General features: G+C 43.4%; 1 protein-coding gene and 1 pseudogene across 2 annotated transcripts; both read right to left on the reverse strand.

Annotated features, from left to right (window-relative positions):
- Window positions 1-11856: 11856 nt before the first annotated feature.
- On the reverse strand, window positions 11857-109226 carry CRTC3 (CREB regulated transcription coactivator 3). 2 transcript variants are annotated; one of them, XM_065871792.1, is made up of 15 exons: window positions 109095-109226; window positions 101278-101376; window positions 48444-48563; window positions 40920-40981; window positions 39528-39590; window positions 37319-37419; window positions 29954-29989; window positions 26963-27048; window positions 24984-25033; window positions 19332-19549; window positions 18568-18866; window positions 14430-14630; window positions 14262-14342; window positions 12741-12843; window positions 11857-12315 (listed from the first exon to the last, which is right to left on the reverse strand). In XM_065871792.1, exons 1-15 carry the CDS (start codon window positions 109224-109226, stop codon window positions 12107-12109), a joined length of 1860 nt encoding a protein of 619 aa, XP_065727864.1. In that variant the 3' UTR covers window positions 11857-12106. The 2 variants fall into 2 exon arrangements, with proteins under 2 accessions (XP_065727864.1, XP_065727865.1); XM_065871793.1 differs by having other exon boundaries at window positions 12107-12312.
- LOC136143834 (cytochrome c oxidase subunit 7C, mitochondrial pseudogene) lies at window positions 58502-59484 on the reverse strand (annotated as a pseudogene).
- Window positions 109227-125524: the final 16298 nt, after the last annotated feature.

Raw genomic sequence — 125524 nt, forward strand, 5'->3', positions numbered from 1 at the left:
TTTAAAATTAATTAATTAATTAATTTTTGCCTGTGTTGGGTCTTCGTTGCTGCGCGCGGGCTTTCTCTAGTTGCAGTGAGTGCAGGCTACTCTTCGTTGCGGTGCTTAGGCTTCTCATTGCGTTGGCTTCTCTTGTTGCGGAGCACGGGCTCTAGGAGCATGGGCTTCAGTAGTTGTGGTGCGCAGGCTCAGTAGTTGTGGCTTGCGGGCTCTAGACTGCAGGCTCAGTACTTGTGGTACACGGGCTTAGTTGCTCCATGGCATGTGGGATCTTCCCGGACCAGGAATCGAACCCGTGTCCCCTGCATTGGCAGGCGGATTCTTAACCACTGCACCACCTGGGAAGTCTGTTTCTTCGGGTTTTAAACTGTATTTTCTCCAAGATTTCAGGTCTAAAATCATTTGGTAAAATGTTTATTTTACCCAAGACATTTTAACAAGCTTTGCATTGTCAAGCCACACTCTCATTCACACAAACCTGATGACCACAGAGACGTTTTTGAATTGATAAATGAGTGAATGAATGAATGAAATCAGCTTCTAGACCAGAGGCTGCCAATCAACCCGTCCTGGGCTGGGCGCCCGGTAACCCTGACCACAAGGAGGTGGAAGAATGCCAGGGGGTGCTCTTTACAGGCCACAGCCCCTTCTCCAGTTAATCCTAAAGTCTCAGGTGTGGCTTCTTGGGCAGTCATTTATTTGTATTAATATTGGCCATCAATGGATATAATAATAATATCCCTGAATTAGTCAGAGGCATCTCTCAGGCTTCCCGGAGCCTGGGCCCACTGGATCTTCCATGTTGGAAATTGGGTGCCCTCTCATCCTTTTCTTGTGCTCTTTTCTGTGCTCCATCCTTTCCCTTCTCCTTCTTTGGTCCTCTCAAAGTCTGATTCTCCTGTTCTCATCCATCTCTACCTGTCTCCATGCCTTTCCCAGTGTGTTCCACAGAACATCAGATTCACAAGATGGTCCTGACAAAAAGGACCCAGGGGTTGAACACATTTGAGCAATGCCGACTTAGTCAACCTCTTGGAGGTGGGTTGGCATGTGAGGGACCCTTGCGAAGTCCTTCAGTGAAGACAGCTTTTCACTGTGCTTAAGCAGCCAGTACCCCAGGCCTGCAGGAGCACTGCTCTGTGCACCCCTTATCAGCATTCTGCAGAACTAGCATTTGCCAGGCCTTGCCATGGGGAGCGCTGGTTCTCAGGCCCCCCGGGGTGGGAAGTGATTAAACAGCGCTATTTGCAGTGGCTAGAGGTGTGTGCTGGTGTAACCATGGATGCCCAGGGAGTTCTTTCTTCAGAAAGAACCTGGAGCCAGAAGTGACACGTTTTACCAACTCCCACTGCTACCGGCTGATCTGAAAGAGAAGGCAGAGTCAGAAGCAGGAGCCCAGATGGCAGACCAGCCCCCCCGGGCTGGGGAAGACACAGAGCTGCAGAGATTCCCAGGCTGCTTCTTGGGAAGTTCAGCCTCACAAGCTGGTGAACTGAAGCAACTCTTCGCTCCAGGGGACTTATGAGAAAGTTAGTGGGGCAGCACACAGCCTGGGAGAACTGCGGAACAACCAGGCCTCCCGATGGCAGAATAACGGCCACGCAGGGGCCTGGGGAACCTCCTCTCCAAGGCACTGCCATTAATGTGGCTCAATTTCACTGACACCCCACCCCCACCCGGATCTCCCATTCAAGCTTCAAAGTCCTGGGAGGGAACATCTGATCGGCCAAGTGGATCAAACAAACATGCCAGGGGGCCCTGTGTGCGCTGGCCTGGCTTCTGGGAGGGGAGGGCCCAGCAGCCTCCAGTTTGCCTGGCTCCTCCTGCAACCAGTAAATGGGCCCCTGGCAGTGTGCCAGGCTTGTTGGAGGGAAACCAAGGCCCTGCAGAAAGCAGTTGAGGAAGATTCAGTACTTACAAGGCCAGGTTTTGAGCAGGTGAGGAATAAGCACATCTGAGGTTAGTCCTGAGGCTCCCGAATCAGGAAAGCTGGTGCGTCCAGAAGATCCAAATTTGGCTCCAGGTGCCCTGGCCAGACTGGTCAGTGTCAGTCATACCAGCTCCTTAGAGAGGAGGGTGGAGGCACCACAGGAGCCCTCTGCGTGGCGAAAACGATTCAGGGCTCCTTTCAGAATGTGGGCTTGTTCTTCTCAAGAAATCCTTTCGTTGTGTTTCTGAGATCTAGCAATAAAGGACCCATTTAGTGAAAAGAGTAACAGTTAAAAGGATAGCTAACATTTAGGAAGTGCTTACCAGGAGCAGGAACAGCCCCATCATCTCTGTTTTATAAATCAGGAAACTGAATCACACAGAGGCCACTCGCTCGCCCTGGTTTCAGAGCCACAAAGAGGCACATTTGAACCCAGGTCTCTTAACTCTGGAGCCTACACCCTTGGCCCCTGAGCAGTACTGCGTCTAGGTCTTGGTCCGATACACAGGCTGACCGTATGTCCTTGCTTATGCTGGTTGTCCTGGCACAATTATTAACAGTGTCTCCTTTCACTCACCAATGTGTTCTGCTTTGGATGACCAATTTTAAGGAAAGTAGGGTAGGTGGAACCAGGATTAGCATCGCAAGATGCTGACGGGCAGAGTTTGGAAAACCCAGTCCACAGCTGCTCTCATTGTGCCAGAACCCTGGCTCTCAGTACTCATTCTCCCAGGGTGGGTCTGTATTATATTAGTGACATGGCCTTCACTGCCCCTGGATACTCGGGCACTTTGTAAGGAAGGCTTCCAGGATTTCCATACCCCAAGGCTCTTTGTTTCTATTTGGACAAAGAGCTTAATTTTCTCCCACCCCCCTACATCTACTTACCAGGGTCTTCTCCCTGTTTTCATACACTACCTGGCTAGGAAAGCAGCCACTGTGGTCCCTGGTGCTCCCAGGTAAGAGCAGCTATGCCCTGAGTGTTTTCCCCAGCAGTGGGTACCGAAGATTAGGGCTTTGGAACCTTCTTGTCCATACTTGCAGGTGAGTCCTGGAAGCAGAGGCCTGGGCTCTCCACTTGGACTTGGCTATCCTGGACAGAGTGCTGATGGAAAGAATGATATTGGGTGCCATCTAGCTGGGTACTGGGGAGTCAGAATTGAATGAGATGCAGCCCTTTCTTCAAACTGTCCACAGGCCAGAGGGAGGGCAGACTCTGCTACAAAATCAGCCCTACAGTTAATAAGTAAAGCTGTGGGCACAAAGTGCATCTCAAGCACAAAAGAGGAAATGAACAGAGAACGTGTATCAGTCAACTATTGTCACAACAATGCTGCATATCAAATGACTCCATAATTCAATAACTTACTGCTACAAGCATTTATTTCTGGCTCATGTGTCTGCACACTGACTGGGGCAGCCCTGACAATTTCAGCTGGGCCCGGTTAGACTAGCTCCTGGGCATGGATTACATGGAGGTCTACCCTGCCTCTCATTCTCCTGGAACCACTAGGCCATGCAGGGAAAGGTGTGCTTGTGGCAATGGCAGAAACACGAGTGGGTGGGCTCTGCCACCAGCTCATGCCAAGGCTGTACTCCACGTTTTGTCTCCAAATATCTCATTGGCCAAAGCAAGTCACATAGCAGAGCCTAAGAGCAAAGGGGCCTGGAGGTATACCGCTGCCAAAGTGGGAAGGCAGAGAAGTAAATATTTGCCAAGCAATAATCCAGAACATACAAAAGGCTTCACAGAGGAGGTGTCATTTGACCTTGGTCTTGAAGGAGAAGTTGGGTTTTTCCAGGTGAATATGGGATTAGGTACTGCTGTCAAAGGTATGAAGTGTGTGTGTGTGTGTGTGTGTGTGTGTGTGTGTGTGTGTTGGGGGGGGGTGCTGTTAGGGTAGTGGTGGTGGCCTGGTCACAGAGGCCCCCTGAGCCAGAAATCTGGCATGTCCTTTCTTTGAAAACAAGGCACTTCCCCGGTGGTCCAGTGGTTAAGACTCTGTGCTCCCAATGCAGGGGGCATGGGTTGGATCCCTGGTTGGGGAACTAAGATCCTACATGCTGCATGGTGCGGCCAAAAAAAAGAAAACAATACTCTCTGGGTTCCCCACCCTAGTCATTTTCTTTATTTCCAAATTCTAAGACTTCAACTATGTGCCACCAAATACAAGTTGAAGACTCTTTTCAGCAAGGAGTCACACTGGAAAGTATTAGTGCTTGTTCCTACATTGGGGATTTATGCCAGTTTCACTGGGCATAAATCAGCCGGTTTTATAGCCCGCCCACCCCCTTTTCAGAATTGAGGTCTCCAGCCTTGCTCCTAGCAGCCACCCCTCTTGGCTGTGACCACCAAAGCCCTCCCTGAACAGACTTCTTGGGGACAAGTCAAGTCAAACATGAGGTGAATCAAAGTCAAGAACTCAAGAATGGAGGGCTGGGAAACCCACTCTAAAAGGACTGGCAGTGAGCAGGGGACACGCGCACGCACAGAACAGGGGCCAAACAATGGTGGGAAGGATGGTTACAGGACAGGATGCAGGTAGTTACAAACCTTGACAATGTAAAAATAAGAACTCACAACATTTGGGAGGGGGGAAGAGATAGGAAGTGGGTGAGCTCATTTCCTCATCCTAAATCCGCAGGCTGTCAGGAGATGCCATCTACAGTTGAAGCATATTTCAAGAATGAATTCAGTCCCTGGGTATTTTTCTTTCCTTTTTAATTATTTGCAGCTTGGCAATTTCTTTAGTTACATTTAGGCTTCTTCTTCTTTTTTTTTTTTCCCCTTTCTGTTAAACACTTTTTCCAAAAAGAGCATATACTGTGTGAACACTTTTTGGTAAAAATTTCCATCAATCTACCTGTCCTTTTCTCTGAATAGGTGCATAGACAGATGTCTCCCTCGATGCTTCTGGGGGTGCTGGCCTTCCAGAGCACTTGAAAATTTTCTTTTTTGTGCTCTTCAGTGTTACTGGAAGTTCTTTCTATTTATTTATTTATTTATTTGGCTGCTGCTGGGTCTTAGTTGCAGCACGCGGGATCTTTTAATTGCTGCATGTGGTCTCTTTTAGTTGCAGGGCTCTTTTAGTTGCAGCATGTGGGATCTAGTTCCCCCACCAGGGATCGAAGTCGGGACCCCTGCATTGGGAGTCTTAACCACTGGACCACCAGGGAAGTCCCTTGAATTTCTTATAATGTGCGTTCACTATTATTGTAGAAGCAAAGCCTTTTATTTAAAAACTGAAAATACATTTCTGGAGAAGAGAAAATCGGGCGCTCCCTTCTGGCTCGTGCTTCCTCCGTGTGCTGCCGGACCGTCTGGTTCCCGGGTGGGTGAGGGGGGCAAGTCCAGCCCCTGGGAGGCGTGGGTGCGTGGCCCGGGCACCGGAGGCCCGGCGGCGCCGCTTCCCCAGCTCCACCAGCACGTTTGAACCTTGGGGACCCGGCCGCGTGCAGGGTCTGTGCTCCACGTGTCGCCGGGTGACTCTGTGCTGCTCTGGACCTGCTTCCTCATCCGGAAACCCGAGAAGCCATCCTTGGCATGCCTCACGTCCAGGCTGCTGTGAGGGATGTGTGATGTGCAGGGTCTGAGTGTCCACAGTGGAGCGGTCACTAGAGAGACATTAATACACTCTGCCATCATAGGATTCGATTCTAAGCCACGGTGCCGCCACCCCAGGCTAAAGGTTAAATTGGAGAGGAGAGGGTCAGTTGGCACTGCCGGCTTTTTCCAGGTCCCAACAGCCACGCTATGCTGCAGCGCCATCTAGTGTCCACATGGGGACACAGGCCCATATGCACACAGGCTTAGGGTAAAATTTCCGTACTTGCAAATGGTAAAGAGCTCATTAGGCAAACAGGACCTAAATACGACCAGTTTAAAACACTCCTCCCCATACAAAGGTTTGGTATTTCAAAGCAAGCATTATACAAATTCAGCACTTATAAAGATGTGTGCATCCTTTGTTTGAAAGGACAGCAAACTCGTGCAACAAGTGATATTTATAATAATTGACATTTATTGAGTGTTTACGATGTGCTTGGCACAATTCTAAGTGCTTTCATTATGAGTTCATTGCACTCTCTACAAAGCTGTGAAACCAGGGTGGGGTTGGAGGTACTTATTGTTTCGCTTTAAGGTAAGAACCCTGGGGCACACAAAGGTAAAAGTAAAACCTGTCACTCTGCTAATTTCTGAGGGGAGGCAGAGGCTGCCTAGTGGGCCAGGGAGGAGGAGGGAGCCAAATGGGAAGCTACTTCCAGGTTCAGGAGAGGGAGAATGGGGGCTGAGACAGCCCTTAGGGACTCAGGCTGGATCTGAGGGGAGGAGGAGAGCTATGCGGAAGGGCTCGCTCTCCAGCTTGAGCATCAGGGTAGTTAGAGGCTGTGATCCGAGAGGGCGGACAGTAGTTAGCAGTTTGAACATATTTACAGTAAGTCCCCTAGATACAAACCTGCAAATTGCGAACTTTCAAAGATGCGAACATATATCTGGTTGCAGCAAGGAACCTGTGCCATCAGCGTCAGGTGTGAGTGAAATTGCAGCTCGCCCTTCGACTCCTATTGCCGACGATCCTTCAGTTCTACCACCTCCCACCTCCTCTCCCTCCTCCAGTCAGTAACTCTTCTTGCCTGTTCACTCGATGCCAGCCCCTGGATGCCAGCTGTTGTACTGTGCTACTGTACTTCTCAAGGTTCTGTACTGTAAGATTTAAAATGTTTTCTTTGGGCTTCCCTGGTGGCGCAGTGGTTAAGAATCCACCTGCCAATGCAGGGGGCACAGGCTCCAGCCCTTGTCTGGGAAGACCCCACAGGCCGTGGAGCAACTAAGTCCATGCGCCACAACTACTAAGCCTGCGCTCTAGAGCCCGCGAGCCACAACTACTGAGCCCGCGAACCACAACTACTGAGCCCGTGCACCTAGAGCCCGTGCACCACAAGAGAAGCCACCGCAGTGAGAAGCCCGCGCACCCCGTGCACCGCAATGAAGAGTAGCCCCCACTCGCCGCAACTAGAGAAAGTCTGCGTGCAGCAACAAAGACCCAAGGCAGCCAAAAATAAATATTTTTTTAAAGTTCTATTTTTTGTTTTTTATGTATTACTTGTGTGAAAAGTATGATAAACCTATTACAGTCCAGTACAATATAGCTGATTGTGTTTGTTGTGTACCTAGGTTAACTTTGTTGGACTTGTGAATGAGCTCTCGGAAAGGAACTCGCTCGTATGTAGGGGACTTACTGTATTGAGCACCTACTACATGCCAGGCACCGTGGCTGTAGAATTCAGGTAGAAGACACGGCCCCTGTCCTCGCAGAGTTGAGAGCCCCGTGGGGAAGGCCGGTGTCCCAGGTGATGATGAACGCTTGCCGGTGTCCACAGATCTGTGAAGGATGGTGCAGCAGGCCGCACACGGTGGAGTGCGGCTGGGCCTGTGCTGACAGGCACGTGGGGTAGGAGGCTGGATGTGGGAGGTCATCAGCTTGGAGGTGACGGCCTGGGGACAGTGGGTCTGAGAGAAGAGATGGCAGGGGAGGAGGGTACACATCGGAGATGGATATGCCCTGAGAGAACAAGAGGAAAAGGATTTACTAGAGCTGGAGAGAGGATCTGGGGGGAAAGGGAGCGGCCTCAGGGCTCAAATGTCAGGGGAGGGCCAAGGAGGAGAGGGACTGGACAGGCCAGAGGAGTTGAGAAGGGAGCTGAGCATGAGTGACTCTTCCAGGAAGGGAGGGAGGGAGGCAGGGCCATGGTTGGAGGAGAGTGTTGTTTCATTGTTTGTTTTTAGCAAGGAGGAGACCATCTACAGGCTGAGGGGAAAGAGCCACTGGAGAGGATGAGAAGGAGGCCTGGCGGAGGGCAGGGAATCCTTGGAGGGAGCACAGATCAATCACACATGAAAAAGGAGAACCAGGTAAGGCAGAGAGGAAGGTGGGAAGGATGGGTATAGATTTGGGCAAGTTTACCAGGAAAAAGAATGGAGTGGGGAGCAGGTGGGAGCAGCAGGGACGTGGAGGGAGCTGCCCCCTGAGGGCTTAGAGGTCCTGGTCATGAGGAGAGCAGGGTCCTGATGAGGGCCTTGAGGAGAGGAGAGGTCTGGAGTGCCCCTGGATGGCAGGAGAGGGACAGGGTTAAGGGACAGTGTGTGGTGGTTGGTTCTGGCGGGACTCCTGGCAGAGAAACTTTCAGGATCAGAGCAGAGGAGGGCTGGTGAGGGTGTCATGAAGGCCTCTGACCCAGTGGGCTAGGCCGGGGAAGGAAGGGACAGGAGAAGACAGGCAGACTGAGAGGAGGGACAAGGAACCGAATCCTCGGTGGGGTCAAATAACAGGGTGTGTGTGGACCAGAGTAGAGATGGTGACTCAGGAAGTTGGGGTCAGAGAAGGGATTTCTAGGATTTCAGAAGTCACCTTTATGACAAGCCCTGCATGTGGCTGGGGAAGTGGGTCTCTGAAGGCAGCCGAGGCTGTTTGCTGTTGGATAGGTCGGGGCTGTGGGCCCTGCTGGGACATGGGGAGGGGGTCTGGGGGTAGAAAACAGAGTCCAAGTCTTTGGTGAAACGGGAGAAAGGGCTAAAGACCCGGTATGTGAGGCAGAGTAGCATCAGTGGCCTGAACCTCAGAAGGGGAGGGGTTTTAGGGGAGGGCAGGCAGGGGGTCTGGAAGGGGCGCCAGCAGGGGGAGCAGAATCCTGAGCCTCTACAATGATGTCTCTGTCCTGGGTCCACGTGGCTTCAAAGGAACAGCGTGCCTCCACTTCCTTCTGTACTTCTCTCAGGACTGGGCGCAACAGCAAGTACTAAGAACTCGTGAGAAGCGGGCCACGGACCAGAAATCTCTAACTGCAGGCTGAGCTGAGCGAGGAGGGCTCTCCGCCAGTTCACCTCACCCGAGGCTGAAGAAAAACACCAAATGCACATACAACCTTATTGTGCTGCTTTTAATTACGAAAGATGTAAAATGATGCATTATAAAACTTGGAAGCTACTTTGTACAAATTCCAATCTTTAAATATTGTTTAACAAGGGACCTGGGAACTAGGATACTGGCGGGAAGTCTGATTAGTTGCTGTGATGGTTCCATCACGGAGCAGTGGAAGACACACGCTCGGAACCGTCTGTGCATGAATCAGAAGAGCCGATGAGAGGCGGAGTTGGAAATGTCTTCAAATATGCAAATGGACTGGAATATAGATTTCAGCTCGGGTAATATACAGTAGACTTAGGAGAAATGAAACAGGACAATGGAGAATTCATGTTGATCTTGACATCATCAAAGTTTCTCCTGACACTGTATGTCCTGAAAACCACAAACGTACAGAAGGGAAAAACAGAAAATACAGATAGGTTTTTAGTGCTGTGCTGTTTAACTGCTAGTAAATGAGAGTAGTACAACCATCGATTTCTTGTGAAAAACTAAATACTGAAAAATAGTTTACTCTGAAGTCTGCAGCCACTTCAGATGCCGAGGACCACGCCTGGTTTGTTGCAAAGGCAGCAGTGAGAAGGTCAGGGCGACCCCTGTCCATGGGCGTCCTTGACACCATGTAAGCAACGTGGGTTATATAACGCCCAAAACCTTTTCACAGGAAAAGATGGAATGGATGGACCTCAGAACAAATTGAATTCAGTGCTAAACCTCACTGTCATCATTATACTACCCCAAACAAGTCACTTTTCCCAGGATCCTCCATTTCCACGAGTCCCTGGCGAATGCCCAGGGGGAGCACACTTCGTCCTGTAGGTCTCGGGGTCTCCAGCTGTAAGACTGGGCTGCTGTGCCAAGAGAGTTGGGACCCTGACACTAGTGATCCCCGTGGGTAAGGCACTGTGTAAAGAGCAGATTATCCTGGAACCTCCATTGTTCAAAAAAAACCTCTGATAACATCAGCACTCCTCCCTGTCTGAAAGGCCAGATCGGATTTGGGGGTCTCTGACACAGGAAAGGCAGCCAGGATCTGGCTTCTTTTGGCACACTGGGGTGCTGGGTACGATGAAAGTCCCTTTTACTTTAACAAAAAGTCACTGCCCTCTGAGATTGGTAAGTTTAACTGGAAATACGGCTTCGAAGCAGAGGCCAACTGCCTCTCCCTGAGCCAGAGCTCAGGCAGGGAGGACTCTGGTTTGACTTCCTAATTCAGTAGCAGGGGTTCAGGGTGAACGTGAGGTGGGAAGACTTGGGCTCCACAGTGAAGATGGAGCAGTGCATGATCGAGGTTACTGGAAAGACTGGAGGGAAGGGATCCCCCTGAAGACAGAAGGAAATGGGACAAGGTCTAGAGAGGTTAACAGCCCAGGACGCTGTGACAGACCCCTCCGGCCACCAGGCACACGTGTCAGATTCAGACCCACAAGGTGCAGCCTTGCTTCTTTGGGTGGGAGCAGTCTGGACCCTTCAGCAACACCCCTGGTGTCTCCTGGAAGGACACCGGCTGTCTGGGCAAAGGCTCTGGCATCTTCATCCCCCTTCAGTGTGTCTGTCCTCTCTGTGCTGTCTACCCATGCCCGCATTCGGCCCCGTTGCCCACCTTCCTCCCCGGACGGCTTCCAATCCCACCCATCAGGTTTCTGGTCAAGGGCTGGCCTGGACTAAGTCAGAGCGGGCAGGTGGTGGTGGAAATATAGTTAATACTGTTTTGTGCTAAGAAACTGATGACTAATGATGGTTTCATAAATTAGGCCTTCATTTTACTATAGACTATTTCTTCAACCTCAGAGAATGAATCTCTTCCTAACACAATCGAGAGCAAAACCTGGGTCTGAGAGGGAAGATCTTTTGAGGTGGCCAGGACCCCCGAGGTCCCGGCAGGTGGGAGGCCTCAGTTTGCTGAACCACTGTGGATGCACTCAGAAGACAGTTTCCACCTACCCGCATCATCTGGAGGAGAACAGGGCGTGCAGTCTAACCGTGGATTTGGTCACCTAGTGTTAAAAGCATATTAAAGTGCGTGCTTAACTTAACCACAGGCACAAGTGTTAGAAGAGCTGAAGCTCTGAGAAGATTTGGTAAGGAACAGGAACAGTGAAAGATTAGACTGCCTCACAGCAAAGCAGATTCATTCTTTCGTGCATTCATTCACTCGTTCACGTGTGCATTCGACGCACGGTTCTGCGCCAGGCACTTGTTAGGTGCTAGGGGTTCGATGATGACTAAGGCACAGTCCCTGCCCTCAAGGAGCTTACGGTCTAGTGGGGTTATATGAACCACCCCCATTCCACAGAGAAACGGCTTCCCTTTGCTGCTGCGCAGCTGCCGGGTGGGCCCGATCCAGACCTCCAGCCACTCCCTCCAGCTGGTCTGTAGAGAGGGAGGCCTGTACGGTCCAGAACTTGTCTGGAGGACTTCGTGTGTCTCTAAGATACCTGCAGCCCCCTTTCTCTCTTCCCCAGCCTCCAAGAAGAAGCACCGTTCTCTTCAGGCTCATCTATTACCAGGGGATTTTTTTTTTTTTTTTCAGTGACTGAATAAAATAGTCTTCCTTTTCCTCTTGTCCATAGGAAAAGGGGTTCTGAAGCAGCAGAAAAGAGATTACAAACTGGGGGGGGGGGGTGGGGAACAAATTAGAATTCAGTTTGCTTAACTCAAGTCTGTTCTTGGACTTGTGGTAAAAAGCCTTCTTCATGTTAGAATTGAGGCCTCTGAGAGAGCCCTGGCCCTCCGCTCTGCCCTGGAATATCCTGCCGCCGCTGAGGCACGATGGCTGGATCAGAGAAGGCATCGTGGGGCTGTGGTACCGTTGCTGGATGCTGAGCCAACTTCCGAAGGCCTGTGGCCCCTAACTGCCCCCCACTCCGGGTCCTTTTTTCAGTGTTGACTGAGATCAGTGGTTCTGAGCACTACACAAGGCTCCTGAGGCCTCTCGCTATATTTTTACACATTGACCCATTAGATGGCCAGTAAAAGATGTAACGGTTGTGGTGACGACCAATTCATCGGAAGTCCCAGAGCAGCCTGCCCGCAGCAACAGGACCTGTGCCGCAGGCCTGAGGGGCGGCACCCAGCTCTGGTCTAGAATGAGCCACGGCGTCTGAGATGGGACCTCGTCTGAGAGCTGGGAGCCAAGGAATTGGTTCTTTCCGTGTCAGAGCCCGCGATAACTAACGCCCAGGGCTGCAGCTGGCTCCGTCCTATTCCGTTCTGTCTCAGAAACAAGCCCTCCCGCCCCGTTCCCTTCTGTTCACAGTCGGTCAGCTCGAAGCGCCTCTTCAATAGAGGGGTCGAGCAGGCCCAGGTTGGAATCACTTAGCATGCTGAGTCCGTCCAGGCTCAGGGGTTCGATCTGGAGCTCTTCTTCCAATGGAAACGGAGTGTCCACGTTTAGGTTGACCTCGGGCATGCCTGCCAGAGCACTGCCGAGGTCTTTGAACAGGCTGGTGCTCGAGTCTTCTGGAAAGGGCAGCGGGAGGGGAAAACAATGCGGATTAGGAGGCGTGAGGGCCCAGGTCACTAAGAGGACACAACTGATGACAACCCCCAAAATGCCGTTCCTGTCATCTTCCCAACCAGGACAGTCATCACCTGTGTCCCAACCACTCCTGGGCCTACGGTTTTGCTCTGGAATCTATGTTCTTTTCAGTCAGTCCCACAACTCCCAGTTTTGCAGGTTTTCTCCCTTGGAACAGTTGTCAATCACGGGAAGTTAAGTACTTCGGAAAAGACTTGGGTCACCAGGCCCCTTCCCCACTGCCTCACAGTCTCTGGGGCTGGACACCTGCATCTCAGAAAGGTAAAGTTTCATTTTCTGCTTCATATAATGTTATGTTGTCTAAACTATCTTACAGTGGTATCTGTAGAAACACAGCAGCACTCACCTGTCAGGATGGTGTTTGGGAAATTCCCGCAGTTGGAATACAGGTTTGGTCTCAAATGAAAGGAGTCCTGTGGTTCTCGGGGACACTGTTGCACCAGGGGCACCTGGAAGCAACAAAGGTCATGTTGTAAGGGACGGTCTCTGTTTCCAAGGACAGAACAGTGCAGTGTGCTCCCGGAGCAAAACCAGACGTGAGCGCTCTCTTACAGTCCCTTCTCTCTAGGATCCCAGAGTGCCTGGCCGCTGTGACAGCCTACACAGAACATTCTGCTCAGGCAGGGGGATGCTGCGGTAGAGGAGGGGTCCCTGAGGGCCACACTTGTCCCTGTTTGCATGCTGCCTGGCCCTCTATGCCATCCCAGGAGACACCACTGGCCATGGTTTCTGCGGGTCCTCTAGTCTCAGCCACCTCCCCTGCTCAGCACACAAAGGCCTCTGGAAACTACCACCTGTGGAGCCCTTCAAAGGCCCTGTCTGTAACCTAGGAAGTGATGGGCTCTTTTCCTCTCTGGTTTCTAGAAAAATGAGAAAGCAGAACCTTCTCCTTCTCTCACTCAGAGGGAGGAACCACAGGCAAGCCCCTCTCTGTGAGAAAGCCTCTATGAGGATGGGTTAGAACTGGCCCCTACTTTATTTTTTTGTTAATGAAAACTTATTAACTATATAACCTTTGAGTACCAGAGAAACTTCAATATGTACAGATCACCATGAAGTTCCCAGTTTCTGGGGCCTACTTTAGGTGCTGTTCCTGAAATTAATTTTTAAACCATTTAAAAAAATCTTTCAAAAGTAGGAGTTTCCATCATTTTTTCAGAAACACATTGACTCACCTAGACTCAAATGGCTTCTTTAGAAATCGGGGAGGCAGGGACTGTTGGTTCTTACCACGAGGCTTCCCCATGGCCTATTCAGGAAACATCTGTCTTTATTTATTTTACTGTTATTAAGTTCTGGAAAGTGCTCTTCCTTCTCTCCATAATATATCCTGGAGCCCAAACCATAATTATTGAATATTATAAAATCTAGGGATATTAAAAAATGGTCTGTGTTAGGGAGAAACTAAAAAGCAAAAGAAAAAGCCTGAATGAAAGTACCTTCAGGATTGACCCCTGCCCCAGCCAGGACGAGCTCCCAGGAGGCCACACACTGTGCAGGGCACAGCAGCTCAGGCCGAGGGAAAGCCCCTCCCTGGGTCTGAGTCTCCTCAACACGATAGATAGATCTGTGAATTGCTACGGTTCCTTCCAGCATCAATGACTCTACAATTCTGTGGCTAGAGTGTCATCACAAGTCTTCTACCACTTGTTCAAACAGGTCCTCTGCTGAGGCCTGACAATTAAATAAGGCAGCCAGCACCAGCCTCTAGGGCTTGGGGCGGTGCCAGGCTCTCCTAGCCGCTGAGCACACCTGAGGTCAGAGGAGTGCAGTACCGAGTCTGTTTGGTGTGGGTGCCACGCACGGAAGAGGCCTGACTGTGGCAGTTCCTGCTCCGAGGAAGAGGCAGGCCCTGGCGACCACTGACCTGCTGAGTAAAGGCTGGGCCTGGCCTCATGGACTGCTGCTCAAAGCTCACATCTGGGAAGAAGCTGGTCAAAGATGAGCCCTTCAGGAAAGAAGGAGGGGACCATTTAGCTTGGAACTCGGGGCGACCTAAGCGTTCCCTCCTCCTGGTGTTCCGGGTGGGACTCACCTGGGCCGCGAGGAGCTGGAAGTCTGACTGGGGCAGCGATGGGGCTGCCTGGGGCTGCTGAGCAGCGGGCTCCTGGGCGTGGGGCTGCTGCAGCAGAGGCTGGGGGAGGTCCTGGGGCGTGGGGTAAGGAGGTGGGGGTGACACTTGGGCTTGAGCTTCTGTGGGCAGGAAGGAGAGCGGGCTTCGATCTGAGGACACCATCTGAAAAACAAAGCCACCAACTACTTAGCTTCTGAGTTTCTAGCAGTAAGTCCTTTATGATTAGGAAATGTCAAAGTGAGGAAAAACCCTGAGATTTTCCTCACCCTGATAGTCTATACTATGCTCTGAGAAGCCCAGTTCTGTATCCTTCAAAGTATATCTCAAATCTCACTTCCCCACAAAACATTTTCCATTCAACGACAATTTCTATTGTCTTAAAAAACAAACAAAACAGAACCCAGCCAAGTTAACCAGTTTCATCTCAGTTTTCTCAGTGAAAATCGTGTTTGTTTTTTCACAGCCAAAACTTCTGGTTAAAAATGGAAGACTGAAAAAAGCATTTAGCTCTGCTGTCTCCCAAAACTCTCCTAAAACCCCTAAAACAACATTAAACAACCATAAACATTAATAAACAACACTAAAACATAAACAACATGAAAGGATAAGTAACAACACGAGGACAAAGATAATGAGAAAGAAGAAAATGGCAACAAAATTTGGAAAATGAAAAGCAGATGGACAAGGAGTCGCAGGCTGAGCAGAGCTGAGAAAGCCAAATGCTAAGCTGGCAGTGGGGCAAATCAAGAGACACTCTGGTTTACATCACAGAATCCCTAAAGGGGTCTGGAACTGGGGCAGCAGGCAGCAGCGGGTGAAGATGGAGCTAAACCTGGAGGAGCCCGTGGGCAGCAGTTAGGTTCCAGGACCCTTGCGCAGCGGGAGACTGAGGGCTGTGCTCTGGAGAGAGTACAGCTCAGGGTCTCTGGATGGGGTGCACCAGACCCTAGAAGGCGAGGCACTCCTGAAAACACAGGGCTTATGAGAAAGCCCACTATCGCATCTTGAGTCCTCCACCTCTCTTTCCCAACTCAGCTCTCAGAGTGCTGGGATCCAGGCACATGCCAGGAGCAAGATTGGGATAGCATCCTTTGGGGATCTGACCAGGCTGGGAGAAAATCCAACTTATGACACCAGAGGTTCCCTAAGGAAATGGCTGAGCTAGATCACTCTACCATGAAGACCATATTCAACAAGCCCACCCACCTACACAGAGCTTCCAATCAGTTTTTGTGTGTGTCTGTCCTGTTCATAAACAGGAGCAGGGCGCCAAGGATCACCAGACCATGAGGAAAGCATGTGAATGAAAGTCAGAGACCCAAGCAGACAAACTGAGAAAAGAAACTTGGAGAAGTCTATGTAGGAAGAAGTAGTCATGAAAAACAACATTATCATTATAATATTTAGAGCTATTAAAAAATCCTTATCTGTTAGAAATACATATTAAACTATTTGTAATATGTACCTCTATATACATTTTTTTAAAGTAGGGATATGGAGGACTTCCCTGGTGGTCCAGTGGTTAAGACTCCACACTTCCAATGCAAGGGGCGTGGGCTCGATCCCTGGTCGGGGAACTTAGACTCCACGTGCCGTGCGGCACAGCCAAAACATATATACATATAAAAAAAAAGTAGGGATACAGATAAAATAAGATTATAAAAATGCTGATGATTGTTGAGGCTAGATGATGGGTATAGAGGATTCATAATATTATGTTCTCTACTTCCATGCAATTTGGAAAATTGGTATTACAAAAAATAAAAATAAAAGAAACCGGAATAAAAATTACCACTAAAAACCTCAAAGAGATCAAAGATGATATGGCGTCCATGGAATAAGTATGACGCTATAAAAAAGGAACATTCAGAGAAGAAGAACAAAAAAATTCTTGGCAATTTAAAAGTATGAGAGCAGACATGAAAACCTCAACATAAGCATGGAAAATAATGGTGAGAAACTGTTCCAGAAAGAAGAGAACAAAGACAGAGAGAGAAAAGAGGAGAGAAAAATAAGACGTTTAGAGGAAAAGTACAGGACATCCAACATTCATACATTCAAGAGAAAACAGAGAAAACTGAAGAGAAGAAATCGTTGAAGAAATAATTAAGGAAAATTTCCCAGAAATGAAGGCAATGAGTTTCCAGATTGAAGAAACTCACCAAAGAGCCAGACTCATATCAAGCCACATTATCTTCAAGTTTCAGAACACTAGGGACAAAAAGAAGATCCCACAAGCCTCTCGAGGGGGGAAAAAAAGGAGATTTAATTCAAAGTATTAAAAATCAGAATGGAAAAAAAAAAAAAGAATCAGAATGTCATTGGAATTCTCAATAGCAGCTCTAGAAACTAAAAGGCAATGGATTAATACCTTCAAAATTTCAAGAGAAAATTATTTAAAATGTGAATTCTATGCTTAACCAATTATTAGTTAAATGGTGGGCAGAATGAAGACACGGTGAAGTCACACCAGGTCACATGTACTCTTTCTTGTAAAGCTACTAGAGGATTCATTTGTAACTGTATTGAGAGGAGATCTACCCAACCCTGAGAGTTTGGGATTGAATAAGTAATACATACAGAGAAAAAAGTAAGACATTTATTAACTCCCAGGAGAAAAAGATGTTCATTTTGTTATTTCACAGTAAACTATGGTTCAACTCTGATTGCATTATTATAACCATGAAAACACTAAACACTGAGTATTGCTCTAAACAAAACTATAATAAACCACATTGTGAAGATGAGGAGGGTGAGTAGGAAATACGTGTGGGGAGTGGGGAGTGAGGGGATTGGGGGAGTTGAAAGAGAACTAACCCCTAATCTTCCACTGTAGGATGTCATTAGATAGTACCTAACACTAAAAATCTAGAACAAAATAAGCATGAAATAATGCTGATATACCAAAGAGAGTAGCTAAAATGGTCAAAAGTAGCCATCTCCAGGCAGTGAGAAATATGGCTAGTCAGGGAGGGAGGGGAAGACAACTGTAATTTCACAACAAGCCCTTTAGAAGTATTTGACTTTTTAAATTATGTGCACGAATAACACTGGTTTTTTAAAAAATATTTTAAAATATTAAGCAAACAAAAAATGAAAATATCTTTAAAAGGATGCTTTTTATCTCTCCTTAAAATGTAACTAGAAAGAAGGAGTAATATTTTTATATCCTATAAAATAATCGTGCAAAATAGAATTAAAGGCAATCCAATAACATGAAAATAAGCACTAAAAAAACAATTATGAAATACCCTCTTACCCTCTCCCGAAAGGGATTACTCATATAATAAAAATCCCGTAGCTACTAAGTGGTAAAGAGTGACTAATAACTGGACCTGCTAACTCCTTCTGCTGTGCTCTGTCAACTCTTTCTTGCTAAATCATTACTCATTTATAGTGAAGTGGTAAGTGATGTTATAATGTATCTAGGGAGTGACCAACAGGTTAAAAACATATTCATTCATGATGGTAGTAAGAGCCACCCTAAGAACTTAGAATAGAAACAAAATCAACAAGTCAAAATATGACCTTCCCACCCTAAATTTCTGTAACAGGCTTGTGACATCAAAATGTGCCTCTTTCTAAACAGATTTATTTGGGTCCTTTTACAGAGATATGATCCTACTATACCTAGTATTTCATCAACAATAGAAGTATTGTTGATGAAATCTGTTGCTGTAATTAGGGAAGAGGTCTAATCCAACATCAAAGCTTCAGGAAGGTATTTAAATGTCTTCCATGGCTTTCCTCTGTGGCTCAAAGTGCTCTTAGAGTCAATTATTGATTTTCCATACCAAATTTAAAATCCCAACCTGGCTTCCCTTAGCTATTTCAGACATGCCTGGATTGCGCCCTCTACACCCGACCCTTCCCTCCAGCTCCAACTTCACCAGAGTACTGCAAACTGTTCAGTGTTTGCTTAAGAGCAATCAACACAACAAATCTGCTGTTGGAAAATCATTAGTGCGCTCTGAATCATTTGATTTCGCATAGAAGTGAGAACTGACCGCATTTCAGACCTCACCAGACAGTGCTCGGTGTGAGGACCTAATCCAGTTCCTAACTGCTTCAGTCTGTTTCGCTGTTCGTTTGCTTTTACCTGCGAGGCAGGATACGGCTTCAGTGGGCTGGTTGAAGAGAGCTGTCGGCTGAAACTCTGATGCGCTTCAGGGCCAGGAGAAAGCGTGAGAGGGCTGACGGGAGGCTGCCTACGCCGAGAGGGGCCGCTCAGGTTTGTGGTGGAAAGAGACGGGTTGCTAAGGGAGAAGAGACGGAGCGAAGGGTGAAGCGCAGAGGCGTTGGGAGCAGATGCCTGTGGGCGGCTGTTTAGGGAAGAGGAAAGCGCTGTCTTATTGAGCGTGGCCTGGATGGAGGGGTTGCTTCGAGAACTCTGCAGACCTAGAAGACAACACATTCACAAGTTACTTGTCATAATTTCAGACCAAATCTTCTGTTTTCCAAAGATTAGAGAAAACTCGACTTCCTAGTATTTGTATTCGATGATGATTCTGTATGAGAAGGAGCTCTGGGCAACTCTCCTACTGAAAATGGTACCAACGGCAAAGAAAAGGTACACTCAGACTGAGAGGGACGATGCCATCAAGATGAGAATGGCTTTTTCTCAGGAAGGAGACTGTGTAAATCACACTGGGAGAGCAGGACTAGGTAAGCGGGGTGGGGGCAGCAGAGGTGAATGTTCAGTGTACTCTGTTCCCACCCAAGGAACAGACCCCAGGGCTGGACAACCAATTCCGCGCAGGGCCCCTGGAAGCCTCTGTCCAGTATACCACCTGGCCAGGTACCACCTATGGTTAAGCCACCAGGGGACACAGACAAGGTCCTTATGGAGTGGGGAATACTTACCAGAAGAGCTTCTTATGCCCAGGTGAGTCATGGCAGCGGGAAGGTTGCCCACACTGTTCCCCACACTCATACTACCAAAGAGGTGGTCACTGGTGTCCAGGGAGGCGGGCAGGGGCACTGAGTAGTGGAGGTTGGTTAGATCTGGCAACGACCCCCCAGTGTTCAGGGTTCCCAGAAAGGGTGAGAGGCCCATGTTTTGACCACTGTGTGGAAAAGCGCTGAAAAAAGAAAGATAAGTATTACTTTCTAAAATGCATTCCGCTGCTCTGGGGAATAGGACATGTATGATACTTTTCCTTGTTCAATAAAAGCAGTTGGTACCAAAGATCTAAGTCCTTGTGTAGACTCTGCCTCTTCCTTGTTCTGAAAACTTGCATCCTTGGCTTAACCTCTCTGAAGTGCGATTTGCTTACCTGGTATGTTGGACTAAGGATGCCCACGTTACAGGAATATTTTCCGAGATAAGAGTAGATTATTGATGCAAAAGTACTTTGAAAATTATAAAGCACTATATAAAATGTGAGGCACTGCTTTCTACTTATTCAGTTCCTTTTTGCTACATTGCTAACTTATCTCTCCTACCAAAAAAAGTATCTCTGTATCAACCAGATGCCTTCCAAGATATATTTTTTCAATTACAGTTTTCATAAACTTTAAAGTGAGAAAGAGATGTGACCATTCCTTTGTCAGAATCTGTTGGGTGGTCACTCTGTGCCCAGGCACTGGGCTAAGTGCTGGAGGTGGGATGATGAATGAGCAGGGTGTGTGCAGGCCTGGAGCAAGAGTATAAACGGAGGCCTAATACACCGTCTAGTTTAAATTTTTTAATGTTATAAATCAAATCAGTAAATCTTTAAATGAATTATGTTCTATGTTTCTGTCTTGACAAATTGTACCTTTGTAATAGCCTGGAAGGCCAGATTCAAGTTTAGAATTCTCCGACTCCTTGGAGCTCCACACTAGAACGTGCAGAGAGGCAGCCCCGACCCTCAGTCCACGCCACCATCTCTCCCCCCAGCCCTGTTCTGCACCGCAGGGCACGCTTATGGATATCCCAGCCTAGGGGCCAGCTCTGGCCAAGCTCCGCATCCCCTGTGGCTCCTTGGACTCCTTACTCCACGGGAGCAGAGACCTCTGAAGTGTGGGCCCAGGGAGGGGCTGCGTGGCCCAGGCTGAGGGGGCACTGCTCTTAGAGCTCATGGGCAGGCCAGAGACAGACCGGTAAGGCAAGCGATTGCAGTACGGCAGGAAGCTCGCTTGGCCAGGTCTGATACAAGTGACGCTGGGAACGCAGAAGCAGGAGTTGGGGTTGTGAGGTTGGGTGGGGAAGGGAAGCCTTGACCAAGCACATGACCCTGTGCACATGGAACTGCAAGCAGCGCAGCATGGCCAAGGTGTCGGGGCAGAGTGGGGAACAGGGGACAGGAGATGAGGTGGGGGAGGCAGGTAAGGGAGAAAACAAGGGCATGATGACATGATGCTCTGAAGAGTCTGGGTCAGGGAAGGCAGGAGACAGGGAGCCCAGGATTAAGCTGGAGCATCAGAATCACATTTTAGAAACGCCACTGTGGTTGCAGCGTGGAGGATGGCTTAAGGGGGCAGAAAGAGAGGTGTGGGGAACCAGTCAGAAGCGCCTGTGTGGTTCAGGTATGATCTAGGAAGAGAACAAAGAGGCTGAAGAGGAGGAGAATGGTTGGAGGAAGTGCCGTTAGCCAGGAATGGGGCGGCGGGGAGAGATTATGAATTCGATTGAGGACACCGGACTCAATACAGCACACACCAGCAGAGCGCCTCCTGGGAGCCAGCCACTGGCATTAGGGCCTCAAGAGACTCGGACAGAGCAGAGAGAAAGAGCCATAAAGAAAACAACTTGCAACATAATACCATTCAGTAGTGCAGTAAGTCCCCTACGTACGAACGAGTTCCATCCTGAGAGCGCGTTCATAAGTCCAATTTGTTTGTAAGTCCAACAAAGTTAGCCCAGATACCCAACTACCACAACTGGCTATATTCCACTGCTTTTACGCTTGCTTCCGGACATGCTGGGCTTGAAATAAAGACACTGTAGTACTGTACTCTCTACAGTACTGTAAAGAACACAAAAGCACAGCCACTTGTAGAGGACGCACACACGTGACCATGTACACCAGACACATGAGCTAACTTACGTGACAGGACATGTGAACGCACGCTCACATCTTTGAGAGCTTGCAACTTGAAGGTTCGTGTGTAGGGGGCTTACTGTACAGTGACAGAACCTGATGGTATAAGGTATGGAGGGAATGACCAGCAGGCTGGAGGGGGCTTCCTGGAGGACGTCTGAACTGAGTTGGAAGGCTCGAGAATTCAGACGCTCTAAACAGGGAAATCATTTCAGGTAGAGTTCCCAGCACAGGCAAAGCAGAGAGGCACGTGACTATATTGTGTGCCCTAGGAACTTAGCTGCCGCAGGAAGGTCAAGTTTAGGAGGGGTGGATATGATGGGAGATGGGCCTGGAGGAGGAGGCAGAAAGCACATGAGGCTTAAACTGATGCATTGATGACAAGAAGCCAGTGGAAGGTGAGAGCAGGGAAAAGACATCATCATTCTTAGGACAGACTTGGGGGAGGGAGGACAGGGTGTGAGAAGCAGAGCCTGGAGGCAGAGAGGTGAGTTATGCTGCTGCTGAAAATCAGACTAGACATAATGAGGGCATGGAGATGGAGAGACAGGGAGGGCTTCTGGAGATATTTAAGCAAGTACTCAAGAATGACTCCCGATTTTCTGCCATGGGGACCGGTGGAACCACCCCTACCAGGACAGGGAACACGGAGGCACACCAGTAGACTGGGGATAAGGGTAGGTGGTGGGGTCAGACAATGAATTCTGCTTTAGACACTGAGTTTCTGTAATATGGGAGGACCTGTCATGGGATGTCTCCTGAGGACAGCTCCATCGGAACAGTGGGGGTGGAAGCCCGGCCACAGTGGGTTGAGGAATAGACAAGCAGTGAGGGGGCCTCGAGAGTAAATACTCTTTCAGAAAGTGTGGCTGAGAATTCTGGAAATGAGAAGGAAGTAACTAAAAGGGAATGCAGGGTCACGAAAGGACTTTTTAGTGCAGAGTCCTTAAGTATATTTAAATGCAGAGAGAAAACCTTGTAGAGAGGGAAAGGCTGAAAACATAGAAGAGGGAAGGATAAGCAGGAGAGAGAGGCCTCAGGAAGGGTCAAGGACATGGGTGAGGCTAACAGTCTTGAACAGAGGGACACCTGTGTCCCTAAGACTAGAAACAAAAATGGATGGCGAGGGGGGAAGTAGGGGCGGGAGGGAAGCTGAGCATTCATTCCTGATGGTCTCTCTTTTCCTAGTAAAAGTAGGACTGGGATAACTGTGGAGGTTTGAAAAGAAATGGGGAAGCAGGAAATGTGTCCGATTTGATGGATGAGGAAGAAGGATGATTTTGGTTGTAGAAAAACTGAATGTGATACTTTGTCTCTCAGATGGCTGGTTGCAGTGTTAAGGCCAAGGACTAGGAAATAAACTTGAAAACCCAGAGCTGCTTGCTATGAGGGCAGATGGGCTCTCTGATAGAGAGAAGAAAGCTCCATGGGTGCTTAGGTCGGAATGAAGGCAGAAGGAGGCGGGGGGAAGGCTGGACAGCGTCTGGCGGCACAGAGCAAGGATGGAGAAGGTAACTGTGACAAACACGACCCAGGTCGTCAGTGACATTCAAAGCAATTTCTCTCCAGTTGAGAGGAATACAAGTTGTAACTTTCCAAATATAGTTGCGACCTGCTGGAGTCATCTCTTGGATCTGATATAAGGCAGATTATGTTCTCCCTTGTTCAAAACCCTCTGATGATTCTGACCTTACTCTGAGTCAGGCTACACCAGCCTCCATACTCTGCAGGCATGCTCCCGCCTCAGGGTCTTTGCACTCAGGGTCTTGCTGTCCCCTCTGCCCTTCCCTCCCCTTCATCCAGGTTCTGGTGACATATCATCTTATCCCAGACACCCTTCATTGCCTCTCTCCTTACTGTGCTTTTTCTTCACTGCATTTACCAACACATGACATATATTTATTTGCTTAATTGTTTTTGCCTATTTCGCTCCACTAGAGCATTAGCTTCTTGAAAGCAGAGACTTGATCTGTTTTGTTCACTGCTCTACCCCAGTGCCTAGAATTAGGGGGTCAATCAATACCTGAATGAATAGGAATCACTGAATAGAATTCTATCTCTAACATAAGAACAAGAAAGCAACTTTCCTTATCTAAGAAACAGCTCCTTCAAGATTCTCGGGGGGTGGGGACAAGGGGTTTAAAGTACCGTAGCCCCCTTCTGAAATGTAGGCCTTCGGGGCCTCCATCACTCCTTTGTCTGAGGATTGAGCCAAAATGAGCTCTTGAGAAGAATCTCAGCCCTATCTGTGGGGACATCCTACACCTCTAGGGGTGCTGGTCTTCTCTCCAGTCACGTGTCCTGGCTGGCCTTTTGAATTTCCAATCATCTCGGCTCAGCGGGCTGTTAATTACATGCGTTTATATTTAACTAGCCAAAAAGAATGCCTGCACTCCAGCTACCGAGTATGGAGTGCCCTGAACTCACTGCAGTTAGATACCCAGAAAAGGCTTTACTGGGGAGAATGATAAATAGGATGGCCTGATGTAGATTTAGTTCCTCTGCAGACCCTCTGAAATGCGTGCTTGTACTCAGCTAGATCAGGCAAGGGTCCTGATTTCGAGCCACATGATCTTGGCCCCGGAAAGAGCTGCCGCTTCTGAGCGGGTTTTGGTTCCAAGCCCGTGGGGCAGCCCTGAGGGATGCTGTGGTCAACAGCCCCAGGTGGCTCCCCTGGCGCTCTCCGGACACCGCCCGTGCGTCCCAAGGGCTCGGCCCTCTCTGCGAAGACCCGCGCGAGAATCGCCCAGCGTCTGTGTCACTCAAGTGATGGCACTGATGGGCTCTGTCTTTGCGTCTTCACAGTGTCTGTCAACGTGTGGGCTTCCTTAACTGTCGTCTCCGTGTGCTTCCTTGGTCCCAATTTCCTCAAGAACATCTTAATCTTTTAGTACTACACATATTTTTGAAAGCTGTCTCAAATCTTTCAGGGAGTAAAGTTGTATACTCCTAAATATGTTAATTAATTGTTCCATAGAAATTCTTTTTATATTGCAAATTTTCCTATTTATGCATCTTCCATTAATTTTTAAAAAATTGTGGTAAAACATACATACATAAAATTTATCCCTTTTAAGTGTATGGTTCTGTGGCATTCAGTACATTTGTACAAACTCTCTTAGTTAACTTCTGTGTCAGCAAGTTGCCAGGGGCCCACAGCTGCCATAGGTGCGAGGCTGGTGGGCCCCTCCCAACGCGGGCACGCTTCTGCTTCTACCCGTGGAGTTGTGTGTTTACTGAGAGTCAGCTGTGTTATTCTCTAATGTATTTATGGCGGTTTTATTTGTTATTGCAATTATGTAATATAATTACTTTAAATGATATATGAGTACCAAAAGGGAGCTGTTGTTTTGTGAAAATTCAGTTGACTTTCAACTTATATATAACAAGTGAAATTTCTCAAGAGTTCTCTGATGAAGCAGTAAGACTTTCCTTTTGGGAAAACCTTCAGGATGCCCTCCGAGCCAAGAACTGAAAGAACATTACTTACCTGCCACCTCTGACATCACAGGATCGAGGGCGCCCTGACAGGGACTGGATCTGGGGAGAGACACAGAAATCTGGGCTTACTGTCAAGCCAAATTCAACTTTTTAAAAAGCGTCTTTGCAGGTATCTTGGGACTCTAGTCAGTGCAAATGAGAGTCAGCACATATAAACAGCATCCCCACAAGGCAGCCATTTAAGCTTTTTTTTTTTTTTTTTTCCAGTACGCGAGCCTCTCACTGTTGTGGCCTATCCCGTTGCGGAGCACAGGATCCGGACACGCAGGCTCAGCGGCCATGGCTCACGGGCCCAGCCACTCCGCGGCGTGTGGGCTCTTCCCAGATGGGAGCACGAACTCGCGTCCCCTGCATTGGCAGGCAGACCCTCAACCACTGCACCACCAGGGAAGCCGGCCATTTAAGCTTTGACTAGACTTTTCCAGGCATAACGGAGGCATAATATTAACAAATTTTCTTAATTTGATGCTTTCTTAATTTATCTTCTAGATGAATATTATTTTCTTATAAAAGGCCAATGTTTTTCATACAGAGCTTTTAAATAAACATTCATTTTCCAGTTGGCCTGAGAGGAAAAGAAGAAAAGAGAAAAATAAAACAGGATGAAGAAAGAGGAAATTAATGTCAGAAGAAAAAAATTATTTCAACTAGAATCTAAATTCCAGGATGGGGGCGACTTTCATTTTGTTTATTGCTGTATTCCTGCACCCAGGATGCCTGGCAACAGGTGCCATATATATATATATATATATATATATATATATATATATATATATAAAATGAATGAACCTATTGACTCAACTCTTAGCCCAGAAATGATTTATGGAGAACTGCAAATCCATAAGAACTAAGAGAGATGAGGGGAATTCCCTGGCGGTCCAGTGGTCAGGACTCGGCGCTTTCACTACCGTGGTCCTGGGTTCAACCCCTGGTCAGGGAATTAAGATCCTGCAAGCTGTGTGGTGTGGCAAAAAAAGAACTAAAAGAGGAGACGAACACCTCTTCCCAGAGAGAGCACATCTTCCCTGGTACTTGGGGAAGAGTGGATGCCATTGCCCACTTTGTGGGGAAGATACAGTTGTCCTCCGATAAAAGCCTCCAAAACCACCTGGGCCTCCACAGCCAAAGACAGTGGGCTGCTTCTCCTGTGTTTAAGTATGTGAATTTTAAATCTCTTTTATTCCCCAAAAGACTAAACATCAAAACATCTTGCTTTTACAAAAGACCATTCAAGCCCACCCTAATGCTAATGATGACTTTGGTAGACTTGGCAGAAGAAACTGGAACTGACTAAAGGAAGCCTGAACAGGTGGCGATGGTCAAGCACGAGACAATACAAGCAACTGCAACAGCACATCTCAGGGCCAGGGCAGACACACTGTTTTCTTTCAAAGGCAACAGCTTCTCTATGGGAAGAAAGGCCAACTCAGGTACTGCTGGGACCTCCCTCTCTTCCACAGCAGGTGAGTTTACAGAGAGAGCCATGGTGGAGACAGGGACAAGTACTCGAAGGCTCTTAGAAACCATTTAACAGAGCACTTCCTTTCTGACTTCTGGAGGACTCGGGTCAAATGGCCTTGATTAAATTAAGTAGTATCTGGTAAACCAGCAATTCTGGACAGAAGCTGGTGACTGGAAGGCACTGTTGGCTACAAAACAGAAAAATCTGCCTGTGACTTGTAACCAGGTTTCAGTGCTTCTTGTAATACAAATGAGATGTGAAGGACCAACAGGTTTTTCTGAATGAGTAAATCCAGAAAATTAGGAAGGCAAGAGATCACTGTACTAGCTCATCAACAACGATAATTTTTATTTGAACCGTCATTCCCTAGTACATTCTTCCTATCTCTGTCCCCAGACATCCGCGCTGCCTTTTCCCCAATTCCTCTTGTTTTCTCCTCAGCAGAATTTGACGATGACCTCTGAAGTACAAATATTCAGTGACAAAAAACATAGCTGTCCACCCACCTCCTTGGTCTCCCACAGCTGTTTTGGCAGTGGCTTGGGAATGTTTAGCAGATTCTCTTCCTTCAGTGGGCTGGGGAAAGACACAACTAAAAGGGAGAAGAAGCACATTCACTGTGTTAGAAGGAAGCCATCCCACCTTTGGCCAAACCAATTATCTTTGTAAAAGTGATTGATTTAACACATATTTATTGCCTGTCTACTAGGGAAGGTGTTTTGAGCGTTACCATGGGTGTGGCATAGGTGAGTAAGACATGGATTCAGCCCTTGAGGACTTTATACTCTAGTCAGGGGAAAGGACAAAATGTGAATACCCATGCCCGGAAGGAGAAGCCGGGGGAGGCCCACAAGAGCGAAGGCCCAGTGCTGCTCAAGGGTAGACCGGGAAGAGCCCACGCTGGCCTCTGGGGCTCGGCACTGAGGCGAGCCCTTTAGGGACACAGGAAATGAACATCCCCAGAGAGGGAGGAATAAGAACAAAGGCCTAGAGAGAGAGGAAGTGGTGGACGACTACTGAGCAAAGCTGCTCTTTTCAACTGGAGTGTAGGGAAAGTAAAGGAGAAGGGTTGGAAGGTCGAGGCCAGATCAGGAAGGGCCCTCAAACTTGGCGAGGAGAGGACGGAAGAAAAGGGATGAGGAGAGACCCACAAAAATCCAGGAGAGAGGAAATGAGGAAGATAACAAAGAGAGAAGAGGAATATTACATGGAAGACATGGTGGCAGTAAAGCTACCTGGTCATAGGCTGGGAGTGGGGGATAAAGAGGAATTGAGAACCCAGAGGACTAAGGCTGGGCAGCTGAAGGGCCCTCTCCTGGCTCTTAAAGCCTGTAAAACAGCCTGGCTTTGTATCAAGGGACCAATCCAGGGCTTTCTGCCAGGTGAAACAGGAGTGCTGAGCCATAAAAAAGGGAAAACTTCTTGTTCTCAGAGAGACAAGAAGACAAAGGGCCAACCCTCAGGAATTAAGGGATCTGATGTTAGGAAGGGGATTCATTAGAGAGACGGGTGACGCTCAGAACTACGAGTGCTGTTAGGTTCTGGTGACCACGTAAGCTCCAGGGTGACTGTCATGACTGTCCTGTCTTAGCCCCACACAGGATGACAGACCCCAGAGAGAAGCCACTTCAAAGAGACTGAAATTTCAGAGTAAATTCTGAGAATGAGGCAATGCTCTTTACAGGTGACCTACTCAGCACCATCACAACAGCAGTCATTTCTGCTCAAATATTCCAGGCTTTATCAATGATCCCAGGTGTGTCTTAATTCTGATCGTCAAACCACTCTCTCTGGAAAAGCTTATTTTGTCAACCTTCTTGTTTTCTTCCTTTTCTTGGCTTCCTTGTTAACTTGTCTAACTGTCAACGTAAACTGCTTCAGAAATGTAAGTTCCATGATGGCAGGGCCTTTATTTTATGCACTGGTGGGCAGTGCTTAAAATAGTACCTGGTAAACACTGGCCCTACAGCCCTCTCTCAACAAACTGGAGGACAGGAATAATAGGTTTGAGAGCCTTTATAAAGCCATACAATGACTCAAGAATTAAAAAATGTTTCTGTAATGTACTGCTAGATGATAGGAAAAGTTTCAAGGGCTGAGTGAGGTAGCTTCATGACTCAAGGCTACTTCTTGTAAGAGTTTGGTCACAGGAGTATGGCTGGAGTGTATTCCAGCACCGCAAAGGGGATTGTTTCCTTAGAGTAGTTCATTGTTTTTAGTCTCTTCATATCCAAGATTGGTTGGGAATTCTTCAGAGAAGTCACTGGGGGAATGCAAAGAACCTTGAAGCCATTTCTTTATCTCTGTCCTAGTGGATTAGATATTTATTGCTGTTTCAACTTTTCATGGTTTGACTCATGGCCTAAAATGGCTTGCCCAGAAACGAGTATATAAGATAATGAAAAAGAATTGTGCCTCTGGTGCAAGATGCTCCTCATTTATCATATTCCCCACGAGTCCTGACTGCTGCGATACATAAACCTAATTTAGTTGTTCACTTCTAGATTATGAAAACTAAATTCCAGATTATAAAATTTTAGGGAAGAGAAAACAGTGCCTGGTACTGAATGAATAAATGAACTGTGTCAGACCCTCATTTGTCAATGGCTTCGAGAGTCATTTAGTAGATCTCCAATATTACCTTTTTTTAAAAAAAATTATTTTATTTATTTATTTTTGGCTGCATTGGGTCTTCGTTGCTGCACGTGGGCTTTCTCTAGCTGCGGCGAGCAGGGGCTACTCTTTGTTGCAATGCATGGGCTTCTCATTGCAGTGGCCTCTCTCATTGTGGCGCACAGGCTCTAGGCACGCAGGCTTCAGTAGTTGTGGCACGTGGGCTCAGTAGTTGTGGCTCGCGGGCTCTAGAGCGCAGGCTCAGTAGTTGTGGTGCACAGGCTTAGTTGCTCCGCGGCATGTGGGATCTTCCCGGACCAGGGCTTGAACCCGTGTCCCCTGCATTGGCAGGCGGATTCCCAACTACTGCGGCACCAGGGAAGCCCTCCAACGTTACTTTAATCAGCTTTATGAAACTCATTATCTTCTGCAAGATTTGCAATTTCATTCTGCAATCAGTTTGCATTTTCCTCACATTATTTATATCTGTCGATTACTGACTCACAAATCTTTCTAAACAGGCAGAGAAAGACAGCTGAGGAAGGAAGGATATTGGAACAGCTAATGGCTTAAGTGACCAAAATTTATTAATATTTTCACGTGATTACCACTTTTGCTTCCCTGCACAACCTTGTGACTGTGGGACTGTGGGACTCAGATGATGAGGAGCCTTGTAACCTAACCACACATTTCCTTTCTCGTGGCCTTGATCATGGCTAGCCTTAATTTTATAGAGCATCTCAGAAAATTAAACCCATCAGCAGTTGTCAGCATTTTGGGAAGTCCTGAAAACATGAGTATTAACTAGTCCCGATGTTGAAAGAAGGTTATGAATACTAAAGTCAGTATCTCACTCAGCACAGGTAGGTGAAATCAATTCATACCTTCCCCATGTACGTCGTTCTCACCATCACAGAAACCTAGTGGGAAAGAAAAAAAAACACTTTTATGTGGTGCTTTCACCTTTATTTATTCATGAATTAGTAAGTCTTTCTGATTCAAAATAGAATTTCGAAAATTCCAAGGCAATTTCGGTACACTGATGGTCAAATCAGTGTACATTAGCATTTATAATAAAATTAAAATAGATATGGCTAATTTAAGTCTAAAGTTGGTGCCTATCTACTTTTATTTAAAATTATCTCCATCTTAAAATTTTTTACTGCCTCTGTCCTGAAAGAAGAACAATTTACAAAGTCTGAGAACCTCTAACCAAATCACAAAGAAAAGAGGTATATAGATCGAAACTCTCTTCCAAATGCTTTATTGTAGGGGGAAGGGGAGGTAACTAAAAAAGTCTACATCACTGTTTCACACTCACCATGCGTGTCTAGAGAAACAAACTGGAAGTTCCATGCTGTGTACTGTTATTTATATTTCTTACAAACAGTCATTTTAAAAAGAAACTTGGGACTTCCCTGGTGGTCCAGTGGTTAAGAATCCACCTCCCAATGTAGGGGACGCAGGTTTGATCCCTGGTTGGGGAACTAAGGTCCCACATGCCGTAGGGCAGCTAAGCCCGAGCGCCGCAGCTACTGTGCACGGGAGCCAGAACTAGAGACTGCAAACTACAGGGCCCATGTGCTCTGAAGCCCACGTGCCACACACAACGAAGATCCTGCATGCCACAACTAAGACACCCCAATGCAGCCAAAAATTAAATAAATAAATATTTTTTAAAAAGAAACTTATCTGGAGTCTCAGTCAATTTAAATCGTATATATGATAGCTATTCACAAAGTTTTAAAAATTTGACTTGTAAGGAATTCTGATCCATAAAATATATTGCAGATGACCAGTAGAGTATATCCTATTGCTGTAAGCTAAAACCAAAGAATCGTGCCAAGAATGTAATACGTTAGCATTCTCTGTGGAGCAATCAAATATACCATATGAGTTTTCAGTTAAGATCAGGACAAATTTTTAAGTTTTAAGCCTTTAAATATAACTTACTTCAGGTTTACATATGTTTCTGAATAAGCTTAACCTATAAGTTAACCTGATTAGTCTTTAAAACTTAAGCCAAATGTCTAATAACCATACACTGAACATAATTAAGTTCCTGCACTGACTGCTAGGTGTGGCCAGACAATACAGTGTAGGTAAGAAGATAGAACACGGAAGCAAATTCTATAACACAGGCAGAAGATATAAAATTTTAGTGGCACCCTGGGGCTGGACAATACTGAGAATCCCCAGAAGCACTAAAATTAAAAATTAAGAACACTCATAAAGACAGCATTTCTCTCAGGCCCACAGAACAGAATCCAAGTTAGTGGTTTAAAACTCTGTTTAGTGCACATAAAGACTATTTGGGTAAGCTTGCTAAAATGCAAGTTCGTGGGCCCAAACTGCACAGATTTTGGTTCAGAAGCTGTGAGAATGGGCCCGGGAATCTACATTTTAAACAATCAGCTCAGAGGACTTTACTGCAGATGGTCTCTTAGAGAGACTTGGACTAGGCTGTAGCTTAGTCATGATCTAACACGCCTACTAAAGACAGGCAGTGTGAACAGAACACTAGGAGACAGGTGCGGAGAGACGGAAGGTGTGGCTGTACGATCAGCACATCAGAAGGAGGGGGAGAAGCTTCTGATTCCTGGTTTGGTTTCTCTGAGACCCTCATATTGGGAACTTAACCACTTAGATCACTTAAAAAGTGACAATTCTATTATAGATAAACGACGAAGTTTGACACAGCAATCTGGTATAGTATGTTGAAGCATCTCTTTATCATTAAGGCACCAATCACTCTGGGTTTAATAAATAAGGCCAGTTTTCCATTTAAGTAGTAAGTCTGACCTGTCCCTGGAACAGACTCAACTGATGGCTACCTTGTGGAACTGCCTGAGTGGGGAGCAGACACCCCACATAATGTCCTCTCAGACTGGGACAGAAAGAAAGCCTCGTGGAGGAGGTGGCACCTGAGTTAGCCACTGAAGGACAATGACGGGGATGATAATAACAAGCGCCACTGTGACTGTTCTCTTATTACGTGCCAGGCACTTACACGGATGATCTCAGGTCATCCCCACAGCAACCCCATGAGGCAGGGGCTATTATCACCCCCAAGATCACACGCTAGGAAGTCTGAAGCAGAACTCCGGCCTGTGTGCCTTCAGAATGTCCAACTTGCTTCACCTGGAGGAGTTTAGACACTCAGGAATGAGGATGAAGGGGATGCCCCAGTGTAAAGACAGGAGGAGAAGGAAGAGGGGGAGGGTACAGCAGGGGCAGAGAATGGTATAGTCTCGCTGGAGCTCAGGATTCGAGGAAGGGGAGATGAGGCTGGACTGAAGGTGTCTGTGAGTAATCTGGCTTGATGCAGGGAATAGAAGGTTTTGGTTAGAGAAGTGACATGATTATAGCTAAGCTTTAGAGAGATTGTTCTTGCAGCAGTGTGAGATGGATTGAAAGGAGAAAGCCTAAAGGCAGGGAGACCAAGTGGAAAAACCACTGTAATAGTCCAGGCAAGAAGGAAAGAAGTAGGGTATTTATTGCCAGTGAGGACAGAAAAGAGGCGGCAGACCTGAGTTACCCTGCAGGGAGAAGGAACACGACCGGGCTACTGAATGGGTGTGAGGGGTATGGGAATGAGAGTAATTTAAAGACAACTAACTCCTGGTTTAGAGTTTAGGTAACTAGCAGGATGGTGGTGGCAATAACTGATATGCCAGCATCAAGCTAACATGTAACCAAAATAACCACGGCTGGATTTTTACTACTGGATAAAAAATATATGATACAACTATAAATAAAGGGATAAAAATAAAAAGGAACGAGTTGTGACTGGATATCTAGAAACAGAGGAAACTCATATCAGTTCCACAGGGGATGGAACAGCCATGACCAAGGCTGCATCTGTGTTCCGAGAAACCTCGAAGTCTCAGAGCCACTGAGGGCTGACCCAGTGTAACGGAGACCATGTTTCCTCTCCCTACTCCCATGCCTGACAAATCTAAAATAACTCCTAGCACAGCCTTGATTTGCTGAATAGAGGCAGAGGCAGGGGGTAGATCCCTTAACCAGCGTGTGTCCTTTAAGAAGCCTCTGGCTTCAGCCTCCCCATTCTGGGCCCTCCTGTCATCCGGGTGACACTCTTGCCCCGCTTTAGATCTGGGATGCTTTTGCCATCCCCCTCTTCCTCCTATCCGTGCAGTCAAGCTTCTTTCAGGGTTACTTGCATTTTAAACGTTAAATGAAATTGAATTATTTGTAGTGAGGTGGATGGACCTAGAGTCTGTCATACAGAGTGAAGTAAGTCAGAAAGAGAAAAACAAATACCGTATGCTAACACATATACATGGAATCTAAGAAAAAAAAAAAAAAGGTCATGAAGAACCTAGGAGCAAGACGGCAATAAAGACACAGACTTATTAGAGAATGGACTTGAGGATACGGGGAGGGGGAAGGGTAAGCTGGGACAAAGTGAGAGAGTGGCATGGACATATATACACTACCAAACGTAAAATAGATAGCTAGTGGGAAGCAGCCACATAGCACAAGGAGATCAGCTCAGTGCTTTGTGACCACCTAGAGGGGTGGGATAGGGAGGGTGGGAGGGAGGAAGATGCAAGAGGGAAGAGATATGGTAACATATGTATAACTGATTCACTTTGTTATAAAGCAGAAACTAACACACCATTGTAAAGCAATTCTACTCCAATAAAGATGTTTAAAAAAAAAAAAGTTAACTGCACTGGTCAAAGGTGTTGCCTCTGGCAAGGTCACTGAGGTGGGAGGCAGGCCTCTTTTCCTGGGGAGGAGCTCAGGGCTGTAGTTCTCAAAGCTGGTGACACTCAGCATCTACCGCTCTGGGTGCAAAGACGACAACCCTCATGCCCTCTTCTGCCCGTAGCTCTAGACTGCCCCCTGAAAGGACAGGGACCACTGTAGCCCCCTCCTCCACTCGCTGGTGAGGAGTGGAGGGGAGATACGGACAGTCCCTAGGCTATGGGACAGGGCAACGGGGCAAGTGTCACAGAATGCCCTCATGCTTACCCATTGGGGGTGTGTGGGGGGGGTGTGGGTGTGTGCCTGTGAAACGATAATTAAATGGCACATGCTGCCAGGGAAATGATCAATATTTCTCTTTATAAATTCTGGATAATTAAACAAGAAGAGAGAAATTATAAAAATCTTGTTTGGATGTATAAAAGTTTATTTCTAGAATTTACATCAACTGCTTACCATGGATGCCTAATTGCCGTGCAACTCAATAACCATTATGAAAATTACTAACTACGTATCAGTCTAATGGCTTTGTTTTCTTGGGACACAAACCTCTGCTCATGAATGTATCATAGTTTATTGTTTATGTAGTTAAGCTGTGAGCAGATGCTCCCTTATCATCTGCTCATAAAAAAAAGCAAATAAATAATGGGAACATTAACTGAGGTTACATCATTATGCTCAGGAAAGATTCCCAGGGAAAGAGCAGTTATTGCTTCTGCTATGGAGCCTAATTCCGGGCTTCAATTATATTTTCCCATCACTTTTTAAATCTTTACTTTATTTGGTTGGTCCTATAATAAGAAATACCTTTTGGAAAGCTAGTCGATATTTTTAAAGTCCAAAAGGAAAGAAAATGAAAAACTTTAATGAATGACAGGGGGAAAAGTACATGAAACTATTTAAAATAGCTTCCACCAACAAATATAATTCTCCAGAAATAATTCCTATCCTTGGAGACTTGAATAATATTTTAAACACACTGGCTTTCCCATGTAAACACATCCATATTTGGATGTGTTTCTGAGTTCTGCTATACTTGCAAGGCAACTTTGCAGAAGGAGGCACACAGTTCAAACATTCAAGCTGGAGGTCGGCCCACCTTCCACGGTTGAGAGATATTGGGGCCCAACGGTTTCTAACTGCTGATGTGAAAAGGAGTGACCCAGGAATTCTGCTCCAGGATTTCTTTCTTCCTGCTCTTTGTATTGCTCCATCTACTAGGATCAACACTGACATTCTTCTGCTTTTCTTATTCATCCTCACTCACACCTTCTGACATTTCTCACCTCTTCCCTCAGAGGCTACATCACTCTTGGCATAAATACTTCACTCAATTAATCACTTTCTTTAGTTTTTTTTTTTTTTTCTTTCTGCATGCAGGCCTCAAGATCTTGCTACCTTGTTCTCTCTAGGCCTTTGGCCCTTTCTAGAGAAGCGGAAACTTTAAACAGAGGGTGACACGAATGAAGGAATGGCAGAAGCAGAAATGCAGCTCTTTTTGGGGGGTTCCAGGTTAAAGCCTATCAGTCTGGTTCCCTCCCAATCCGGGGAGACTAAGCGCTTGCTGCACCTTGTTTAGGCCTATACATGCCTATAGTCTACCTATAACCCTACCTATCTGGAAGCTAAACTACTCCATCTCCCCGTATATCCTACCTCTCTAAGTGGTAAGCAGTGGACCGCTATCCAATTCCAACATAACTGCCAGCTTTACTCTCATATCCCCATGTGTGGAAACAGCTAGACAGTCCTAACCAATTCTATAAGAGCTCATACTTGACAAACTGTTCGGGTAAATGTAGCATCTCTGAATTTCACCAAGGGAACAAATGCAGCATTATTACAACAATATAGGGATTATTAAATCCCATCCCTACTATATGCAAGGACATAAGACCTGGAATATTCTCCTCAGAAGGAAAAGAGACTATTTAGGGTTTAAACTACCTAAAAAGTAAAGAAAACTAGAAAAGCTAGCATTATATTGGCCAAAGATTTATTTATTCCCATTTCAAGACCAAACACACAGCCCTAGGAATGGATAGTTCAGGACCACTGTTCCTACTAGATTATAAACCCCAGAAAGGCAGGCTTGGTCTTTGTCTTAGTGAACCAGACTTGGTTCACATGCAGGTTAGATTCAGCAACTAGAGTGTGCTCTGTACGCATAAGCCACTGAGTAATTTCTCCACACTCTCCGTCACTGAGGACTCCTCTGTGCCAGGCACTGTGCAGAAGGTAAGACCATAAGACGCTGACTGTAAGAAACCTCCTGGGAGCAGAAGGAGAGAAGCACATCCACGAGAAAGGCAGTCAAGTGACAGAGGTGCCGAGATGGCCATCTATAGGTAGGAGATTTGGGATGTTAGAAGGACATGGGGAGTTCTGGGCTGGCAAAGGGAGGAAGGTCAAGGATGGCTCTACAGACGTGGGGACAAAGCTGAGGGCCCTGGTCAGGTGAGCCAGGAGTAAGTTAAGAGAGGAAGAGATGGGAAGAGGATGGAACATTAATAGAAACCGAAGTAGTTCACCCACTTGGGGGGAGGGGCTGGTGAGTGAGGAGAGAAGGGAGAGAGGTGGGCAAGGGCCAGATCCTGGAGTCTGCGTCATTCCAAACTGAGAGATTTGGACTCTCTCTGGGAGGTGAGGGGGTGGCACTGAGATTTTAAGCAGGAGAGGAATATGATCAGATGTGGGTTCATTCTGGAAGCAGACAGCATGAATCTTTTCCCCACTCCTGGTCCCCGCTGGCCTCTCTCCACCCCTTTACTCACTCTGGCCCCAGGGAGGTGGAATGATGACCTGAAGCAAAGAGGGGAACAAGTGAGCGGCGGGGGCGGGGGGGGGGGGGGGTGCCGGCTCCACTCTGGCTCGCGCTCCTCCTGGCCAGGGGCGCACCTTCCCTCGGAGAGCAGCCTCCCTGCCGGCCCTGCCCTGCAGTCTGACCTCGGTGCTCCTGCGGGGGGCGCCCTGGGCCAGTGCTGCCGGCCACTGGGGGAGTCGGTCTCCCTCTGGGGTTCAGTCTTAACAGCCACAGACCCACAGAGAGAAGTCACTTCCTCTTGTCAGGAAGAAAGGTGGTATTTACCTCCACCCATCACTTCTACTTTTATTTCTCAGTTTGTCCAGATTCTGGATGGGAAAAAAGGACTTTCAGAGAACCCAACATAAAACTGGATTGGGAGGACATAAGACTGGAAATAAGGAGACCAGTTAGCAAGTTGTTATGAGTCCCTATAAAAATGATGAGGGCCTGAAAATGGAAGAGTGTGGAGTAGAGGAAGCTGGAGGGTCAAGAGATGCCAAGAAGAGAGAATTTGCAGAGAAAGAGGCAGGAGAGAAGCTCCATTCTTACTTCATCATGAGCACACACACATCTCCCCTGCCAGGAGTTTTTCCCTGAGGACCACGAATCGGGGAAATGCACTTGCGGTTTAAGCTTTTCTCTCTCCCGGTTCCCATAGGACAGAATGAGAAGGCACAGATGCTGTTAGCATCGGGCCTGCATGTCTTACCCATGTATGAGGCAGGCCAGGCCGACTGGCCCCCTCCTCCATAGGGGTCCTGGGGCTTGGTGCTCAGAGCACTCGTGTGAAGAGCAGAGTCAGAATTGGTCCTAATGGGGGGAGGAGAGAGTCTGGCTGAAAATCCATTTTTCCTTAGTGAAAATGCAATGTTCTTTGCTGAAAATTACCAACAGGAAAGAAGGCAAGAATAACAGATTTGCAATCATCCATAAAATGAGGGGTCTGGACCTACCTGAAGTCCCTTAGATCAGTAACAGCCTCTGAGGATGGCCCACACCCAAAAGGCTGTAATTTGTACTTGTATGATCTTTTCCTTTGAAGCTAATGGCATAATGATCTGGTTTAACAAGGCAGACCCTGGATTCACGGCTTCCTCTAAGAAACTTCCCAGTTTTCCTCGCAACTCAGAAGATTGCTGTGATCAGTATATTCTCTGTGGCTGCACTAGCTTTTCCCCATCTGAGAATAACTCCTCCTATACGAAGGATCACCAATAGCAGTGACTCTCAAACCCTTCCAGGGAGAATGCAAGGTCAAGACAACTTTCAAAATAACCCTAATGTGTCCTTTGCCCTTTCACTCTCGCTCTCTCATGAGCACAGTAGTTTTCCAGCAGCCTTGTGACCTGTGATGTCACCGCAGGCTGAATGCACAAGCAGAGAATCGAGCTATCTTCAAGAGATTTGTAAAAGGTACAACAATGTCACTCTTCTCAGTAAATTTTTTTTGTTTCAGAAAATATAACTGTGCTTCTTAAAAAAAGATATTTATTGACATGTAATAAGTTTATTATTGTTATTTTATTTCTAAATGCATTTAATAAGTATCTTCTATAAATCTCTCAATTTAATTTCCAATATCAATAGCGAAATACAAACAAATACACTCACACAAACAAACACTGAGGGCCTCAACGGCTTTTAAGATTGCAAAGGAGTCTTAAGACAAACATTTTGGGAACCGTTGAACTATAGCAAATTTCTGGAATTCTCCCAGACAGCTCCAATTTATATTTAGCTTCGACTCTAAGAGATATTATTTACTTATCTCATCCAAGGGTCAAACTGTCTGCCATAAAACGAACTTGTGAGAGACCCGAAATTAATCTAAAATGCTTCTTTGTGGGCTGTTCCAGGTGATGGCCTCCTGTGGCCACCAAGCCATGTGGCTTGACTGTGCACCATGGCTGTGTTGTGTTCAGACAAAGGGAGAGGCAGTTCAGAACCTACATGAAAAACAGGAAGAGTGTGGACTCTGGGATCAGAGAGCCCTGGGTTCAGATTCTAGCTCCTTTACAGATTCAAAAAGACTCAGGAGAATATCAATCAAATGCAGAGAGACAACTGGGAAAATCTGAGTACAGACTGGGTATTAAATAATGTTAGAAATTACTGTTAATTTTGTTAAGTGTAATAATGGCATTGTGGTTATGTTTTTTTAAAAAAGGTTCCTATCAGGCTTATACTGTTAGATATATTTACAGGTGAAATACTTTATCTGGCCAGTGCTGGGATGGGGGTGTGGGGGACGGCGGGGTAGAAATAGAAGCTGAAGGATGGGCACACGGAATTCTTATAACTATTTTCCTTTCCAACTCTTTTTTGTATATGTTAAAATTTTGCACTAATTTTTTTTTTTTAATCCCAGTTCCATCACATATTAGCTAAGTGGCCTTGGAAAAGTCGTTTATAACCTCTTAGAACAGAAAATACTACTCATTCTTGTAGAATGTTATCAGGATCAAAAAAAATGACCTATGTAGAACACTTACCACTGGGGGCCAGCTCAGAGTGATCATTTAATAGCTAATGTATATTGAATACTTACGATTCCCAAGTTCCTTATGTATCTTATTTAATCCTCACAACCACCCCTTGATATTGGCACTGTTATCTCCCTTTTCCAGATGAGTAAACTGAGGCATAGGGAAGCTACATAACTTGCTCAAGGTCACAGATTAAGAGAGGCAGACCCTGTTATCCACTCAGACCTCATGTTCTCACACTGCTGCAGTGTCCTGAGCAGACGTTCACGACCTGGTGGGAGATTTGGGTTCCTCTTTTTTTTTTTTTAAACACTTCATATAAACACAACTGATATAAACATACTCTGGCAAATGGATGATATATTAGAAAGCATCAGGACAATCAAGGCGACTGGCTTAAAGTTTATTTCTACTAGAAAACAAGCCATGTACCTGTTAAGTGCAGATGTTAGCCTGAACCCAGGGTGCTTCTCTTCCTTCCAAGGAGGCTGCTGCCTTTAAAAACCAGAATAACATAAAAAGAAAAAGAAGTTCAATCCACGGGGAGCAAAGGAGAACCTCTGGCCTGGGTTTGAGAACTGGCTCCTCTATTAACCCAGCTGCAAGGCTGACCTCTCTAGTTCCTTTGATTTCTGATTTCCATGATTAAAACTATCACAAATCCATGGGAACAGCAGGAGCAAATGAGATAGCTGGGCACATAACAAGGGTTTTTTTTGTTTTTTTTTAAAAGGTCAAACAAGCACCTTTGAATGCCTTTTGAAATGTTTCAAACCTATGACCAGTTCCTCTCTAGGGATGTGAGGTCTTACTCCAGATGTGTGAAAAACTACCCCTTGTCACATACCCTGAGTGTGTGGAGTGTGTGCATGTGGGTGCCTGGCCGGACTGGAAGCAGAAATGCTGCAACCCCACACAGACTCCCATGAAGAGGAATATAACTGTTACAGTAGCCCAGTTTGTGAAACTATGAATCTGACTAATCCTCCCGCTCTGGAAAGCCTAAGACATTTTTTCTTGAATACAAATTTTTAGAATCTCAATTTGGGGGTATCCTTTCATGATTTAAAATAAAATATTGCGCTTGTCCTACAACCATGGATCCCAAGATTCTTAAGCACTGCTGAAAACCTACTTGAGGTAGGGGCCAGCTGTCACCCATCTTCATATCGACCTTTTCCAGGTCCTGACTAAATTATCCACAGGAAGTGCTGCCAGTGTTTGCCCCCAGAATGGATGGAGAATAGATCTCAACCGAGAGAGCTAAATTTTCTCAATACGTACATTTCAAATGCCTCTTAAATCGGACTAGGTGATCTGAAAATGATACCATGCATCCACCGGATGTAACAATCTTTTCAGTTAATTTTATATTCTGTCACCCTCAGTATTCAAAAACACTCAACTTTTTGGTATATATTCTCTATATACAAAAATACTCAGAGAGACCCTAGGTCAAATCCACTATGCAAATTAGTTTTAGGAGCTTACTAAAGCCTTATGTTTCTTTCAGTAGCTTACCAAGACACGTTATATATTCAAATATAAGAATAAAAAAACAGAGTATTATGTTGGTAATTGTATCCAAATGTGTTTCTATTTGGTCTTTAAAATGAAGATCTAGATTGATTTAAATAACTTAATTTTAGACTTTCATATACGTCTATGATTATACATGGAAAGACTTTAGTTTTATAAGAGAAAACAAGAGTCTGTGCTTTAGATTAGAAATTTCTAAAACAACATTCAAGGTGGATACAATAAAGTGAAACCATCCAAAAATAGCACATGCCCCTCCTATCTTTGAAAAGAAGGCTTGCTTACCTTGGCCAACTCTCATCCAGGGGCTGCGAGGCGTAATTAGCTCCAAATGTACTACCATCAAAGTAGAATTCTCAATAAAGGAAAAATATAATGAATGGAAAGTTGAAGCAGAACTAAGAGGCTGGAATCGTGGGGAGTTCAACAACTTTTTTGGTTCTTATCTTTATCTCTACACCCGACGTCTCTTCCTCCATGCTTTGTCTTATCAACTTCCTCTGGAAAAATCTGTTCTATCTGCTAACCAGTGCCATCTTTGCATGATTCACATGGGGTGTTTCTTTTTTTTTTTTCCTGCCTGCCCAACATCTTTTACTTTCAAGAACTGCTTCCACCCCGACCCGAAACCTGGTAAGGCTGTCATTCTGTGTGGGCCTGCCTGCCCCACAAAATGTACACAGACCCAATATTTCCAGTCAAGGTAACTTATCCCCCTGTGACTGGCTCAGGGATGGGCTCATGATACAAACAAGGGGGAAAAGGAGTGCCCCCAGCTGACGTGGTGAGCCCGAGGACCACATGGACCTGGGTTTCTCTCCCTGGAAGTCAATTCAGAGGTAGCACCTCACAGATGCTGAATCTTGATGCTATTGTACAAACCCCTGGATCTAGCCCCTTGGGCTTCTAGTGACATAAGCCAATAAATTTCCTTTTCTCCAAGTTGAGGGTTTCTGTTTCTTATAACTAAAAGAGAGCGGCATTAGGTTTGCGGAGAAATGTGAACTTTCTTGGGTTGTCAGGGACCCCGTTTTATAATTTCTGTATTCTTCACTGGGTCTAGCCTGCCTTAGAACATATTCCAGGTGAAATGGAAATATGGAAAAACAAATGTGATGCTACACTATATATGCCGAGCACAGTAGAGCCGTTTTGGTTAATTTAGTTAATTATACATATAGAATAGCCTTCTTAAAACATTTTAAATCATATTATTCTCCTGCTAAAAAATCTTCAATGATTCTGTATAAAAGAAGCCAGGGCTTCTGAGCTAGGGTTCAGAAGGAAATGGGAACCAATGGAGAAGGACCCTATCCTACAGGCAGAATCTGGCATTAGTAAAACATGGGCACTAATGAATTCTTCATGAAATATTTCCTTTGCCAGAAGCATTAAGATCACAAGGTTCACTTCCTGTGTATTAGTTTTGTCATGTCTAGTTACCTTCTTTCTTAATCTGAATCTTAGTCAAGGCAATAAAACAGAGCTATTTTCAAAAGAGAGACCAGACATTTCTTCAACACCAAATATTAGGCTTAATGTATGCAAAGTACAGATGAGAACAGACTGCAGAAGGAGACAGAAGAGGAAAAGGTGATAAAGAAATAAGAAGGCCCTCTGAGAGGAAGCACAGCAGTATCTCAGTTGGCAGAGCCATTAGGGAGAAGGCATTGAGCCTTTCTCTTTCCTGCAGAGTTTGATGAATCTCTGTCCAGAAAAGATAAATTTCAGAAGCAGAAGTTTACCACTTCCCTCAGGACACTGCCACCCTTAAAGTCCTTAAGTCCACTTATCTGGAACCTGTAATACAAATTAGAATGCAGTGGTGTAATAGTAGTGCAATGATCAAACATCGATTATTTCAATGTTGAGGTATAAGTCAGCATTTTAGCCTTTCTGATGTGTATTAACAACATGGAAATGTAGTAAATTCCTGAAATTTTAATATGAGTAGGCTGAGGCTTCGAAAGTTAAAAGATGCGACCTCTGAGCTCTCCCAATTCTCACCATTCACATCTCACTTAATGGATATTCGAAAACCCAACAATTGTTGGCACCAAGAGAACCACTAATGTTAGTAACCACTAATGTCAATAGCTTACAGCTAAATTCAACAGAAGAAAACCTACAAAAGGTTTATTTGTTCTTCTGAAGATTTCAGAAAATTTTGTTCAGGTGGCTTTAATTACTCTACAACACTAATATGTCCTAAAGAACATCCTAAAGACAGAAAAAATACCCTTATTTGTAAACTTGAATTTACCATTTAATTCAATAAACATTTCTAGAGTGCTTGCTATTTGCCAGCAAACAAACAGAAGCAGAGGTGACAGGGTTTTTAACAAACCAGATCAGCTCCTCACCCAGCACTACGTTAGTTAAGCCTAAGTCAAAAACCAGTCCCACAGGAACTTCCCTGGCGGTCCACTGGTTGAGACTTTGCCTTCCGGCGCAGGGGGTGCAGGTTCGATCCCTGGTTGGGGAGCCAGGATCCCACATGCCTCCCGGCCAAGGAGCCAAGGCATGGAATGGAGGCAGTATTGTAGCAAATTCAATGAAGACTTTAAAAATGGTCCACATTAAAAAAAAAATCCAAAAACAAACAATCCCACATTATAATGGGCCTTTTTATTTATCCCCCTGTGCACTCCTCTTCTGGCTCCTCCTCTTCTGCCTTCAACCCTGATGGTCCAGAGTTTCTGTGGCCTCACAGCCTCTCAGCCCACATCTGCTTACATTGCTCTTAAAAGGACAGGATGGGGAGAAGGGTCTCAGTATCATGGGTGCCATGTAGAGTAGGAGCAGGGCGAGAGGCTGGGGACTCCGGGCACAGCCACTTTGGGAAGAGTGTCCTGCCTTCCATGCTCACCTTGGTCGGTCCCACCCATGCCTCTGGCTCCATCCATCATCCATAGTCCAGTAACTCATAAATCCATACCTCCAGCTCCCAACAGTTCTCACGAACTTCAGGCTCAAATTTCCAACTGCCTACTCAGCTTCTCCACCAAAAGTACCTCAAATTCTACCTAAAATCCCACTCATCATCTTGCCTCTCGCCTGCTCGTCTTGTTAGGAGTCCATCGTATGTAATGGAGGGTGCCATCCACCCAGGTGCTACAGGTGGAAATGCCAGTCATCCCAGGCTGCTCTCTCTCCCCAAGTCGCTGCAGTTCTGTAGCGGAGAATCCTTCCCCTCGTGTTCCTGCCTCAGTCCATCACAAGGGGACTCCTGCTCCTTCTCAGCTCGGGGAGGGCCAGAGGGAAAGTTCTCACACACTCTTTCCCAAAGGAGGGGGAGTAGCCCTTCTGTTGATATGACAGGACACCTGCTGGCCCATTTCCCCGTGGGTGGGGTCACTGAGCCTCAGAAGCTCCAAACAAGTCCGACCCTGTCTCTTTCTTGTGCTGCCTGCTCGTGGCTGGTGAGCACAGCCGGGTTCTTCTTTTGGCTTCCTGTTCCCATGAGGTAAGGGCACCCAGGGCAGGGCTCAGGAACTGCCTTCTTGAGCAGCCTGGGGGCGACCATGTTCTCTCCTGCCCTCTGCAACTCCGTGTTCCTCCAGGCACAGTTTGTGGAGCAGGTTCATGATGGTCCACGCAGCTGGTGGGGTAAGTGAACTCCAGGTCTGGTGGGTTAATAGAACCCACCCACCAAGACAAGTGCCAGGGTCAGATTTAACGTATAAAACTGACCACAAGTTGGTTCCTTCCTAATTTCTCAACCATGGCTTCACCATCGCTCAACTTCCTCTTGTCCTTTTACCTCCAACTATGTCCTGCCAGAATACATCTAAAAGTCAAACATGAAGGGAGGTACATGAGTGAGATCTTTTTTGAGTCCCTGTGTGTATGAAAATGTCCTCCTGTTTACCTCAGCACGCGAGTGACAAATAGGCGGTATGTGGGATTTTGAAGTCTGACTATTTTCCCCTTAAAACTCTAAAAACTAGCATTTCCTTATCCTCCGAGATGGAAATCCTTAATGGATGGCAGGTAAAAACTGGATTTTGTGATCAACTAAGTTTTGGAAACCCTGGATTAAAGACAAGAAGTCTCTTAACTGCCAGGCTTCTCAGACCCCTAATATAAACTGTGAAGCTTCAAGAAGATACAGAGAACCAGACATTTCTCAAATATAATAGGCAGTGCATTTCAAAGAAACAGTGTTCTATAAACTGACATCCTAAAATTTTCATCTCATTGCATGAAAAGAATCAAAGCAAGGCCTATTCCAAAGAGGAAACCCATTCCTAACTTTGGCAGGTCTTAAGGCATCTCTTTGTGACTGTTCACCCTAGTCTTCTGGACACAATATACTCTCAAACCTTGTTGGGAATGTAAATCAGAAAATTTCTAAACATTTGTTTTTCTTTCTTCCTAAAAACACATCTCTTTTAGAGGAAGGCGTTTCTTATGATTCTTCAGTGTGTCCCCCTTTTCTTCAATGTATTATCCACAGGTCTGAGATAATATTATATTTGCTGTAAATTTATGTTAATAGCTCAGAAATTCAACAGGATGGTGTTTGGGATACATGTTTGCTGCCTTTGAAGGGCTGCTGAAGACACGAGCAGCTGCAGGAAGGTAGGAGAGTCTCTCCTCTGAGTTCTCAGGCCCAGGCCCCCAGCTGGGGACCAGGCAGCGCCTCTCTGCTGCCCTGAGTACGGCCCTGGGCCAGATCTCAGGTGGGCAGTGCCCTGGTCTCTGCTTGTGGCGGCCCCCATGCCAACAGCAGAGCCCAGAGCCCACTGTGCCAGCCTTCCCTGCTATGGTGGCCGCCCACTGCCCACCGCGGGAGGAATGCCCTTGTGCCAGATCTCCGCTGCTTGTGGTGCCCACACTGTTAACAAAGTTCATTTGAGATCATAGGACTGAACCCTTCTCTAAGTCAGTGTGCGTGTTCTAAAATAACACCCAAGCCAAGAAACAGCTGGAAGAAGAAAATTCTGAATACATTTCTTCTCTTTGTTCTAGCAAAGATTCAAACTGGTGTTAATACTTCCGAATAATAAAACTTCATTAAGGAAGTAATAGACCGGTGAGAAAGGCAACCATTTTAAGCAAATTATTGCAAAATCAAATGAATGCAGGCCAGGAAGGGAAAGATGGAATTGCAGCCCTCTTCCCCATCTTCTCCTGAATATATTCATATCTTCGACATAAAATCATCCCACTTTTATATTTTACTAGGAGCTCAAGGTCCCTTGATTCTTCAAAAGAGACTCGCTGTTTATTCATGGGCAGGCCTACGCTAAAGAACTCTTTTCAGTCAGCAGATGTCAGTCCCAGGACCCCCGTTAGGTGCTTCAGAGAGACATCTCATGGTCGGTGAATCAGACTTGCACTGTCTGATGAACAATTTTAATTCATCTGTATGTTTATTCTCTCCCGCCCTTAGGAGTTGATTGCTTTGCTGCTGCCCTCATGAGTTGACCTGTATACACAGTCAAGTTCTAACCTATGACTTATTACCCGAAAAGAGATAGAGTCACCTGAACACACAGTGAAGTCTTCCCTCCGGCACTTTGCACAAGCTGTTCGCTCCGCCTGAAACATCTCCTCCCGGCTGTCTTCCTCCCTGCATATCACAACCACCTGAAGTTATTTTCCTTTAATAATTTTTTTTTTTCACCTGTTTGCTGTCTGTCATCTCCCACAGGACTGTAAACTCAAGAAGGCAGGGACACATCTGTCTCATACACCTCTGAGTCCCCAGTGCTTAGAATAGTACCTTGTACAGAGAAGGGGCTCTGTGAATACCTGTTAAATAAATAAACATGCTATCCCCTCACTTGTTACCTATCCTTCAAGCCTCAGATTTTCCTCTGGGATGCCTTCTCCATCTCCCCGAGACTGGTGCAGGCTGTGCTACTCTGAGCTTGCACAGCCCCTAAGCTGCATCACCGGCAGCTCACCACACTGCTGACACCGTTCGCTTGCCCAGCTGCCTCTCCCACTGAACTACAAGCAACTTGAGGGCAGGGACTACGTTATGTTTCCCATGATATCTACAGTGTCTAAATGGTGCCTAACACTAACTGTTAAGTGAATGAACATTTTTCTCCATTGCTTTTCTTCAAACTCCTCCTCTTCTAGACAGTCGTCTAGTTTAAAAAGCTGTGAGTATATGCATATATTTAGACTATACTTGCTGCAAAAAAGATTTGAAATAGCTATAAGTATATCTATATGTATTATAATATTTAGAGAGAACACCTCCAAGGGAAAGAGGGAATTGAGAAATTAGAAAAAGATACAATGTTAGTTACATCAAGAAACACTCTTTTACTTGAAAATTCCAAGCAATTTAGACAATGGTTCCAGGTACTACTCCACCAGCACACATGTGAATTAGCTGAAGTACTGCCTGAATTCTCCTTTCCTTTTGCATTCTATGTAAAAGTTATTACACATTCCAGAAAGGAATTTGAGGGGTATTGGTGGTTAAATGGTAGAATTCTCGCCTCCCAGAAAGAAATTGGAAAAATCACTTATCAACTTCATTTTCCCAGACAATGGTCACATAATACACAAAATTAGAAGTCAAGGTATCTCAGTGGACCAAATGTGGTACGTCCCTGGGGGTGGAAGAGAGGAGAAGTAAACATTCATTGGGATCATTACCCTCGCCTCACATTGACAGAAAACTGCAAGAAGCCCAAGGGCAAGAGAAGCAGTGGTTTCCTCTGTGCAACCCGCCCCCCGCCCCCCCCGCAACTCCTCCCAGGGGATCTCTCTTGAGTGTGGTCCTGGGGACCACTGAGTGCTATAGCGAGGGAGGGGCTCAGGCTGGGGGGGTCAGCTTGACCTGGGCTGAATCTGGGCCCTTCCAACCTCAGCAGTGGAATTTTGGGCAAGTTACTCTGACACTCAGTTTCCTCATTGGAAAATGGGGGTTAAAAAAAGTAAACTGCTCAGTAAGTATTGAGGACTAAATGACATATGAATTGCCCAGCACAGTGTCTGGCATGGGTAGGTGCTCAGTAAACATAAGCATCCTCCCCCCACTTCCTGGTTTCTAGGCTGGTGAAGCGAACTCTACCATCACTGCCAGGAATCCAGCTCTGCAGTAAGACTTACCCCGCCTTTCTCGTCTTCCTCCACCCCTGTGGGTGAGAAGAGTGAAGTGAGAACGCAGGCCCTCCTCCCACAAAATCCAGCTCAAAAGCCCTGAGCACAATGCTGGACCCCGAGCAGCACACCCCATTCTGGCCTCATAAATAAAATTGTCAGATGAATTCACAATCTCCTTTTCTTTCTTCCTACTTAATAGCATAGGATTTGGTGTGAGTGAATATCACTATGTAAGATTTTCCTAAATACCAGCTTTATATTTTAGTTGTCATCTATTGAGTTTGAAACTCCATAAATAGAAAATCATATAAAATTTCTTCTGTAAGTTCTAGCAGCAGGTCAGTGGGTCAACAGAAATAAAAACAAATCACCTATCTCTTTGTTTTGGCTGGACAGATTAAATCTATCTAACCTGATTCAAAGTCATGTTGAATTCTGACTGCTGATTTCTGAAGAAAATGCTGAGAAGGCCTTGCAATGGGGCTGAATTGCATGTTGTTTATGTTCAGTTACTTCATTAAACTGAACTTTATTGACACTTCATAAAGTAAACATCTACAATGATCCTTCCAATTTTCACCTGCGGAGATGTTTCTGGTTTCCAACTCACTTATTTTTCTTGCCTCTGTTCATCAGATAAAATGAAGATTTTGAGGCCAAAGGGGAATGACAGGGAAGATACATTCTGAAAACCTTTCAAAACTTATCCTCTCCTCAGACAATGAAAAAGGATATTTGTCGTCCTGGCTTGTCCCCAGACCGTCGGTGGAGGGGGTGGAAGCGGGTCCGGGACGGCCTCTCCACCAGCCCATGGTGGCGGGTTCCGCGCACGCTGTCAGCTGGGTGGAACGCCGGCTGTGGAGAGAAGGAAGAGAGTTGGCCTGTGACCGTGACATTGCCACTCACCCTCAAGAACACCAACTGATCACAACAGATGACAAGGCTGACTTTATAATTTTACTGGTGTCTATGACTGTGCCTTGAGTCAAGGTAAATAAAATGCAGCACATGGAGCTGTTTCTACATCATTACAGAATAATTTAAAATAGTCTTTAGTGTGTGAAGATGAAAGCTGAAAGAATGATATATTAAAAGTTGTCACAATTTGGAGACTATGGACTCATACATCAAATCCCAGGAATTAGGAGATAAGCATGAAATGTAAAAGAGGTATACTTAAGACAGAAGCAGTGTGCAGAAACATAGATGTGGCATCCAGAAATAAAATGGGATACCTCCTGGGGACTGGGGACTACTTGCTCTATACGGTGTCTTTTTATATTTTTGATTGACTCGACAATGTTTAAAAATTCAGGTTTGGGGCTTCTAGTGAAAAATCTGAACGTCTTGGCCACACTGGTCCCAAATTCCCACTTGGCAATGGGGACTGAAATTGAGAGTAGCTGCTCTCTGCAGGTGGGACACCGGACCACTCGAATGACTTCTTCTGTTAGACATCTGAGTTTGTGACCCCTGAGTCAAGGCGAGAAAAAAGAATACTACCTGAATACAAGTGGGAAACACACAACTCATTATACCCCAAATGGCACAAATGAAAATACAAACAGATTCAAGATAAATCCATGGTCAATAAATACAAAATCTTTTATTAATGGAGGCTTGGGTGACATTCTTAACATTTTTGAGTTTGGCATGATAAAAGGCAACCTTTTTTTTTTTTTTAACATCTTTGTTGGAGTATAATTGCTTTACAGTGCTGTGTTAGTTTCTGCTGTATTACAAAGTGAATCAGCTATATGCATACGTATATCCCCATATCCCCTTCCTCTTGCGTCTCCCTCCCATCCTCTTTATCCCACCCCTCTAGGTGGTCACAAGCAAAAACCAAATCCTAGGCTGGACCGTTCTACCTCACATAATGGGGCAATGTGTATAAAGTATTATGCCAGAGATGTTTGTGAAATACATGAAAACAGATTTTCTTTTTCATAAATTGAATCATATGTCAAATACCTAGCTTACTATGAAAGGAATCCTTTGACGGAGTATGTCTTTCTGGGGGAGCTTCTTTTAGTTAAGAATTGGTCGCTAATTTTTCTTTGTTAAACACACAGATTTTCTTATATCGGATTTGGGAATGACTCCTATTTCTCCCGAGTGGACTGATAAAATGTCTGGACTAGTTTAGTTGAACAGTTCTGTCAGCAAAGGGTCCCAGGTCCCAGCCTGTCTCAGTTCTCTAGTTTTACAATCCAAATCTATGAACTCCTAAAATAAAGAGACCTTACTGAGGAACAACCTCTGGTACTGGAAGAAAAACATCCATTATGATAGGTAAGATAGATGTTGATCTCAGACAAGACAGCACACTAATCTAGGGATTGATAAATTGAAACACCTTTGTTAATCAAGAGGATGAATACCCAAGGCACACTTTATCAGGACCTGCTTACACAGTAGACATAATTTTTAAGAGACAGATTACTTTGTTCCAGGATAAAAGAAAAGGGAGGACTCTCTGGTAATAAAATCACATGAATGTTAACTCTACTTGAAAATAACATTTTCCTCTAGGAGTCGTAGAGCACAACTACTGCCAGACTGAGCTCCCAGAGGCCAGCCTACAGAAGGGGCACCGAGGGTCTTTAGAAGGGGATCCAAGGGGACTTGCCTGGCGGTACAGTGGTTAAGACTCTGTGCTTCCACTGCAGGGGAACTGAGATCCCGCATGCTGCACAGCGTGGCTAAAATAATAAAATTAAAAATTAAAAATAAAAGGGGGGGGATCCAAAAAGCAGAAAGCTCTTGGAATGTCTTCTGAACTTCCTACTACACATATATTTTCTACTTACACTTGCCTGTTTTGCCTTAACCCCTGGTGGCCCAGATCCTCTATTATTACTTGGACTCAGTGTGTGTGTGTGTGTGTGTGTGTGTGTGTGTGTGTGTGTGTGTGTGTGTGTGTGTGTGTGTGTGTGTGTGTGTGTGTAGGGGGGAAATCTCTGGCCACCTTTGAAATTTTCTTCTCTTCCTCACCGTGGCACAAGTTCAACTCTCTGCCCCTGTAGGAGTTGATCTTCTTCCACACTATATTTGACTTTAGCCCTTTCAACTCACAGGGCCTTGCCCATCAGATGAATTAGAGCAGTTCAGCCCAGGAAGCTGGAACTGGAGGAGGTTTCACAGTGAAGGAGTCTGTTAAACACTATGGTGTTTGGTAGTTGGCCTAAGTCTCTGGATCCCAGAAAGCTAGGGACAAACAGACACACAGTTCTCCTGTTCCCACCAACTTCCAATCTCATCCTTGATAAGAGCTAAAATTCTGTTATTTAAAAATGTATTTCTTAAGCTAACTTTAAAACAAAAAAGAAATAAAACCCTACCACCCTGAAGGTCAAGTACTTCATTTTTTCTGTTCCTTTTCAAGTTTTATCCATAGTTTTTACATGGTGGTACCCATAGCACATTTATTTTTGTGATCTATTTTTCGTACTTAACATTTTGTAAACAATCTTCCATATATTATGTAATCCTTACAGGTATTAATTCAATAAGCGTACAGTATTTCACTTCCAACACTCATAAGGCCAAAACTCCATTATACAGTTCAAAGAACTTGTGGTTTGGAATCAAAGAAAACAGTCTCAGTCCAGAATCTTCCACTTACTAACAAGTTACTTCGTTAGTCTTCCTTAACTGTAAAGTGGAAATGATCATCTGATAACTTCCTCACAGGCTTGTTGAGAAAACGAAATTAGATTATGTGTGTGAAAGCTGCCTTATCCCAAGGAAACTGGGTGTTACAGACTGAATTGTGTCCCCCAGAATTTGTGCATTAAAGCCCTAATCCCCAATGTGACTGTATTTGGAGATGGGGTCTTTAAGGAAGTAATTAAGGTTAAATGAGGTCATAAGGTAGGATCTAATCCATAGGACTGGTGTCTTTTTTTTTTTTTTTTTTTTTTAGGACTGGTGTCCTTTTAAGAAGAGGAAGAGACACCAGGAGGACACGCACACAGATGAAAGGCCATGTGAGGACAAAGCAAGAAAGCAGCCATCTGCAAGCCAGGAAGAGAGTCCTCAATAGAAACCAAACTACCAACACCTTGATTTTGAACTTTGCAGCCTCCAGAACTATGAAAAAATAAATTTCTGTTGTTTAAGCCACCCAGTCTGTGGTATTCTATTAGGGAAGGTCAAGCAGGCCAATACACTGGGCATCAGAAGGAGGATGGATAGCCAGGTGGTGGGACACTGGAGAGCATCTTGTTCAAGGTGAGGCCACCCTGCAGAGCCCTTCTGTGGACAGCAGGAGTGACATCATCGTTAGGGGCATCCTCCAGCATTCTGAGCCTCCCACACCCATCTGCTGCCCATGCCATGTCACCTCTGAAAGCTGCAATCTGGGATGAATGCCTGAAAAGAATGTTGGCAGGGCCTTGTGACTTGCTTTAATCAATGGATCATGAGCACACGTGATATACATCTTGTCCAAACAGAAACTCTCACACCCTTCCTTCTGCCATGAGAATGCCATGTCCCAAAGAGCGGATGCTGCTTCAACCTCAGTTGCAGAAGGGGAAGATACAGGGAGGAGAGCACAGCAGGGAATATGAGTGAAAAACAAAGGTTTGCTGAAAGTCCCAGAGTTTTTGAATTGGTTGGTACTGTAGCAAAGCTGACTGATATGGCAGTGATGGCAGAGAGACTGCAGTGAGATGGAGAGTCCTGCTTTTCACGAAGAGCAACAAGGGAAGTGTAAAGTCAAAAGATCCTGCAAATTGGTGCCTACATGTTTTAAGGAGGGCCTCAGGCTCAGGTTCTGACGAGCACCACCCTATCTGAAAACGTGGGACCCAGACACTAAGTAGAGAAGACGGGACTCCTGCACACCCGTACACAAAAGCTCCTCCACACTGATATCTGGGATCCAGTGCTGGACTACCCATAGGTAGACCGAGCACATTCTTAGGATACAAGCAAGAAAAGGGCAACACAGAAGAGGAAGACTCTATTTGAGAGACTGTCCAATAACATTCAAAGTATTCAGTGTGGGAAAAATCAGAATTTAGCTGGATTTCCTTATCTTTTTGTTTGTTTGTTTGTTCTGGATGGCTTAACAGTTTTTATTCTGAAATACATCGGGATGGGAGGTCCAATAACTGCTTCAAGGCCCGGGCCAGCATTGGTCTTACTGCAGGGCCCCAGGCACTAGAAAGCGGATGGCACATGGGGAGTGGCAGTGTCCTTGCTGGCTGCCTGAGGTAATGCAGGGGTGAGGGTTAGCACCAGGAGGCTCTCAGTAGGAACCTGAGCAGTGAAGCGGTGGCCAGAGAATTCTGTTTCACATTGTGACTGAATTGCCAGGGCCTGAGCATGGAGAGGAATGACGGAGTGGTAACCCAAGGCAGGGGAAAGGTGGATTCTGGGCTTAGGTCCCCAAATCTGAGAGAGGGTAGACTAGGTGGAGCACAGACCAAACACCAAGCTTCCACGGACCTCAACAGTGAAGGACAATGAGGCCGGGGCGGGAGGGTACAGGTGCTTCCTGAGTTGGCAAGTAGCTAGCCATAGGCAATTCTTACTTAGTTTCTGTGGCTGGGCTTTGGGTGGAGGAGGCGAATTCAAAGTGGTTCAAGGTACTTCTGGGAATTGAATGTCCACTTGCAGAGAGCCCCCGTTTCAGGCTCTCCCCACTTTGCAGGATTGCATGCTCCTGATTGCTTCTGAAAATACCTCTACGTGGATGGCAAATTGGTTCAGGTTTCCAGGTATTAGGGTGGCTGATCGGGCGGGGGCGACATGGCTAATGCTGATAGCGGAACTCTTTCCGAGATGAAACAGGACATGTGAATCCTCCAAAAGAAGCAGCGTTGTGGATTTGCAGGGCAACAGCAGACAGGACCACACTCTCAGAGCACTCCCCGCAAGGACCGAGACCTCACGCAGGTGTCTTTACATGCAGCACCATATGCAGTCACCTCACATCACCTGTGAAAGCTGCAGCCTGGGGTGAATGGCTGAACGTGGCAGCTGGATTTCCTTACCTTTCCTGGGAGGAAGATTACTTCCTCTAATTAGATACTATTGATCTATCAATGTGACCTACATTTGCATTGATTCTTTTAGCAGACGTACCGCATCACTGGCAGATCATTAAGTTTGTGGCTAATTAGAAACCCCAGATCTTTCTTACATGACTAACAAACCACAAGCAGATTCCTACTACTAAGCCCATGTTTAGTCATGGAATGAGCTGAAGTTTGAGAATTGGAGAGCTGCTTATTGCCAACTCAAGGAGACTGTCATTATTAAAGGTATATATGCTATAGCATATTCTTTATACGTGAATGACCAAGCCACACTTCTTTCTTGCAGCAAAATCAATTCTCACTTACAGCTGTATTTCTATACGATGTTATTAAAAAAAGGAGAAATGAAATTTGCAACTTCTCTCAAGTGAAATATAGATTTCTAAATGCTAGTAGGATGGCCAAGTACATTCCTGCACTGTAAGAAGTTTTACTGAGTTTTTAAAAATATATTTAAAACATTTGAGAAGACAGAGATTAAGCATATTAATGGTTCCTCTGAAAAGTCTTGATCCAGAATACCATAACCTCAGTATCTTTACAAGGGGATGCCCAATCACTATTCTCAAGCAGAAACAATTCCACATAAGACAACTCTCAGTAGCTTCATTTGTAGACATTATGATAACTAAAGCGCAAGAAAAAAAAAAAATCCTGTCAGAGCAACAGATATTTTTCTGGAATACCACTGTCAATACTAGAAATACATACTGACAGGAGTTGCACTGGATGTGATGATACCGTTATTTTACGGTATGAGGACAATGTGCTAGCCTGAACCAGGGGTCATTTATGTGACAACTTCACCCATCTCAGCAGCAAACCAGGAAGCAAAGAGAGCCTCTAAGCAACAAAAACAGAACCCTCCAGGAGAGCACTTGGAAGGGAGCCCCTCAGGTTCTCCATTACACCTTACCTGAGCCTAATAAACTGGACCACCTGGCTTTTCAGCCCAGAGCAGGTGAAAATAAGGTGGGGATGAGCAACACAAGGAAACAGGGCTGCTGGCTTATCAGAGTGATAAGCAAAAGGACTGCTGATCATAATGGAATCCAGCTCTGTGCTTTCCTTCTACAGATGAGAAACCAGGAACCAGAGAGATGAAGTGATTTTTTTCTCACCGTCACACAGCCTGGCAACTTGAACTCAGGATTCTGAGTCTCCTTCAGGGTTCTCTTCACCTCACCATTTTGCCTCCTTTGCTCAGTCGCCCACATAAAATCGGTTATTTTTGAGGTTCTAAGTGGATTTTTGCTGACATATACAGAAAAAATAAAAAATATTTTTCCAGAAATGTTCCAGACAAAATTTTATTATGTTCTCATAAATCTACTGATGACCCAAGATTCAATTAAAGGGTAAGAGCCCTGCTAGGGTATCTGGCTATCTTGCAGTATAAACAGGATACTTACCTTTTATATTGGATCCAACAGTCTCATTTGGGGTAAGTGTCCGACAATATTTTATAAAGGTTAGCTACAAGTCCCAAGGCTATTTATTGACCTTCCCATGCTTCCTCCTATAGAATTAAAATGCTACCTCAATCCTTCTAAATTACTCTCTGTATTTGAGCTCCCATCTGTTTCCCTCCTCCCCAGTAGAGCTAGAGGTGGAACAGGAGACTGGGTAGAAGTTTAACAGATCATAAAGGCACTACTAGACATGGTGTGTTAATGCTTGGCTCTGAGGTCACCCTCGCACTCACTAATTTGCTCTACAGGACCTCCAGCCTGCCCACAATGCTGTTTAGCTCTTCTTTCGTTCATGAAAGACTAACCCCTGGTTCTGAATACATTTCTCGGGGTGGGGGGGGGGGGGGAAAGACTGGAGACTTTAAAAGGGCAGGAAGGCAGATTCCCTGAGTTTGCAGCGCTTCTTATTTATATGCAGGCTATAGTTAATGGACGACATTATAGGTCCCCTCTTTTAAAGAAGAGTCTAACAAAGGGACAACTGTGCCTCTCTTGGGAACCCAGCTGGAGATCATTCCAGCCACAGCCAGAGCTTCCTTTGGTTCTCATGATGAAGGGAGGGAGAGAGTCAGGAAGACCTGCCCACTGCAAAGAAGAGGCTATTAATTCACTCCCTGGGGGTTAAATGGAGCATTTTAATTCTGCCTTACAAAACGAGCAGAATAAAAAGGATTTCATAGCTTGGTTAGAGACTCTATTATATCACCATCAAAACAAAACAAAACAAAACAACCTTAAAATGTAATTCAAAATACTTTACAAATCTCCAGGATCAGACGTGCCAGCGCTCTGCCAGCCCTCCCTGACCTCAGCTCCCCAGCCTCTTCCTTTGCCCTCTGCAGTGTTAAAATTGGGCAGCAGCTGGTGCTCAGCCACGCCAGTGGGCTAGATCTTGAGTTCACAAAACTGTAAGGCTCCTAACTTCTGGGAATAAGGTCAGGCTTTTCTCCCAGCAGGTGGCCAGTGCTACACTATCTTCAGGCTGGTCTTAGTCCAGTTTCACAGGGTACTTTGACTCTCAGAGCCCCTGAATCACCTGAGTGGGTAGTTTTTATTTTATTTTTAACATTGAGACCATGCCTTTTTTGCCAGCTGAATTTGGGATCCAATCTTCTCCCAAGGAACAAATGAGTCCTGCTGTGAGGATGAAAAGAAGCTACAAAGAGCAGAGCAGAGCAGAGAAGGTGCTGGCACCCAAACTTTCTAACCTGTGACCTGGCCTGTCACCATATCTGTATCCCATGTGTTGCTCCTTCCTAGTCCTTACTTTTAAATGAAAGGTAAAAGGGAAGAAAAGTTAATAAGATAAACTAAGGATAAAGATTACTCTAAAAAATGACAGTGATAAAACAGTTTGTTTTTTAAGGCAGCAAAGGTCCAAACAGAAAAAAAAAAAAAATCAAAGCAGTCAAAATTATCTCAGAGGACCAGGAGGAATAATCTGTAAAAATAAGAAGTAACAACAAAGCATAAAACATGCCCAGAGTGCAGGGTTTAGGGTTCATAGCGGGGCTCTTGTTCCTGTTAGAGGCAGTTGAGAAGGTCAATATCCCAGGTGGGGCTTGCACAGGCATCTCACCTGGAGAGGTTGGTGGGTGACATTCTGCTGACCTAGCGGACTGCAAGCGGTGAGACCTGTTATTCTGCCCCAGCACCTTCCCTCTCGGCCCCCACATGGTGTCTGTGACAGTGGGTTCCAACACACGTTTGATGAATTATTATTATGTTTCTAAATAATTGGGATCCAAAGCAGAGTGTGTGATGTATATAGGGTGTAGAGAAGATATTAGAAGCCCTGTTTCCACCACTCAGTTTTCTATTTTTTTGTGTAATAATATAACAGTACAGGGGTATGTATATATAACTAACAAACAAAAACGTAACCAGATTGGGGATACAAAACTTTTTTACTACTAGGATGCATGATCAAAAAGTTTAAATGACAAAATGTTGAGAATTATTGAAACTGGTGATGGCTATATGGGAGCTTAGTATTCTATTCTTTCTACTTTGGGGGATAGCTAAAATTTTCCATAATAAAAAGAATTTCCACTTCAAATCCTCAGGGATGGGCATGGGCATGGCAGAGGTTAATGCAGACCCCAAGCCCCTGCAGGCATATTACTGTCTTTCCAGGAAATACCACACAAGCACCCACAGAGGCAGAAGTTTTAAACTGTCCACTCCCATCCCCACCTTCCTGCCTGGCGCAATGTCTTCAGTGGAAAGAGAGGCCTTCTGTTGAGTGCAGCTCCCCTTTGGCTCCTAATATGATCATGACTAGAGAAATCAGTTCTGGGTAAATTGGGTCTGCCCATTTATTTCCTCCAGAAGAAGCTGATTTGCTTCTTATGTGATGATGGAATGATGGAAAGGAACTGTGGAAGGGAGGAACTTGGTTTTTGTGAGCTAAGACTTGAGCAGTGACAGGGCAGGGCAGCAGGTGCCTGGCCTAGAGGCAGGTTAAACAGGAAAGCAACTGGCCAGTAGAGTAAGGCCAATGGTGTCCTCAGAGGCCAGAGGGGTCAGATAGGTATTTTAGGTCCAGTAGGAAAGGAGTCAAAGCACCTGAACGTGGCTTCACCCCATCACCTGCCTCTTCCTGCCGTATGAGACGGAGGTGAGGAAGAGTCATGTGTGGGCACGGACTGCCCTTCTTCCCTCTCCTTTCAGTCTCGCTGCATCCTGAACCACGCCAGATACACCACTCTGATTAAACTTGGTAAGATATTTCACTGAGTTTAAAAGAGATCTGTAATTTGGAATTAAAAAAAAAAAGTAAGGGGGATAAATTTGACAAAGTGTTGAAAATTATTGAGGGAAATGGGTGGAGGCAGTCAAAAGGCACAAACTTCCAGTTTTAAGATAAACAAGTTCTGAGGATGTAATGTATGGCATGGTGACTAGAGCTAATAATACCATAATACATATTTGAAAGTTGCTAAGATAGTAGATCTTAAAAGTTCCCATCAATGAAAAAAAAATGTGTAACTGTGTGTGGTGATGGATGTTAACTAGACTTACTGTGGCAATCATTTTTTAAAACATCACATACGTATTTAATTAAGAAACTAATAATGCAATATTACCCAAATCAAAGTAAGCACATGCTTAATTATCATGTTCTATATTTCAGAGAAGAGATATTAAGGATTTATGCCATAAGTTTATTTACAAACATATCTAGGATGCTGAGTTCAAGAGTTTGATCCTTTTTTCAAAGAGACAGCACATCTCAAAATGCTCCTCTTCATATCTGTCTCATGGATTATTTTTTAAGCAGTTGGTGTCTTACTATAAAGAAAGGTGCAGTAAATCCAGACCCAAAGTACAAAGTCATCATAGCTAGTATCCGCCACTTGTTTTCCACTGAAAATGCTAAATTCTTCCCCGGACCCTCCTCATAGCGGCTCCTATGGACCACTGAGGCTGTGAACCTCCGAATGCTCTGTCCCAACACAGTGCTGTTGGAAGCTCGGCAAAAGGCGCAGAGACTGAAGGTGGAAGAAATGGCAGCAGCACACCAAGCCCTCCTTTCCTCATGACCTTGTTCCCCTGTGTATTGTGGTAATCATTTTTTTGCAATATATACACAGAGCAAATCATTATGTTGTATACCTTAAACTAATACAAGGTTATATGTCAATTATACCTCAATAAAACTGGAAAATATTAAGACTGGTGATGAGTATAAGGGGGTTCATTATTCTATTCTCTACTTTAGGGTATATTTTACATTTTCAAATAAAAAGTTTAATTTTTTAAAATTAAAATTGTGACACTATAGTAAATTGTGTCTTTTTTTTCAGTTTTAACCCAATAACTTACAGACATGCAAAAAAAGAGATGAAAGCTAAGTGTTTTACCATATGGCCTGCAAAAATTATTACTAAAATACTTTTCTTCACATGACTTTAAAGGACAAAATAAGTGTATAATTTCACAAAGGAACTAGGAGGGTATATCATAAAAGAAAATGTTTCTAGAGGGAATAAAATAATCTGGAATATTTAGATATAACAGCACATGGTAATTCTAAACAAAGCATATTGAGTTTTAAAAAAAGACAACGAAATGTACATCCTGTTTTTGATTTAAAAGAGCCTTGGGTACTTTTCCTCACCCGACCACTTGCTCATGAAGAGGCACACGTAGTGTCCTGTTCCTCCTGGATTCATAGTCAGTCACAAGAGTTAGGAACGCCCTTACAGGCCTGTCAATCCCACTACGCAGCACCCTCGGCGCGGACATCCAGCCCCTACTAGACCCCACAGGAGATGGGACCCGATGACTTTCCCAGGCAGGCCACTCCTTTTTCATACAGCCCTGCTTCTGGTATATCTTCCCTTAGGCTGAGCTGTAAAGTATCCTTGGGGGAATCTCTTGGGGGAATCTGCCCAGATGAGAGGTTTCTAAAAATTCATCATTATAAGGTCATTCTTCTCCATGAGGAACCAAGTTACCAAAAGCAGGAGGATTTGTCTGTGGAACCAGGTTCTCCATTTAATTTGAGTTCAAACTGCAAATGAGTCTGGGTGCGTTTGGAGACTCCAAGTTAAGTGGGTTTGGCATTCCTTTTGTCACCTAATACAAAAACTGGCAGGGCTCATAAGGAGGAAGTCTTTTCGTCTCACCTGCAAGTGCCCCCCTCTGCCTACAGACAGGGGAGAGAAATCCAACCACTCAGACGTGAGCTGGTGAGAGCTGCCATCCTGAACCGGGCCCCTCCTTTGGATGGGTGAATGTGCTACCGACAGCTTCTTGGTTCCCAACAGTAGGGCAGGGTCTCTCCCTTACAAGGAAGGTGGGCCTTTCTCCAGCTCTGGCCTGTGACTGGTGAGGTAAGCCTGGTCAGCCCTGCCTACGCAGGCGCAGGTGGCCTCACTTCCAGGAAGAGGGAGGCGTGAGGAGGGATGTCCCATTTTGATCCCAGAGCCCCGCCCAAAAGGGCTCTGGGAGGTACCCAGCAGCTAGTAATAAAGCTAACAAAGCTAATGATCTGATCCTCCGTCGGCTCCCTGAGTCAGCTCCCCACCAGTGAGAACCCAGAAAAGGGGACGGTGATCAATCAGCTTCCTCAAACTGCCAGAATGTTATGGTTCAGCTTCTCAGATTAGGCACCTTTAACACAGCCCTAACTAACTACTTTACCTGGTACCCTAAAAAATGGATAAGGAAAATTATCATCAGTGAACTTGGTTATTTTGGTGGGATTTCAAAGTTTTGAGGTGACTGTATTTCATCTGATGCTCCAACGGTGGAGGTGTGCAATCCGCATGGAGTATAAAACAGAGACTAAAAGTAAAATGGTTCATCAATGCAGTAATTCAGACGTTTCCTCTAAAGCCACCAAGAAACTTATTGAGAAATGCTAAAAAAAAAATTTTTTTTTTCATTTTCTGTGTATTTTACTTTTTTGTGTTTAGGGAATTTTTGACATGTTTTGAAAATTTTTGGAGTTTCTGGAAATAATTTATGGTAATGGAGAGACTGACAAGTCATAGGATTAACTGTCAGTGGGATGTGCCACAGCTGGGACGGGGACAACCAGTGGGAGACTTCTGCCTGTGTCAGGATAATGACTGCCCACTTTCTCCTTTCTCTTCCTTATAAACCAGCTTTACAGCTGTGGGATTGTGACTTTTAATAAGGAAAATATATTTGGTCTTCCTCCTCATTTCTGGCACAGAGCTCCTTTGGAATTTCCTAAGTGATGAGAGCAGCAAAGGTGTTTTTTGTTATGTTAATCAGGTGACTTTTGGAACACACCTAACGGTAGGGACTGGCTGTCTGGAGAACCAACCCTGTGATTAGAGGGTTGAAACTTTTAGTGTCCCCCTCAGCACCACCAGAGAGGGGAGAGGGACTGGAAGTTGAAGCAGTCGCCAATGGCCAATGATGTAATCAATCATGCTTCTGTAATGAAGCCTCCATAAAAACCCAAGAGGACAGGGTTTGCAGAACTTCCGGGTTGGTGAACACATGGAGATTTGAAGACAGTGGTGTGTCCTGGAGAGGGCACAGAAGCTCTGTGCCCCTTTCCCACATACCTTGCCCTACACATCTCTTACATCTGGATGTTCATCTGTATCCTTTATCATATTCTTTTATAATAAACTGGTAAGTGTAAGTAAATGTTTCCCTGAATTCTATGAGCTGCTCTGTTAAATTAATTGAATCCAAAGGAGGAGGAGGTCATGGGAACCTCCGATTTACAGCCAAATTGGACAGAAGTTGTAGGTAACTCGGGGACCTAGACTTGTAACTGGTGTCTGAAGTGTAGAGGCGGGGCAGTCTTATATAGGACTGAGTCCTTAACCTGCGACAGCTGACGCTGTCTCTGGGAAGATGGTGTCAGAATTGAGTTGAATGGTAGGAGAATTGCTTGTTGGTGTCGGGAACCCCCTTCTGCCCATGGTGGAATTGGGTGCAGAACTCTTAATAGCCCACTCAGTCGAACTATGGATAGTAGGGCCAGGACATGCCAGGCCAGGGCACAGTCCTTTTCCCTAAACCAAAATCTAGGACTGCCCACTTCCCCAGCGCTGCTGTTCTCCAGTGGGGAAGAGTAGAGAAAAGGCAAAGGTCCACACCTCACAGGCATAAAGCAAGAACTCGCTTCTTGGTGTTTCTTAGATATGGAAGAACAGATGGACCCCACTTAGAGCCATCAGTAACTAAGAAAATTCAGGCTCTGCTGGAACCATTACTTTTAAAGACAACCAACCCACTTAGATCAAATTATTTAAATAAGAAATATATTTACATTCTTAAATAAAAGATGGATAGTGAAGAGACAACCTCCACCCCTTGTTCCCCTCTCTCCAGTCCCCACCTCCCAATGGGTAATTACATTATTAGTTTCTTGTGACTCCTTCCAACTACTGATTATGCATGTACAGCAAATACATATTATTTCTACCCCCACCCTTTTTTACACAAATGGTAGCACACTAATACACTGTTCTGTACCTTTTTAACTTAATTGCCAATTAAATTTCTAAACCTGATTCCAGTTTCTTAGAAGTTCTTTCTCTAAATTCTCAAGATATAAAAATAGCCAAACAGGGACTTCCCCTGGTGGCGCAGTGGTTAAGAATCCACCTGCCAATGCAGGAGACACGGGTTCGAGCCCTGGTCTGGGAAGATCCCACATGCCACGGAGCAACTAATCCTGTGGGCCACAACTACTGGACCTGCGCTCTAGAGCCCGTGAGCCACAACTACTGAGCCCGCGTGTCACAACTACTGCAGCCCATGCACCTAGAGCCTGTGCTCTGCAACATGAGAAGCCACCGCAATGAGAAGCCTGCGCACCGCAACGAAGCATAGCCCCCGCTCGCCGCAACTAGAGAAAGTCCGCGCGCAGCAACAAAGACCCAACGCAGCCAAAAATAAATACAGTAATTAATTAATTAATTAATTTTTTAAAAATAGCCAAACAAAAATATTAGAAAACTCAACAAAATTAAAAGTAAAACCATCAGAGAACATATACCAAGGCTATAACTGGATCACTCCCTTCTAGACAGTTCATCTTGGCCAATTTCTCTAAGCCCTTATATCTATCTCAGGATTACCTGGTCCTCAAAGCCTAAGATCACTACCCTCTTCCCTTTCACTGCCTCCCTCTCATCTCCATTTAGCCACAGCCAAGCCTCTCCCCTGGGGGGTGGGGGTGGTGTTTGAAATAGAACTTAATGCTCTGTTCTTCTCCTCTCACCCCTGTGTCTCTTCCCTTCTCCACAGCTAACTTTCCTGATGAAGGAGTTGCCTCAACTACCTCCTCAACTCCCACTCACCCCTCAGCCCCCGACCCCTCTACTCCACTGAAACTTCTCTCCCCAAGATAACCATTGACTTTCCTTGTTACTAAATGCAACTGGACGTTTTTCAGCTCTTAAGTTACCTGACCTCTCAGAACCATCTGAAATTACTGACAATTCACTCTCTTTTGAAAATGTTCTTCTGGCTTCTGTGACTCCATGCTCTCCAGTTTCCTTCCTACCACTGTGGTATTTCTTTCCAGTCTTCTGTGCTGACTCCTGAACTTCCCGACCATCCTTTAAGTGCTGGCCTTCTTCAGGACTCTGTCGTATAACTCTTTATCTTCAGCAGGGACCTCTCACCAAAGCTTCAGACTTGTAGTTCAACAGCCCACTGGACAACTCTTCTAGGACTACCTGGCAGGCATTTCAAACCCAGCATGTTTAGAAACAAATCTGCCATCTTCCTCCCATACCAGCTCTATCTCGTGTATTTCAAATGTCTGGGAATGGCACCACCCCACAGCCAAGCCCTGGAAGTTTGGGGTCCTCCTTGAGCACTTCCTCCCAGCCCCTCCCCATCCCAGGCATCTCCATGTCTGGTCACTCTGACCTTCCAAACACTTCTCAAACCTACTACTATCCTCAATTTCCCATCTACCCATTCCCTGGAATTACTGCAACAGCCTTATAATTGGTCTTTTTGTCTCTAATCTTGTTTCCTCCAATCTAGCTTTCACAATGCAGTCAGAGTAATCTTCCTAAAACACAAATCTGATCACATCATTCAGCTACATAAAACCCATTAATGACAGGATTTTAAAAAATAGATCCTAACAGGCCGATTTTAAAGTTCACCTGGAAAAATAACTATGCAAGAATAGCTTGGAAAAATCACTGAAAAGAAGCATGAGAGTGAATTAATCCTACTAGAATTTTAAAATGTAATATAAAGCTACAGTAATCAGTTAAAACATTGTGATTCTGGTGTATGAATAGACATATAAATCAATAAAAGAGAATGGGAAGTCTCGAAATATAAGCAAACACATGTGGGAAATTTGTATATGATAAAAGTGGCATTTCAAATTAGTGGAGAAAAGATGATTATTCAATAAATAGTGTTGGGACAACTGGCTAGCAAACTGAAAAAAAATTAAGTCAGATTCACATTGCATACCCTACGTTAGCATAAGCTCCTGATGGATCAAAGATTTTAAATCTAAAGATGAAGGCACAAAGTATTAAAAGAAACAAAGAGAAGAAGACTTTTTACAAAGCCCTAGAAGCCACTGAAAAACATTAAAGTTTGATACATAAAAAAATGTAAATGTCTGCATGGAAAAAAAAAATCCCATCACAAAAAAAGACAAACGGCAAACTGGGAAAATATTTACAACTTATAACACAGATAAATGTCTACTTTTTTAATATATAAAGACCTCCTAAAAAGTCAATAAGAAAAAGATCAACCACCCTAAAGAATTAAGGGCAAAAGAAATGAACAGCTTGTTCACAGTAAAGGTAATACATAAACATAAGAAAAAATGTACCTCACTCATAGTAAGAGAAATGTAACTTAAAAGAACACAGAGACATGATTTTTCATCTATAAGATTGACAAAGATCAGTTGATAAAACACTGAGCTGGGGAGGATGTGGGCAAACAGGCACTTTCATACATGGCAGGTAGGGATGTAAATTGGTGCAACTTCTATGGAGTATGAACTGACACACCTATCAAAGCTATAAATGCATATACTCATTGCCCCAGCAATTCCACTCCTAGAAATTTTTCTTGCAGTTATATTTGCATGTGTATAAAATTATATGTGTATAAGGTTGTTCATTGAAACTTAGTTTGTAATTTTTTTTTTAAGTCTTTAAATAACTTAAATGTTCATCATTGGAGAACTAATTGAACAAATTATGGTAAATCCATACAATAGAATACTGTGCACTCAGAAACAAACCAACCAAAACAAAATAAGAATAAGGATGCTCTTGGGGAGCTGATATAGAAAGATCTTTAAGATATATTAGTGAAAAATGCAATGTACAGGAATGTGTATGGTTAGCTACCTTCTGGGTAAAAGGGTGGGGTGAAGTGAATTATATATTCACATTTCCTAATACTGCATAAAATATCCCTGAAAGAATAAACAAACTTGATAACAGGGGTTGCCTGTAGGGAGTGAACTGGATGACTAGGACAGAGATGGAAGGGGTATTTTCACTGCACACTCTTGATTATTTTTAATTCTGAACCACATGAATATAAATACATATATATTCAAAAAACAACTAAAATTAAAATTGAAGAGCATATTACAAAGCTACAGTAACTACACTGATATGGAAATGGACAGAGGAAATGGGCAGCCATATCAACGTAACCAAACAAACAGAAAGGGACTTCCCTGGTGGCGCAGTGGTTAAGAATCTGCCTGCCAACACAGGGGACACAGGTTCAATCCCTGGTCTGGGAAGATCCCACACGTCTCAGAGCAACTAAGTCCGTGCACCACAACTACTGAAGCCCGCACACCTAGAGCCCATGCTTTGCAACAAGAAAAGCCACCACAATGAGAAGCCTGTGCACCGCAACGAAGGGTAGCCCCCGCTCGCCACAACTAGAGAAAGCCCACACGCAGCAATAAGACCCAGTGCAGCCAAAAATAAATAAAATTAACTAATTTAAAAAAACAGAAAGAATCATATAAAAAATGAATTATTCAAGAACTGAGACAACAGGTTGGACACAGAAGAAAAAGGGTGGGATCTCTGTCTCAAGACAAAATAAATCCCAAAGTAATAACAGTATTAGAATACTAGTATTAGTATTAATATGGGTTAAAAAAATTGGGTGAGTGTTTGAGAAATCTTGACATGATAAAGGCCATTCTAAACATACAGATTATAACACGGAAGTCACAAAAAGATCAATACATTTGCCTCATGAAAATCAGAACAGAAAACTCCCAAACAAAAAAAAAATTACTAAATGGAGAAAATATTTGGAATATATATGGCAGATTGTGGTGGACAGACTCTAAGGTGTCTCCTGATGATTGCCACCTCCTGGTTCATGCCTTTGTGTAATTCCCTGCCCTTAAGTGTGGGCAGGACCTGTGACTTTTTTCTCACCAATAGGATATGGCAATGGAGTGATTCCGTTTTGATATTTGAAAGCCTCTGTCTTGCTAGCAGAGGCGTTGGAGAGACTCCTCTTCACTGGCCTGGAAAAAGTAAGCTGCCATGACATTAATGGCCATGCTGGAGAAGCCCACGTGCCAAGCAAGTGTGGGTGGCCTGTAGGAGCTGAGGGGAGTCGCAGGCAAGAAACTGGTGCCTCAGTCCTGCAACCACAAGGAAATAAACTCTGCCCAAGGGAGCTGGGAAGCGCATTCTTGGTTCAGCCTATGATGAGCCCACAGACTCAGCCAGTATCTGCACTGCAGACTGGTGAGACGCTGAAGCAGAGAAACGAGATAACCCGTACCAGACTTCTCAGCCACAGAAACTGTCAGATGATAAAATGCGTGTGGTTTTGAGCCAGAAGCTCATGGTAATTTGTCACACAGTAACAGAAACCCAATACACAAAAAGCCAATTTCCTTAATACATAATAAAGAAGTCTTAAAAACCAATGAAAGGATAGAGTACTCAACAGAAAAACAGGCAAAAGACTTAAAAACATAGTCTACAGAACAGGATATACAAACCGTCAAAGAAACATAGAGATGCTCAACCTGCCTTTTGTGTTATTGTCCTTAGCACCTTAGAACAGTGCCAGACAAGTAGGGGCTGCTCTTTTATTTGTTGAATGAATGAATAAATTTCACTCATAATTAAAGAAATGTCAATTGAAACAATGAGATGCTATTTCTTACCCAATAGATTAGCCAAGATTAGAAAGATGGATATAATTTGAATAGATGTTTCTCCAAAGATAATATACAAGTGGCCAGTAAGTACATGAAAAGATGCTTAACATCACTTTTCATTAGAGAAATGCAAATCAACTACAATGAGATATCATCTCACACACATTAGGATGGCTACTATGAAATCCACAAAATGTAACAAGTGTTGGAGAGGATATGGAGAAATTAGAACTCTGTACACTGTTGGTGGGAATATAAAATGGTATAGACAGTATGGAAAACCATATGGCTGTTCCCCAAAATATAAAACAGAATTGCCAAAAGATCCAGCAATCCCACTTCTAAGAGTATTTTGGAAAGAACTGAAAGTAGGATTTCAAAGAGATATTTGCACACCTACGTTTACAGCAGCATTATTCACAATAGCCAAGATGGGGAAGCAACCCAAGTGTCCTTCCCTGCATGAATGGGTAAACAAAATGTGGTATATACACACAATGGAATACTATTCAGTAAAAAGGAGGTGATCTTGTCACATGATACAACATGGATGAACCTGGAGGACATTATGCTAAATAAAATAAGCCAGTCACAAAAAGACAAATACTGTAAGATTTCACTAATTTGACCTCGAGTGGTCAAAGTCACACAGAGAGAAAGTAGAATGGTGGTTACTAGGGGCTGGGAGGAGAGGAAAATGGGGGAGTTGTTATTTAATGAGAATAGTGTTTCTATTTTGCAAGATGAAACAGTTCTGGCTACTGATTGCACAACAGTGCAAATATACTTGACATTACTGAACTTATGGTTAAAAATGGTAAAGATGGTAAATTTTATGCTATGGTTTTTTTTTTATTTTTTACCACAATTTTTTAAAGTAGGTATATTCTGTGGTACAGACAATATGAAGAAACAGACACTCTCAAAATGCTGGTGGGAGCAGAAAGTGTAACTACCTCTATAGAGACTATTTCGGTAATATCTACCTTAATTGTAAATGTACACATCCTCTTACCCAGCTATTTTACTTCTAGGAACATATCCTACAGGTATTACCCTTACATAAATACCCAAAGATACATATAACAAGACCGTTCACTGCAGTTTGCTTCATAATAGTGAAAAACTAGACAGTCTAGGTGTCTAGACCTCAATAAGAGACTGGTTAAGTAAATGATGGGATAGCTATGTGAAAGTATACCATGCAGCCATTGAAAATAATACATATCATTATGTACGGATATGATGTCCAAGACATTCAAGTTTTGCCTTCAAGGTGGAAGTTATTTATTATGGCATGGTTCCATTTGTGTAAAGAGAAAGTATATATATATATATATATATATATATATATATATATATATATATATATACACACATACACACACAATACATGCTTGCATATACACAGAAAACTCCTAGAAGGGTGCAAAAGGAACCCTTGGCAATAAGTACCTCTGGGGATTAGACTGGGGGAGAGTGTCAAGGAGAGAAAGGGAGACTTTTACTTTTCATTTTATATACTTCTATTTTATTTGAGTTTTTGTAACAAACATGTATTACTTTTACATAAAAATTAATTTGGAAGAATAAATAAGTGAGCAAGCAGACAAGCAAATAAAGAAATATTTCCCCAGTATCTTTACATTGCCCTTAGGACAAAATCTAAATCCCTTAAAAAGAAAGTAAAATCCTTCACAATCTGGTCCCTGTTTTACCCTCCAGTCTCACCTCTCGCCACCCCCACTTCACACGCAATCTATGCTCCAGTCTCACCAACCTCCAGTTCCTCAAACAGGACACGTTTTCTCTCGCCTCCAAGCTTTGCCAGATGCTGTTTCTTTTGCTTGGAACACTCCCCACTCCAACCTTCAGTCACATGGCCCTCAAGTCCCAGCTCAGACATCTCTTCCTCCAGGAAATCTTCCCTGGAGCTCCCCCTACCCCCAGTCTGGGGTAGGCACCCCTCAGATGTGTTCCAGACGCTCTCTAAACCCCTCCGCCCTGGGTTTATCACATGGTCTCACAATGACTTGTAAAATCATTTGCAATTTCCCACTGGACTGAAGTTTCTCCAAGCAGTGACCATGCCTGTCTGGGTCACTGCCCTATCTCTGGCATCAAGCACAATGTCTGGCACATAGATAGTGTTTGATACATATCTGTCAAGTTGGACTTTCATTACAAAAGAACTATAACCACTTTATAGACAAATTAGGAACACAGAAGAGGGGAGGTAGAATTATAATCCTACCACCCAAACACAAGCACTGCTTCCACTCAGTGTTTTTGTTCCCTGTGCATGTTTTTTCATAGCTGTATTCCCAAGCTGGACATTTTGACAAGACCCTCCTGACAGAGACATTTTGGTCAGGGAACGTTTTGCTACATCCTGTGGGAACATGAGACTTTTATCAGCCAAAGTAAAGATTGCTGCTTTTATAATCAAGTAATGTGCACAAGAGACCACAGATATCCCAGACTCTTTCTAATCACTAACCTACCTCTCATTCGCCAGGACTTTTACTTTTTACCCCATTAATTACTGGATTGTTTGAACTTGTATGAGGATGGATTACTATTTTAAGTTTTTAAAAAGCAGTGATTTGGGATTTCTCTGGCAGTCCAGTGGTTGAGACTCTGCCCTTCCAGTGCAGGGGGCGTGGGTTCGATCCCTGGTCGGGGAACTGGGATCCCACATGCTGCTGCTGCTGCGGAGCAGCCAAAAATATAATAAATAAATTAATTAAATTAAATTAAAAATAAAAGTTAAAAAAAGCAATGATTTATTTACAGCCTACTTGGTTAACTTCTAAAATTTAGTACTCCTTCTCCCAAATAATCACTATAAAGAAGTGTTAAAACATCAATATAATGTATGCGTGGCTGAAGAAACTGTTAAGAACTTCACTGAGGATGTCCCTGACAGTGGTGAGGTCAAGAATAAGAAATCACACTAAAGCCCACACACCCCTCTCCCCACCTCCCTCCCCAGGTCTATAAAGAGAAGTTTGAGAATCTGAGAAGAAGCCCATGTAAGACACAAGTGACTTCTCAGAGCATCTCTGAGCCCTGCCTCAACCTTCACTATCCTCCATCGTTTACCCTCAGCCTGAGATTAGAGGTTGGCAACAGGGAGAAGACTCAGACACGAGATTCTGTTCTATGTTTTGGTCATTACTTGACTTTTTTTTTTTTTTTTTTGCCACATTAGAAAAACAAAAACAAGAAAAACTAATGTCTCAGTGGGAGTGTCAAAAAGTCCCTAGGGAAAAAGCAGTTATGTCCTAGCAGCTGTGTAGAAACTTCATATACTCCTCCAACCATCAGTGCATACAATTTTGTACCTCCTTTTAAATTGTTCCTTTAATATAGTAATACAAGTATTTTTCCATGTAGCTGCAGAGTCTTTAACTCATAATTTTAATACTGAGCAGATGTATCATATTTTATTCAAGTCAGTTATTCACTATGACAAATAATACTGCAGCATTATCAGACCTAAAGTTTTCTTTTCACACCTTGGATTACTTTCTTAGGCTAGAGTCCCAAAAGTAGAACTCATGAAAGAATATGAATATCTTAACACTTCATGCATATTCTTAAACTGCTTTCAAAAAGATATATACTGGGACTTCCCTGGTGGTGCAGTGATTAAGAATCTGCCTGCTAATGCAGGGGACAAGGGTTCGATCCCTGGTCTGGGAAGATCCCACATGCCACGGAGCAACTAAGCCCGTGCGCCACAACTACTGAAGCCTGCGCGCCTAGACCCTGTGCTCTGCAACAAGAGAAGCCACCGCAATGAGAAGCCTGCACACCGCAACGAAGAGTAGCCCCTGCTCACCACAAGTAGAGAAAGCCCACGCGCATCAACGAAGACCCAACACAGCCAGAAATAAATAAAATTTTTTTAAAAATTATGTATACCGATTTACAATGTCTGTAATAACATATACAAGAACAAATTTCATTATCCCCTCACCAACATTGAGTATTAACTCAAATTGTTTCCTAATTTAATGAACAAAAAGGCTAAATTATTACTTTGATAATAATTAACCTTTATTGGCATTTACAATGTCCCAGGCACAGTGCTATATGCTTCATATACATCATCTCATTTAATTTTACAACCTTTTGAGATGGTACTAATGTTATCCCCATCTTATGGATGAGGAAACTGAGGCTTAGAAAGCTTATGTTCTTGAGTGCAAAGCTCAGCAAGGGTGGAAGCAGGCTTTGAACCGAAGCTGTCTAAAGCCTGAGTCCATATGCCAAACCACTCCTGCCCATGGTATCTCATTACTGTTTTAATCTATGTATCATTGCTTATAGTGACAAACACACTCCCAAAGATCTCTTTGCTAGGTGAATTTCCTATTTCCTGATTTTTCTATCCATGGCAAATACAAACAAGTCCAAAGGGTCAGAGGTAGCTTAAAAGTCAGGGTTTCAGAGCCAAAGTTTTGATAATGGGCAGGACAGGGACTGTAGTAAAGCAGATCGGAATCAAGAGAAGACTGTCTACAGTTACTGCAGGGACTAGACGTGGGGCCTTTGCCATGTGCCTTTCCTCAGTGGCTGGGATGGTAAGGCTTCAAGGGCCGGATGTAGGGCAGAGAGAATCAAAGAGGTGGGTCGAGCTTCTGGCCCTCCAAACAGCCTCAGAAGTTCCTAAAGAACTATCTCACTCCATTCTGGTGTGTGAAGGCAAGAGGGCGGCTAGTACTAGCCCTAATGATGTCACAGGGTTAACAAATGAAGAAATCAGGAAATGGTTTCTTTTTTCTTCAAAAAATACTCTGGTTGAATTTCCTCAACAGGTTTCAACTTCTGCATTTAGAGAAAACAGTTCTGTTTTAGTAATTCAACAAAAGAATAAAAAAACTGCCGGAAGGATCGCTAGTAGCTACAAGCACAAACTCCACAATCAAACAGCCAGGACTTGAAATTCAGTGCTACCGTTTATGGCTGTGAGATCTAGGGAAGCTTCGTAATCCTTCTTAACCTCCTCTGTCCCCCGCTTAAATAGAGACAGTAACAGAACCTACCTTCGGGGTTATTGGGAAGAGTAAACAATGTATGCAAAGTACTTAGCAATAGTGCCTGATGCCTGGTACAAATTCGGTACATTTTCACCAGGAGAGGCAGTGGTAGAAGTGGTAGCACTAAAATACTAACAGTAGTAATCTTGTTTGGAAGGAAGGAAGCAAGGAAGGCAGGGAGGGAAGGAGGGAAGAAGTAAGAAGTAAACTTCCTTTTCCACTGCACTCAGAAATAAAGGGTAAATGTGCTGGTCAAATGGTATGGAGTGGCTAAAAAGCTCTAGACGAAGTAAGAAGAATTTGATTCTGGTATCAGCTACCTACTAGATGAGAAACATTAAGCTAATCATCTACTTTTTCTTGTTTTCAAGTTTCTGACCTATAACATAAGAGTGTTGCATCAAAAGAGCTACACGGTCTGTTCTGGTTCTATTCTGCTTCATCTGCCAGGGGAAGCAGTCAATATGGAAAGATCTCTGTTCCAAATTAGAGACGTCCTTTATTGGCAGAAGCCCAGTCAAGGCTATGCTTTGCTTCCCATAAATGTTTCCCTTTTAATGTCCTTCTCTCTGCTTTATTTTGAGTTACATTTTAATTTATAAGCTGCTTCAAACCTTTCAAGTGATAGTTCTAAATTAATTAATTCTAAATTAACCCTGAAAACTACTTAGAGACCATCAGGCACAGACTGGTAGAAAGCATGTCGAGCAATTTCATGAACTACAAGATGGTGGGTGAGAGATACTGAGAAGAGATAAACACAGCCTCTAATGCAACAGCAAGTCCCTGAGCTCTTTAGGTCACAGGCATCCTGGGGCAGATGTGGCAGCCACGGCAGCTGGGGAAGAGTTACGACCTGTGTGGCCGTATCTGCTTTTATTGACCACCCCTGCCCCCTTCCTCACTAGCTCCCTGATCTTTCGGACCCTGCTTGCCTTTGGTCTTGTGGGTTTTTTTTGTTATCTGAGCCGCCTTTTTCTTTGTGGCTCTAGCGTCCCAGTTCTAGCTTTTCCTGACCAAGTTCCAGTATGAAAATCTCAGTTCAGGGGAGACTTAAGACTAACCCAATGAGAGATTTCCTAGATAGTCAAGGGAAGGGTGGAAAGTAGGATTAAACTAGCCAAGAGACTTCTCAGGTGGCTGACAAGTGAACAAACAGATATAACCTAAGAGAAGGAACCAAGCAAAAGTCACATTGAAATGGGCATCTGTTGGCCCCTGGGGACTAGAAAAAGGCATCTACCCAGATGAGAAAAAGAAAGAATAAAACACTTTCCTGGGCTTCCCTGGTGGCGCAGTGGTTGAGGGTCTGCCTGCCGATGCAGCAGACACGGGTTCATGCCCCGGTCCGGGAAGATCCAACGTGCCGTGGAGCGGCTGGGCCCGTGAGCCACAGCCGCTGAGCCTGTGCGTCTGGAGCCTGTGCTCCGCAACAGGAGAGGCCACAACAGTGAGAGGCCCGCGTACCGCAAAAAAACACACAGAAAAACACTTTCCTAACTGAAAATGAATTGATTTAGTGTGTTCATACTTGTTTAATTTGCAAAATAAAAGCAAAAGCCTGAGACAGATAAACCTGGGTTTGAGTCCGGACTCCAACACTTAACACTTTGGTGACCTTGGGTACGGTTACTGTTTAAATGTCAGTAAGATGGGGATAATAATGCTTATCTCAGAGGGCTAATGAGAGGATTAAATGATACGGGGTTCACAAAGCATAGTCAGGTACTCAGTAACTGTACTCTTCTCCTCACCACCGCTAAACTTCTATCTAATTAAAGCCTGTGGGGAAGTGTTTTCCCTTGTACTCAGGCAAACTAGCATAAAAGAAGGTAGTTACCACGGTGACTGTCTCTGCCAAGGTTACAGGAGAACATGGATAGGGGAGAGCTTTCTGAGGTCACGTCCCCAAGAGGCTGGGGGTAAAGACGGAAGAGGGCTAATCTGTTAGTTAGCTAGCTGTTGCTGAGGCAGCCAATTTCTATACCCAGGGAGTTCCTTGAAGCACAGACTATTGCCTTTGAATGGGAAAACCACCTTGGTACCTGACATCAAGGCCTGTGTAGAATCTTCTACAGATGTTATCCTGACTCCCGGAAAACATCCAAAGTAATCATAAACAACTAAAGCTTCATTTTTAAAGTCTAAAGTATAAAAACTGGCTGTTTCATAACATAGGGACCAATTCTGACTCCTGACTATTGTGAAACTTTGCAGGAAATCAGAACAAAACTTTGGTTGTTTCTAATGCCAAAAAGTGTGAGAATTTAAGTTTAGTTAGAGACAATCACTGCTCTAAATGTAGTGCCTCTTCTCACTCTCTTTTATGATTCAGCAGTCAGAGGCTGGAACAAGGACAAAGGTAAGAGGATTATTTCATATTAATACGGTATGAACTTAACATGAAATCAAAATGCAAGGAAATCCAGAGACCTGGGCTCTGTCCTGGTGCTGGCTCTGACACCACCCAGGTCTGTCTTCTTTACGTGGATATTCCCTCTACCTTTCCTAGAAGCTGCACTGGGTCAGGGGATCAACACATAGCCTAGCTGACCCCATGAGAAGCCAATGAAGACTTTCCACAAAAGTGTTTTCATCTAGTCAGTGAAGAACGAGTAAGACGTAACTAGCCTGTCCAGAATTTAAGCAGCTTTATATAAACAGCAAAAAGTCTTAGTTCTCTAGCCCTAGAAAGGGTACTTGCAATGAAAGAGGGAAAAATGATACCAACAATTTATTGAAGTTAAATTAGAAGGCTGGTATGCCTAGCTTCTAGTATTTCACTCAACAGGAGAGTTTGTACCAGGAACTTTGCAACATTTCTTGAGCAATAACTATGTGTTGGGCATTGTTCTAAAGACACACGTGTACTAACTAATTTAATCCTCAAAACGACGTTACAGTAGGTACTATTTTTTTATTTTATTGTTATTTTTTAATATTTATTTTATTTATTTGGTTGTGCCAGGTCTTGGTTGCAGCAGGCTGGCTCCTTAGTTGCGGCAGCTGTGCTCCTTAGTTGTGGCTCACCAGCTCCTTAGTTGCAGCATGCACGTGGGATCTAGTTCCCTGACCAGGGATCGAACCTGGGCCCCTGCACTGGGAGCGCGGAGTCTGAACCACTGAGCTACCAGGGAAGTCCCTTAGGTACTACTTAGTAGCCACATCTCAGACTAGTGAACTGAGGCACAGAGAGGTTAGGGATCTTGTCTAAAGTCCCAGTGACAGTTAGTGGGGAAACTGGTAGTCAGATTCCCAGACTGACTCCAAGGACTGCACTCTTGACCGCACGCTGAGATACCAAGACAGAGCGTGAAAATTGTGTTTATTTTGATGCACTGGATGGCAGGTTGTAGAGATTTATGGAAGAGATTTACTGAAGATGCTTTTTTTCAAAAAAAGGACTTTTGTATTATTAAAGGTTTCTGAGAGACCCATTTGTTTAACCCTCAAGAGGCTCACAAGACAGTTCTTGTGTGAGACGTCTCCACAAACTAAACCTGGACTGGAGGGTGAAACCAGGAGCATTGGTGACTCATTCACGGGACATTTACTATTCAGACGTACCTAGACCTGCAGCTGGGGTGGGCGGTATGTGCCTGCTGCCCTCAGTCCCCACTGCTGCACCATGCTGACCTTCGAGGACCTGCAGAGCTGGCGGCCTGATACTACGTCACACGATTTCAGAAGAGCCTCCCAGGTTTCGACCATATGAACTATGCATCTAGTTTCTGACGCTGCCCTGAGCTCACCCCACAGGGCAAGTCTGAAGTCCTCGTTATCTGCTCTATTCAAGCCGCGGAGCTGCAGGGGGAAAGAAGACTCTGCCCACGGAGAAGACAGTGTAGAACTGATCATTTGGAGCCGCACCCACAAATTTCAAGACTCTTGAAATTTCTGATTATGTGGCCAAAGTCTGGGAAATGTTTGGGTCTACTTGACTCTGAGAAAACACATTCTCTTTCAAGAACCTGCTAAAACCAGAGCTGAGAGCCACCATCAGTGACACAAATTGAAAGGCAGGATTTAGAGCCGTCCTAACTGAATCCCACAAAGTCCTAGCACTCAGTCAGCACTTGTTGAATGAATAAATCTGTATTCTCGTTAGCTTGATCAATCACTAACACTTGACCGCTAACTACAGGTACACCGTGCTTTTATTGTGCTTCGTGGATACTGCATTTTTTACAAATTGAAGGTTTGTGGCAACCCTGCATTGAGCAAGTCTACTGGTGCCATTTTTCCAACAGCGTTGGCTCGCTTGTGTCTGTGTGTTACATTTTGGTAATTCTCGCAATTTCAAACTTTTTCTTTATGATTATATTGGTTGCAGTGATCTGTGATCAGTGATCTTTGACGTCACTATTGTAATTGTTTTGGGGTACCATGGACCGTGCACATATAAGACAGTAAGCTGAAGCAGTAAACGTTGTGCGTGTTCTGGCTGCTCCACTGACCAGCCGTTCCCCCATCTCGCTCCCTCTCCTCAGCCTCCCCATTCCCTGATACACAGCAACATTGAAATTAGGCCAATTAATAACCCTACAATGGCCTCTAAGTGTTCAAGTGAAAGGAAGAGTCTCATGTCTCTCACTTTAAATCAAGAGCTAGAAATGCTTAAGCTTAGTGAGGAAGGCATGTTGAAGGCCGGAAAAGGCAAAAAGCTTGGTTTCTTGCACCAGTTAGCCAAGTTGTGACTGCAAAAGAAAAGTTCTTGAAGGAAATTCAAGGTGCGACTTCTGTGAACACATGGATGATAAAAAACGAAATAGCCTTATGTGATATGGAGAAAATTTCAGTGGTCTAGACAGAATATCAAACCATTCCCAACATTCCCTTAGGCCAAAGCCTAAACCAGAGCAAGGCCCTAACTCTCTTCAATTCTATGAAGGCTGAGAGAGGTAAGGAAGCTGCAGAAGAAACTTTTGAAGCCAGCCGAGGTTAGTTCATGAGGTTTAAGGAAAGAAGCCACCTCTATAACATAAAAGTGCAAGGTGAAGCAGCCAGCAAGTGTTGATGGAGAAGCTGCAGCAACTTATCCAGAAGATCAAGCTAAGATAATTAATGAAGGTGGCTACACCAAACAACAGATCTTCAGTGTAGATGGAACAGCCTTCTATTGGAAGACAATGCCATCTAGGACTTTCATAGCTAGAGAGAAATCAATGCCTGGCTTCAAAGCTTCAAAGGACAGGCCGACTTTCTTGTTAGGGGCTAACGCTGCTGGTGACTTGAAGTTGAAGCCAATGCCCATTTACCATTTTCGAAATCCTAGGGCCCTTAAGAATTATGCTAAATTTACTCTGCCTGTGGTCTATAAATGGAACAACAAAGCCTGGATGACATCACATCTGTTGGCAACATGTTTGCTGAATATTTTAAGCCCACTGTTGAGACCTACTACTCAGAAAAAAAAAAATAAAAGATTCCATTCAAAATATTAGTGCTCATTGACAAGGTAAATGGTCACCCAAGAGCTCTGATGGAGATGTACAATGAGATTAACGTTGTGTTTGCAGGTATGAACCTGCTAACACAACATCCATTCTGCACCCCATAGATTAAGGAGGAATTTCAACTTTCAAGTCTTATTATTTAAAAAATACACTTCAGGGCTTCCCTGGTGGCACAGTGGATGAGAGTCCGCGTGCCGATGCAGGGGACACGGGTTTGTGCCCCGGTCCGGGAAGATTCCATGTGCCGTGGAGCGGCTGGACCCATGAGCCATGGCCGTTGGGCCTGCGGGTCTGGAGCCTATGCTCCGCAGCGGGAGAGGCCACAACAGTGAGAGGCCCACATACCGCAAAAAAAAAAAAAAAGAAATACACTTCAGGGACTTCCCTGGTGGTCCAATGGTTAAGACTCCATGCTTCCACTGCAGGGGGCACAGGTTCAATCCCTGGTTGGGGAACTAAGATCTCGCGTGGTGCACATGGTGCGGCCAAAAGAAAGAAATACACTTCATAAGGCTATAGCTGCCATAGACAGTGATTCCTCTAATGGATCTGGACAAAAGTCAATTGAAAACCTTTTGGAAAGGATTCACTATTCTAGATGCCATTAAGAATATTTACGATTCATGGGAAGAGGTCAAAATATCAATGTTTAAAGAAGGTGATTCCAACCCTCATGGATGCCTTTGAGAGATTCAAGACTTCAGTGGAGGAAGTAACTGCAGATATGGTGGAAAGAGCACGAGAACCAGAATTAGAAGTGGAGCTTGAAGATGTAACTGAATTGCTGCAACCTCATGATAAAACTTTAACATAAGTTGCTTCTTATGGATGAGCAAAAAAGGGGTTTCTTGAGGTGGAATCTACTCCTGGTGAAGATGCTGTGAAGATTATTGAAATGACAATGAAGGATCTGGAATATTACATAAACTTAGTTAATAAAACAGCAGCAGAGTTTGAGAGGATGGACTCCAATTCTGAAAGTTCTGCTGTGGGTAAAACGCTATCAAACAGCATTGCCTGCTACAGAGAAATCATTTGGGAAAGGAATAGTCAACTGATGCAGCAAACTTCACTGCTGTCTTCTCTTAGAAGTTGTCACAGCCTCCCAGCCTTCAGCAGCCACCACCCTGATCAGTCAGCAGCCATCAATATAGAGACCCTCCACCAGAAAAAAGATCACCACTTGCTGAAGGCTCAGATGATGGTTAGCATATTTTAGCAATAAAGTATTTTTAATGAAGGTATGTACATTGTTTTTTTAGACATAACGCTATTATACTTAATAGGCTACAATATAGTGTAAACATAACTTGTATACGCACTGGGAAACCAAACAATTTGTGTGAGTGCTTTATTAATATTTGCTTTATTGCAGTGGTCTGGAACTGAACCTGCAATATCTCTGACATATTCCTATATATGAATAAAAGAGTATTCCAAAAACATTATCAAAAGACAAATGACAGTGTGAGCAAAATTATTTGTAACACATAGGACAATGTGTGTATCTAATATTCAAAGAACTCCTGCAACTTGATAAGGGGAAAAGAAGGAAAACTGGGCAAAGGTTATAAACAGGAAATTCCCAGAAGACATCTGAATGGCCAATAAATATATGAAAAAAGTGTCAACCTTACCAGCAATCAAGAAAATATGTTTGAAAATAACATACCCATGATCTCATGCAGTCCTTCTACCTAAGAAGTAGAATCATTGTCCATTTTTTGTAACTGAGAAAAAAAGCTTGAAGAGGTTTTAACTCAACCAATAATTGGCAGAGCTGGGACTTGAATGCAGATTTGTCTAGTAAAAAAAGTCTGTGTTTGTTCTAACATGCTGCCCTATCCAATTATTTGTGTGTGCTCACATCCTCTTGGTCAAGTCACTTAACCTCTCTAATTAGACTCACTTCTCTCATCAGCAAAATGGGATTCACAAAAGTACCATCACATAAGGTTATTGTGAGAATTAAATGAGATACTGATTATTAAATGCTTGGAACAGCGCTTACACACGGCAAATATTCAACTACCTGATTCATTCATTCAGTAAATATTTAATGAATTCATACCGTGGCCAGGCACTGTTCCAGACTTTAGAATTACAGCAGTGAACCAAAGTGCCCTTGATCTCATGGAGCTTACATTCCAATGGAGGAAACAGAATACAAATAAGATAAATAAATAGAAATATACAGTATGTTGGATAATGAGAAGGAGAAAAAAATAAAACAGGAAAGAGGGTGAGGGGTTATGATTTTAAAGAGGGAAGGCCTCACTGAAGGGAGATATTTGAATAAAGAGCTAAGAGAAGTGAGGAAGTAAGCCATTCAGATTTCTGGGGGGAGAGCATTCCTGGCAGCGAGATGCTCGGGAGGGTCCAAGGAGCAGAGAAAAAGGCCAGAGCAGAGCGAACGAGAAAGGGTGCTGGACAGATGTGCAGCAGGTAAGAGCAGAGAGGTAATGGGCCTTATGGGGCAGTGACTGCACTTTGCACTTTGGTTTTACACTGTGAGATGGGAAGCCACGGGAGGGTTCTGAAAAGAGAAGTGATATAATCTGGCTCATCTTTTTAAAGGACCACTCAGATGGCAGTGTTGAGAATAACTGAAAGGGGATCAGGCAGAAGCCAGCACACCAGTCAGGAGGCTCTTTGTAAGAATGCAGGGCAGAGAAGACACTGGTTCAGACCAGGGCAGTCAGAGTCTGGCTATATTTTTAATGTAGAACCAAGAATTTGCTGACGGTTCAGATGTGGGATGTGAGAGAACGGGAGGAGCTAAGGATGAGTCCAAGGTTTTGGCCTGAGTGACTGGAAGAACACAGTTGCCATTTGCTTAGATAAGTGTCCAGAACAGAGGCTTCCTGACTGTAGGCACTGTAGAACAATGAGAAATCTAGGGCGCTCTGGAATCCAACCAGAAAGGCAGAATGGGTGGCTGACACCAGGAAAGTGCATTGGTCACTGTTTCAGGGCAGGACTTCAGTCCCTGGGAGAGAGGCTGATAAAAACAAGGCACAGGGATACAAGGCAGGTTACCATGGGATTCTGGCACTCAGGAACCAGACAAGAGTCCAGTTATCAGAACCGAGGCACAAGGCCAACAATGGTGACTTGAAGCCAAATTACAGAGTGTGAGGCAGCCTCAGTCCCTCTGCTCAGCTCCGGCTGGGTCTTAGAGACAGCAAGAGGCTGGCTAGCCAGAGGTCACGTGGCCCCCAGAGCCTGGGGAAGAAGGCTACACCAGAAGCCAGAAACCAGACAGATGTGACTCCATCTCTGTCCACAGCTGTATCATTAGGGAGATGTCGGCACGTTACAGACTGATTCCAGTCCTTTAACATACTGTGCAGGGCCACAAGGCCAGATCACTATATGAAAGGTGCAGAAACATGAGTCCCAACAAAGAGGGGGCCCCATTTCGCATATGTCTGAGACCCTATTGGGGGAGGGAAGAAAAGGCAGGTCCTAGGATCGGAAAAGTTGGGGGTGACAGTTTGCCAAGGGACTGTGAAATAAAAGCAAGAAACATTTGGGGGGCCAGATAGGAAGCAACTATAGCTACCACTACCTCCCTGTCACCAAAAGAAGAAAAAGCAACCTCAAGGGGAATAGTTCAAACAAAGTGGGTAGGCGGGGAGGCTGCTCTAGACTGTGATGCTGGGGGCTGGCAGGGTGGGTGGTTCCACTTAGAAGTACAAGATGAAGCAGAGACTAACTTGTGAGTGGTCTAAGCAATGTCTCGTGTGTTCTCCGACTCCTTCCTAGACACTGATTAAACTGTTTTCCACACACTTTCCTTCCAAGCTAGAGTAAGACATTCCCACCAAAATACAAAGAGCTTCTTTTAAAATTAATGCAAGTGGGGGGCTTCCCTGGTGGCGCAGTAGTTGAGAGTCCGCCTGCCGATGCAGGGGACACGGGTTCATGCCCCGGTCCGGGAAGATCCCACATGCCGCGGACCGGCTGGGCCGTGAGCCATGGCCGCTGAGCCTGTGCGTCCGGAGCCTGTGCTCCGCAACGGGAGGGGCCACAGCAGTGAGAGGCCCGCGTACCGAAAAAAAAAAAAAAAAAAAATTAATGCAAGTGGGGAACTATCTGTTGCAGCTCATTGTCTGATGACTTCATTAATGTACTTATTTTCATATTTTATTATAAAGATATATATAACCATCACATGACTTATTATAAAGACAATAATTTCTTCAGTTGGCACTAAAAATGAAATTGTATTTATTTTCTAGAAGTGACAGGTTAATACAAGCTATCAAACAATTAGATAGTAAATCTTCAATTTTCTAATATGAAAATATCTGTACAAACTTGTTTTTTCTTGAGTCACATTTCTCTGACAGTCACAGATTTTCTATGCATGTTTGTATACTATAAATTAATGGCTTTTTCAGTGTTCACAAAAGTTCTCTATGTTTAAAAAAATTAATTTTTAAAGCAATATATGAGAGGTATTGCAGAAAGAACCATGAAGCCCCAGTGAAATGTGCTAGGCAGCCTTGGTCACTCACTAGTCAAGGGACTCAACTGTGTACACCAGCCTCAAGGCCCCTGTGATTAAATTTTGTGCTTCAGTAAATATGCAAACTACTTATGTCATGAACTCTGGAGTCATTCTTTTTTTTTTTAGTTTTTTTTTAACCAAAGTATAGCTGATTTACAATGTTGTGCTAGTTTCTGGTGTACAGCAAAGTGATTCAGATACACACACACACACACACACACACACACACACACACACACATGTATATTTCCCCCCCCTCCTTTGGAGTCATTCTTGAATAGTCAATACTTGGGATGTTAGATCTGCAAAGGCTAAGGACCTAAGGTAATAAACATTCAGGCTAAGGCAATAAATATTCAAATCAGAGTCAAAATTTTTGTTAGGTTAAATATCTTTGCCAAAAAGCAACAAAGCCACATGTATTAATAACATTACAAATATTTCTACTCTTTGAATAATTCTACCTATGGGAATCTATGTTTCAGAAATACAGATGACTCACACACCAAGATGTTTATTACTATATTATGTATAATAAAGAAAAATCAGAATCAACCAAAATATCCAACATATAGTGAGAGTGGTTATGAATTATAAGTCATACGTGAAGAAATATTATTAAACTATTAAAATTATACTTATAAAGTATCTTAACTTAGGGAAATAATGATTATATAATGGCTAAATTTTTTTAAAGGATATAAATACAGATAATGATTTCACCCACATAAAAGATGAAAAATAACTAAAAACATTCAAATGGTTATTTCTAGTTGATGAAATATAGATAATGTTTTCTGTTCCTTTATCATTTTTATATATTTTCTAAATTTTATACAATGAGTATGTATTACTTTTACACTGAACAACAAAGAATTAAGGACCAAGCTATAAACAATGTATTACTTTTCCTGAATGTAAAAGTTTAAAAATGGAAGCTAAAAAAGAAAAAGAACACTAGAACCAATGTTTTTCTGCTACAGTTCTGTGTACACAACCTGTCTCTCAAACTTGATTATAAGCTTCTTAAACGGACATTCTCTGAGTTATCTTCATAAGCACAATAATAGCTTTCCCTTAACAGGCACTCAGTAGATATTTATTAATGGGTAAAGTCAGGGCAAGTCACAGTAGCTGTTTAATGTATAAGGAAAGTGATTTTAAGAGTAAAAACAAGTATTTCTTTGGTACCTACATATGCTTGGACAGGATAAAAATGGTTGGGTTTGGGGAGGGTGGCACTTTGGTCTGACAAGCACAGGAACAGAGGTTTGCCATGAACATGGAAGACAGTGAACAGTACCCTCTATGGCAGAAAGGCCAGCACCGCCGGGCCAGCGGTTCTCACGCTTGCTTTCTGCCTCACACAAAGCACTCAACTTTCAAATGCAGGACCCGTGTTCCAGCAGGTATACCCGGGGTGTTCCCACCCTCCAAGCGCTTGCCCACTTCTCAATACAGAAGCCAACAGCAATGCTATGTGGGGACAACCTTGACTTAGTTCCAATTACCTTTTAAAAATAATACTCAAGCACTGACAGCTTATTTTTTTTTTTTTTTTTTTTTTTTTTTTTTTTTTTTTGCGGTATGCAGGCCTCTCACTGTTCTGGCCTCTCCCGTTGCGGAGCACAGGCTCCGGACGCGCAGGCTCAGCGGCCATGGCTCACGGGCCCAGCCCCTCCGCGGCATGTGGGATCTTCCCGGACCGGGGCACGAACCCGTGTCCCCTGCATCGGCAGGTGGACTCTCAACCACTGCGCCACCAGGGAAGCCCCTGACAGCTTATTAATAAGAACAAATTGCTTTTGACACAACTCACCACGGAGCCCAGTGCTCTGTGGGTGACACCTTTGCTGCGAGACACCGCAGTAACGATAAGACATTAACAAGCACCGATGGCTCCAGGCACGGGCACAGTGCCCCACACGCACTATCCTGGTGTCACCTTCACCAGGACCCTGGGAAGCACACTCTTAACACTGCTATTTTACAAATGCAGACACGGAGACTTTTAGACTTAAATAGTCAGAGCTAGAACTCAACCCAAGCCTATGCCAAAACCCGAGAGGTAGTACGGCCGTAGAGGTAGCCATAGACGAGTTGGTAGAAGTAATTAGAGTGGTGGTAGCAGCCTGATGGGGGTGGGGTAGGAACAAAACCAATAACAAGAGGAAAGACGTGCAACGTGCTCACCTTGTGCCAGACACTGCTCTAAGAGTGTTATCTATATTAACTCACTTATGCCTCACGACAAAACTCTGATATCAGCATTACTGCCATCCTCACTTTACAGGTGAGGAAACTGAGGCTGAGATGTTAAGTGACTTGTCACAGGTCACCAGGTTGGAAAGTGGCAGAGGCTGGATTTGAAATCAGAGTCCTACCTTTTGGCCATCATACCATGCAGCCTCTGTGTTGCGCTAAAGCTTTTACTCTAAAGCAAAATGTCCATTGGCACTTCAGTCCTCGTGGTATTTCTTTTCCAACAGACCTCTGATTTTATCCAATAGATGGACTTTTCAGGAGAAATTCCCATCTTTTCCTACTTTTCTGGCATAAAAAATTTAAATTGATGTAATACAGTTCAGTCTTTAAAGCACTATTTGGAGTATCCACGCTATTTCTGACCCTCCATTACATGAACACTTAGGAGCACGTGAAAGGCAGAATGAAAGTGGCAATATTCCAGGTCTCTTGTTCAAGTTCTCATGGATGCAGATGTTCCTAATTCAGTGTGTGGAGCCAATGTTCCCTTGCCCCTTATATAATATCAAAGGCCTTTATTCTGGATGACTAGAGATTCATGAGTTGTCTACTCTTTCATTCTTAAGTTTTCTATTCAACACGTATGGTTAGATAAAAAGGGGGAAAAAAAGGACTACTCAAATCTGTATTAAAAATATGACAACCATATTCTTGGTCACAGTTCCTATTTTGGGACAGATGCACATTCCAAAACTATTAAGTAAGCCCCTAACTTTCTGTGCTTCTCACTGTTTCCTTAGGCAGAAGAGAAGAACATCTCATTGGAAGTCAAAACCAAAGGTAAACCAGGGAGCAAATCAAGCACAGAGATAGATAGTAAAAAACAAAAAAACAAAAAAACCACAGTTGTAAAGTGCACATAGTTTGGGAGGTACAGACTCCTAAATAGAGTTTAGGGACAAATTCAGAAAAATAACATTCGCTGAAAAAGAAACTAAGACATAACATAAAATAGATATTAGTAATCAGTGAAAATCTTTCCTGGAAATAACGTACGCTAAAATAACTAGTAAATGTGGTCTTCCACATCTCACGCAGAAGCCCAAGGTCACTTCCCTATCTCATTTTACCTAATAGTATTTGGATAAAAGGGTATTGTTTTGGGGCTGACAGAGACCATGCTGTATCAAAGAGCTGGGCTGGCTAAGATTTATGACCTTGGGAACAAAATTCCCTCTCACTTTTAACTTTTGAGCAGATGACTATGCCACAAAAGCCACAAACTCTGATGAAGGAGCATACATAAACAGAATTTAGTTAGTGGCTTGGGAAGGAGTCAGTTATCTTTACACCCTAGTTCTCTTAACTCACTCCAGCTCCCAAATCCCTTGGTCAGTGCTTCCATGCCTCCCATTATCTCAGTTTATCTTATGGATAATTATTATTATCCCTATTTTATATACCAAAAAAACAAACAAAAAAACGCTTAGAGAGGTTGAGGGAAAGCCCAGGATCACAGATCAAAAGAGTGATAGAGCCAGGACTCAAGCCTAGGTCAGCCGGACACCCAAGCCATACTCCTCATCACACCACAGCCTCCTCCTGCGTGGTACCCAGAGGAAGCAGAGGCTTAGGGCAAGTTCACCTTGCAAGTCACTGCCAAAATTCCAGGAGAGAGAACTAGAGGAGAGATGGTCAGGAAATATGAGGCGCTGGGAGGGAGCTGATGGTAGAGATAGACGGAATTTCTGAAGACCAATAGATGGCACAAGAGGCTGTTCTGAGGTCTCTGCAGAGACTCTTTCATCTGTGACCCAAGCCATAACCATTTTGGGATGGTCTCTGAGATTCCAGGATCACTCTTTTTTTCTTTTGGAATTTTTGAATTTTATTTATTTTTTATACAGCAGGTTCTTATTAGTTATCTATTTTATACATATTAGTGTGTATAGGTCAATTCCAATCTCCCAATTCACCCCATCACCACCACCACCCCACTTTCCCTCCTTGGTGTCCATATGTCTGTTCTCTACATCTGTGTGTCCATTTCTCCCCTGCAAACTGGTTCATCTGTACCATTTTTCTAGGTTCCACATATATGCGTAAATATACGATATTTGTTTTTCTCTTTCTGACTTACTTCACTCTGTATGACAGTCTCTAGATCCATCCACATCTCAACAAATGACCCAATTTCATTCTATTTTTATGGCTGAGTAATATTCCATTGTGTATATGTACCACATATTCTTTATCTGTTCATCTGTCGATGGGCATTTAGGTTGCTTCCATGACCTGGTTATTGTAAATAGTGCTGCAATGAACATTGGGGTGCATGTGTCTTTCTGAATTATGGTTTTCTCTGGGTATATGCCCAGTAGTGGGATTGCTGGATCATATGGTAATTCTATTTTTAGTTTTTTAAGGAACCTCCATACTGTTCTCCATAGTGACTGTATCAGTTTACATTCCCACCAACAGTGCAAGAGGGTTCCCTTCCCTCCACACCCTCTCCAGCATTTGTTGTTTGTAGATTTTCTGATGATGCCCATTCTAACTGGTGTGAGGTGATACCTTATTGTAGTTTTGATTTGCATTTCTCCAATAATTAGTGATGTTGAGCAGCTTTACATGTGCTTCTTGGCCATCTGTATGTCTTCTTTGGAGAAATGTCTATTTAGGTCTTCTGCCCATTTTGGGATTGGGTTGCTTGTTTTTTTAATATTGAGCTGTATGAGCTGTTTATATATTTTGGAGATTAATCCTTTGTCCACTGATTCATTTGCAAATATTTTCCCCCATTCTGAGGGTTGTCTTTTCATCTTTTTTTTTTTTTTTTTTTTTGCAGTATGCAGGCCTCTCACTGTTGTGGCCTTTCCCGTTGCGGAGCACAAGCTCCGGACGCACAGGCTCAGCGGCCATAGCTCACGGGCCCAGCCGCTCCGCGGCATGTGGGATCTTCCCGGACCGGGGCACAAACCCGTATCCCCTGCATCGGCAGGCGGACTCTCAACCACTGCACCACCAGGGAAGCCCTGTCTTTTCATCTTGATTGTAGTTTCCTTTGCTTTGCAAAAGCTTTTAAGTTTCATTAGGTCCCATTTGTTTATTTTTGTTTTAATTTCCCTTACTCTAGGAGGTGAGTCAAAAAAGATCTTGCTGTGATTTATGTCAAAGAGTGTTCTTCCTATGTTTTCCTCTAAGAGTTTTAGAGTGTCTGGTCTTACATTTAGGTCTCTAATCCATTTTGAGTTTATTTTTGTGTATGGTGTTAGGGAGTGTTCTAATTTCATTCTTTTACATGTAGCTGTCCAGTTTTCCCAGCACCACTTATTGAAGAAACTGTCTTTTCTCCATTGTATGTCCTTGCCTCCTTTGTCATAGATTAGTTGACCATAGGTGCATGGGTTTATCTCTGGGCTTTCTATCCTATTCCACTGATCTATGTCTGTGTTTTCATGCCAGTACCATATTGTCTTGATTACTGTAGCTTTGTAGTATAGTCTGAAGTCAGGGAGTCTGATTCCTCCAGCTCTGTTTTTTACCCTCAATACTGCTTTGGTTATTTGGGGTCTTTTGTGTCTCCATACAAACTTTAAGAATTTTTGTTCTAGTTCTGTAAAAAAATGCCACTGGTAATTTGATAGTGATTGCACTGAATCTGTAGATTGCTTTGGGTAGTATAGTCATTTTCGCAATATTGATTCTTCCAATCCAAGAACATGGTATATTGCTCCAACTGTTTGTATCATCTTTAATTTCTTTCATCAGTGTCTCATAGTTTTCTGAGTACAGGTCTTTTACCTCCTTAGGTAGGTTTATTCCTAGGTATTTTATTCTTTTTGTTGCAGTGGTGAATGGGAGTGTTTCCTTAATTTCTCTTTCTGATCTTTCATTGTTAGTGCATAGGAATGCAAGAGATTTCTGTGCATTAATTTTGTATCCTGCAACTTTACCAAATTCACTGATTAGCTCTAGTAGTTTTCTGGTGGCATTTTTAGGATTCTCTATGTATAGTATCATGTCATCTGCAAAAAGTGACAGTTTGACTTCTTCTTTTCCAATTTGTATTCCTTTTATTTCTTTTTCTTCATGATGATCACTCTTGGCTTAAGGCAGAGCAGCCCTACTTCCATGGGGGCAGTGGCCAAATGCAGTCTGCCCAGACTTCAGGACCACAGCTGAGGGGTGTTCAACAAGGACTAACTGGACCACAATCTTCTTCTGTGGAGGGGCCAACTTACTCATTTCCATCTTTCTTCTGCTTCATACAGAAATATGCTTCTGCCACCACAGTAGGTGCTCAAGAAATTTTTGAATTTATTTATTGATTATCTATCAATTAATGAGAAGTGAAAAAGAAGAGTAGTTAATCCTCTCTTAGATGAAGTAAGGAACAGGAGAACAAAAAGCCCTCCCAGGGTCAGTATGCTGTTTCAGATGTCCACCTGCGTGTGCACACACACGTGTGTTTGTGTGTGTGTGTGTGTGGTGTGTGTGCATCCAGTTATTTAAGGATAAGCCCTTCCTCACAGCCTTTCAGATTAACTTCCATCATTTATTGTGTGGAATTCTGCCAACTGGAGACATGTGATTTTGCAAGCATCCTCTTTTGAAATATTGATAAATGTGCTTCAGAGTAGTGAAGTGGAAGCTAAAATTTTTTATTTTTATTGAAATATAGTGATTTACAATGTTGTGTTAGTTTCTGGTATACAGCAAAGTGATTCAGTTATACATATGTGCACATATATATATTTTTCATATTCTTTTCCATTATGGTTATTACAGGATACTGAATATAGTTCCCTGTGCTATACAGTAGGACCTTGTTGTTTATCTATTCTATTTTATTTATTATTTTTAAAATAAATTTATTTATTTATCTTTTTATTTTTGGCTGCATTGGGTCTTTGTTGCTGCGCATGGGCTTTCTCTAGTTGCAGCAGCTTCTCTTGTTGTGGAGCATGGGCTCCAGGCACACGGGCTTTCTTAGTTGTGGCACGTTGGCTCAGTAGTTGTGGCTCACAAGCTCTAGGGCACAGGCTCAGTAGTTGTGGTACACGGGCTTAGTTGCTCCGAGGCATGTGGGATCTTCCCAGACCAGGGCTCAAACCCATGTCCCCTACACTGGCAGGCGGATTCTTAACCACTGCGCCACCAGGGAAGTCCCTATGTATTTTATATATAGTAGTTTGTACCTGCTAATCCCAAACTCCTAATTTATCTCTCCCCACTCCCTCTCCCCTTTGGTAACCATAAGTTTGTTTTCTAAGTCTGTGAGTCTGTTTCTGTTTTGTAAATAGGTTCATTTGTATCATAGTTTCGATTCTACATGTAAGTGATATCATATGGTATTTTTCTTTCTCCGTCTGACTTACTTCACTTAATATGATAATCTCTAGGTCCATCCTTAAATTTTTTATATGAAATTTAATCAGAATACTTTTCTTTCTTTTTTTTTTTTTTTGGCCGCACTGCGTGGCTCGTAGGATCTTAGTTCCCAGACCAAGGATTGAACCCGGGCCCTCAGCAGTGAAAGCATCGAGTCCTATCCACTGGACTGCCAGGGAATTCCCCCAGAAAACTGTTCTTGTAATCCAAACAAGCACTTTAGCCAAGACACAAAAATCTCACTGACTGATGAAGGAAAGGAAGGAGGGGAAGATCATCTGAAAGCACTGGGTTTTTAGGGCCAGGTGAAGCCTTAACCCAGGGCTGAAATGGGGACTCAGGCACAGCATAAAGAGGGCCAACCGCAGGAGCAGCCACCCACCACGTGGCGCCTACTGAGACCTGAAGTGTGGCTAGTGTGAGTGAGAAACTGAATCTCTAATTTTATTTCATCTTAATTAAAGATGTAAATCTGGCTCGTGACTACCATACTGGACAGCACAGGTTTCGGTGGGGTTGGGAGAATGAGAAGAGCAGAGGAAAAATAGAGGTAGAAAGTGATAAATAAAAACTTCCGACTTCCAAATTGTTCCTGAGCACTATTTGTGTTAATAACTGATGGTTGTTTCACACTTGACAGTTTCCAAAGCTCTTCTGCATTTTATCCTGCATTCACTAGATGCTCATAACAACCCCATCAAGTGACTGTCATTATCATGATTCACAGATGAGGTTTAGAGAATTCCATGGTTTGCCTGAGGAGGCTCAGGAGAAGGATGGGCTGCAGGCCCGCCGGTCATTTAACTCCAAGCTGACAAGGTAGCATCCAGGAACCTCAGCTCTTCCTTCAGAAAAAAAGAAGTACAAGATGGACAGATCCCTGTCATCTCATCTTTCTGCCCTGCACAATCTGCGAGGATATTCAGTGAGAATCAGCCTCTCTTGTTTCACTACATAAGCTTCTCACCACCTTGGAATTCAGTTCCTCGAAGTTCAGAGTGCTCCCTGTGCTGTGTGGTGGGTGCACAGATCTCCACCCTTCATCCAAACCTGCTTCTGCTGCCCTTTCCCCCTTGTCAGGCCCCATAGCCCACAGTGAGGAGGACAAGGGCCTGGAGGAGCTCTGAGAGATGCACTTCGACTACAGAAATTGGAGGAGTTTGGGATTATCACGGTGGAACATTTTTTTAACTCACTGAGAAATTCTTTGGCCTAGTATATGATCGATTTATACATACAACACACACACACACACACACACACACACACACACACATATCCTATGAATAGTGAAAACAACCCAAATGTCCAACAATAAGGGAGCAGTTCAATAAATTGTGGTGCATCCATGTGATAGAATATCATAAATCACTAGAAATAATGTTTTTGAAGACCATTTAAACATAAAGTGTTCATGACGTCAAAAAGATACAAAACTATACATGCAGTATGATGTTGATTTTCTTAAAAATATTTACAGTCACAACAAAACTACTGAAAGAAAACAGCCAAAATGTGAACAGGAATGTTGCCTGTTTTCTATAATAAGCATCACTTTTACAATCAGGAAAAAAAATGTTGTTTTTAAAATTTGTCTATGAATATGTAAAAAAGGTTATCTTACCTTTTTAGAGAAAAAAATTATAGGAATAAATTTTTGAGCACAGGGAACTATACTCAATATCTTATAATAACCTATAAGGGAAGAGAATGTAAAAACAGAATATATATATATTTATTTATTTATCTATTTATTTATTTATATATGGGTAAATGAATCACTTTGCTGTATACCTGAAAGTAACATAACATTGTAAATCAACTATATTTCAACAAAAATTATAAAAAAGTATTTCAAGGACCAGGGCTTCACTGGCAGAAGGCTGAAGAAATGATATAATATCTGATTTTACATATTTTATATTGAGTAGAAAATAAAAGGGACTTTTATCAAAAAGACATTTTGTATATAGTAATCCTCATTTGCTAATGATATCACTCTATATTTTGGGTACTGACTCAACTGTTATAGTGAATTAAAAATCTACAACTGTGCTGTCACATTCTCCTAATTTTACTAGTTTTTGCTTTTTGCAATTTGTTGCTATGTTATTATATTACATACAACTCAAATAATGCTATGACAATTACCAAATACATATACCCAATGGGTTTTTGTGAAAAGTAAATAATCTATGTAGCGAGCTTAATGCAGTGTCTGACACATAGCTCATACTCAACAAATGTTGGCTATTATTAGCAGCAGTATTTTGCGGTTAATACTGCTACTTCTGTCTTCCATTTGTTTGAATTTAACCAATGTACCTTGCCAATCTTTTTTTTTTTTTGGCTGCACCGTGCAGCTTGTGGGATCTTAGTTCCCTGACCAGAGATAGAACCCACACCCTCGGCAGTGAAAGCGTGGAGTCCTAACCACTGGACCATCAGGGAATTCCCTGCCAGTCATTTTTTAAAGAATCTTATAAAACTTTTAAAGGAAATTCAGCAAAGGAAAGCCACTAAAATTGAACTAGGAGTCAAAGACTCGATTTTTAAGTTCTGCTTCTCCAACAATACTTGCTATGCAAACTCTGGGCCTCACTATACCCACTTGTATTGGTGGTGGGTCTCAGAAAAATCACCATTTTGCATCTGGCCAAGCCCTTCTGCTTGCAATAGGGCTTTCTCCCTTTGGCTGCCAGATTGCTCCCTAAATTATAAACTCTCAGTTATAAACAAGATGACCCAACTTTTAAAAAATGTAGTAGTCAGAAATGTAAAAAAGTATGATTAGTTTTTAGTGATATAATTTGAAAGAACTAGGGAGGTTATGTGAAGGATGTGAAAGGTTACAACTGTACCCAGATAGCACTATACAAAGAGATGCCCTGTGTCCCTCTCTCTGTAGCTGCCTGACAATCAGGCTGCACAGCCAACAGGCGCCCTTGCTGTTACGCAGGCTGCAACGCACTGGAGAACGGCAGGCCCTCCCCTAACCAGAATAGACAGCCCTAGCCCTCAGAGAAGAAGATAATGCCCACTTCCTCTCTCTGCCTTCAGTGTACACACGCCAGGCCCTGCCTAGAAATAGGAGGGCTGTAACCTTAGCCACCCCTGACCAATGACCTGTCCGTTGCTAAGGATTATCAGAAGTTAGCCTGAAAAGCTTACTTTGGTTTACTCACCTGGTAAGTTTGTGTTCTCTGAATAAGGGCCCAATGGGTTAGGTGAAAAGAATGTACTTTTAGATCCTCCATTAGGATAGAAAATTGGTCTTTAACCAATATTAATATAGTGCTATGCTTACCAACTAATGTATTAAGGATCAAGTAGAATAAGAGTTGTGAAAACATTCTGTAAACTCCAAAATGATCTATAAACATAAAAGGAAGTGGACTGTGTTTAAATAACTAATTATAAGCAACTTAACTTGAATCAAAAAATCTCTGCTTCTGTTCCGTGTTCATGGATTAGAAAACTCAGTATTAAAACATCAGTTCTCCCCAACCTGATTACAGATTCAGTGAAATCCCACTTAAAATCCCAACACGACTTTTCGTAGAAGTCAAAAAGCTGAGCCTAAAAATCTATGGAGGGGACTTCCCTGGTGGTCCAGTGGTAAAGAACCTGCCTTCTGGGCTTCCCTGATGGGGCAGTGGTTGAGAGTTCGCCTGCCAATGCAGGGGACACAGGTTCGTGCCCCGGTCCAGCAAGATCCCACATGCCGCGGAGTGGCTAGGCCCGTGAGCCATGGCCGCTGAGCCTGTGTGTCCAGAGCCTGTGCCCCGCAATGGGAGAGGCCACAACAGTGAGAGGCCCGTGTACCGCAAAAAAAAAATAAATAAAATAAAATAAAATAAAATAAAAACAAAACCTATGGGATGCAGCAAAATCAGTTCTAAGAGGGAGGTTTACAAGCCTACCTCAAGAAACAAGAAAAATCTCAAGTAAATAATCTAACCTTACACCTAAAGGAACTAGAGGAAGAAGAAGAAACAAAACCCAAAGTTAGCAGAAGGAAAGAAATCATAAAGATCAGAGCAGAAAGAAATGAAATAGAAACAAAGAAAACAATAGCAAAGATCAATAAAACTAAAAGCTGGTTCTTTGAGAAAATAAACAAAATTGATAAACCATTAGCCAGACCCATCAAGAAAAAGAGGGAGAGGACTAAAATCAATAAAATTAGAAATGAAAAAGGAAAAGTTACAACAGATACCACAGAAATACAAAGCATCCTAAGAGGCTACCACAAGTAACTCTATGCCAATAAAATGGACAACCTGGAAGAAATGGACAAATTCTTAGAAAGGTATAACCTTCCAAGACTGAACCAGGAAGAAACAGAAAATATGGACAGACCAATCACAAGTAATGAAATTGAAACTGTGATTAAAAATCTTCCAACAAACAAAAGCACAGGACCGGATGGCTTCACAGGTGAATTCTATCAAACATTTAGAGAAGAGCTAACATCCATCCTTCTCAAACTCTTCCCAAAAATTGCAGAGGAAGGAACACTCCCAAATTCATTCTATGAGGCCACCATCACCCTGATACCAAAACTACACAAAGATACTACAAAAAAAGAAAATTACAGACCAATATCACTGATGAATATAGATGCAAAAATCCTCAACAAAATACTAGCAAACACAATCCAGCAAAACATTAAAAGGATCATACACCATGATCAAGTGGGATTTACCCCAGGGATGCAAGGATTCTTCAATATATGCAAATCAATCAATGTGATACACCATATTAACAAATTGAAGAATAAAAACCATATGATCATCTCAATAGATGCAGAAAAAGCTTTTGACAAAATTCAACACCCATTTATGATAAAAACTCTCCAGAAAGTGGGCATAGAGGGAAACTACCTCAACCTAATAAAGGCCATATACAACAAACCCACAGCAAACATCATTCTCAATGGTGAAAAACTGAAAGCATTTCCTCTAAGATCAGGAATGACACAAGGATGTCCACTCTCACCACTATTATTCAACATAGTTTTGGAAGTCCTAGCCACAGCAATCAAAGAAGAAAAAGAAATAAAAGGAATACAAATTGGAAAAGAAGAAGTCAAACTGTCACTGTTTGCAGATGACATGATACTATACATAGAGAATCCTAAAAATGCCACCAGAAAACTACTAGAGCTAATCAATGAATTTGGTAAAGTTGCAGGATACAAAATTAATGCACAGAAATCTCTTGCATTCCTATACACTAATAATGAAAAATCTGAAGAGAAATTATGGAAACACTCCCATTTACCACTGCAACAAAAAGAATAAAATACCTAGGAATAAACCTACCTAGGGAAACAAAAGACCTGTATGCAGAAAACTATAAGACACTGATGAAAGAAATTAAAGATGATACCAACAGATAGAGAGATATACCATGTTCTTGGATTGGAAGACTCAATATTGTGAAAATGACTATACTACCCAAAGCAATCTACAGATTCAATGCAATCCCTATCAAATTACCAATGGCATTTTTTACAGAACTAGAACAAATCATCTTAAAATTTGTATGGACACCCAAAAGACCCCAAATAGCCAAAGCAGTCTTGAGGGAAAAAAACGGAGCTGGAGGAATCAGACTCCCTGACTTCAGACTATACTACAAAGCTACAATAATCAAGACAATATGGTACTGGCATGAAAACAGAAACATAGATGAATGGAACAAGATAGAAAGCCAGATATAAACCCACACACCTATGGTCAACTAATCTATGACAAAGGAGGCAAAGATATACAATGGAGAAAAGACAGTCCTTTCAATAAGTGGTGCTGGGAAAACTGGACAGCTACATGTAAAAGAATGAAATTAGAACACTCCCTAACACCATACACAAAAATAAACTCAAAATGGATTAGAGACCTAAATGTAAGACCAGACACTCTAAAACTCTTAGAGGAAAACATAGGAAGAACACTCTTTGACATAAATCACAGCACGATCTTTTTTGATCCACCTCCTAGAGTAAGGGAAATAAAAACAAAAATAAACAAATGGGACCTAATGAAACTTAAAAGCTTTTGCAAAGCAAAGGAAACCATAAATAAGACGAAAAGACAACCCTCAGAATGGGAGAAAATATTCACAAACGAATCAACGGACAATGGATTAATCTCCAAAATATATAAACAGCTCATGTAGCTCAATATTAAAGAAACAAACAACCCAATCCAAAAATGGGCAGAAGACCTAAATAGACATTTCTCCAAAGAAGATATACAGATTGCCAACAAACACATGAAAAGACACTCAACATCACTAATTATTAGAGAAATTCAAATCAAAACTACAATGAGGTATCACCTCACACCAGTTAGAATGGGCATCATCAGAAAATCTACAAACAACAAATGCTGGAGAGGGTGTGGAGAAAAGGGAACCCTCTTGCACTGTTGGTGGGAATGTAAATTGATACAGCCACTATGGAGAACAGTATGGAGGTTCCTTAAAAAACTAAAAATAGAATTACCATATGATCCAGCAATCCCACTACTGGGCATATACCCAGAGAAAACCATAATTCAAAAAGACACATGCACCCCAGTGTTCACTGCAGCACTATTTACAATAGCCAGGTCATGGAAGCAACCTAAATGCCCATCGACAGATGAATGAATAAAGAAGTTGTGGTACATATATACAATGGAATATCACTCAGCCATAAAAAGGAATGAAATTGAGTCATTTGTTGAGATGTGGATGGATCTAGAGACTGTCATACGGAGTAAGTAAGTCAGAAAGAGAAAAACAAATATCGTATATTAACGCATGTATGTGGAACCTAGAAAAATGGTACAGATGAACCGGTTTGCAGGGCAGAAGTTGAGACACAGATGTAGAGAACAAACGTATGCACACCAAGGGGGGAAAACCGCGGTGGGGTGGGGATGGTGGTGTGCTGAATTGGGCGATTGGGATTGACATGTATACACTGATGTGTATAAAATTGATGACTAATAAGAACCTGCAGTATTAAAAAACAAACAAAAAAAAACAACTAATGCTAAACTTTCTTTGGGTTATTTATATGGAAATATGTTAATGTAAATGTTTCAGACATTACATGAAATTTCTAAAAATCTTATATGTTCTGGTATAATGTTATAAGCCATAATTCTAGTTATTACTTTAAAATGTACATCTCAGAAATAACTAAATTTCCTTGTCAATTGCATTATTATGAACTTTCACCAAATTTTTAACCGTGGTCATTTTTAAGTCTTTTGTCATTTACAGACAGTTCTGGGTGTACTCTGAAGCTTTCACAAAAATGTTTCTATAAAAGGGTTTCATCTTCAAGGAATTCATGGAAAAGACTCTGGCAAGTACAGGTTTCTGGTAACTAACTATATTGCTGAACTGAATGAATAAGCATTTTCAGAACTCTAATGGAAAACTGATGAATTCATAAAAGTGCTAACAAAAGTTCAAGATGAAAAAGAAAATTAATTACATGGGACTGAGTGAACTGATGAGGATGATTATAATATTTGTGACTTTCTGTTTGAATAAAAAAAATAATAATCCCACAAGGACTCAGAGGCAAAAAATATACAAATCAATTTTCACTGCAAAATAAAGGCGCGTTACAGTGGAGGATTACTGGACTGAATGTCAATATTATGACATAGTATGAGTGTGTTTCGTGTTTGGTAATTGCAATCATTGTTGTTTTTGTTGTGGTCATCCATTTACAATGCTTGGTGTCAGTTTATTTATCTCTTATAAAAATAAAATACAGTGTGTGTGTGTGTGAAAAAAATAAAATAAAATAAAAAGTCAAAAAAATGGTTAAGATGATAAATTTTATGTTGTGTTTTTTTTAACCACAATTTTAAAAAAAAGAAATGAAATACCAAGGGCTGGAGAGAATGCAGAGTCACTGGAACATTGCTGGAATGTGAAATGGTATAGCCACTTTGTAAAACAGTTTGGCAGTCTCTTACAAAGTTAAATATACACTTACATTTGATCCAGCAGTTCCACTACTAGGTGTTTACACAAAAACTGAATGTGAATATCTTTACTCACAATTGTCAAAAGGTGGAAACAATCCAAATGCTCATCAAGTGATGAATGGATAAACCAATTACAGTACCTCCATACAATGGAATACTACTCAGCAATAAAAAGAGGCAGCTACTGATAACTGCAACGTAGTGGGCTGAATCATGTTCCCCAAAAAAGATTTGTTCAAGTCCTAACCCCAAGTACCCATGAATGTGACTTTATTTGGGAAGAGAATCTTTGCAGATGTAAACAAGTTAAGATGAGGTCATACTGGATTAGGATGGGCCCTAAATCCAATGACTGGTGTCTTTATAAGAGAAGGAAGGGGGAGATTTGGACACAGACAAACAGGGAAGAAGGTCATATGGAATGGAGGCAGAGAGCAGAATGATGGAGCTACAAGCCAAGGGACACCAAGGACTGGAGGCAACCAAGAGAAGCTAGGAAGAGACGAGGAAGGATTCTTCCCTAGAGTCCCCAGAGAGCATGGCCCTACGGACACCTTGATTTCACAATTCCAGCCTCAGAACTGTGAGAGAATAAATTTCTGCTGTTCAAAATGTAAGCCACCCAGTTTGTGGTACTTTGTTATGGCAGCTCTAGGAAACTCATACATGCCACAACATGGATGAGTCTCAAATGCAATTGCTAAGTGAAAGAAGAACTCTACTTCTGATTCTGTTTATAGGATACATTGGAAAAGGCAAAACTACATATCAGTGGTTCCAGAGGCTGGAGGTAGGGGATGGGAATGGATTACAAAGGGATATTAAGGGAACTTCTGGGGGATGATGAAACTGTTCTGTATCTTGATTGTGGTGGTAATTATACAACATAACCTGTAAATCTAAAGAAGGTCAATTGTATTGCATATAAATTACACTTCAAAAATGTTTGCTTAAAAAAAATTTATGCTTCTGGGATTCCCTTTTTTTCTGTTTGACAAGAATCCTGGCAAGGAGCTCCTATTGGCCTAATCAGGGATAATGTGAGGATCAAAATAACAATAATAGTTATAGATTATAAACCATGGAAAAAATAAGAAATCACAAAACCACAAATATAGAAATAAATAAATAAATGTATAAATTGAAAGTTTGATGAGAATCAGGATAAAGTATCTCCTCACAAAATACTTATTAATTACAAAGGAGAAGAGTAACTTCAGAGTGGAGAAGACTGACAGACACCACCTTAACTACGTGATAGAAGTGAACATCATGAAAATGAAAAATCACCCACTTAATGGGATACAATAACAGAACCACCTTTGGCTATTCCTGCCAAAGATGCGTAATCTGAATCCAATCATGAAGAAACATCAGACACACCCCAACAGAGAGATATTCTAAAAAAGAACTGGCCTGTGATCTTCAAAAGTGGCAAGGTCACAAAAGTCAAAAATAATTTCTTTAATGTCAAAAATAAAAGATTGAAAAATTGTTCTAGACTGAAGGAGACTAAAGACAATGTATGCGCTCTGAACTGGATCCTTTTGCTGTACAGGACACTAATGGGATATCTGGTGAAACCTGAATGGGGTCTCAGGATCAAATGGTAATAATGCATCACTGTTAATTTCCTGATTTTGATGGTTCTATTCAGGTTATGTAGAACAACAGCCTTGCTTATAGGAAATACACGGTGAAGTATTTTGGGTTGATAGGGCATTAGGTCAGCAACTTATTCTCAAGGGTAAAAATACAGTTATTTTTTACTGTACGTCCAACTTTTCTGTAAGTTTGTGATTGTTTCAAAGTTTAAAAATTACTCAGAGAAAGAATCCCGGGAAGCCCTGGGTCTGTCACTTCATCCCATCCCCCAATACACAAGGAAAAGGACACTACAGTACATTCTATATTCCTCTAAAGTTGACAGGAAAGTACCACAAAATCGGGATTTCAAACACAGCATATCTTGACAAAGTTCTATCTTCTGAAGCATGAAATCCAGCATAAAGCAGAAATCTACTTTATTTGGATACTTAATGACCCAATGGCCAACATGTAAGATAGTTTGATCTATAGAGGTAGATTTCTAATATAGGCAGTATTATAGTGAGATTCCAAACTCATTAAAGAGAAGATTCCAGTGTACTAAGGTACAAATATGTTCATATAGTACTTTTTCTAATCACATTACATTTAAGAGTTCCTATTAGCACTCCCAAATGGAAGTATCCATTTAAATAATATTTCTGCTTTACGGGACATCATCAAACAAGTGAACCAGATTTCACAACAAAGAAATTTAACACTGAACCTTAAATTGTATAATTAGAATGTCAGCCTCCTAATTATTCAAAGACTAGGATATCTAAATCTAATTCAGATCTTAAAAACAGTACCATATACCACTGTCTAAATCACCAATTCCACATTGTTTTTAACAAGGCTCTTCACTAATATGAATGATTAAAGCACCCTATGACACTGCACTAATCTAAATGCAATATAGGGACTTCCCTGGTGGTGCAATGGTTAAGAATCCGCCTGCCAATGTAGGGGACAGGGGTTCGATCCCTGGTCTGGGAAGATCCCACATGCCACGGAGCAACTAAGCCCGTGCGCCACAACTACTGACCCTGTGCTCTAGAGCCTGCAAGCCACAACTACTGAGCCCACACACCACAACTACTGAGCCCACATACTGCAACTACTGAAGCCCATGCATCTAGAGCCTGTGCTCCACAACAAGAGAAGCTGCTGCAATGAGAAGACCACGCACCTTGACAAAGAGTAGCCCCTGCTCACCGCAGCTAGAGAAAGCCCTTGCGCAGCAATGAAGACCCAACACAGCCAAAAAAAAATTTTTTTTTAATTTAAAAATAAGTGCAGTATAGACCACTTATCTATGCTGTAGATTTGTCCTGTCCAGCATGGTAGAAACTAGCCACATGAAGGTAGTGAAACATGGCTGGTACAAATTAAGATGTGCTTTAAGTGCAAAATACACACCAGATTTCAAAGACTTAATTTAAAAAAAAGAAAAAAAAGAATGTGAAATATCTCATTAATGTGTTTTAATATTGATTCTATGTTTAAACAATAATATTTTGGATAGATTAGGTCAAATAATTATTTAAATCATTTAAATAATATTAAAATTAATTATACTGGTTTCTTTTTCTTTAATGTGGCTACTAGAAGTGTTTAAATGACATATGTGACGCACATTATATTTCCAATGGACAGTGCTGCCTTAGACCATTTGTGAAATAACACTCGTATGCTGCAGTAACCAGGAAAAAGAATAACAATGGACTTCCCAGAAGAACGCTGAACTGTATCTAAGCCCAGTTTATCTTCAAGATCTAATCTTTTTTTTTCTTTTACTTTTGGCTGCGTTGGGTCTTCGTTGCTACACGCAGGCTTTTCTCTAGCTGTGGCGAGTGGGGACTCCTCTTTGCTGCAGTGCACTGGGCCCCTCATGGTGCTGGCCTCTCTTGCCGCAGAGCACAGGCTCTAAGCATGCGGGCTTCAGTAGTTGTGGCTCGTGGGCTCCACAGCGCAGGCTCAGCAGCTGTGGCGCATGGACTCAGCTGCTCCGTGGCATGTGGGATCCTCCCGGACCAGGGCTCGAACCCATGTCCCCTGCACTGGCAGGCGGACTCCCGACCACTGTGCCACCAGGGAAGCCAAGATCTAATCTTTTCAAGAAAACTTTTTGCTTCTCTTTTTACACTCCACTCAGCTCAAAGAAAGTAAGTATCTCAGGTACCTGAAACTCGGAGGCACTGCTCCGCAGCTGGCTCACATTGGGTAAGGATCCTCCATGGTACTGTGTAAGGCGCAGTTGCTGAAGCTTCTGAAATTGAACCTGGGAACAAAGACATTTCAAAGTTGTTGAGAGATGACAGCAAAGATCTGAAAGAAGCATCAAAGTATGGTGTTGTGTAGCGAAATGGTTCAAGAGTGAAAGTCTTGGCTTCAGTTTCTTCTCTACTTAAAACCTTCAGGTTTCCAGTGCTTTCTGGGTTTTGATTAGTCTATTTTTGGAAAGAATTTACCCCTGTGCTAAATGTCTCAGCCATGACAGTGAGGTACTCTTGCACGGTCTTTGAGTGTATGTGTGTGGAGGCGCAGCAACAAAAGAATTTCTTAAAATAAACTAAGCCACTGTCCATGACTCTAACACATTGACTATCTTCCCTTCTCCATGCTCTTTTCCAGTCGCCTTTTACATATATGAGTAATAGCTGCACAGTGGTGATCACAACATAGGTACAATCTTGCATGCTTACATCATAACTCTTTTCTATGATATTACATAAGCATTTTTAATGGCTATATGACATTTCTTCTTCTGAATTATTTCCTTAGAACACACTGCAAAGAGTGATTACTAAGTCTCTGGGTTTGGGCCTTTTGATGGCTCTCCATACACACTGCCAAAATGTTTTCCCAGAGGGTATACCAATGTATATATGAGAAAACAGTTTGACCAAAAACTCACTAACACTGGATATTATCATTAATTGGGGAAAAGAAGGAGGTCAACTGAACAGGTATAAAACGGTATCCCACTGTTTTTTTTTTTTTTTTTTTTTTTTTTTCCTGCAGTACGCGGGCTTCTCACTGTTGTGGCCTCTCCCGTTGTGGAGCACAGGCTCTGGACGTGCAGGCTCAGCGGCCATGGCTCACGGGCCCAGCCGCTCCGCGGCATATGGGATCTTCCCAGACCGGGGCACAAACCCGTGTCCCCTGCATCGGCAGGCGGACTCCCAACCACTGCGCCACCAGGGGAGCCCTATCCCACTGTTTTAATATGCTTTTCTTCTGTAAGCTCTTCCTTGCTTCATTTTTCAAAAGGCAGTAAACTGGTTACAGTTCTTGTAAACCCCAGAGTGGTCCAATTTGGTCTTTAAGAGTTCTGCTTCTAAAATAATAAATTACCTCTGTGGTTATGTAACCCTTCGCACTTGTAATTCATGTAGGGAAGAAAGGGTAGATAGGAACTCCGAGGCAGGTTTTTACCCTTTCATTACTCTCTGTCTTTGTCTAATAATAATAAAAACTACCAGATATGAGCCCCTAAGATGAGCCAGATGCTGTCCTCAGACGCTCTGCCCACTTTATCCCTAACCCTCTCAGCAATCACCAAGGGAGACCACATGATCCTGCTTTTACGAACGTGGAGACCCAGACTCAGGGAAGTTCAGACACCTGCCCAAGGTCACACAGCTAGAGGAGGCTAACTATGGCTAACTCAAAACCCACATTCTTATTTCTCCCATGTACCTTTCCTTTGTTCCATTTCTCCCTCAATGATTATACTATTCACAAGCTCAGAGAAAAGTGAAGTTTGGTTGACCAAAAGCATCGCTGCACCTAAGAAGCGCTCTGATTTTTTGTTTTTACATTTATTATGAAAATTTTCAAATACGTACAAAATAGAGACAAGTAAAATGAAACCCCATCTCTTCATCTTCCAGCTCCAACAATGATCAACTTACATCCAATCTTGATTCATCTTTACCTCCTCCATCACCCACTGCACTCCACTGAAAGAAATCCAGGCATCCTAGCATTCCATATTTCAATATGCATCTCCAAAGATAAGGACTTGTATCTGTTTGGAAGTTTTAAAGGCATATAAAACCCTTTGGCAGCCTTAACTTCCTTATACCCACTGTACTTGATTTCTCAAACATACTGCACAGTAAAACTCTATTAATCAAAACCCAGATCTGAGAGCCAAATATGAGAAGGAAGCCATGATGAGCTTTTCCCATCTATCAGCTAAGTTATAAAGTCTCAGCTTTTGATCTTGACATTCTCAACCAGAAGCATTTGACTCTCTATCCTTGAAAGTCTCTTGACAAAATTCTCAGCCCCCTTGATCTAAAGCCTTTGATTCCTTCTTGCATCAATCCATCCACTTAGTCACTTACATAAAAACGTTTTAACTGTGTGTCAGGTACTGTGCCAGACGCTAGCTTACTAAGATGAATATGTGCCAAAGTTCCTACCTGCAGGGAGTTCTCACAAAGGCTTCAACTCTTACCCAAAAGCCTTGACACTTCAACCAAGCTAAGTTCTAAATCTAGCTAGAGATTTGCCTTCAACCGAGCTTGAGGCTCTCTTAGCGGTCGTCCATATCTGCTGTCCCTACCAAACTGCCCATTTCTAGAGTCTTCAGAGACGGCTGTGCTACAGTAAAAAGAGCACTGGATTTGGAACAGGAAGACCTGACATTGTAAACCGGAGCTCCCATGTGGTTGCACAGATTATTCTGCGGCCTACTTCACAAAGACGGTGGAAGGATTAAAACAGAGAACAGACATGACAGTGGTGTGTAAAGTGTACAGGTCTGGACAACTGCTCAAAATATTATCATTATTGTTGATAACCTCAACTACCTCCTAAACCCTTGAGTAATTCTGACACTTTTCTCTTTTGAAATTTAGAGCCATTGAGCTAGAAAGAACCTTAGAGACTGTCTTCAGTACCGTCATGCTTACTGATGAGGAAAATGAGGACAAAAGCCTGATTAGCCTGAGGCAGAGGTCATGGACTGGCAGGCGACAGGACATGGTTAGCCTACAGAGTTCTGTCTGACCCACATGCTACTGACCCACTCAATGTTTTAAATTTTTAAATTGCAAGAAGCCACAAACATCTGGATTTCCATCTTGTCTTGATTGAAAGATCTAATGACACTGAACCCATATTCTTCATGGCAACAGTGCGTGGAGCTGAGAAATGCCTGCCCCCTTAGACAGGGCTTGGGTTCTCCAGTTTGCCCATGTCCTCACTGTACCCTGTTACTCCACCACTATGGCCCAAGATCAGCTACCATTTACCATCTCATTCCGCGCCCCTCCACTCATTTTCCTGACCTGCCTCACCCAGTACCTTGAGTTAGCAACTTTTAGCCTATAGTCACACACTTTTAGTGGAATTTTCTCCAATGCCTATATGAAATGAGATCTAAGTCTCACTAATTCCTTTTTGAAAAAGTGTTGTAGTAGTCAACACAATCCCAGCAGGCCTTTTCACAGAAATTGATAATTCTAAAATCTGTAGATGTGCGAATGACCTAGAGTAGCCAAAGCAATTTTTAAGAACAGTAAAGGTGGAAGACTTAAGTTACCTTGTTTCAAGACTGACTATAAAGCTATCGCAATCCAGGCAATGTGCTGTTGTTCAAAAGAGAGATGAACAGATCAATAGAACAGGAGAGAGTCCAAAAATAGACCGATGTATACATGGCCAGTTGATTTTTGACAAAAGTGTCAGAGCAATTCAATGGAGAAAGAAAACCATTTTCAACAAACGCCACTGGTACAATTAGATACCCTAATGGGGGAGAAAAAGCAGTTCAGCATATAGACATTCAGTGTGACAACCATAATCAAACCCCAGCTCTGCCTCTTACCAGCCATGCAACCTTATGTCTCAAGTCTGTTTGCTCTCCTGCAAAATGAGGATCGCTCCAGATACACAGTCCACAGGGTTACTGTGAGAACTACATGAGATAATGAACGTAAAGTGATCAGCACAGTGGCTGGCAAAGAGATAATGCTCCATATTCAGCCCAAATCTAATCTTTCTAGTCTCCTCTATTCCTCTCTGAGGCCTCACTATGCCATAACATATCTATTGTTTGTTTTAATATAAAAGTAATAGTTTTTCCCAAATCTCCCAGCAAAATTAACACTCCAGGTTGATGTGCTATTGATTGTGTGGTTTCTCCACACTACCAGTGGTCCTTCAAAGCCAAACTTCTTGAACAAGTTCCCAACCCTGTCCCACTTCCTCCATTCAAGGCCTCAGTGCCTCACAACCTCCCTTCCACCCAGCACACTGTGGACGCGGTAGCTCCCACCAAGGTTACCAATGACCTCCACATGACTGGACCAAAGAACGAGTCCTTATCACATCAGACCAAGTCAGCAGCACAGGGTTCGGCTGGTCCACATCCCCTCCTCTTAACCATAATCCTCCTGGCTCTCCTCCTACCTCTCTGGTTGCTCTTCAGTCTTCTTTGCTGGCTCCTCCTCCTCTACCTCCCCTTTAAATGGTGGAGCTCCTTGGGCTTCTCCTAGGCCCTTTCCATGTTTCACTCTATGTATAGCAGGGGTTACAAACTCAAAAGCCTACAGGTGCCAAGTATGGAAGATAAGTAAGCGAAGCAGCCCAGAATCACTGTGAGGAAACCACAGGGAGTGACGGGGACTGTGGCAAACTGAAGGACACACCGTGCCCTGTCTAAGGGGGGCAGCAGCTATTCAACTCCAGGCAATTGCTGCCATGCGGAAATGTAGGGTAAGTGTTGTTAGATGATCTCTTTTTTCAAAAGAAGCCAGAGTACAGATTTTAACGTAAAATCACAATATTCACTGTTGGCCCTAATTGAAGAAAAAAAAAAATCAGAGGGCCAAATTAGGCCACCAATTTCTAAGATTTTTTCTAGAAATTCTTCCTAAGCAGCAGAATCTACTCCTGCTGCTATACACCAAAGATTCCCACTAGCCTAGACTTCTCTCCTGAGCTCCAGGACCATATATACAACTATCTGCTGGCCCATCTCTACTTAAATGCTTCACAGGCACCTCAAACTCAGCATCTCCTGACACTGAGTCAGCTCCCGCCTTGCTCCTGCCAGCGCTCCCTCTCTTAGCGGAGGATACCCTGAAATGGCTCAAGTCCGAAAGCTGGGGATCATCCTTGAGTCCTCCCTCTCCCTCACCTCCCTCATCCATTCACCAAGTCTGGTCCTTTCTACTTCCTAAGTATCAATCTGTTCACCTCTCTGCCTCCCTGTTGCTACCACCCTTGCCAATGCCACCATCACATCTCCTAGACTCCAAAGCATTTCCCTGCTACCTCCTCCTCTGATCTATCCTATATTCTGGAGCTAGAGGCATTCTTTCAAAATGCAGATCTCCCCTGGTTCAACCCCTTCAATGACTTTCCATTGTCCTTAGGATCAAGTCCCAAATCCCCATGAATGCCTCATCTCAAATTACCCTCCTCATCCCCTTGCTGAACCTCTGTCCCCTGTGCCTAAAACACTCTCCCCTCCCTCAACACACGAGCATATACCCTCACATGCCTTCCCCACTCCTACTAACCCTTTACGCCACTAGAAGAGGTGAGGACTCCCTATCATACATTCCCAACTGTTCCCCTTTCGTACTATTCATCAAAATGTGTCCTGACTTGTCAAATGAATGTCTTCCCCATTAAACCCTAAAATCTATGACAAGACACTACTATATCCCCAGTGTCCATCCGAAGCCCCAGCACACACCAGAGACTCAAAAAGTATTTGCTAAACAAATTAATAAGATCTTTGAAGCAAGGTACCACGTCTTCACCTCCCCCCACCCCTATACCCCCACTGGGGACTCAAGTACCAACAAATTAATGAATGAACAAAGGAACAGCCTCTTTCCAGGCATATCTGCCTCCATTTTTTTCCCTCTCCTTATAATCCCAGGTACCACCATTGAACTGATCCTCCTAGCATTCTCTTCTCAAAAATTTTCCATTGCTTCCAGGTAAGGCTGCACCCCTAAAGCTAGAGTGAAAAATTCTCTATAATCTAATCTATCCCACCAACTAAACAAATAGGATTTAACTCCAACTCTGAAGGACTGACTCTGATTATATGGAGAAAAAGTAGAAGCCCAACAGACTCAGAAAGGAAAGAGTACCTAGATTGATTAGCGATATCTGTTCCATTTATAAGCATGCCCACCATGGGCTAGTAATGGAAAATCAGTATGTCTGCTATCTGATTATCAATAATGAACTGGATAGATTCTTCTCCATCTGAGATCTTTGGACCCTTGGAACATATGCTTGGGGATCTACGAGTTCTCTACAAGAAGGGTTTCAGTTTTATAATTTCATTATGAAAGTTACCCTTAAAATTTTAAATAAGCAAAGATTACTAGGCAAATTCAGTGTTATCGTTTGCCTTTGTGTGTATGAACACAGTGGAGCCAAGCAGTATTTATTATTTTACTTGCAATTGGTAGAGAGTAGAAAAGAACACAGGCAGAATTAACATGTAAATAATGCCCTGTACAAGGTGAAGGACAAAATGACATCATAATTTTATAGCAATTAGAATAGAGAAAAGTGGTGGCTGAATTGAGTTATCATATGGGGCAGAGCTGATCAGGCTTGCTAAACTCAAGAGAATCTGAGCTACAGGGTTTAGCACTATCTATATATATTTCTTCTCATCATGATAGAAATGTAAGTACAAGAGATATTTCACTTTCTCCTTAACCTCGCTAAAAGAAAACACCATCAAAAATATGATAAATGGCAAGTGACACCTAGCCTCAGGAGTGGGGGACATGACAGGCTGTGGGGTGAACTGTGGCCAACCAGAGAATACATGCTCCATTTGAGGGGGCAGCCATCACCCAGCTCCAGCCAGCTAGCTGTCACATGGGAAATCAGGAGGAGTGTTATCGGGTCTCCCAATTTTAAATGTATATAAATATATATATTTAAAGTAGAGATAAAGAACGAAATTTTGACTGTACATTAAAATCTCCAACTTTGATTTCTATGAAAAATCTCCCAATTCTGGCGACAGATTCCAGTTTTCCCAAGCACCAATGGCCAAAAAATATCGCGTCTGCAGCTCAGCGAGCCAGGGACCACTAGTTTGCGACTCGGCTCTCAATTCTCCTTCAGGCTGCCCACACCCCGCCCCCGCTTCTGTACATCCTCCCCCATGCTCCTGATGGTCCTTCAAGGTCAGCATTCAGGATCCTCAAGGCCTGCCTGCCCCGCTCACGCTGACCCTCGTTCTCTGCAGTTCTGCGCGGACACTCCTGTTGGCTCTCCATCCTCCACTGCCTCCCTCGACAGTTACCTAACCTCGCCGAGTGTTTGTCCAGGCTGGCGCCTTATTCCTCCTGGACCCTCCTCCGTCACCAGCAACGCTGTACACCTTCCCAGTTCTCATGAACCATCGGGGCTGAAGTCAGTAAACCGGAGCGATACAGCACCTCCATGGAGGAAGAGTAGCGAAGTCCCACACTCGACATGGAATCACATCTCGATACCCAGACAGACCCCAAACCAGCCCGGGGCCGATCCTGGATTCACTGGTGCGCGGAGCTCTCCCGAAGGAGCGGGTGGGTGCCTCGGGCCCTCCACGCCGAGCAGTCCGGGAGGACTCGCGGGCGGTGGATGTTCGGAGCAGTGAGAAGCCGCACCGCCCGCCTCCGAGCTGTTTGTGATTTCCTCCCCGCGCTCCCGGTCACCCTCCCCCTTAGGCCGCCCTCACTCGGCGGCCCGCCTTCCCGGGCTCGGCCCCTTCCCATCTCCCCGTACACACTGCCCCGCGACCCTCCCACCTCCGCGGCGACAGCAAACCTCCAGCGGGTGTCGGAAGGCAGGCAAGCGCCGAGGCCGCGGCCGCGCCGGCCCCGCTCCCGGGTTCCACTCCGCGGGCGCGACCCCGCCCGGCCCCGCCATCGCCTCGGCCCCGCGACCTCACACCCGCCGCGCGGGGCCCGCCCGCGGCTGTGGCCGCCCGCCCGCGCCGGCCCGGGCCCTCACCCGCGACAGGGTGAGGTCGGTCATGAGCTGCTCGAAGGCCCGCGTCTCCTCGGCCTGCCGCTGCGTGTGCAGCGCGATCTTCTCACTGAACTTCCGCGGGTTGGCGCTGCCCGAGCCCGGCGAGGCGGCCATGGCGCGGGCCCGGCGCAGGCAGGAGGGGGAGACGGCGGGCGCGGGCCCTGCGCCTCGGCCCACCCGTCCGTCCGCAGGCCGCCCCGGCCGCCGCCCGAAGCCCGTCCTCCGGCGCGACCCGGCAGAGGAGCCGCCGCGGCCCCACAGCCAGCGAGCGCCCGGGAGCGCGCCGAGGTCCGCCCCCGCGCGCCCGGCCCCGCCCTCGGCGCGGCCCGCCCGCCGCCCGGCCCCGACCCGGCTCGGCGCCCGCCACCGGAGGGCTTTCCCCGGTGTCCCGAGCCGGGCTCGCGACCCGCCACGCAGACACTGAGGAAACCCCGTCAGCAGAGCAAAACGCATCCGACGTGAGGGAGCAGCTAGGGTACCATTTTTCCAAAACGCTCCCTCGTAGGGACGTCCTGGCCTTTGGATTTACGTTACAACGTTAGAACAGTTTTAACATCCTTCTCTCCCGGCTTTCCTCCAGTTATGCTGATTTCCTTCAGGGGGTGAAAACGGGGCGACCTACGCTTGAGCAATCCTCTCCCTCAGTTCCCACACTCTGGGGCCTATGGTCTGCCCTCCGTCCTCCGCCTCGCAGCCCGCTTCCTCCCTCGATTTGTGTCGTTGACAGTCCGCTCAGGCCCACCCAAGAAAAAAGTTACTAAATCTGGATCTCAGTTTCTAAAACCATCTCCCGACTTGCCCGAACTTGAGCCGTGGGCACCCTCCTCGCTCCTCGGCCCCGGCCCTTTTTCCAGGCTCTTTCTGAGCATCCGTGGCCTCTGCAGACTCCAGCTCCAGTCAGACGTCGACTCCCCGTTTGTAACTAGCTTCTCAGCCTCAACGGTTTTCTCCCTCTCCTGCAGCCCAGGAGCTCCTCTCCGTATAGATGTGGCTGTGTGTAAAGATGTCCTGGACGGCTCTGAGAGTGTGTCTGCGTTTTGTAAATTAGGAACTATTAGGGACACGCAGAAGAGTGCAGAAAATGATGTTAGCGACACCTACTCCCTCCACTATCAAGATTAAATGTATCAAAATATTTTGCTTAAGTTACTTGGTATTTATTAAAGAAATAGAAAATTAGACAGAAGTAAAACCCGACCCTTATTCTTTCTCCTTCCTCCCTAGAGATTGTCACTGGGCTCAAGTTGGTACGTATCACTCACATGCATGTTTTTACACTTTTACTACATACGATGTACGGCTCCACCAACTGCATATGAAATACCAAATATGGCTTTAAAATTTACAAAAACAACATCATGCTGAATAACCTTTTGCAACCTTTTTCATTTACTATTGTTTTTGAAATTCATTTGCATTGATTCATTTGTTTTAATTACTGTGTAGTATTTCATTGTAGTTTTCATATGTCTCAGATTTTTTTAAGAAAATTTAATATGAGAACATATCTCTATTAGCTAGAGGTTAGCTTGTTTTATTAAGCATAATTGGATTTATTTTTTCTGTTTTATTTTGTGCCATCTACCATCCTTTTTCTTTATATTTTATTTTCTGCTTTCCTGTTACACTGGGTTCAGTTTCAGAGAACAGAATTCATTCTAGATAGTTTAAGTATAAAAGGGTATAGGGTATAAAATGGCTTAAGGACTTGTTTGGAGGGCTGAGGAAGCAGACTCCAGGTTGAAAGGTTCAGAAATGACCTTGAGAGACATGCTGCAGAACCAGGCCACCAAAATAGCCACTGCCTCTTCTAAAATCTGGAAGCCACCTACTGAATTGGAGAGCTGTCACTACACTTGCCACCTCCTGAACCATATGAGAAGAAGCCACTGTAGAAAAGTCCGACAGTCCTCACCAATAGAAACAGCACATACACAGTCTCAGCTTCACTGCCACCTTACAAATCCAATAAGAGAGAAAATTGGCTTGGAAGTGCCAAAACTGCATCCAGAATTCTAGCTGCAATAACATCTAGGAAATGTAGCCTTTCAGCTTCTGAGATATAGGTAGGCACAGGAGGACACTGGAATGGGTGTTGAGCTAAATCCTCCATTTTCATCCACCAATTGACCAATGCAAGGATCTATCATATCGAATTCTATTGCACTGAATGACTGTTCTTTATTTCCATGTTTCCGTTATCTAATTTGGAAGATAGTCATCCTACTTCTATTCTTATTATGGTTAATCTAATCTTTTTCTATTTAATTTTTTAATCAAATAAATACATGTGGATTTTTCTTTTTTTTCTTTTTTCTTTTTTTTTTTGCAGTAGGCGGGCCTCTCACTGTTGCAGCCTCTCCCGTTGCGGAGCACAGGCTCCGGACGCGCAGGCTCAGCGGCCATGGCTCACGGGCCTAGCCGCTCCGCGGCATGTGGGATCTTCCTGGACCAGGACACGAACCCATGTCCCCTGCATCGGCAGGCGGACTCTCAACCACTGCGCCACCAGGGAAGCCCCATGTGGATTTTTTTTAACAATTGTTTTACAAGGCATACAATTTTAAAAAGAAGTAATGCCCAATCCCACTGTAATAAGTTTTTCCTGCTGTTTTGTGATTATTTTTCAGTTTTAGATGTTGACTATTCATTTTCTATTATGGGAAAGGATTCTTTGGCTCTTTTGTGCCCCCCAACAAAAATATGATTTTCCCTGCTCCCATTCTTTCAATGTAGTTATATGATAATTCTTGGTAAGTCAATATTAAGTGTTTACACAGTGTACTATAGTTCCATTTTTATACAACTTTTCTGAGTAGTGCCTTTGTTTTTTATTTGCTTAGATTTCTCTCAACTCATTAGAAATGCTTTCCCAAACTCTGATTTATAGTATTTGGATTTTCAGCCCTGTCCCTCCCCTCTTCTGGTGCCTCTGGTCTTCTTTCTAAACAGTTCCCAGAACTGTGAAAGACATTACTGAACCCATGAATGATCGGTTTTGGGGGGAAATTCTCTCCTAGAGCACTTTGCCTTCCTGCTCCATCCTGGACTGGTTGCTCTCCAGGCCTGCTGCACTGCTATCTGCTGGCTAACCTCACCATCATCCTGAGGGCTCCCTTCATCTCCTGTCTTCTGACCTCTGCCTCCTGCGTCCCAAGTTGTCCTCTTGCTCCGTGTACTGCTTTATGTTAGTGGAGGACATTCTCCAATAGTTTCCTGAGAAAGAAAGAATACATAAAAGATAAAATCCTTGAGAATTTGTGTGTATGCAGATGTTTTTATTTTTCCCTCAGACTTAATTGATACTTTGGCTAAGAATAGTCTTCATCGGAAATCCTTTTCATTTAGTTCTTTGAATGCGTTGCTTCACTGTTTTCTCATGTCCAGTGTTGCTATTGGGAAGGCCACTCACATTCTGTTTCCCTTTCCTTTGTAGATGACCTGTTTGTTTCGGTTTTTTTTTTTTTTGAGGGCTGTTATTGTTTATTTATTTTCATTCCCCCCGCCCCCCATTCTCCGAAGCCTTCGTGTTCTGATATTTTATGATGCCGTGCCTTGGTGTGAGGATTTTGTAGTTTGTTGTTCATTGCACTGGCATTAGGTATGTGTGTGGAACCTGGACACTCATGCCCTTTAGTTCTGGGAAATTGTCTTATCTTTTTGATAATTTTCTTTATGTTCTTTCTTTCTGGAAATTCTGTTGGTCCGTTAATGGATCTCCTAGATTGCTCTTCTAATTTTCTCATCTTTTCTCTATTTTCTATTTCTGTCTTTCGTTGTTGTTGTTCTATTTCCTGATAAATTTGCTCAACTTTGTCTTTCAACCCTTCTGTTAAACTTTTATTTCTGTTAGTGTATTTTTAATTTCTGAATGCTCTTTCCTGATTTCTGAAATGAAAAAAAATAGCATCCTGTACTCATTTCATGGGTGTTTATAGGTTATTTTTTCTGTTTTTACATTTTCTTCTACTCCTTGTATTGTCTGTCTCTGTTTTGTCTGAGTTTATTTTTCAGTTTGTTCATTTTGGTCTTCATCTAGAGGCTTTCCTCAAACCTCTGGTGATCCTGACTCCATTCATAATTAAGACAGAGACACTAAATATGTATAGATTCCTTGTTTCTGGAAATTAAAATGTTTTTAAATAAATATTTTTATATATTCTGTAGCAGAGATTGCTGATTGTCTCCCAATATTCATTCTTCCCTCCTTCCTTTATTAAAAGAAATACTGAGCTTTAGCTGGGTGCTTCACTGCCCAGCAAAAGTCAGCTAAAGACTACATTTCCCATTCTCCCTTGCAACTAGGTATGGTCATGTGACTGTGTTCCATCCAACAGATGTTAGCAGAAGAAATATAGGCAACTTTGGGATCATGCCCTTAAATGTAAAGGAGAATGGCCTTTTTCCTCTTCTCACTGGCTGGAATATGGATGTGGTAACTAGATCAAGGGCAGCTATCTTAGACCATTAGATGAAAACTATGTGTTGAGAATGACAGAATGATGGTAGCAAAGGCACTTGGGTTCCCAGCCCTGGGGAACAACAATGTTAGCTCTAAACTGCTTCTAGACTATAACATCACTGAGAGATAACCATTGGTTTTGTTTAAAGCCCTGTTATTTTGGTCTTTGTTACAGCAACCAAACCAGTACCTGTTATACTTAAATAGAAAAAGTTTTGTAAACATATCAAGATATGGTTAACAACAGTTGTCTTTGGGGATGTTGGGACTACTGGGAAACTTACCTTCTACTTTACACATTTCTAAATTATATGCAATTCTAAAGACAAGTGTGTATTACTAGTAAAATCAGAAAAAAGAAAGATGGTACAAATATCAATTATTTTTATTTTTAAAAAAATATTTATCTATTTATTTTTGGCTGCTTTGGGTCTTCATTGCTGTACATGGGCTTTTTCTAGGTGCGGCAAGTGGGGGCCACTCTTTATTGCAGTGTGCGGGCTTCTCACTGTGGTGGCTTCTCTTGTTGCAGAGCATGGGCTCCAGGCACGTGGGCTTCAGTAGTTGTGGCATGTGGGCTCAGTAGTTGTGGCTTGCAGGCTCTAGAGCACAGGCTCAGCAGCTGTGGTGCATGGGCTTGGTTGCTCTGTGGCATGTGGGATCTTCCCAGACCAGGGCATGAACCCGTGTCCCCTGCATTGGCAGGCGGATTCTTAACCACTTCGCCACCAGGGAAGTCCCTGGGGAGTTTTTAAAATTTGTTTTGTTTTGTTTTTTCTCTTGGGCAGGTCAGTTTCTCCCGCCTAAAGAATCTTCCAGTTGACTATCCAGGAGTATAAATAAACTGCTGGCATTCTGAGAGTCATGTGGGAAAAAAGAAGAGCTAAGAGTCTCACTATTTGATGTGTTGACTTGCTGTTACTCTCTCTGTTTTCAGACAGCACCTCACTCTAGCTTTTTCTTTGCCTCACCCTGAGTCCAGAACATCTCTGGCTCTGCTTCCCCAGAGTTAACCTCCTGTTTACACTCCTGGTGGAAAGGAGTCATCAGGTTGCTTTGAGCAGTTGGGGAGGAGATCTGTGTGTCTAACTGCTCCTCATATACACTTTTGACCAACATTTGTATTTTCAGCTCTATCCTTCCCCTCTTCTGGTGCCTCTAGTCCTCTTTCTGAAGTTCTTTGGTGTAAATCATCTTGCTTCTTATTAGTTTTTCCCCTTTCCCCTGGTTCTCAGGCACTTTGGTTTCAGCTTTTTATGTTCTGCTTTGTCAATTACCATTGGTCCATGGGATGGGGGGAGGGGAGCATGGCTAGGCCTGCTACGGGAAAGCCCCTAGCTGGACAAAACTTAAAAGTTATACGTAGAAGTGCTGGGAGGGTTAAAAAAAAAAAAAAAAGTTAAAAGTAAAAGCACAGGCAAGGAGAGATTGCATGATTTGGACACACTAAGAATTTCAGGACCATGAACCTGGACCCAGAATCAGGACCCAAGTGACCTGGCTTGCAGAGTGGCAAAATTATTTCCCTATGTGCTATCGTAACCTAAGTTGTTTCCAAGCGCTGATATGGCTGCTCTGGCAGGAGTAGAATTTAAAACTGGGAGCTTTAAATTGAAGCTCCTCGGGCCTGTTGACCATTGCTACTGCCATCTGAGCATCCCCTAAGAGGAATAGAAGGGAAACTGGGAATCCACACTCACTGAGACGTATAATTTGTCTAAGTCAGGGATTGGTAAACTTTTTGCTGTAAAGGGCCAGATAGTAAACATTTTAGGTTTTGCAGGTCATCTGGTCTTGTCCCCTTGTAACTACTCACCTTTGCCATCGTATCATGAAAGCAGCCATAGACAACACATAAATAAATGGACATGGCTGAATTCTAATGAAACTTTATTTAACAGTGGGACAGATTTGGCCCATTGACTATAGTTTTCTGACCCCTAGTTGTCTAAGTTGTTCTCATACCTCTTCATTTTTCATAGAGATTGTAGGACTTCCCTGGTGGCGCAGTGGTTAAGAATCCACCTGCCAATGCAGGGGACACAGTTTCGATCCCTGGTCTGGGAAGATCCCACATGCCATGGAGCAACTAAGTCTGTGCACCACAACTACTGAGCCCACACACCACAACTACTGAAGCCCATGCGCCCTAGGTCCTGTGTGCCGCAACTACTGAGCCTGCGTGCTGCAACTACTGAAGCCCATGCTTGTAGAGGCCATGCTCCGCAACAAGAGAAGCCACTGCAATGAGAAGGCCGTGCACCGCAACAAACGGTAGACCCTGCTCACCGCAACTAGGGAAAGCCTGTGTGCAGCAACAAAGACCCAACGCAACCAAAAAATAAAATAAAATAAAATAAAATAATAAAGATTGTAAGAGAATTGCTCGTTATCTGTGAGTATCAGTTATTTTCAGGTCAAACTCAAAACTTAGAGTTGTTGTTTATTTTTTGGTCTTCTGGTCTCTTTTGTTGCTGTTGCTCTTAGCTTAGTTTCTGTTCCTTTGTAGATAATCTGTCTCCTCTCCTTGGTTACTTTGCAGTTTTGTAACAATATGTCAAGATATGGATTTTTTGTTTATCTTGTTTGGAACTCAGTATATTTCAATCTGAATACCTATATCATTTAGAATTAGATTTAGCTGTAACAGAAAACCTCCCAAAAAGTAACCTTAAACAATACGAAAATTTATTTCTCTCTTGTGTAAAAGTCAAGGTACTATCCTGTTGCTCTGCCATTCACACCCTCACCTTCATGATACAAGATGGTAGTATCTCCACGCTAAGCAGCAATACACAGGACGGTGAAAAGAAAGGGAGAAGGGCACATGCATTCTGTATCTTTAAGGAAGGTTCTCATAAGCTGCTACATGAACTTCCTTCTATATCCATTCCATTGAACAGAACTTAGTTACATGGCCATACCTAGATACAAGGTAGACGTGTCCAACTAAAAATCAGGATTCTATTATGATGGAACAGTGGTTGTCAAACTGTAGCATTCATCAGAATCACTGGGGAGCTTCTTAAAACACAGATTGCTGACCACCTTCTGAGGCTCAAATTCTTCTGAGCTCAGAAACCTCTGAGTTTCTGACTCAGTATGTCTTGGATGGTGGGGAGAATTTGCATTTATTTAATATAAATTTATTTATTTAATTTACTTATTTTTGGCTGCATTGGATCTTCGTTGCTGCACACAGGCTTTCTCTAGTTGCAGCGAGCAGGGGCTACCCTTTGTTGCAGTGTGTGGGCTTCTCACTGTGGTGGCTTCTCTTGTTGCACAGCATGGGCTCTAGGTGCACGGGCTTCAGTAGTTGCAGCATGTGGGCTCAGTAGTTGTGGCTCACGGGCTCTAGAGCACAGGCTCAGTAGTTGTGGTGCACAGGCTTAGTTGCTCCGCGGCATGTGGGATCTTCCTGGGCCAGGGATCGAACCCGTGTCCCCTGCATTGGCAGGTGGATTCTCAACCACTGCACCACCAGGGAAGCCCAGAATTTGCATTTTTAACAAGTTCTCAGGTGATGCTGATGCTGCCTGCTCTGGGACCTCACTTTGAGGACCATAACTTTTAGATGCCAGGAGAAAAGATACTGAAGAACAACTGGAAGACCCTGCTACATGTCTTTCAAGTGTTCTAGAAATTTTTCTAAAATCTCTTTAAATATTGTTTCTTCTCCATATTTGTTCTTTCCCTGTAGAAGTTCAGTTAGATGCATATTAAACATTTCCATTCTATCCTTCATGTCTTTTTACCTTCCTTTTATATTTTTCTACTCTTTTTGTGTGTGTGTGTGTGCTACATTCTAGGTAATTTCATCAGATCTATCTTTCACTTTACTAACTTCTCTTTTCAGCCATGTCTAATCTGCTGTTTAACCTGTCCATTGAGTTTTTTCTTCCTCAAGGACTGTTTTCCCATCTACAAACTCCATTTAGTTCTTTTTCAAATCTGCCTACTCTTTACTCAGAGTCCTGTTTCGTATCTTTTTATTCCTTCTTTTATGCCTTTAGTTATACTAATTTTATATTTCCTTTCAGCATGTAGTTCTATTATTTCAAGTTTGGGGAGCTCTAATCCTGTTTGTTGTATTTGCTGGCTCTTGTTTATGATGGATTGTTTCCTAGTGTTTTTAACTATGCTTTCATCTTTAGGAAGGTTCAATTATCTTACCCCATGGGGATTCTGGGTAGTGGAAATAGGACTCGAATATTGTTTTGTTTTGTTCCATGAGCTGCATGGGAATCAGTTACTAGACCTGAGAATTTTATTACATAGAGACCATAAATTCAGCCCCTAAACCCATGTAGGGCCAAGTTTTTGACTTTTCAAGGGGCTTCCCATCCCCAACCCCCCAGAGCCCAGCCAGAGATAGTCAGGTTTCCTTATTAACTTTACCTGTGGTAGTTTACCCTTTCAGGCTGGGATTTTACCCTACTTACAAACTAGTACATTAACCTGTTACTACTTCATGGATGCTGGCAGGAGGCGTGAGATGCCTGGGTCAGAGACACTGCACAGCAAACAGCATGAGCATCATTTTGGTGTCAATTCCTCTTGCCCACCAAGTCCCACAGGGGTGATGCAGAAGGACCCAGATGGACGCCTACACGTGCACTGGCTTCTGTCACAAGAGAGGAACCAACCTGCTCTTTGATTCAGAAGAAGGCATTGCCTCATCCCTCAAAGTTGCTTGCTGTAAACACAACCCTGAGAAATGCCCCAGTAAAGAATGATCAGAGCTTTGTATTTGTGGCATAACCAGCCAGAATGTCCAGGAATGCTCAGGGCCCATAGAAGATCAAAATCACAGAAGGTGATTTCTATATAGGTGGTTTATGGGCCAAACCTTAAGAAATGCTGCCACTAAGAATGAAATCACAGAGTGAATCAAAGAATTACTATGGGCTATGGTTTTCAAATGGAAAGTAATTGACTTCTTGGTATGGCAAACCCTCCCTCCACTCTTCTTTCGCAGAGACCAGGAAGGCAGATGCCACTTCCAGGGCTCCCTCACAGATGGGCCTGGCCACATGACCAGCTTGGTTATTGAGACTTAAGGAAAAGCCAATTGGAAAGCTTCCCAGAAAACTTTGGTTTTCAGATAAAAGGGACATATTTAGTTGTAGCTAGCCCTTTCTCCTTTATACTTTGAATACAGACATGCTGGCTGGAGCTATGGAGCCTTCTTGCAACCATGAAAAGAGAAAGCATAGAAACAAACTCAATATTCAGAAAAATAGAAAACAACCTGATCAGCATTAGTATTGTGAGTAGCTAAACAAACACTTGCAACTGTTTTCTTCTAGACTTATGTGAAACAAAGATAACCCTATTTGTTTAAATCACTGGAAGTCTGTTTTCCATTTATTGCAGCCAATTCCTGATGCACTTCGGTAAAGATCCTCATTTCTTTTTTTCCTTTTTTTTTAACTTTTAATGTTTTCATAATTCCAGATTCACAGAAAAGTTGCAGATATGTAAAGAATTCCCATATACTCTTTACCCAGATTCCCAAATATTAACATTTTACTGCACTTGCTTTATTATTTCTTTTTCTATATATATGTTCATTTTTTTCTAAACCATTTGAGAGTAAGTTGATATGATGCCCCTTTATCCCTAAATATTTGTGTTTATTGCATAAAAACAAGGGTATTCTCTTACATAGCCACAGTATAATTACCAAATCAGGAAATAATCTTTGATATAGCACTGTTATCTAATCTGCAGATATTATTTAAATGTTTTGCAAACTGTCCCAATATAATATTATGGCAAAGGAAAATCTAGGATAACTCCCAATATTCAGTTGTCATGTCTCTTTAGTATCCTTTAATCTGGAACAGTTGTTCAGTTTTTGTATGTCTTTCATGACTCTGAAAAGTTTTGAAGTTACAGGCCAGTTATTTTGTGGAATGTCCCTTAGTTAGCGTTTGTCTTGTATGTCCTCATGATTAGTTTCACATTATGCATTTTTGGTAGGAATAGCACAGGAGCAATGTTGCATTCATAGTTTATCTATCAGGATGCACACGATGTCAACTTGTCCTATTACTGATGTTAAGTTTGGATCACTTAGTTAAGATGCTCTCTGCCAGGTTTCTCCACTGTAAAGTTTCTATTTTTTTCCATTAGTAGTCAATAAACTCTTGAAGGGAGACAGTCTGAGACCGCATAAATATTTTGTTACTCAATAAACTTGCACCCAACTAGTTTTAGCACTCATTAATGATTCTTGCCTTTTCCCCATTTATTTGTTTATATTAGAATGGGCTCATGAATTCTTATTTTATCCAATTAGGTTATAATCCATTACTATTACTATTTTTATATTTAAATTATCCCAGCTTTAACCTTTAAGCTGGCTTCTGTATCCTTTTAATATGCCCCCATCCATTTTTTAGTATTTTTTTCTTTTTGGGCACAACAAGATATTCTGGCCATCTTGTACTTTTTCTTCCCAGCCCCAGATCCAGCCACTTCTCCAAGCAGTCTTGGTTTCTTTTAGTGGAAAAGCGTGTTTGGGCACTGGTTCTTTTTATTTTTGGAAGCTAGTCTTTCTGAGTTAGCTTTTTGTGAGAGGAATTATCCTTTAATTTCTGTTACATCATCCTTTCAGTTGTATGCCTTTTCAACCCCTACCTCCAGATTTCCCCTCACCATCCAGATCTCAGTGCCTCTGTACCTATAGGAACTGGGAATGTGTTTCTCCAGGGACAAAAGCCAGTGACTGTGAGCAATATAGTGAGTTTAGCAAGCATACATTTTTACATAATCATATCAAATTCATTTTCTAGAAAATGGGGCAAATTTTAGAATAAATAACTGCAATTTAAGGCCAAAAGTGTTTCACAAATAATTTCACCAAACTCATATTGTTGAATGGGATCCAAAACTCTTTAGCAAAGGTGATATACCAATACATATTTTTGATTTTTTGTTTCCTAAGTAATATTTAACAGTTATTGAGAGCTTAAAGTCAGGTTCTATTCTAGTCTCCTCTTTTTTCAGCATTTCACAGAGTGTGTTCCATGGAACATGAGTGTCAGAGATGGCTAAGAGGAGCTTCCTGAAAAGTAGGAGGGGTGGGACTGCATAGTCAAATACATTTGGGGAAAGCTAGGCTACACAAAGTTAAGCTGGTCTCTTGACTGTGGGATTTCTGAAAGCTTTTTTATTTTTACTTATTTTTATTTTTAAAATTTTGGCTGCTCTGGATCTTCATTGTGGCGTGAGGGATCTTTATTGCAATGCGTGGGCTTCTCCAGTTGTGGCAGGCGGGCTCCAGAGCGCACGAGCTCAGTAGTTGTGGTGTGTGGGCTTAGTTGCCCCGTGACATGTGGGATCTTAGTTTCCTGACCAGGGATAAAACCCACATTCCCTGCATTGGAAGGTGGATTCTTAACCACGGGACCACCAGGGAAGTCCCCTCAAAGCTTTTTAATACATTCATGTGTGTTTTGACTTCTAAGTAAAATGGTGGGATACAGCATTTCCCAAACTTTCTTGATCATAGAATATTTCCTATAGAGCACTGGCTGTCCCAGTGTTCCACAAGGTTCCACTCTTCCAACATCCAGTAAATCAACTCTGCTTCCTAAATATCTCTAGAATTTACCTACCTCTTTTCATCCTAACAACCACCATCCAATTCAGGCCACCAAATCTCTAACTGAGACCTTAATTGGTCAACTTGTGTATCAGTCAGGGTCCCAGCAGGAAACAAATGGCACGCTGAAACTGGTAATTTGAAGAAAAGTTAATAAAGAAACAGGGCGGGGTTTATGGATAATGCAGTACCTCCCGGGTCTAGTTACAGCAGGAATCATTAGCACTCTGGGCCTGAAGGGAATTGGGGAGGGATTGCTTACTGCAATAGGGAGAAGGTACTTATTTAGAGAGAGCAGCCTGATAGGAGCTCTGGCCTTTGGTAGGGAGAGGCAGCCGATTCACAGTGACCTGGAGGAATAAATCTTAACCTCACCTTATTTTAGACCTTTATTTTCCTTGTGGTGCCTGTCATTGGCCAAACCCAACCAGAAGCTGGAGGGAGACACTGATGCAGTCCATGAGGCCAGCTTCCCAGGGCACACAGAGTGGAAGGTAGACGGTGGATCTGGAGGGACAAACAGGAGATAGCTAGCACAACCTGTCTTGAATTTTGACTCCTTATCGCCATCCAGCTCCACATTTCTAAGGCCCAAACCTGATCATTTCTTGCTCTTCTTAAAATCCATCAATCAATTGCTCCCTATTATTATTGTTGGAATAAAATCAGTAGTTTAGCACCAGCTCATGAGAGCCGCTGGTTAGCATCTTTTCCCAACTCTACATTCAGTGACCAATGGCGTCAAGCTTGAAATCAGCTATGGGGAGGTATTTACACCATGGAACTGGCAAATGCTACTAATCATTATTGTTTTCTTTCATAGAGCTGCATATTTTAGAATAAAAGCATTTTATTAAAAGAAAATAATGAATTCAGGAAATGTTCTTAAAAAACTATCTCCATTGAAAACACTCAGAAACAATGACCAACCTAATAGTGATGAGGGCTCCTAGCACCCAGACTATATTCTCTAAATACCCTTTCCCACTAAAAGTAACAAGGGCTCCTTGGAGAAATAGCTGATTCTGGGGTGATGGGGGTGGGAGGAATTGGGAAGTTGGGACTGACACACATATACTACTGATACTATGTATAAAACAGACAACTAATGAAAACATACTGTACAGCGCAGGGAAGTCTACTTAGTGCACTGTGGTGACCTAAATGGGAAGGAAATCCAAAAAAGAGGGGGTGTATGTATATGTATAGCTAATTCATTTTGCTATATAGCAGAAACTAACACAACATTGTAAAGCAACTGTACCCCAGTAAAAGTTAATTTAAAAAAAAAGAATTCTGTGGTGAGAAAAGTAACAAGATGTGGCTGGAACACTGGGGTCATGACAAAAGAACTCAAGAGTCACTACTGAAGGTACTTCTACTGGACCAAGAGGGGACAATTTGAGCATGTAAAAAATTAAAAATTTAAAAAATATATGTATATCTGCCATGAGTGGATTGAAAGACATCAAACATATAAAAAAATCTAGGGCTTCCCTGCTGGCGCAGTGGCTGAGAGTCTGCCTGCCAATGCTCGAACACAGGTTCGAGCCCTGGTCCGGGAAGACCCCACATGCCATGGAGCAACTAAGCCCATGTGCCACAACTACTGAGCCTGTGCTCTGGAGCCCGCGAGCCACAACTACTGAAGCCTGCATGCCTAGAGCCCGTGCACCGCAACAAGAGAAGCTACCACAAGTGAGAAGCCCACACACTGCAACAAAGAGTAGCCCCGCTCGCAGCCAAAAATAAATAAATAAATTTTTATTTTAAAAAATCTAGGAGTCATGTGATTGAAAAAAACAAAACCTCATTGGTCAACTTTAGTAGATGTTAGGGAACAGTCTTATTCTGAAAACTGGTAAATAAAGGGAGAGAAACAGCATTCATCATCTTTGCTGTATAGTCTTCAAGGTAACCAAATAATTAATGATAGGACATTCTTTTTAGAAAAATTCTGATAAATGAAGAAGGAATTATAGAATATTACCATTTTGCAACCCCTAATGAAATAAAAAATCTAGTCAGTCATTATCAGTGGCTGCCGAATCCATGTGATATATGATGAAAAGCTCATGGGAAACTTTATAACAAATGGGTCAAGCTGACATTTGAACCTAATGATCAGACTTTACATCTCAAAAAGATAAATCCCTGATGTGCTGTAACAGGAATTCTGAAATATTTTTGCCAAAAGGTTGAAACTGAGTCCGATCCACAACAATGTAATAAGAAACACCAGAATATAGAAATTCTATAGGATCAATATCAAATACATTACAAGACTTAAAAAAAAGAGAGAATTCATAGATTAAGGGATTTAAGAGACCTATCAACTAATAGATGTAATGTGGGGATCTTGTTTGGCACCTGACTCCCATATATGAAATGTTTAAGCAATTGTTAAGACGTCTGGGGAAATGTAAACACTGACTGCATATTCGATATTTCAAATTTATTTTTTAGGTGTGATAATGGTTTGGGGATTTTTTTTTTTTTAAGTGTAAGAGTGTGATTTCTCACCCTTGGTACTACTGACATTTTGGACTAGGTAGTTTTCTGTTGATGGGGCTGTTCTCTGCATTGTAAGACATGCATTAGCAGGAACCCTCGCCTCTACCCACTAGATGCCAGTAGCACCCCCTTAGTAAGGACAGCAAAAAATATCTCCAAATATTGCCAAATGTCTCATGGGGGGGGACAATTGCTCCCTATTGAGAAACGCTGTGTTAGAGATACATACCAAAGTATTTGGTATGTATACATACCAAAGTGGTTGAAATGATACTGTATCTGATTTGTCAAAATAACCCAAGGGAATGTGGGTGACTGTAGAGATATGAGTTTGACCCTGTATTGGTAATTGTAGAGGCTAGACAGTGGACACGTGGGAGTTCATTATACCATTCCTTCTGTTTGTATGTTAGACGTTTTCTGTAATAAAAGTTAAAAAATTGTAGTGCCAAAGGAGTATTAAAATATTTCTATTTTCCCAAAGCATCATTAGCATATTAAGTTAAATAAGTTGTCTCTTAGTCAGAAGGTTTATGAGTATAGTTCATAGTCATTTAATGTCTTAGTAAAGCCCCTGGCCTACTTCCTAAGTCCCAAGTCCTGAAGAAGTGGATGATCTAAAGACTGGATAATAAACTCTTTTCCAAACTAGGTAACTTTTTTTTTTTTTTTTGCTTTCAACAAAACTAGAGGACCTAATTATGCTAATCATGTGATAATTTTTTATTATAATTCATTGAGATTTGGGAGCTATAACTAAGGAGTCCTAAGAAATGGGTGACATTATCACAAAACACCTTCCATTCTGTGTACTTATTATGACAGCAAAGGTTCTCAAAGCTTACATTTATAAAAGTGAAAAATAGGAAGAGAATTGGTCATGAGCCCTATCTCATTATAGCAAGTAATAATACTTATCCATAAGTTTTTTAAACCTTCACTTTAAGAACTTTATTAAGAAATGCATTTCAAATGTCTTAGAATTCTTTGTCAAGATAATATATAAGATTACTTTGATCAAAAATGCATTAACAGTAATTATGATGCAAAGTATGTTTCTGGATTGAGTTAACAGCCTTATGGTCACAGGAAAAAAAAATTTTAATTTAATTTTTTTTTCTGCGGTACGCACGCAGGCCTCTCACTGTTGTGGCCTCTCCCGTTGCGGAGCACAGGCTCCGGACGCGCAGGCCCAGCGGCCATGGCTCACAGGCCCAGCCGCTCCGCGGCATGTGGGATCATCCCGGACCGGGGCAGGAACCCGCGTCCCCCGCATCGGCAGGCGGACTCTCAACCACTGCGCCACCAGGGAAGCCCCACATTTTTTTATTACACATAATGACAGGATGGTCAAAAGTAAGACTTAATACCGCCAAAAAAAAAAAGACTTAAGCTTAAAAATATTACATTAGAATAAAATTCTGAGGGAAGTGGAATAGACACTTTTTTTTGTTTTTGTTTTTTGTGGTATGCGGGCCTCTCACTGCTGTGGCCTCTCCCGCTGTGGAGCACAGGCTCCGGACGCGCAGGCTCAGCGGCCATGGCTCACGGGCCTAGCCGCTCCGTGGCACGTGGGATCCTCCCGGACCGGGGCATGAACCCGTGTCCCCTGCATCGGCAGACGGACTCTCAACCACTGCACCACGAGGGAAACCCTAGACACATGAGTTTTAAAGAGAAAAAAAGATGTCAAGTTTCCAACTGACGAAGGGCTTTGTTCATGTGCCTTTTAAAATAGGGGGTTCCATTGAAGTGTTCTACTGAGGAGTTTCCTTCTCATACACAGTGGGGTGCTATCTTCAATTAATAATAACACACAAGTAT

This window comes from Phocoena phocoena, chromosome 2 (genome assembly GCF_963924675.1).
Source record: "Phocoena phocoena chromosome 2, mPhoPho1.1, whole genome shotgun sequence".
NCBI lineage: Eukaryota > Metazoa > Chordata > Mammalia > Artiodactyla > Phocoenidae > Phocoena > Phocoena phocoena.

Bases quoted from the DNA above. Each gene is read 5' to 3' on its own strand.
- CRTC3 (XM_065871792.1), bottom strand. From the start codon at position 109,226: ATGGCCGCCTCGCCGGGCTCGGGCAGCGCCAACCCGCGGAAGTTCAGT. The intron at 37,420-39,527 runs GTACATGGCTTG...TCCCCCCATTAG, and splicing joins CTAACATCTGCACTTAACAG to GACCAATTCTGACTCTGCTC. The intron at 12,844-14,261 runs GTCAGTGGTCGC...TGTTGCTTCCAG, and splicing joins GCCCAGCCTTTACTCAGCAG to GTGCCCCTGGTGCAACAGTG.